General features: G+C 42.1%; 1 protein-coding gene across 3 annotated transcripts; it reads right to left on the bottom strand.

Moving 5' to 3' along the window:
• Positions 1-15,559: 15,559 nt before the first annotated feature.
• On the bottom strand, positions 15,560-108,861 carry FBXO38 (F-box protein 38). Of its 3 annotated transcripts, XM_075856617.1 has the most exons (23): positions 108,773-108,861; positions 103,461-103,616; positions 101,853-101,986; positions 99,748-99,768; positions 99,205-99,368; positions 98,767-98,932; positions 98,524-98,661; positions 97,037-97,174; positions 92,533-92,626; positions 82,923-83,053; positions 80,064-80,234; positions 78,973-79,115; positions 49,148-49,391; positions 48,698-48,814; positions 47,417-47,599; positions 46,079-46,732; positions 45,841-45,938; positions 43,078-43,180; positions 41,701-41,867; positions 38,135-38,280; positions 31,599-31,702; positions 17,463-17,576; positions 15,560-16,814 (listed from the first exon to the last, which is right to left on the bottom strand). In XM_075856617.1, the coding sequence occupies exons 2-23, from the start codon at positions 103,586-103,588 to the stop codon at positions 16,636-16,638; spliced, it is 3,537 nt and encodes a 1,178-aa protein (XP_075712732.1). In that variant the 5' UTR covers positions 103,589-103,616; positions 108,773-108,861; the 3' UTR covers positions 15,560-16,635. The 3 variants fall into 3 exon arrangements, with proteins under 3 accessions (XP_075712732.1, XP_075712734.1, XP_075712735.1); XM_075856619.1 differs by lacking the exon at positions 99,748-99,768; XM_075856620.1 differs by lacking the exon at positions 48,698-48,814.
• Positions 108,862-144,179: the final 35,318 nt, after the last annotated feature.

The raw sequence follows: 144,179 nt of genomic DNA on the forward strand, positions 1-144,179 counted from the left end.
TATAAAATTACAAGCCCATAGCTAGCAAAAGATAAAAAAAAAAAAAAAATTGGGCTTAAATGCCACCCAAAGAACCGACGAACATAAAGATGATGGCAAATCACAACACAATTTAATTTTTTTTTTAAAATATATTTAATAAAGAGAGAGAAAAAGGTGTGGACAGTTAGGAGGCGTGACAGTCTTTTTCCTCACCATCCCTGTAAATTACCCATCTACTAAATGTTAAAGGAGGCTTTTGACTATTTGTATTATCTCCCTTTACTCCATTCCTAGTTCGTTACCCGTTTCCTATATAGTCCGCTTACTTTGTATTGTTCACAATGTGCACACACTCCAGTCCTTCACACACTACAGGAGTAACATACAACACTTGCAGATGCTTAAATATATAAAAATACTTTACTCATAACATAGACGTGACAAAGCAATATACACTACATCAAGATACAATACATTACATAGACAACAACCACACACAGCTGCCTCCTTTTCCTACCTTCCCTGGGCACTTTGCACATGTGACTAGTAATGTATATATAACATAAATCCAGGTCCCAACCTTATACGGACTCTTTGTACTGCAACTGTAACCAAAGCCACATACAGTGCTTGACCATGTACATATAGAGACTAATGCATAAACAGCATAATATATATATATATATATATATATATATATATATATATATATATACACACACACATACATACATACACACACACACACACACACACACACACACACACACACACACACACACAATCTATAATCCACATAAGATTCCTAGAATATCTCTATGTACACAAAGTCTGCTGTAATGTTGTTATACTTCTATACACACACAGAAAGCACACATATGATATAACTTAGCTTGCTCCTGATGTTAAGTGCTGATCGTCCAGGGCTGGCAGGAAAAGATAGAGAATCCCAGAACTTCTCATGGCCTATATGTTCCTATTCCGGAGTTGAATCCACCCATTCCATTGACTCCACCTTAAGACCACCCATATACCTTCCAATGTGCATCTGTACAGTATAGGTAAATATAATCTCAGCATGCTCAGCTGTCTCTACATCCAGTTTACAATGGCTCCTTCCTGTACTGTGGTCCACTGTAATGCTAATAAGGCAATAGATAAGAATTTATGACCAAATGACTTCTGAGCATACTGCCACATCAATGGGTGAACACCACTGAATAATATCAGTATATACTATATCTATTTACCAGGTATATTTGATGTGGTTATAAGACAGTGTCTGGGTGGGAACAATATTCTCCTGTAACACTAAATATCAAATCATCTCAATATATATCCCATAAATAGAGTAATATTTTTAAGCCACTGGGACCATCTGGCCAGCACATTCTCTTGAGCAGTATTACCTTCAATAGCAAGTCCATATTCATATTTAAAATCTGCATTGGCCTAAGCTTTGTCGGCTGAGCGCTTATACCGCTTTATTTCATCGATGGTGGATGTCTCTGCACCCAGACCCTCACCCTTCAAAACTTCTCATATGTTTCTATGAAAGTTTTGTGAAAGTAACATTACTCTTTAAATGGATGACCTAATAGCCTATGGGTGACGGATGCATTAAACAAATGAAAATAGGCTAATTGTATCCGTTTAGCACAGAGTTTCCCAACCTTTTCAGGCTCGAGTCACCCCTGGGAAATAATAAAATTCCTCAGGGCACCCCTACCAAAAATTGTTTACAAAAAGAAAAATAACAGCTAAAAACAAGAACTACACTCTTAGGGCATATTTTCACACAGCATTTTTGTAAGGCCCCAAAATTCCTGATTTTGAATAGACAGCGTTGTTTGCCTTTTTTTTGCCCACATTTTTTTCAAGCAGTTGAAGCCAATATAAAAACTGCAAGCAAAAAAGCACTCTGAGGCTGGGCTCACACGACCACATTAACGTCCGTAATGGACGGACGTATTTTGTCCGGAAGTCCCAGACAGAACTCCGGGCACCTAGCATCGTAGTTATGTACGATGCTAGGAGTCCCTGCCTCTCCGTGGAACTACTGTCCCGTACTGAAAACATGATTACAGTACGGGACAGTTGTCCTGCAGAGAGGCAGGGACTCCTAGCATCGTACATAACTATGATGCTAGGAGCCCGGCTCCCTGCACTGAGTTCGGTCCGGGACTTCCGGCCGAAATACGTCCGTCCATTACGGACGTTAATGTGGTCGTGTGAACCCAGCCCAAACCAGCGCTGCAGGTTTTTCCTGCCCCCTATTAATTTCAATGGGAGGTCAGAGGTGGAAACCACTTGAAGACCATCAGCCCCCCCACTCATAGTAAAATGACCATCAGTCCCCACTCAAAAAATGAGCATCAGCCACCACCCCCCGTAAAGTGACCATCACAGACATGAATGGCAGAATGAATACTTACACTGCCCAGGATCGCAGCGTTAATGGTTCCTCTCATGGTTAATGGCGCTCAGAGTGAATGGCTCTCTCCTCGTTAGGCTCTTCTGGCGGGAAGAGGTGGGCGGTACTTGTAGCAGACGTGCGTGCGTCACGTCTGCTACAAGCATAAGCATTTTGTTTTTTATGGTGGTGGATGAGCGGAGTGTCGTGGCACCCCTGGACGGGAACCACTGGTTTAGTGGATACACTATGAAAAGGGTCATGAGAGTTCAGGACGTATCTGTTAAACTGATACCATTATAGATTATGGGTGCCACTGTTACAGCCTATGTTAAACGTATACGTCAGGAGCTTTTCCCGGTGTATACCTTAAACATAGTGTGAAAACGTAATGTGAACAGCCCCTAACACATCGCAAGTGTCATACTGAGGGAACGTCTTCTCAGGATCTCACTCCCATCTGCACATAATCAAATTTATAGTGATTAGTAAATTAGTGACAGTTCACCCTTCTTACTATTTCCCTTCGAAAAATAGAGGTAATTCTGACATTCACTCACAACCCAATTTTAGGCTATGATTTATTTTTACATACAGTGGATATAAAAATTCTACACACCCATGTTAAAATGCCAGGTTTTCGTCATGTAAAAAAATCAGTACAAGACAAATCATTTCACCTTTAACTCGTTAGTGACCGCCCATAGATGCTTTTACGGCGGCCACAAACGGGCTTTATTCTGATGCAATTGCCTTTTTACAGCGCTGCATCGGAATAAACAATAACCGCCGAGAGCAGTTAAATCTCCCTGCTCTCAGCTACCAAAGGGCTGGGAGCAGACCTGCTCGAACGGGCGAGATCGAAATAAGTATCGATCTCGCCATTTAACCCCTCAGATGCGGTGTTTAACAGCTAGCGCCACATCCGAGTGGTTTTGGTGGGAAAGGGCTCCATCTCTCACCCCACTATAAGATCGCAGGGTGCCGGGGGCCTAATAAAGGCCCCCAGGTCTGCCTCCAGTTAATGCCTGCTAGGCCATGCCAGAGGCAGAGGCACGGACAGGCAGTAATACACTGCAATACAGAAGAATTGCAGAGTATTATAAAAACGATCTGGTGATCGCACAGTAAAGTCCCCTAGTGGGACTAATAAAAAAGTTCAAAAAAAGTTTAATAAAGTTAATGATAAATAAATAAAAATTCAAAGTGAAAAAAAAAAATGAAAAACCCACTTTTTCCCCTTACAAAATGCTTTATTATTAAAAAGACAAAAATAAAATAAAAAAAGTTACACATTTGGTATCGCCATGTTCGTAACGACCCCAACTATAAAGCTATCAAATTTAACACGCTCAGCGAATGCCTGTTTTGGCCTACAGGACGAAGACGATTTTTCAAATCTGACGTGTCACTTTATGTGGTAATAATATGGGAATGCTTTTACCTATCCAAGTGATTCTTGTGACATATTGTACTTTATGTTAGTGAAAAAATGTGGTCGATAAATTCAATATTTATTTGTAAAAAAACACCAAGATTTGGAGAAAACGTGCAAAAATTTGCATTTTTCTAAATTTAAATGTATCTGCTTTTAAAACAGATAGTAATACCACACAAAATAGTTACTAGTTTACATTTGAAATATGTCTACTTGCATCTTTTTTGAACATTCTTTTATTTTTCTAGGACGTTACAAAACGTAGAACTTTAGCAGCGATTTCTCATATTCTTAAGAAAATTTCAAAAGGCTATTTTTACAAGGACCAGTTCAGTTCTGAAGTGGCTTTGAGGGCCTTACATATTAGAAAGTCCCCATAAATTACCCCATTTTGAAAACTGCACCCCTCAAAGTATTCAAAACAGCATTCAGAAAGTGTTTTAACCCTTTAGGCGTTTCACAGGAATTAAAGGCTTTTCAAATATAGAGAGACAGAAACAATTAATTTTGGAAAGAAAGGGTTCTTACGGTGTAATAGTAGTAAAACATAAGAAAACTATATAAACATGGTATCGTTGCAATCGTAACAACCCACTGAATAAAGTTAGTTTTATACCACACGGTAAATGGCGTAAATTTAGGACGCAAAAATGTGTGGCGAAATTGCTGTTTTTTCTCTACTCACCCAAAAAAAAATTAATAAAAGTTAAATCAATAAATTATATGTACCCCAAAATGGTGCTAATAAAATATACAACTTGTCCCGCAAAAAATAAGACCTTATACAGCTATGTCAACGCAAAAATAAAAAAGTTATAGCTCTTTGAACGAGACGATGGAAAAACAAAAATTAGCCTGGTCATTAAGGCCTAAAGTAGCCTGGTCAAATGAAACCGGTTCGGGGGGGGGGGGGGGTGGGGGGGGGGCCCGTTCGAAAGGTAGTCCCAGTAGTGGGACCCACATCTATCAGATATTTATGGCATATCCTGTGGAATATTCATTACATTTTATGGGCAGCACAGTTGCTCAGTGGTTAGCATTGTTGCCTTGCAGCGCTGGCGTACTGGAGTCGACTACGATCACGGAAAATTCTTGTAATGTGATCTCAGCATTTCATATTTTTGGTGGTCACGGTCTAAATGAGAAAGACAAATAAAGTCCAGAAAGTTATCTATATCTGCTATTTGGACATTACATTTAGATCATTATTAACTTATAAAGCGTACTGTAATAATCTGAGAAAGTCTGTAATATTATGAGAATACAACAATTTGCCCTCGCGGTTCATTCTTTGACCTTGATTCTGTATTTATGCTGCTTTAATCTATTGCTTAATATTTGACTTGCTCTGTCCCATGTATGGTAGAATTTATTCTACAGTATATTTGTGTGTTTTGTCTGCATATTTGTCAAGCTAAAAAGTGCAAATCTGTGACATTATTTGGGCGTTTAAGGTTTCTAAGGGAAGATGTTAATTCTCTTATTTTTTTGGGTCACACAGTTCTCTTCCATATTGCAAACCGTAGCCCCTTCCTTATGAGACATCTTCATCGTCATTGATCTTAAACTATTCCGTCGTACCTCTGCGCAGTCTTCCCTGATACTTCTCATTTTAAGAAAATCTGATATCTCGTTTACCATCGCCTTTCTCGCAGACAAGAAACAGAAATATTCAGCCATACCTGATCGGACTGAGATCTAGAATGTTTTTTTCAGTGACCCAGGGGGAATGGAAAAATTTCCAGACAGTCATCCCGCTATAAGCAGAACAGGCCAGAGGCTAAAGTGAGACATTTTAACAACAGCAATTTTAACAGCTGCAATACCAGACACAGTCTATAAGGTGACTTCATTAGACTTCACATGGAGGCCGATGGGGTGAGAGGGCCCACCCCATATTTGTTTTTTACAATGTAAAAAATGACAAAACCGCCAGAACTGCTGTTTTTTAGACAACTTGCCTCCTCAAAAATTCATACAGTATGTATCACAGCAAAAACTAGTTTTCCCCACAAAAAATAAGCCATCAAAAACCTCCTTTGACATAAAAATAAGTTACAGGTCTCCTAATATGGCGACCTAAAACATTTTTTAACTAATTGCTTTATTTAATAAAAGTACTAACAACATAAAAAAAAAAATATAGATTTAGTATCGCTATAATCGTATTCACCCAAAGAATAGTCAACATGTCATTTTTACAGTGCAGTGAACGCCCTAAAATATAAAAAAAAACAACGGAGCAATTGTTATTTTTTTTCCATTCCACAAAAGTTTTTTTTTTTAAAAAGTCTCATAATACATTATACGGTACATTAAAAGGTGCAATTTTAAAAAATACAACAAAACAACCCCTTATATGGCAATGTCTATGGAAATATAATAAAGTTATGGCTCTTGAAAGGTGGGGAGGGTAAAAAAGAAATTAAAAAAAACTTAATGTGGCTGCGGCTCCAAAGGGTTAAAAACTTTACCAAGGATAGGATAAGCACTCAAGTCCCTCTGTACATTGTTTCTCTTGGGTTGTTCCAGATCAATTTTGCAAATTCAAGCTCATTCTCCTCATTACTATTGCTTTTTTAAACTCTTTCGGTCCCAGCAGTGTATAATAGAAGTCCTGCCTGGATTTGTCCTATTTACAGAACAGCTCATCATTATATGCTCGGTGGCCCTGTTTCCTGTAAAAGTTAAAGGGCTTGTCTGACAAAAAGAAAAACTATTATTTTGCTTTTGTAGAATAAAGAAACTTTCTAATATCCCATTTTTTTTCCAAAGCCGCACGGATTGCAAGTTTTTAGTCTTCGTCGCGTGGACCCGGAAGTTCGGAGGGGCTCTTCTTGTGGTGACAACACATGTTCCTGGGAAGGAGCTTCTCTCTTTGTTGATGAGGTCGATTAAGGGGCTGATTATTTGAGCCAGGCAGCCAGTCCCTAAATCCTCGTCATTGACAAACAGAGGGGTGGGGAGAGCTCCTTCCCCAGGAGAATGTGTCGACGTGTCACAACAAGAAAGGCAGCTCCGAACTACCAGGTCCACGTGACGGGGACTGAAAATCCGTGCAGGTTTAAAAAAAAGAAAAAAGAGCATATTAGAAAGTTTCTTTATTTCACAAAAGCAAAAGTAATAAAAAGTTTTTCTTTTCTTCAGACAACCTCAGGAGTTGGCTCTATCAATCACTACTTCGAGCGGTGCACTTTGGGCGATTATGAGAAGCTGGTAAGGCAGGGCTCGGTGGATGGTCTATTGAGCATTAACAGTAAATATGTATGGGGAAACTCGTAGAGCACTTTGTGAAGAACAGGAAACATTTACCACAACAAAAAATGGTGATACATTTAAAGCATAATATTAGGGTATATTCACACTCAGCAGATTTGTTGCACAAATTTCTGCTACGGTTTGATACAACCGAATGGGATTTACAGAAATCCATGCACATGCTGCAGAAGCAACCATATTCAGATGTATGGAATGGATTTTCATTTGCATACATTTCTGCGACAATCCTGCCTTGTGCAAACATACCCATAGATGTTATTGCCACCTAACAGATACACGAAAACTTTTTACTTTCACAAATTTTTCTTTAAGGCTTTACAGAATTCACAAGGGAACACCCAGAATCGACCATTTTCACTCATCCACAGGATCGGCTGTCTCCAACAGTCCCATAGACATTGAAGGAGTGGTGGGCACATGCTCGACTGTCGCTCCATTTAAGCTCCACCTGACTGTGTGTGGGGGAGGGGGTGCAGTGAGGAGGATCTGGGGGTACAGGACCCCTATTCTCACCATCGATGGGACTCCCGGTGATCAGACAATCATCTATCCTGTGGATAGGTGATAATTGTCGATTCTGGAACAACCCTTTTAACTCTTTTGCTGCTGGTGGTCATTGACAAATTTTATGTTCTTTTCCTCTAACCTGTAAATCACTTTTAAAGGCTATGTAAACCCTTGAAAGGCAACATTTTTATTTTATTTTTAAAAGGTGTAGAAGTGTGTTTTGTGTAACATTGCAAATACTTTTTATTATAAATTATATTATGTATGCTCTATACAGAGCAGCTGTATCTAGCGCTATTCCTTCGGACCTGGCGGGTTCAGTATCGGCGGGTCCCGCGGGTCTCTGACACAAAGGATCCACCTGTAATTGATCACATCTAAGTTATAAACTTATGTGATCGATAGCAGCTCAATCTTGACCCACTGACACTGAACCAGTCAGTCCCACGAACCTGACGGATACAGGATTCAGCGTTAGATACAACTGCTCTGTATACAGGATACAAAGCAGCTGTATCTCAAAAAGTAAATATATTGAATAAAAAGTATTTACAATGTTACACAAAAATACTGATCCACATTTTTATTAAACAAAAATTTGCCTTTCCAAGGTTTGCATAGCGTTTAATATGAATTTTAGCCTCTGTTTTACCAAATTGTCCATCTACTGGCATCTGCTAGCTTTTTAGGGCTTTATGGATATCTCCTGGCACACAAGTTAAACGTACACCCCAAAACATAGTGTGAATAGAGCCTAACCAGGCACATACGTCACCTCTACAGGAAATAAACAGTGATAAGGTCACTACTGCTTCCTGCGGTTATAAAGGATATCCAGATGCCCAACAGACAGACCTCCCTTTACTCACTCATGTCCAACACTGTGGTTCTGCATCCTGCCATAGATTATTGCTGGAGGAAAATATCACATCTTCTGTTACTGGAAAGCACTTGTGTCAGGAAAGTAAATAAACAAAGATGCCTTAGCAAAACTACATGACCCTCGTAGCACATGGCTAACCACATCTAGCTGTATTAACACATTATTGTAAAGGAAATTCATTAACACTGCAGTGTCTGCTGGTACAGCGAATAATCTGTGAAAAAAGGTACCAAATAATTTCTCTGGTGACGAATTCAATGTAACAGTATAATTTCACTAGATTTACCTCCAAACAAGGCTGCCTAAGATATTGAATTAAACCAAACGCTAGAACATTCAATCAAATCTTATGCTGTTCCAGAAAACTTGGCCGCACATCTGCGTCGTTCGTGTTGAAAGAACGCATCAATAGCAATTACCCAAATTATTTTACACTGAATTATAAAAGGTCATGACTTGATGCCAGGAAAATAGAAATTTGAACAAAGCAAATAGACAGCTGGACTACAGCTCCATCTAGTGTTCAGATGGTTTCATGCAATAGTTATGGTATATTTCTTGTTGCAATCAGTGGGAGGGTTGCATAATATATATAATACATATTTACTTTAATCATGAATTGAAGTAAGCAATAATCTGATGACTAATCACTAGATCAGAAAAAGTTTTTAAAATATTCCCTTAATGGCCAGTTTATTCTGATCCCCTATATAATTTATTGGCCACCTTTTGCCCATTTCCATATGTTGTAATTGTATGGCATTGTCTGACATGTGATGCACTGTTGAACATCTGTTTGCATATAAGGCTGGGTTAGACCTAAACTTTTTTTTTTGTAGTGTGCGATTTACCCGCTGTCCATAGGAATGTATCTCACTACAAAAGGAAGAAAAAATAAATAAATAAATCGCTGTGATAAAAATCGCTGTCCATAGGAATACATGGAGTAGCTTGAAAATCTCTTCAAAATCGCTACTGACAAGCGATTTTCAAGCTACTCAATGCATTCCTATGGACAGCGATTTATCACAGCAATATCTTGTAGTGAGATAAATAGCTCTAGTCTAACGCATTCTTATGGACATCGATTAAAGCGTACCTCCACTTTCAGTGAAAAATGATTGTAGTACAGTAGTGTGCACTATAATAGTTTTTCTAAATCACTTGTATTACTGATTTAGCTTCTAGCAGCATCACGGACCATGTAAAATCCGTGCTGCCGGCTGCTCATAACTCTCCAGTGGGAGACCGAGCGTCCTGCTAGTCTCCATGGCTCCTGTATGAAGAGCGGCTGTTATCGCTATAGGATTTTTTTAGTGCTGGCGACCATTCTGCATACAGGAGTCATGGTGACGAGCAGGATGCTCTGTCTTCCACTGAAGAGTTAAGAGCAGCCGGCAGCACGGACTTTACACAGTCCGTGATGCTGCTAGAAGCCAAATCAAAACGATCATAGTGCAAACTCCTGTACAATAACAGTTTTTCACTGAAGGCGGCGGTACTCTTCAAATCACCTACTACAAAAAAAGTATATGCCTAACCCCAGCCAAAAAGTCTAGCAACACTGCTTTCAATAACCGTTTACCAGCACATGCCTTTAGTTCCGTCCCTTATTCATGGGCCTCCCTGAAAACGTAACTGCTGCTGTTCTGGAGCAATTCACAAATGCAGTCATTTTGTTTCTGCTCGTACCAGAGCTTCACCTACAATCATCCCACGTTAAAAGTTTGTGACATCATGTTGTGCAGCCATTATGTATTGGCCGTTATGTATTTCTCAATGCTTTCATGTTCTCCTCCTTAAAACTCCCAGCGATCTGATGTTAGTAATATCTAATAACAAAACTGGACTCGAATAGTATGTCCACTACCCGCTGAGCATCATTCTGTAGGATTCGGTTTTGTTTTCAGGATTCCAAAAAGTTTGCAGTTTTTTAGTAAATGTCCTAGACACGCAGATGTGAGAAGTTTTTGTTCATTTGAAAATCACGCAGCTCCAGTTGTAGATTCCCCAATTTTCTGCCGGTGATAATAAAGTAATGATGGCACCGTGTAGTGTTTAGATTTGGTGTAATGGCAGAAGACTCAATCAGATTCTGTTCCTGACAACAAGCAACTCAATGGCCCACACACGTAAAAGGGCAGGGACTCAACATGAGCAATGTCCACTGTCCAAATTAGTGGTGGTGCCAAGAAAAGAGTATGACAGTTGGCGAAAACTAGGCCTTCTGGCGCCCCTCAACTTTTTTGGTGGTGTTTTTGGTGCATTTTTTGGGGGGGGGGGGGGCCGCTAGAATTCTGTAGTTCGTGTTTAGCTGAAAGTCTATAGTGAAATACTTAACGCATAGTGATTTTTTTTTATTTTTCCTTTTTCTGGGCGAGTGGAGTTTTTTTCTAAACACAGCATGCTTTATGTAATGCATTTTCTGGCGTTTTTCACACAGGCTTCTCAATAATGAATAGAAAAAAAAATAAAAATGAAAAATGATGGAAATTAATGGCGTTTTTTACAAGGCAGAAAAAAGTGTACGTGAAGTTGGCCTTAGGGCTTATTCAGACGAACAGTGTAAACTCGGACGTGAAAAATTTCCGTTTTTCATGTCCGAGGAGCACCTGTGCAGGACCCATTTTCAAGGATCCCTCAGACTTGAGTCTATTGAGGGATCCATGAAAACAGACAAAAATAGGACATATCCTATTTTTTCACAGGCTCTTCACACGATCCGTTAAAACAACTGCAGTGTTAACAGCCCCATTGAAATACATGCACACATGAACAGCCGTCACACGGATATTTACGTTCGTCTGAATAAACCCTTACACTGCATTAAGTATAGCATACTAAAAAACGACAAGCACTGCCTGATGGAATCTAATTCAGGATGTTCTGGCAGAAGGGGGTTACATAACTGCTATCAGGCAAGTGGCAGATGTGTATATTTATAAGTAATTTTTTTTCCTTTTCAAGTTTATATGACAACAAATATAAAAAAACTGTCCTCTATTGGTATTACAGTACAGTATATTACATGCTCTGGAAACCATGTTAATTTTAACCTTCGTGTCTACTGCAAATCCAGTCAGACATAGTAATCATATGCTTTAAGTTTGCACACCCCCACCTTTCTTCCAAAATTACAAATTCTGATATTAAAAGTGAAATGGGCAAATTTTTATAATTAGCAAAATGGAACTACTAGAGGCATGTAACATACCGGGGCCATTAACTCTTTCACTCTGGTCTCAAATTTAAAAGATATAGGTGCTGCTTAACTGCTGTTTATGCAGCTTGGCTGCTTTTCACCTCCGCCCCATTGAGGGAGAGCTGTGGTCTATGACTACAGTTTATCTACAGTGCCTACAAGGAGTCTGTGGTAGTCTGAAATCCCCCTCCTGACTGATCATTGGCTCAGGCTGCTGCTCCGCCCCTTCCACTGCAGCTCTGCCTCTTCAGATTGGCTGCAGTGTTTTATCACAAGCCCAGCACAGGATCATCAGTGAATAAATATCTGGTTTCCAAAAGAGTAAGAACCGAATGATTCTAAAAGTGCAGATTATTAAATCAACAGTTAGAATAAAAACTAACTCCAGGTAATTGCCACACATAGTCAAGGCAATGAGCCCCAGTAAGGGGAGGTCTAGCGAGACGCGTTAAGTTTCCAAGATGCTCTGCACACTATAGGTCCTTATTTCCACAGGAAACAACAAAATGGCTGCATGTTACTGGACTGAAGAGAAACAGTAGAAGTCTCCAAAATGACACCCCCTTCTCTGACATCACCCCATGCTCTGCAGCTATTGGATGAAACTGCCCAGACCTCCTGCATGCACTCTACACAATACTGGTTAAACAGAGCTCTTTTGCTCCATTTCAAGTAATTCTCTCGCTCCAGATGCAGAAAGTAGTATCTAAAATGCAGCTCTCAGTAGAACTAGTACTATGTGTTAAGAGAAGGCAGGGGGTGGGTAGAGCAGGAAGTCTGTGGGGTGAACCTTCAGTCAATAGCTGCAGAGCTTGAAGTGATGTCAAGGGGGGGGGGGGGGGGGATTTTGGTAACCATTGTGTTATTTCCTGTGGTGTTAAAAGGGTTATCCCACAAAGAATACTCTGTCCATCTAAGTAGACACTGTCGTTTTGAACAAACTTTGCATAAATCAAAAATTCAAGCGAATATGAGAAACTTTGTAATATATCTTAGAGGAAATGCCTCTTTCTCCACTTAGGTTGTTCCCTCCCTACTAAACTATTCACTCACTCTGAATTTATTGCTAAACCCATCTTGAGAGACAAGACGGATTATCAGCTCACTGAGGAATCATGTTACATTCTGCCCATAAAAGTCTACGGATAGGGGAGAGGCAGGAGGAAGCAGAATGGGAGATAGGCATAGAGACACACTGGAACCGAAAAAAAGGTTCCAAAAAAACGTAAGTGTAAAAAAATTTACTTTCAAAATAATTAAAAAAAAAAAATAATATATATATAATGTAAAATGTAATTTATCCCGCACGGTGACTGCCATAAAAAAACTATACCAGAATCGCTGTTTTTTGCCATTTCAGCTCCCAAAAACTTGAATAAATAGGGATCAAAAAGTACTCAAAAATGGTACCAATAAACAAGCCCTCACACAGTATTCTTGATGAAAAAATAAAAAAGTTGTGACTCTTAGAATATGACACAAAAACAAAATAATCTTTTTAAAACCGTGACTTTATCTTGCAAACACCGTAAAATATAAAAAAAACTAGAGATATAGGGTATCTCCGTAATCGCATTGACCCGCAGGATAAATGAAATATGTCATTTATAGCGCACGGTGAACGCAGTAAAAAAAAAAAAAAGAATTAAAAAAAACCATAGAAGTTTTCACGGCCTAATTCCACTAAATTCAGCAAAAAACCTATGGGATCAAAATGCTCACTACACCCCTAGCTAAATTCTTTTTAGGGCTGTTGTTTCCCAAATGGGGTCACTTCCGGGGGGGATGTCCACTGATTTTGTCTCTCAGGGGCTTTGCAAATGCGACATGAGACCCGAAAACCAATCCAGCAAACTTGAGCTCCAAAAGCCAAATAGCGCTCCTTCCCTTCTGAGCCCTGCCGTGTGTCCAAACAGCCATTTATTACCACATGTGGGGTATTGCCGTAATGAGGAGAAATTGCCTTACAAATCTTGGTGGGCTTTTTCTTCTTTGTTCCTTGTAAATATTAGTAATTTCTACGTTTTATTAGAACAAATTTAGATTTTCATTTTTACGGACGAATTCCACTAAATTCAGCAAAATAAAATGCTCTATACCCCTTCATAAATTCCTTGAGGGGTGTAGTTTGCCAAATGGTGTCTTTTTGGGAGTGTTTCCACTATTTTGGCCCCACAAGACCTCTTGAAACCTGACATGGTGCCTAAAATATATTCTAATAAAAAGGAGGCCCCAAAATCCTCTAGGTGCTCCTTTGCTTCGGAGGCCGGTGCTTCAGTCCATTAGGACACTAGAGTCACATGTGGGATATTTCTAAAAACTGCAGAATCTGGGTAATAAATATTGAGTTGCGTTTCTCTGGTAAAACCTTTGGGTTACAGAAAAAAATTGATTAAAATGGATTTTCTGACAAAAAAAAAAAAGAAATTTGTACATTTCTACTTTGCTTGAATTCCTGTGAAACACCTCAAGGGTTAAGAAACTTTCTAAATGCTGTTTTGAAAACTTTGTGGGGTGCAGTTTTTAATATTGGGTGACTTATAGGGGTTTATAATATATAAGGCCCTCAAAGCCACTTCAGAACTGAACTGCTACCTATAAAAATAGGTTTTGGAAATTTTCTTGCTGCTAAAGTTCTAAGCCTTGTAACGTCCTAGAGTTGTTCCCCCACCGATCTAATCTTAACCCCTTAATGACCAGCCTATTTTGGACCTTAATGACCAAGCTATTTTTTAAGTTTTTCAGTCGTCGCATTCAAAGAGCTATAACCTTTTTATTTTTGCGTCGACATAACTGTATAAGGTCGTTTTTTGCGGGACAAGTTGTATTTTTTAATAGCACCATTTTTAGGTACAAATTATTTATTGATTAACTTTTATTATTTTTTTTTTGTGGGGGAATAGATAAAAAATTTTACGGCGTTCACCGTGCGGGTTAAATAATGTAATAGATTTATAGTCGGGGTCGTTACGGACGCGGCGATACCAAATATGTGTAACTTTTTAACTTTATTTTGTTTTTTTAATAGTAAAGCATTTTGTAAGGGGAAAAGCTGGGTTTTTCATTTTTTTTCACATTTTTTTTAAAATTAACTTTATTAAACTTTTTTTTCACTTTTTTACTAGTCCCATTAGGGGACTTTAATACGCGATTCTGCGATCGCTATTATAATACACTGCAATACTTTTGTATTGCAGTGTATTACTGCCTGTCCGTTTAACACGGACAGGCATCTGCTAGGTCATGCCTGCGGCATGATCTAGCAGGCATTCACTCCAGGCAAACCTGGGGGCCTTTATTAGACCCCCGGCTGCCATTAGAGACACAGACACTCGGCGATCGTATCGCCGGGTGTCGGTGGGAGAGAGAGGGAGCTCCCTCCCTCTCTCCAAAACCACTCAGATGCGGTGCACGCTATTGAGCACCACATCTGAGGGGTTAAACGTGTGAGATCGATACTAATATCGATCTCACACGGCAGAGCAGGGACGCTTCCAGCCCTCAGCTGCCTCTAGCAGCTGAGAGCAGGGAGATTTGACAGCTCCCTGCTCGGTTTACTTATTCCGATGCCGCAACGTAAAAAGTCTATGGCATCGGAATAAAGCCCGTTAGTGACCGACGTAGAAACACGATGGGCCGGTCACTAACGGGTTAATGGACTTTCCTAAGAATAGGCCATCTATTTTAAAATCCTGGATAACCCCTTTAACAGCGCAGTTATGTTACGTGATCCTAGCAGCTTCATTTTACGAATTCTCAAAAATTGCCTGGAGCTTCACTTTAACAACGCAGCTATCCAAGCAATCTACTACATTTTGTACCACAATTTGACATCAAGACACACAGTGACACGTCTGACAGTTCATTTACTTTTTACTTGACATTGTTTTACCATATCTGGAAGGGTGCAGAAGGTAGAGTCAAAAATCCAGACAAAGCATTTTTACACTTTTTACAATCTGCTCTGTGCAATTAGAAAAAAAAATTACAAAAAAATACAAAGTTTTACATTAATTAGAAGCTGCTCCTTTGAATCGTGTTTATTCTTCGAGAATATGATAGCTTCAACTCAGTGCAAGGAATCGTAATGATTTAGAATCATAAAAACAAAAGAAAAGGACTTTGCTTTGCAATGAACAAATAACCCTTCGCAGCCCACAGAATTGTCAGTGCTGCATACCTGTCTTGTAAGGGTAACATACTGAACTGTCGAATCCTTCTTTGTCAAGATCACAGCAAGAGACTGTGAAATAATAATAATTTGCTTATATCTTTTTTTCAGACTGGACAATACCTTAAGGCCTTTGCATCATTCACCACATCCTCTATGGGGTCTCCCATTAAGCTAGGCCACCACCACCGACACGCTTGTACAAAGCTGTTCGGGTTGTGAAATATAGCAGTGTATCGCTGCCTAAAGACGCTTATCCATCTCCTGGGAATATCTCATATTCTAACGAGTACTAACCAGTTTTACTAAAAAGCTCAGCTGTTTTAGTCCAGAGTTGAGGGCTACCACCATCATACAATATAATTTCAATTCATTGAATTGTGAATATGAAGTAGCCAGATGGTTAATGGACCTATGACTCTGAATGTATGATCTTGATGAATACTGTTTTTGATCATCTTCGAGAGGACTACACCACAGTCCTATGCAAAACAGCACTATCTATGTATCCAAGCTCACAGGAAGACTTGATGCCGATGCAAAAAGTGTGTTGAGCTGTCCCAGTGTACCATTTTCTTTGCTGGACTTCAGAGAAATGACTGCCCCACTGTTACCTACAGTATAAGAGTAGCTTGCTGCAAAAGGATCCAATTGGGAGAGTTGATCATTACCATTAGAACAACCTTTTACCTGCCACATCTCCAGCCTATGCAGCTAGAGAAAGTAAAACTGATGTGATGATGGCGGCAATCAGTTCCGTCTAAATATAGGCATCTTCCACAGGCTCTCCATTAACATCACAGTAATGGATAAATATGGCAACGACTCGCTGGAAAACCCCCTTTTTCATCTGCCGTAGCTCTGAAATCTCCTCACCAATTGTTTCCATACAAATATCCGCAGAAAGCTGTCCTTTCCTCCTTGGTGCATATATTGTAGCTGGTAATAAAAAGAAACAAAATTAAATAACCAAAATGTGCAAAGTCAAGGCCTCATGTTAAGGAATGGATCAGAGTACTGTTCACATACAACGCTTCTGAAAGGACACACAACGTACCATTCCCAATGAGTCTAACTACTTGGAGAATTTTACTTGTTAAAAGGTATGTGCACTTTTGAACACAAATTTTACACTTTACATAAAGAATTACATTTAAAAAGTTGAGTAACTTTTGCATTACTAATGTTATATTTATCTTGATCCAGAGTTACAGCCTGTGTTATATTCACAATTCTTCTGGCTGTCATTGGAAACCGTTGTCAAGCACATCCCTAGCAACTTAGCGGAATTAAACATTTTTCAAGCTGTGCTGTACCTGGTAGAAAGGCTGCACTTTCTAGAATACAAAACATCAGAACAATCTTTGTATAGACATTGAGCCAGCAGGGAATGCTTAGAGTTTTGAACTCTCAAGTCTATAGAATTGTGATCCAGCCCTGGATTATAATACAGGCTGTAATTTGGTATCCTTACAAGATAGATACTGAATTGTATTTACAAAGTTACTCTTTTTTTTTTTTTATGTAGAATAATTTCATATGTAAACTGTAGGATGTTCAAAAGTGGCCATTTTTTATTCAACTTACTTTTTTCATCATCCTCAAAGTCATATCTTGCATAGCCGTTTGGTTCAGCAGTTCTCAGTGAGCGTAACCAAGGAAAGTCTGTGATCATTGAGTATGGGGCACTATCCACAACACCTGGAAAACCATTGATAGAATTAGTTAAGATCAACAATTCGTATGCCATATACAGGGACTAAAAAAAAAACCAAGCACATATTAAGCAAAACTGCGATATAAAATAAACTGTTGAAGACTAGGAAGAATTTTTACTAATGCATGGATTTGTCTCTTAATTTTACTACAATTCTGTGATTCTCAAAATGTTGCACGTGGCATTTACAACAACTTGCTAGACATATTAGACACATTTCTCTTCCTTTCCCCACCTCATGGTTGACATATATATGCACCAAATTTTTTTGTTTAAAATAAAAAAACGATGGACAGGCCTGGCTAGCGGCTGATGAAAGAGGACACATAGGTGCTGAGCTCCAGACCTGCACTATAACACCATCCTAATCAAGCTTCATCAAGAACCATAGATGGGGAAAAAAGACCACACGCAGGACCAGGGATTGCTCCTCTACCCATACTGCAGTTTTTAGCCTCTTCACACTCGACCCGTACGTTTACCAGCTGCTGGAGGTGCATGCCGTACCGTACGGACGCCAAATGCGGCTCCAGCATTAGGATGACAGGGTGACTCCCCCCCCCCCCACTGCAATCACACAGGAACCAGACGGTGCCACCCCCCCCCCCCATTTAATAGGACAGATCCAATTAACGTAGGTTCCAGCAAGTGGCAAGACGTCCCTGATGAAGCCCTAGGGGCTACCCCCTCTATCACAATTTGCTAGACTCTTGGGCCCTATCTTCAGAATCTGGTTTGAGGGATCAGATTCTGCTACCGATGCATGTCAGAGTTTTGGCGCGATGATATGCCTGCAGCTCTGAAATATCTGCATTTAGACAAGATCTACAACATCCTGTGTGAATACTATGAGGAGGACCACAACAATAGTAGAAGTTATGTATCCGCCTCTGGACCACCATTGCTACACAGTCAACAACCCTTCGTGATATGCAACTGCACAATGCAGATCTAAACAATAGGTATGCAGAAACGAAAAAAGGGTGAATGGTCTCCAAAAGGCCATGAGGGAGGAAAACCTACATGTCACCCTAGAAGCCATCTTCAACACCATAATTGTAGCTCCAGCCACGCATAAAATCAAGCTTGGCATAGACCTAAATACCTTCGGCACTACTGCACAACCAAGAGACTATTTGTTGTGTCCATAATTTTCTCATCACAAGAGTTAGAGAATGACAAAAGCACGAAATTTAAGAAATTTTGAATTTGACAGTGCCCATATGCAGCTGCACCCTGACATTTCTTGGGTCACTCTACAGAAACTGAAGCATCTCCACCCTCCCTTTGACATCCTCTGGGTACATCGCATCGACTCTGGCTAGGGTATTCGTTTCGCCCTGATAGTCCCTAGAGATAGAAAATCAGTAAAATGTAATTCCTACCATCACATCCCTTATTTCTGAGACTTTTGGGATTCCTGCACTGAAGCTACAGGGCTGGGAGGTGGGCTCCGCTCTGCACCTTCCCCCAATGGTCTGGCGCCAGTCTGTTGCACAAGACGACGTTCCACCTCTCGAGATCCTCAATGGCCCATTTACCATCATCATTGGCAGGCCCCACCTGAGAAACCCTTTGGGCACTATTTGAACCTTCCATTTTAGCCTCCTACAATTGAACTTCGTCCCGTCACTGTAGCTACTTCTTTTAAGGCATAACATTTTATTTCCTTACTAAAATATGGTGCAGACTGACAATCATCGCTCCTAGTTAACTCTACACGTTTTCTCTTTTTGATGATCTGATTTTATCCCCTTTTAGTATTGGGATTCCTTTCACAGTTCTTTCATCTTAAGATTTGCACTAGACCAACCTCCATTTGGTTTGTTAGGCCCCAAGTCTAGTTCCATTCCAGGTTGCCTTGACCTGGGAATAACCATGCATAGAATTTCTGTTTTTTGTAGTTCTTGTTGTGCTTTGTTTGTCTATCAATGTTGTTTCTGTGTTTGTCCTTTCCCTTTTGTTTATCCCTCCACCTTCGGTTTTCCTCAAAAAATTAGGTGGAAATATTCTGATTTGGATTGTCGGCAGCCTGGCGGATAAAACAGCTACACATCCCTGACCCAGGAGATGTGCGACATGGCCTCCCCTTCCACATTAAGTTCAGCCGACTTTGACATCTTGGTCCACTTTTTACTCGTTAAAGGCGTTAATAGAATTCCTATAGTACTTTCCAGTCAGTGCAATAAATATTGCACGGTACCGTTCGAGATAATGACAAAAAAGAAAAAATTTATTTTCTGGACAAAACCAGCACACGCTGGGTATAAAAAATAATAAGAAGTTTTAAGAAATTTAGGTATAAATATATAATATATACGTAAGAGCATAATTTCCCTAATTAGAAAGGCGTCCCTAGGCCCTGTCCCATCTGGTCAGGTGGCGCTAGTCGCCATATCCTGGCGAAGAATAAAAGAGGTGGTGGCTAAAATTATGAAAACCACTCACTGTGCTTTACTTTTTCCGTAACTACCATAGAAGTAAACGGGAGTTATCCTGTGTATATGTCATAAATGTCTAAGATGGGAATACCCCATTAATGTAACACCTTTAAATGCTAAAGGCGATGTAAACCTTTGAAAGGCAAACATTGTGTTTTTTAAATAAAATGGTGTATCGGTGAATTTGATGTAACTTTGTAAATATTTTTTTTTTTTACATATAGCTGTTCTGTATTCGCTGTATACAGAGCAGCTGTGTCATTCGATATTCACTGAACCAGTCAATCCCGCAGACTTGACGGGTTCAGTGTTATGAACTTAATTGTGATAGTTTACATGTGGATCCTGATTGTCAGAGACACACAGAATCTGCCGACACTGAACCCATAAGGTCCGCAGGACTGACTAATTCAGTGAATAGCAAACGATATAGCTGCTCTGTATAGAGAATACAGAGCACTTGTATCTAAAAAAGTAAAACTAATTTCTAATAGTATTTACAAAGTTACACAAAACACACTGACAGGGGTGTAGATCAAGGCTCATGGGCCCAGGTGCAAACATTCAGCTTGTGCCCCCGTACCTCTCCCCAACACCACCAGATCTGCGAACGCCCATGCCGAGCCGCCTTGCCCGATAGACCCCATGAATGCCTACACAGCATAATGCTCCCCATAGCTGCCCCAACACAGTATAATGCCCCCATAGCTGCCCCAACACAGTATAATGCCCCCCATAGCTGCCCTCTACACAGCATAATGCCCCCCATAGCTGCCCCCTACACAGCATAATGCCCCCCATAGCTGCCCCCTACACAGCATAATGCCCCCCATAGCTGCCCCCACAGTATAATGCCCCCATAGCTCCCCCCTACACAGCATAATGCCCTCATAGCGGCACCTTACACAGCATAATGCCCCCTACAAAATATAATGCCCCCCCATAGCCCACAGTATAATGCCCTCCATAGCTGCCCCCAAAATATAATGCCCCTCACACTATAATGACCTCCATAGCTGCCACATACAGTAGAATGCCCCCATAGCTGTCCCCTACACAGCATAATGCCCCCTGCACAGTATAAAGCCCCCGATAGATGCCCCCACAGTATAATGCCCCCCATACACTATAATGACACCTATAGCTGTCCCATACAGTATAATGCCCCCATAGCTGTCCCATACAGTATTATGCCCCCATAACTGTCCCATACAGTATAACACCCCCATACATTATAATGCCCCCCTCAGCTGTCCCATGCAGTATAATGCCCCCCATAGCTGTCCCACACAGTATAACGCCCTCCATAGCTACCACATACAGTATAATGCCCACATAGCTGCCTTACAGTATAATGCACCCATACAGTATAATGCCCCCCCATAGCTGTCCCATACAGTATAATGCCCCCCATACACTATAATGCCCCCACACTATGACACCCATAGCTGTCCCATACAGTATAATGCCCCCATAACTGTCCCATACTGTATTATGCCCCCATAACTGTCCCATACAGTATTACGCCCCCTCAGCTGTCCCATGCAGTATAATGCCCTCCATAGCTACCACATACAGCAGGGGTCTCAAACTTGGCTGGATAAATGGGCCGCACATAGAAATTTTTTTTAATTTGACGAGCCGCATTGATTTCAAATTTGATACAATACAAAGTTATTGTTAATTACTATAATAATACTACATTACTATGACACAACTACATTACTATAACATTAAGACAACAAAATTGAGGAGAATAGACGATATATCAGCATTGTGAGAAACTAGACATGGACCGCACATCCTACATGTATTATTTACATGTAGATACCCCACACACAGACCCACGTCTAGATAGTGCCACACCCCCTATAAGCTCCATTGGGGCTCCCTCTAGGGGTGGAATCCCCAGTCAGAGTGTTGCTATCACTCTGGCCGGGGATTCCTCTGCTGGAGGAGCCCCTGAAGTCACTGTCCATATATGGACCATGATATCAGGGGATCCTCCTGGACTGTATTCCCTGGCCAGAGCGCTCTGGCCAGGAATTCCTCTGCTGGAGGAGCCCTTGATATCACTGTCCGTATATGTACAGTGACGCCAGGGGAATCCTCCTGGACCGCATTCCCCGGCCAGAGATTTGCCGACGCTCTGGCCCAGGGATTCCTCTGCTGGTGGAGCCCCTTTAGTCACTGGCCATATATGAGGAAACTCCAGCCTGAGCGTTGGCGATGTTCTGGCTCGGGATTCCACTCCTAGAGGGAGCCCCAATGGAGCCAACTACAGTGAGGGGGGGGGGGGGTGAGGGGCGCTATCTACAGGGGGCTGTTTGGCCATTACTCACCTACCACCAACGATCCAGCAGTGCGGGAAAGGGAGTGCGTTCCTTCATGACGTCATGAAGGAAAGGCGACACTCTCCTCCTTCGGCCTGCTCTCTCCTCTCCCGATGGAGCTCTGGTGCCCCGCGGGCCGCAGATGATGGACACATGGGCCGCGTGTTTGAGACCCCTGATATAGATTATGGGTGTGATCCTGAATGAGACCATTAAGGGGGGAACAAAATTGCCACTCCTGCCTCCTTTCCTTAACCCTTCAGGACCCAGCCATTTTTGGGATTTTCATTTTTTTCCTCCCCATCTTCCAAAAGCCATAACTTTTATGTATCCGTCAATATAGCCATATGAGGGCTTGTCTTTTTCAGAACAAGTTGTCATTTTTACCGGTACCATTTGTTGTACCATATAATGTATTGGGAAACTGGCTAAAAATTATTTGTCTGGTGGAATAGGAAAAAAACTGATTCCTCAATCTTTTGAGGGGTTTTGTTTTTATGGCTTTCACCATACGGTAAAAATGGCATGTTAACTTATTCTACCAGTCATTACGATTATCTCGATGCCAAATATATATGGGTTTTTTTGTTTTGTTTTTTTTTTTAAAGTTTTACTACTTTTATATTTTTTGGGCTACATTTAATCTTTTGTGAGATATGAAGTGATCAAGAAACAGCGATTCTGGTGTTTTATATTTTTACCGCATTCACCGTGCGCTTTAAAGAATGCTATAATGTAATAGTTTGGACTTTTACGGATACAGCGATACTAATTTTGTCGTTTTCCCATTTTTCCTCTGAAGTATTGTAAGAAATAAAAAATAAGTGTTTTTTTTTTAGGACTTTTGAAATTTTGTTTTTATTTTTTTACACATTTCATTAGTCCCCATAGGGGACTTGAACCAGCGATCGTTAGATTGCTGGTACAATACACTGCAATACTAATGTAATGTATTGATGTATATAGTCATTTTTACAGACACCTGTTAAGCCGTGCCAGAGAAATGGCTTATAAGGTGATTAAGAAAGGCAACCCTGGGGGCCTTTTATTAGGCCCCTGGGCTGGCATAACAACCATTGGTGCCCCACGCCCCCGATCGCTTTGCTGGGGGGATGATGAGCTGTCAGAGGGGGCGCCCCCTCTTTGTAACGTCTTAGCTGCTGCGATCGCAGCATCTAAGTGGTTAAACAGCCAGGAACAGCGCGATCGCTGTTCCGGGTGCCATCTGTAAAACACAGCTGACACCCGCTGCATACAGAGCAGGCTAAGCGGGTGAGGCCGCTCGGAATGTTACCTCCTCCACCACAACGCAATGGCGTGGGAAGAGGTTAGGGTTACCTTTTTGTGTTTGCCTTCAAGGGCCTCAATACCATGTACACCTTTTGAAAGGCAAAAAAACTTTTTAAATGAAAAGGTGTATCTGTGTGCAGTTGCGTAGCTATAGGGTGCGCAAAGGTCGAAATTGTGACCAAGGTCCTAAGCCCCCGTTGCCACACACAGCTTACCGCGCTGATCCTGCTTCCAACTGTACTTGCGTCCTCAGGACGCAGATACAGTTCAGTTCAATGCTGAAGCCTTGCTCCAGCATTCACTGTGCCGAGAGCAGCTCGGCGCAGGCAGGTGCCATGTAGTGACGTCATCGCTCCTGTCTGCGCCGAGTCACTCACAGCACAGTGCAGAAGAGAAGGATCTCCTCCACACTTTGTGGGAGCGGGTATAGGTAAGTAATTGTTATTTTTCTATTAGGTACGTATGGGGCATTATACTGGGTATGGGAGGGGGGCTCATATGGTAGCTGCTAAGGGAGCATTATACTGTATGGGGGGGCATTATACTGTATGGGACAGCTATGGGGGGCATTATACTGTATAGGACAGCTATGGGGGGGCATTATACTGTATGGGACGGCTATGGGCGGGCATTTCTACTGTATGGGACAGTTATGGGGGGGCATTATACTGTATGGGACAGTTATGGGGGGGCATTATACTGTATGGGACAGCTATGGGGGGGCATTATACTGTATGGGACAGCTATGGGGGCATTATACTGTATGGGACAGCTATGGGGGGCATTATACTGTATGGGACAGCTATGGGGGGGCATTATACTGTATATGACAGCTATGGGGGGGCATTATACTGTAAGGCCGCTATGGGGGGCATTATAGTGTGTGGGGGCATTATACTGTATGGGGGCATTATACTGTATGGGACAGCTATGGGGGCATTATACTGTACGGGACAGCTATGGGGGCATTATACTGTACGGGACAGCTATGGGGCATACTGTATGGGACAGCTATGGGGCATACTGTATGGGACAGCTATGGGGGGCATTATACTGTATGGGGAATTATACTATAAGACAGCTATGGCGGGCATTATAGTGTGTGGGGGGGCATTATACTGTATGTGACAGCTTTGGGGGCATTATACTTTATGGGTCAGCTATGGGGGGCATTATACTATAAGGCAGGTGTGGGGGGCATTGTAGTGTGTGGGGGCATCATACTGTATGTGGTAGCTATGGAGGGCATTATACTGTATGGGACAGCTGAGTGGGGCATTATACTGTATGGGGGGTGTTATACTGTATCGGACAGTTATGGGGGCATAATACTCTATGGGACAGCTATGGGGGCATTATACTGTATGTGGCAGCTATGGAGGTCATTATAGTGTATGGGGGCATTATATTGTGGGGGCAGCTATGGAGGGAATTATACTGTGGGGCAGCCATCGGGGAATTTATACTGTGCAGGGGGCAGCTATCGGGGCATTATGCTTTGTAGGGGCAGCTATGGGGGCATTAGACTGTGTGGGGGCAGCTATGGGGGCATTAGACTGTGTGGGGGCAGCTATGGGGGCATTAGACTGTGTGGGGGCAGCTATGGGGGGCATTATACTGTGTGGGCAGCTATGGGGGGCATTATACTGTGTGGGCAGCTATGGGGGGCATTATACTGTATGGGGCAGCTATGGGGGGCATTATACTGTATGGGACAGCTATGGGGGGCATTATACTGTATGGGACAGCTATGGTGGCATTATACTGTATGGGACAGCTATGGGGGGCATTATACTGTATGGGACAGCTATGGGGGGGCATTATACTGTATGGGACAGCTATGGGGGGCATTATACTGTATGGGACAGCTATGGGAGGCATTATACTGTAAGGCAGCTATGTGGGCATTATAGTGTGTGGGGCATTATACTGTATGTCAGGGGTCCCAAGCACGCGGCCCGCGGGCCGCATGCGGCCTCTGGGGCTGTCATCTGCGGCCCGCGGAACACAGAGCCGCTAGTATCGGCTCTGCTCCGAGACACTGGAATTCCCGGACATCGCTGTCAACATATGAACAGCGATGTCTGGGGCTTCCCCAGAGCCGGAGTCCCGAGCAGAGCGCTGGTGTCGGCTCTGCTCCGGGACTCTGTGGAATTCCCTGACATCGCTGTCCACATATGAACAGCGATGTCTGGGGCTTCCCCAGAGCCGGAGTCCCGGGCAGAGCGCTAGTACAGGCTCTGCTCCGGGACTCTGTCCATATATGGGCAGCGATGTCAGGGAATTCCACAGTGTGTCAGGGTCTTGCCCAGAGCGGAGCAGAGCGCTGGTGTCGGCTCTGCTCCTGGACTCTGTGGAATTCCCTGACATCGCTGCCCATACATGGACAGTGTGTCAGGGTCTTCCCCAGAGCGGAGTCCCGGGCAGAGCGCTATTATCGGCTCTGCTCCGGGACTCTGGGGAAGCCTCTGACATCGCTGTTCATACATCGACAATGATGTCAGAGGCTTCCCCAGAGCAGGAGTCCCAGTGATGACAGGAGCACAGCTGGAGTCCCAGGAAGAGCCTACTAGCGCTCTGCCTGGGACTCCAGCTCTGGGCAAGCCCCTGACATCACTGGGGCAGCCTCTACAGAGGGCACTGGGGCAGCCTCTACAGAGGGCACTGGGGCAGCCTCTACAGAGGGCACTGGGGCAGCCTCTACAGAGGGCACTGGGGCAGCCTCTACAGAGGGCACTGGGGCGTTATCTACAAGTGGGTGTGTGACAGTATCTGAAGAGGACACTAGCATTATCTAGGGGTGTGTGGCCTCATCTACAGAGGGCACTGTGGCCTCATCTACAGAGGGCACTGTGGCCTCATCTACAGAGGGCACTGGGGCCTCATCTACAGAGGGCACTGGGGCCTCATCTACAGAGGGCACTGGGGCCTCATCTACAGAGGGCACTGGGGCCTCATCTACAGAGGGCACTGGGGCCTCATCTACAGAGGGCACTGCGGCCTCATCTACAGAGGGCACTGCGGCCTCATCCACAGAGGGCACTGCGGCCTCATCCACAGAGGGCACTGCGGCCTCATCCACAGAGGGCACTGCGGCCTCATCCACAGAGGGCACTGCGGCCTCATCCACAGAGGGCACTGCGGCCTCATCCACAGAGGGCACTGCGGCCTCATCCACAGAGGGCACTGCGGCCGCATCCACAGAGGGCACTGCGGCCGCATCCACAGAGGGCACTGCGGCCGCATCCACAGAGGGCACTGCGGCCGCATCCACAGAGGGCACTGCGGCCGCATCCACAGAGGGCACTGCGGCCGCATCCACAGAGGGCACTGCGGCCGCATCCACAGAGGGCACTGCGGCCGCATCCACAGAGGGCACTGCGGCCGCATCCACAGAGGGCACTGCGGCCGCATCCACAGAGGGCACTGCGGCCGCATCCACAGAGGGCACTGCGGCCGCATCCACAGAGGGCACTGCGGCCGCATCCACAGAGGGCACTGCGGCCGCATCCACAGAGGGCACTGCGGCCGCATCCACAGAGGGCACTGCGGCCGCATCCACAGAGGGCACTGCGGCCGCATCCACAGAGGGCACTGCGGCCGCATCCACAGAGGGCACTGCGGCCGCATCCACAGAGGGCACTGCGGCCGCATCCACAGAGGGCACTGCGGCCGCATCCACAGAGGGCACTGCGGCCGCATCCACAGAGGGCACTGCGGCCGCATCCACAGAGGGCACTGCGGCCGCATCCACAGAGGGCACTGCGGCCGCATCCACAGAGGGCACTGCGGCCGCATCCACAGAGGGCACTGCGGCCGCATCCACAGAGGGCACTGCGGCCGCATCCACAGAGGGCACTGCGGCCGCATCCACAGAGGGCACTGCGGCCGCATCCACAGAGGGCACTGCGGCAGCATCCACAGAGGGCACTGCGGCAGCATCCACAGAGGGCACTGCGGCAGCATCCACAGAGGGCACTGCGGCAGCATCCACAGAGGGCACTGCGGCAGCATCCACAGAGGGCACTGCGGCAGCATCCACAGAGGGCACTGCGGCAGCATCCACAGAGGGCACTGCGGCAGCATCCACAGAGGGCACTGCGGCAGCATCCACAGAGGGCACTGCGGCAGCATCCACAGAGGGCACTGCGGCAGCATCCACAGAGGGCACTGCGGCAGCATCCACAGAGGGCACTGCGGCAGCATCCACAGAGGGCACTGCGGCAGCATCCACAGAGGGCACTGCGGCAGCATCCACAGAGGGCACTGCGGCAGCATCCACAGAGGGCACTGCGGCAGCATCCACAGAGGGCACTGCGGCAGCATCCACAGAGGGCACTGCGGCCGCATCCACAGAGCACTATCTAAAAAGGGGCTGCCCAATCCTGACATGTGTGCTAACTGAGCCGCCGGACTTCATTTAGCGACACTTAAACTGGAAAGCTGGATTGTTGAAATAAGCACGTGGAGAAATATCTCAAATTTTAAACCTAGCGCTATTATAGTAATGTAGTATTATTATTCTAGTAATATAGTGTTATAGTAGTTGAAATAACTAATTGATTAACAATAATTTTGTATTGTATCAAATTTGAAAGTAATGCGGCCCGCCAACTTCCCATTTTTTCTATATGCGGCCCACTTACCCGGCCGAGTTTGAGACCCCTGTGCTAGGTCATGCCTCCGGCATGATCTAGCAGGCATTCGCTACAGGCAGACCTGGGGGCCTTTATTAGGCCCCCGGCTGCCATCGCAGACACTGACACCCGGCGATAAGATCGCCATGTGTCTGTGGGATGAGAGGGAGCTCCCTCCCTCTCTCCAAAACCACTCAGATGCTGTGCACGCTATTGTGCACCGCATCTGAGGGGTTAAACGGGTGTGATCGATACTAATATCGATCTCACACGGTAGAGCAGGGACGCCCCCAGCCCTCAGCTGCCTCTGAGATTTGACAGCTCCCTGCTCTGTTTACTTTATCCTGATGCAGTGCCGTAAAAAGGCATATGCATCAGAATAAAGCCCGTTAGTGGCCGCCGTTAAAAGGCGTATTGGCGGTCACTAACGGGTTAATATCCTCAATAGCACACGACAAGGTTGCCCATAGTTCCCTCTGCTATTTGTTCTTTGTATTGAACTCCTAGCTGCCAGGATCCAACAACATCCAGATATAATGGGAGCGAGGGTACGAGATCGGGAATTTAAGACTTCCCTTTATACCGATGATATCCTCTCCTCACATTAACCAGCCTACACATTACCCTTACAAATCTGCATGCCATTCTTCAGGAATATGGTCAGCTTTCAGGATATAAAATAAACACATGCAAAGCCATTCTCCCTCAACATTCCTATTTCTCTCCTGCAATTACTTAAAACAAAACTACTGATTTCAATGGAAAGACTAATCCATCAAATACTTGGGAGTTATTATTATATCATACTCCACTGAGTACACTAATGCCCCCCCCCCCCCCTCTATTCCACGAGCTACTAGATAAACAGAAATCCCAATAACAATTTAGTTCTCTAGCCATATTTTCTATGTAAAAGTTACTCTCTGGTAAAACTCATTACTTTGAAACCCTTCCAGTAGCCATCCCTCTACAAAACCACTGGGTTGTGCACCTGAGACGCATCGCATCATGGTCCTCCCATATGACTTTTAAGAAGAGGACAGAAACTGAAAAAAAACAGCTGCCATCTATTCACCCCGACTCACTTGTATGGAGTAACGCCCCCTTTCCTCTATCATGATCCTTACTGTGTCGCGTGAAATTTACTAGAGATCTCTGGATATACTGTAGAAATAGTTTCCCCTTAGCTTTGGAACACTTTCCCCATGACCTCCATACCGTATAACCCCTCAATACCAGCATACACCTTGCATGACAAGGCAGCGGCCAACAGATGATATCTTCCACTTATCAGACATAGTACTCACACTCTCATAGTACCACCACTCTGAAATCACACTCTATCCCATCTAAAGCATCCATCCATACTCCCTGATACAGAGTTTTTTCACTACCTACATGTCTGCCACTTCATGGTACACAACTTTGACTACACCAAGGTATCGCTAGCCTCTGATTTTAATAAGATTTTCCTTAAGAGGACTTTAATTAAAGGTCTGGTCTTGGACATTTATTCAATCCTGAGTACACCAAATGGTAATCTCCTCATCCACACAAATATATGGCGGGTTGGGAAGACCTCTTTAGAAGGACCATTTGACCCGACCTCTGGAGGATTATTTGGATGGTGGATGATATGTATGTTACCTAAATAAACTCAATACAAAATATTGATGTTCTGGTACTAAACTCCAGCCCTCCATCGAATACATAGATTGGTCCCATTCACCTGCTTGGAGGTGTCTAGCCCAGGAAACCACTCTGTTTTTTATTATTTGAGAATGCACCTAGATAAGACCCTTCTGGAGGAAAGAAGAAATGTAACATCTAGGATTCTAAGATATGATATCCCCTTAGATATCCTATTTACGTTTATTTTAATGCTCCTCTAAGAGAAATTGGGACACAATCCACAAGGCTGTACCACCTCATCCTTACTGCAACTAAGACACCGATAGACCTTCCTCTAAAAAGGAATTATGAACTAGTATTCGTGAAATTCGCACCCTTGAACACCTGACAGCATCCATAAATAACATGCTGGTAAGGTTTGATTCCTATTGGATGAAGCCAATCCCCTAGAAAGCTTTTGCCTGCATGCTAGGGATTATTTTAACACTATATATGTATGGTTCAAGATAATTTCCTTGAACGTCTTTCCTCATAGTTATATAAGGCAAAATTTGTGTACTGTACACTGGCATTCAGGGGCAAAACCAGGAAAGACTGAGCCCCATATCAAACTTTTGACTGCCCCCCCTCCCCTAGGTGCCACACACAGCCCCCCTTGTAGATAGTGCCTTCTGCAGATAGTGCCATACAGCACTATCCCCTGTAGACAATGCAACACCTCACTTGTAGATCGCGCCATACAGCCCCCACCTCCCGTAGATAGCGCCATACAGGCCCCACCTCCCGTAGATAGCGCCATATAGCAACCCCCTCTTATGTACATAGCACCATATAGCGACCCTCAAACAAATAAAACAAAAAAAGTCATACTCACATACTTCCCGCGACTAACAGAGCGAATCAACGCTGACGTCATCACACTGTCCCTGCCCGATAGGCTGCAGCCCAACGTGGCCTGTAGCCTAGTAAATGGCAGAGTAGGGAGCTACCTCCCTGCTCTTCTATAGTGTTCAATAGTATCTGCAACCAAAAGACGCAGATATTATTGAATGTGGTGTCGCCACTGCAGGCATAACTATCTTCTTCACGATTTTGCTTAGACGCTTGTATTACAAGAAAATGTTTTTTTGTTTTTTTTTCAAAAGCATGCACAATGGAATGACTACTATTCAGATCTTTCTAGTCAAACATGGACTTTGAAAACTTGCCTGGCTGTAAGTTTTCTTTTTATTGTTTGTTACTACAAAATCAGTTTTCAATAAAAACACAGTGAAAGAAAAAAAAAAATGTTTTGAAATAATTGGCGTACATTAATACACTTGGGGCATTTTATAACTCCTGTAGCAGTCACTGTAGGGGAAACTTATGGCTGGCGCGGCTTCCACTGTCGATAACACGCCGGCTTCTTTTTTTCTTTTAAAAGATCTTCATCTACCTTGTTAAAACAAGGATATATATATATATATATATATATATATATATATATGTAATTTTTATTATTTTTTAACCCACATTTTTTTACCCCATTGGGTCCAAATTTAACCAATAAACTATTATTTAGCAATTGCAGAATTATCCTATTAAATAGGCCGACAGAGCACAGTTCAGCTATTAGTTGGTTTCAATGAGTAACATTTTTTTCCTCCAAAAATTTGAGAGATGTTTTTAATTACCTTCCAGGGTGTAAATGTCTCGACCCCAGGGATATTTTGTATATTTTTTTACATCATCTTCTGTGCGAGTGGCCTCGGGAAAGAATTCGTATTTAATGAGCTCTCTGAAGAGAAAAATAAAATAAAAATAAAAGAGATTATAAGTCCAGGACGTATTAGCTGAATCAAATATAAAGCTTTACAGCTTATTAGTTTCAAGGTTAAAAAAAAAATAAAAAAATAAAAAAAATTATAATTCTAACTCTATATAAAACATACATGCAAAAGCTTTTAAGTTAGATATCCATATAATACACAACAGTTGAGTATGCCCAGATTCAAAATACTGTCCAACATGAGGGCTTCAGCCCACTTTTGCACCAGACTGCTGTTAGGTGGATGTGATGGTGTTGATGACTATCTCCCATTTCATTGTTGTACACACTGTAAAAATCTACTTATCGTTGAATCCATTGGGGGACACAGCACCCTGGGTATATGCTCCTGCCACTAGGAGGAGACACTAGGTAGGAAAGAGTCTTGGCTTCGTTCAAGAAGGCCATGCCGTTTCCACAGACACCGGCTAACACAAAAGCAGTAGGAAGAAAAGAAGGCAAACTTGTCCACGGGAACGGGGGAAAACCAAACAGAAATAAAGGTCCCGGGCATAGAATAAAAAAATAAATAAAAGATAAGAGGGTGGGATCTGTCCCCCTCAATGAATTCAAAGACAAAATAGATTTTACAGGAAGTGCAAAAATCTTGCTTTCTCGTTAATCATTGGGAGGGGGGGGGGGACAGCCCCATTTTCCCTCCTAAATCAGTCCCAGAGGGTAGGAGAAAAACTAAATAAATGTACAGCTATGTGACCCGCTTAACACACAGCTGCCTGCAACAATCCGACCCAGATGGGCATCAGAATAGGCCAAAGAACTAATTTGGTAAAACTTGCTCAATATGGAAGGTAGAGACTACCTTTGGTAGAAAAGACGGAAGAGGTTGGAACACCACTTTATCCCTATGGATGGCCACAAAAGGTGACTTGCAGGATAAGTCAATTAGGTTCCGAAATCCGCCTGACGGTGGCAATAGCCACCAGAAAAAGCTACCTTCCAGGACTGTGATTGCCCTAGCATCCTGTTTTCTAGCCACGTAGATTGGAACCTTGTGGTTGAGACGGGACGCAAAATAAATCTACATCTTGGTTGCCCCACCTCTGGCACAGTTGATTAGATAGACTTGGGTGAAGTGACCACTCTCCTGGATCTAGTCTGTCGGCTGAGAAAATCTGCGGTCCAATTGTCCACTCCTGGTATGTGGATCGCTTAAAAGCGCTTGAATAGGTTGCTCCGCCCACAGTAGGATCCTACAGACTCGCCCCACTACTGATGCTGCCGTGGTGGTTCAGATAAGCCGTGGAGTTGTCAATCTGGATCCTGAACGTCCGACCCTGAATAAAAAGAGTCCGGTGGGAGGGGGCTAGGAAGATTGCACTCAGTTACAGAAGGTTTATCTGCAAGTATATTTCTTAAACCGACCAAGTTCCCTGAACTGTGTGAGGACCAAAAACTGCACCCCACCAGGACAAATTGGCATCCATTGAGATGACCAGCCACTCGAGTGGAGGAAAAGAATGACCCTTCAAAATGGTCGGTGAGGTCTCCCACCATCGCAACTCCTGACGGACCCAAGGGCAGGAGAATCAACCGGTCCAGAAAATCCTGATACTTGTCCCAACGTAAAGAGATTGCCATCTGGAGGGACCTGGAAAATAATTGTGCAAATGGAACCCCCTTAAAAGGTGGACACCATTCTGCCCAGCACTCGCATGCAGAAAAAGGATAAATAAAGGAGTGTCCTGGCAAAAAAACACCTCAGTTCGAATAGAGGCTACCTTGTCAACCAGAAGAAAGACCCTTGCTGTTCTGGTGTATGAAGTATCATTCCTAAAAACTCCATACTCTGAGTTTGGACCAATGAGGATTTTAGATAGCTGACGAGTCATTCCACAATCTCTCGAAGTGTCCATAAAGATTTGGAGACTGAGAAGATTGTGAAGGCTCCCTCCAGAGAGGACAAAAGAGAAGAGGTCACCCATGTAATGGATAACAGACACTCCGCTGGCGAGGAGAAGTGCCATGAAAGTTTCCAGGACCTTAAAGTGTAGCTAAATGTTTGACAAACTTCTGACATGTCATAGTGACATGTCAGAAGTTTGGATTGGTGGGGGTTCAAGCACTGAAACCCCCACCAATCGCTAGAATGAAGCAGCTGAAGTGCTTGTGTGAGCGCTCAGCCGCTTCGTGTCTGTTCGGCTTTTTCCGGAAAACCGATGTATCGGAGTACGGACTCATAGCCTTTCTATTGAGTCCGTACACTATACATTTATTTCCGGAAAAAGCCGAACAGACACGAAGCGACTTAGCGCTCACAAAAGCGCTTCAGCTGTTTCGTTCTAGCGATTGGTGGGGGTCTCAGTGCTCGTACCCCCACCAATCCAAACTTCTGACATGTCACTATGACATGGCTGAAGTTTGTCAAACGTTTAGCTACACTTTTATGATAACATGAGGAAACGTGGCGAGCCCAAAAAGGAGAGCAACAAACTGGAAATATAGAGAACCCATTGCGAATCGAAGGAAATAGTGGGTCCTTGCAATGGGTATATGAAGGTATGCGTCGCAAATATTGATAGGCGGGAGGAATTCTCCCTGTTTCAGTGATGCAATGCCATTTGAAAATGCCGAACCTGAACAAAGCAGTTCAAAATCCTCAATGCCAGGAATAGACGAAGAGATCCGTCCTACTTGGGAATTGTAAAAAGATTTGAGTAGAACTCTTCAAATTGCTCCAGTTAAGGAACTGGGACAATAACTTCCCACAGGAGAAGGAAACATGCAGCCTTGAAAAAAGCAAAAGCTCGATCCGGAGCACAAGGCAGAGTAGAGAGAAAGAAAGGAAAGTAGTCCCCGTCCCCCCCCACTCGGACCTCCATCTGGAGTCGTTAGTCCGGTCCGTCCTCCTGCCTGGTTTGAAAGAAAATTATCTCCGTGAAGAGAGGTTAGGAAAGGACCGAAAGCGGTGAGGCGGCCACGTATGGTGAGGGACGCTCTGAGGTAAAAAGAGAGCTCTTACTGCCCGTATGTAATGCCAGAAATAATCTCATCCGGTTGTTTAACAAAAAGTCTGCTACCTACGAAGGGAAGACCAATCAGGGCCTTTCTGGACAATCTGCTGCCCAAGATCTCAGCCAAACCAAGCGCTGAATGGTAAAATAATTAACAGAAGCATGGGCATTGAAACAGGCTGGCTCAAAAATATATTTTAAAGCATCGATAACCTGAGAAACGAGTACAGGTAACTCCTGCTGCAGTGCTGCCAAAAGGATGACGCCTTTTTACCCACATTGAGCAGGCCTTGCTCGCCCAAGCAGATGTAAAAGATGAATGCAGAAAGGAACCTGCAGTCTCAAAAACAGATATAGATTGAAAATCCAGGGGGTCACAGAGAATCCGCCTCAGCTAGAAGAATAGCAGTGGTCCTGGATAGCCTAGCAAAAGGCAGATCCACAACGAGACCAAATCATACTGAAGAGGAAACAAAGTATCTGCATGTTTAGAAACAACAAGACATCTGTCTGGATTGTTCTACACCTTGGTTAATAACTTTTCAAATTCGCTATGGTTTGGAAGCATAGCTTGTTGCACCGCTGGAGCTGTGAGGTGCTTCCTCCTAAGAAGGGGAGATGGGGTGATCATTTACATAAAAAGTGTCTCTCATAGCACAAAACGCCTGCATAGCAGTTTTGCACTGTGATTCCTGTATTGACAAATCGGAGTCAGTAGACATATGGGACGAAGGAGACTGGTCCACAATGGAGGCAACATCATTATTGAAGACTGCAACAGGGTCCCCCTGGAAAGAGATTGCGAAGGAATAAGACCTGTCAAAGGCACCCCTGCGCCTCTTATGGGGTCTACTACGAGTATTATCCGAAAGGAAGGAGGGCCACTGAACTCAACTGCTATCTGGGAAGGTAAATGCTCCGAATACGGAACCATTAAATTGGAATGGTCTGTAAATGTCCACTAGGGCCTGAGCAAAAGACTTTGCCTAGTCAAGGCGAGACAAATCCGCTAGGAGGTAGGACCATCTGGGGGGGGGGGGGGCGCTGGATAGCGAAAACTGTGGGCATACTAGGGTAGGCTGGCCACGACTGAAACAGACATAAAAAGTAGCCTTGTCTATCTGCATAGTCTGCTTGGTAACATCCTCCCATGGAGAAGACATGACAGAAAGGTGAACAGAAAATAGAAAAACACTAATACCTGAAGAACAAAATTAACCCCTGGGGAAGTACAACAAGCAAACAATACAGCCAAAAGGCTAACCGACCAGGCCTTTGGAACTGTGTACCCGTGTGGATGAAGACAGGAGAAGGTCAATCCCAGAAAATGAATTGCAGCAGAGCTGAAGTCCTCAAGTCCGTTTTGAAAATGACGGGAGAGGATCCCGGCGTTCTAGACCTAAATCCAGCCCCCAAACCCCAACTCTCGAGAAGGTCTTCCTCCAATCAAGAACAGACAAGGAGGGAGGCCATAGGCTGAAATGGGACACCTGACAGGACAGAATAAAAACATTGGAAACAACTGCAGCCTATGCTAGACACAAGTCGGGGGCTAGATTAGAAAAATCAAGCCACAAAGGGGCAGAAACAAAGCTCCAGAAGTGAGAAAGTAGGGAATAAGTCCCCTAGAAAAAAAAAGCACTTCACAATAAACATAGCCCCTAGAGAAAGGAACTCAGCACTTCCCAGAGAGCAATTAATAAGGGGGGTGGGGTGGGAACACACCCTTAGACTTTTGGTCTGAGGTTTCTCGACACCTGCATTGGGTTGACATAGGCTGTGTATTAGGCTGAAAACCCGACTGCAGCTAAGGAAAGAAAATAAATAAAACTTGAAAAAAAAAAACAACAAAAACAATAGCAGCAAACCTGAGTATCAGGTCATATCTGTCTTCTACGATACGATGCTAAAAATAGAATTCTGAAAAGCCTGGGTATCATATCCATTCTAAACCAGTCGTAAATGAGCAGAAATTTTAGCTGCTAAATTATTGTTTGATTTTTAAACATTCTGTGCCGATTAATTTTATAATACTACTTCGGGGTTGAAACTCCATTTTTCTTTTTACAAAGGTCCAAATCCCCTGCTTCCTTTCACACCGCCATGTGCCATCTTTCAGTAGAGGCATAGGCTGTAGAAATGTTCACATTTATCAGTTCAGACTTTTCAGAGAACAAAAGGGTGTTGGTAAATTCTATTGTACCCTGTAATCACCATTTCAGACTTAGGAGAGGCAGTCTGAAGTGTTCTTTAACTGGCTCCCGCCCGCTGGCTGTGTATTTATGGCCAGCGGTCAGGGTCCTTAAAGCCCGCGCCATAGACTATTTACGGCGGGGGTTTTAACTTGCTGCCCGAGCGATCGGGCAGCTGAATGTCGGGTCTCCGGCAGCTTTCGCTGCTTCTGTCTTCTCCCATCTCAATGAGCGCTGTGTATAGGAATAGACTCAGCGTCCGCGCCGCTGTCTCTTTTGGTTCAGGTGCTCATGTGACTGGTCACATGATCGCCGGGATGCAGTTAGTGGCAGAATGCTGCTGGGTTTTAGTAGACCCAGCACAGCCCTATTAGACAATAGTCACTATGAGAGGGCTGATTTCCCCTGTGCAGCCCCAGTTACAGTGAAAAAAGATGGTGTAAAAGAAAGAAAAAATATATATAAAGTCCCCCAAAGGTCTTTTCTGACCTTTGAGGGACAGACCATAGTAATAAAAAAATAAAAGTAAAGTGCAAAAAAAATTAATAGTAAATACACATAAAATACCCACACCAAAAAAAGTTCCTCCCGCCAATCATTGTCGTAACGCTATTCCTGACCCAGTTACCCTAAAATAGACATGTAACATATTAAAATTTCCGGTAGACAATGACGATCACAAATAAAAGGTCTATTTTCGGGTGAAACTATGTTATTACCAAAAAAAATAGCTAAAAAGTAAAAAAGCATATTTTTTTACTATTATTTTCAAACTTTAAGCCTAAAAATTCTAAAATAGCAAAAAGGATGTGTATAAAAATTATAAAAAAAGAAACCTGCATTGTCTACGGAAAAAACATCGCAAAAATCACGTTGCTAGCCCAACAAATAAAAAAGTTATAGCCATTTAACGAACGCGTGCTAAAAATGGTTAAATGGTGTCTGGTCCTGAAGGCTCAAAATAGCCCGGTCCTGAACCGGTTAATAGGATTACTAACTCTGGTTGAACTTGGACACTTGTTCCAACCGTACTAACATTGCAACAAGAACTCCGGAAACAGTCGGCCCCCATGCTCACCACATTAGCTTGTATATCTATAGTTCTGAGAATCTTCAGAACATTTACATACATGTATGACTAATATAGCAGCTCTTTACGTAGATACTGTTTAGTTTTAGTGCTTCTTTATGTTTTATATCCCATAAGAGTAAGAGAAAGAAACACAATGCATACTCACTGATTGACGTTTGCAATAGTGTCCATCCAGCTTCGGACACGCACTTTATTTCTAACATTAGGAGGATTGCTAAATTCATGTATGATACAGATGTGATAAGGGTATGGCCCACTGAATATCTTTCTTTCTAATGTCAATGTGTCTACCTAGAGAGTAAAGAAAATGAAAATAAAAAAATACATTCTTTTCAAATGTATTCATTCAGACAAACATTTGAGCAGTGTCGTGTTTGACCAATTGTAATAATTTGGAACGAAGGTAAAATAAAACGAAAACCAGCCTATGCTATAGAATATAGGTCTCCAAGCTGGAGCGAGACTACAAGGTTGTCAGAGCATGCGGAGATCTGTAGTTTCAGCTGAAGACAACTGCCAAACAACAAGAACGGGTGTATGATTTGGAAATAAATTATAACCTTATTAACAGCACCGCACTTTAATTATAGCTGTAAAAAGTATTTGCACAAAAAACATTTTTGTAATTGGATTTCATTTTTTTTAACCATTTAGAATCAGAAGCTTGCATGTATTATAATACTGTGCAAGCTGCATGACGCCATTTAGTGTCTATTCCTACAGCCAGGCTTACTGTCGGCTCAGTCTGCGGTGCTTCCGGTCTTCTCCTGAACGCGAATCTAAGCACAATTCTGAGCATAGAGGATTTGATCAAATATAATCAGAATTGGGCTTAGATGAGCGTTCAGAAGACAGGAGAGGCAGGAGAGTAAGCAATCCATCTGAAAAAGGTCACAGTGCTATATAAACACATATGTTGATCTCAATATGTGAGCCAAAGAATCTTGTTTTGTTCTGAAACATTAAAAATTGTGGTGTTGCTTGTAAAAATATATAAAATACTGTTAGCTGCACTTTAGAGCGGACAGTGTTATACTGTGCTTGTACATTTGTGTGTAAAACCATGTATGATCGTAAAACAATTATAGTAATGTACCTAGGACAACTGGCTTACCTAAAATAATCAATTGATCAAACAATATTTAGTTTACTTTAACCCCTTAACTATCACTATAACCTGGCGACGTTGCTGCAAGGCCATCCCAGTAAGTTCCCAACATTCTCTTGTGTTTGTAATGTAAATTTCCATTGTGCCATGGCAGCATCTCCAAAGTTTCAAGGGTTTGCCTGATCTTACATGATCGGGTCATGCAATCTCATCTCTGGCTCATATAAAATGCCCAGGCCTCTGATCAGTCCCCTAAGGAATATTCTAAAAGGAATCATTATTGATTAGATCCCGGGCTGTCCATATGAAACAATCAGTTCCTTCAACTGCAATGCCAGGGTTCTCAGACAAGCCTCCTCCCTTTGACAGAACTGCAGAGATTAAAATGGTCGACATTGTCATTTTTTCGCTAATCTTGGTCGTAAGTGCGGTCTTCCTTTCTACTGCAGGAAGGGATTAAATGGGTGTTAATATTTTGTTTTCCGTATTAATTTTATCTGATAGATAATAAAGTGAAGTTAACCACTATCCGCACCACGACATACTATTTTTATTTATTTCTGTTACTTACATAGCACCAACATATTCCGCAGCGCTGTACAGAGGTCCTCTTTCTTACTGTCCCCATTGGGGCTCACAATCTAAATTCCTCATCTGTATATTTTTGGGGTGTGGGAGAAAACCGGAGTAGCCGGAGGAAACCCACGCAATCACGGGGAGAACATACAAACTCCATGCAGATGTTGTCTTTGGGTGGATTTCAACCCAGGACCCCAGCGCTGCAAGGCAATAGTGCTAACCACTGAGCCACAGTACTATTAGGGCTCATGCACACGACCGTAGCCGTGTGCACGGCTGTGATTTTCGGGTCGGCCGGCTGCGGACAGTCAGCTGCGGGCCGCCCGCAAATCGTGGGACATGCACATGGCCGCCGTCATTGTTTACAATGAGCCCGGACCGCAGAAGATGTCCGTAATAGGACATGCCCGTTCTTTCTGAGGTGCGGGTTCCCGGGCCATGCACGGACCGTAAAAACTACGGTCGTGTGCATGGCCCCATAGAAAAGAATGGGGCCGCAATTCTCCCGTGGATTTTCGGGCGAATTGCGGCCGCTAAAACACGTTCGTGTGCATGGGGCCTTAAAGTTGGAGCGGGCTTACCCACTGAGCTTCGTACGAAGCGGGTGTCAGCTGTGTATTACAGCGGGCACCTGGGACGAACAGCCAGGAACAACGATCGTGCTGTTCCTCACAATTTAACCCCTTAGATGCTGCAATCAAACACAATTGCAGCATCTAAGACATTAAAAAGTGTGCGCCCCCCCTCAGCCCCCCTGCAACGCAATCGGGGGGTGCCGATGGTTGTCATGGCTTTCTTTCTTCATTTCCTGTTAATTAAAATATACTGCAATACACTAGTATTGCAGTGTATTGTACCAGCGATCTAACGATAGCTGAAATGTGTAAAAAGGTTTAAAAAAGATTTTAGTAGTGTAAATTTTTTTTTACTATATATATTAAAAGTTAAAAAAACTTAAGGCGTTATTAATGATCACATGATATATGCCCCATACATTGTGTACGGATACCATAATGTCCGGAGAGGTTTCTGCCATGTTCATTTCTTTATTTGTTAGCAAGTTAAAAAAAAAACCTTTTCCCATTTTTCCTCTAAAGTATTGTAAAAAAATAAACAAAATTGGTATTGTCGCGTCCGTAAAAGTCCAAACTATTACAATATACCATTATTTAACCTGCACGGTGCATGACGTAGAAAATCAAACCGCCAGAAATGCTGTTTTTTGGTCACTTCACCTCTCACAAAAAAATTAAATGAAAAGTGATCAAAAAGTCTCATGTAGCCCGAAATGGTCCCAATATAAACTACAGCTCGCCCCGCAAAAAATAAGCCCTCATACTGCTCAATCCCCGGAAAAACAAGAAAGTTATGGCTCTCAGAACGTGGTGACAAAGCGCAAATTATATTTTTGACAATTCATTTTTTCCTTGTAAAAGTAGTAACACACAAAAAAAAAAATATATAAATTTGGTATCGCCGTAATAGTATTGACAGGTAGAATAAAGTTAATAAGCCATTTTTACCGTACGGTGAAAGCCGTAAAAATGAAACCCCTCAAAAGATCGAGGAATCTGTTTTTCTCCTATTCCACCCCACAAAGAATTTCTTTCCAGGTTCCCAATACATTATATGGTACAATAAATGGTGCCGTGAAAAACTAAAACTCGCCCCGGAAAAACAAACCCTCATATGGCTTTATCGACGGAAAAATAAAAAAAAAAGTTATGGCTTTTGGAAGATGGGGAGAAAAAAACGATGATGGGAAGGGGTTAAAGTAAGAAAGGAATATTTTTTTATATGTAAGACATTATAATAACGCATGACAAACACCTACTTATGAGATTAAGAAAACATTCCAGGAATAGAAGCGAAAATTTGACTTTTTCAAATACTTCTGGCATCAAAAAAGATAAACACCTCAATTTTCATACATCAATCCTTCAATAAGAAATATTATAAGAGAAATATATTTTTTTAAAAAGGCATTAACTTTCCCTTCCCCATTCTTTGGAGGAAAGACTTACTTGCTGCATTGGACGCAGGTAGATAATGCGATTTCTTTCAGGGGGCATCCTAAGGATCTGGTCTAGTACTTGCTCCATGTTAAGCTTTTTACATTGAGCATAATCAAAGCGATTAACAATTGGAGCATTTTCCACCCTTAAGTGCTTTAGTACACGGCATCTTGTTGCTGGAAAAAGAAAAAATTCAATTTTTTTGAAACTCTAGATTACACACATACTAGAAGCCATAAACTTATTCAGTGATGAGCATACACCTTAATAAAAAAATGTGTTACTAAGCACCTGCTTTGTCGGAAACAGATGTCTATGCTCATTACATCTGCACATATTACTTTCAAGGGATGACTAAAATTAATAGCTACAGGCTTCCATATAAAAAGAGGATCTGTCACTGGGTCATATAAGTTAAACTGATCTGAATAGCGCTGTCTCCCCGATTTCAGCGCGGTTTGTTTTTGTCCTAGACCCCTCCATTCCAGATATGGCCTACTTTTGACTTCCTATATGCTAATTCGCTGTAGTTAGCCAACAGGGCGTGTACTACCCTCAAGCTGCCTCACGCTGATTGGTCAGAATCAGAGGCAGGGAAGCTAGCTCCACCCCGTTGGAGCAAACTGGCATATAGGGAGCCAACACAACAGTAGGCCATATCTCTGCAACGGGGGTCTAGGAAAAAGAGGAAAATAGCATTGGAATCTCTTTAAAAAGGGCTTGTCTTAAAGACAATGGTAGCATATAGCTAGAATATGCCACTAGTGTCGGCAGGGGCAACTTGAGCTGGATGCCTACGAATTCAATAGCTAGAATGTAGTGACAGCAGTACTAAGCACTGAGCCACTTCACCTGCTGTTGGCTTCGATCTGTTTTTTCCTGGAGGCTACATGGATGGTTATTATAGTGAATGGTTGGCAGAGAAGAATAAGTTGTGGAGAGCGGACAGCAAACAAAGCTGCACCACACTTTCCCAGCACCACTGCCACTTTAGTATCAATTGGCAGGTGTCACCGCTGTCTGACTCCTGTAAATTGGACATTGGTGGCATATCCTAGAGACATCCCCTCTAATTCATATAGTCTATGAAATATAAACAGGGAATTCTCAAGCAGAAATACCCATGGAAATGAAACACCACAGACAAAATTATAATATGGCAAAAAGTGACTAGACAACCACAACAAACATTTGCACACATAAATATACAGTATAACAAGAATAGTAAATCAGATCTGTTCAGACCCACGAATCATGCATGTTTTAAATGAAGGTATATATGAATAGTATATTTTTTTTTATTCCGTTCTTTGTCACATAAAGCATTTGCAAAGCAAGTTTATATTTATGCAAAAAGGACCTAACAGGAATGTGGAATAGACTCACCATGGATGAACATCATTTTGGGGCAATCCTTAAGAACCAAATCGGTGATGCCACAATTAGTTAAGGTGATACCAACAAGGTTTTTAGATTTAAGATTTAGTACCTAGAAAAGAAAAACACACAAAAGTTCAAGTTTTACACGCTTTTCGACCTACAGTATTTCCAATAATGTGTAAATATAAAAATGCAGTTGTGAGTGAACAGATTCACCAGTATGTACTCTTTGAACACAATAAAAAAAACTAAAGTAACCACATATATGCTAGTCATTCTACACAGCAAATATTCCTGTTATCCCTATAGTTAATTTATATTAAAGATTGAAGAATTAATTTATATATTAAAAAAATAGACCCGTAAAAAGTCTATGAGGCAGATTTACTACTGTGTCTGCATCTCATTTTAGACTAATTTAAAGCACAAATGACCGTCTCACTAGACAGTAAAACAAAAACTGTCTTGGAAAGGGGAAGTGGCTAAGTGGGGAAGGCGTGGCTTAAAATGTGCCAAAGAATGCCATACAAAAGCTAAGCCAACCGAGAGGTGATATCAGGAAGAGAAAAGTGTCTAGCATGTCTAGTAAGATCCGTCAGAATTTGTTAAAAATTCTATTTGATTCCCTGCTAATGAGTTGTTGGGAAAGCTCCCACATGGTTTACTGCTGCACGACTATAATGGTCCCAACCTACATAAAGGCTCACACTCACAAATTACATATTTAGAATCACATACTTTATTAATAAAATACATATTCAAACACTAGAAGGATGTTGCACACACTAAATACGCCAGCAAGGATATGCAGGGTAAGTATACTACAGTGCCAAAGTGCAAATCGCATTTGACTTACTATGCCAAAGATCTAAATGTAACATGCCAACATAGTAATCACATATAGAGTACCTTTCGTGTATTTCTCTTTTTGCTCCGCATCAAAAATAAGTACTAATTATTGGGTATTAAAACAAACTTTTCTTGATATACCTTGTCCCTATACTGCTCCTTTTGGAGGGCAGCCAAGATTTTTAGGTAAGGCTTCATGCACACGACCGTGCCCGTAATTACGACCCGTAATTACGTGCACTGCCGGCCGCAGACAACCGGACGTTTTTACGAACCGTTCTCCCATTATAAAGTATAGGTTTACATGTCCTATTTTTTTGGGCAGGTTTCTACGGCACGGACACCCTCCCGTAGACATATGGGAAGGTGTCTGTCGGCCATAGAAATGAATGGGCCCGTAATTAGGGGTGATTTTACAGCCGTGTGCATGGGGCCTAATTCTGTGCAGGGGTAGAAAAATCAGCGCTGCACACGAAAAAGACAGCAGGGGACCAAAAAGAGAATTATAGTTTTAGGTTTCATTCACACGATCGTGTCAGATTTGCGTGCACAAAAAGCAGACTGTATTTCATGTCCATGTGCCATCAGTGTGCTTTGCATGTTGCATCCGTTTCTCAAGTCCGTGATTCTCCTCTGCAAGCACTTATTTTTATTTTTTTTAATTCCTTTGCATTTTTTTTAGCAACTGATGTATGAAACACAGACAGGACATGGATGTCATCCGTGTGCTGTCCTTGGTTTTTTTTTACGCTCCCACAGACTTCAATGGGAGACCACGTCTGCAAAAACAGACCAAAATAGGACATGTAGTGAGTATCACGCAACAGACACCCGCTGCATGAAAAATCACGCATGTCTGAATAGCCCTATTGTCTTGAATGGGTCCGTGTGCTGTCAGTTATTTCAACGGACAGAACACGGACGCAGAACATGCTCGTCTGAATGAGCCCTAAAAGTAAACTACTAATAAATAAACAGGTTAAAAATGGACAAAATATCAAAAATTTATTATTTGAGGTACTGGTTTGGTGCATCTCACAAAGGTTTCAATATGTCTGGGCATGATGGCTGCTTTTTACATATATACCTGGCGAGTATTAATTGTGAATAGCCTATATTTACATACATTTTTGTTATCAAGCTGTATGGTTAGACACGTTTTTGTATTGTGCAACCTCAGAGTCAGTACATATGTAAGGTTGACACTGACACTATATTTTATGGGAGAGTCTTTTTTTTGTTATTTTATCTACGTCTTGGGGAAAATGTGCTTCTTTATTAATAAAGGTTGTATGTCGTGTATGAAACATAATATTGCTTCATTTGTATAGGTGTAGCAATATTTTTGCATGGTGAGCTATGCTACATATAGCATGCAATGTTTTATAAAATACACGTGTATTTATAAATCTCAAACATATGTTTCACAATACAAATAGAACGTTGGCTAGATGATCCCACAAACGGTACCACACCTGCAAAAACGTTCAGTAACAAATAGAATCATTTGTATACAAAAAAGGGCAAGGAGTCATGCGCTAATTTGATATAAATGTGAAAAAAAAAAAAAATCAAACATTTTATTAGTTGACAAAACATCGGGAATAAAAATACATAGATGATCCCACCAAGTTAAACCGTATATGGGCTACACAAGAGCAAACGTGACAGGGTCACAATGGTACATACAACGCACAAAATTATGTGGTCACCGCTGAAATTTGTAGCAGTCTGAGACATAAATATTGATTGTATAGGAAAATAAAACAAACATGCATTAATATATATATACAACCAAATGGTTACTCGGAGAAAGTTTTGTGAGGCAAATATATATGTGTCCGCATAGAGGAAGGGCAGAAGTAGACTCCAAAGGTGCAATGCAGTCACAGTGCATATGTATACATATTGTAAACCTACCTGGACATGGTCATCTTCAATAACAGGGTCACTGGTGCTTGTAGATTTATCTGCCGTGCGTTTCCTCTTTACAGCTTTCCTGCTTTTTGGGGTTGATTCTTAAAACAAAAATTGCATTAAAAACCAATAAATTGACTACGGCTTTATGGGTTGTGACAAGACAAAACCTGTAATAGAAACCTTCTAGCAAAAATAAATTTAAAAAAATCTAATTTAAAACAATTGATATGGAACTCACCCCCATCAGAAATCAGAGACACCTGAGACAGCCTTGTTCTTGCTCTTGTGAGAGGCCGGTGTTGAATATGGCCCCCTTGCTGTATCCTGTGGCTTGCAGGAGATGCATTTGGATCCACCCCTATACCTGAATTAGTCCTGTCTGTTCCATTGTGTGCAGTCCTGAGTGTGTATTCAGAGCCATCTCCTGGAGAGGAGTGACTAGTTGAAGCCTGCGGTCTGTCACAGCTGTTTCTTCGTTGTAATTTTTGATCCTGGTTCACAATTTTGGAGCAACGAGGACAAAACGTGCCCATCTCTTGTCCCTGAGCAGCACTGAGCTCAAAATCCTCTGATCTAGCGCACGCACATGAATCCACTTCCTTAGCAGAATCAGGACTCTCATTCAAGGACTGATCTGCATCCATATTCTGGGAATCGGGGTCACTTGCATTTATAACGCCACTTGCTGCATTCACTTCATTGGAGCAATCTTTTCCTTTGGTCCTGTCAGAGGGGTCACTGGCTGCCTTCATATCAGCTTTTATCTGCTCACTGGTCACTTGGCATCCTTTTTCACAGCTACTTTCTTCACTAGGTGCAGTTTGCTGCGCTGGACTCTTAAACGCAACACTACACCTTTTCCGCAAAGGTGTTTTACCTTTCCCACTTACAACTGGAAAGAATATGAAATAAATATTGTAAAAATGCATAGATACTGTTAATAGGAGAACTCTGGCTGTTAATGTTATTTTGCAGGCACCTCTTCTATGGAGTTTAAAAAAAGAGTATCCGGCACACCAATTTTGAAACAAAATTATTTTGTTTTTGTTTTTAATGCCAGGGGCAGAGTGCGACGTTTCGGTCTAAGCGACCTTCATCAGGCACTGAGCCGTGCTCGAAAACTACATAGAGGAGCGCTAGTGCTGCCGATAGCAGCTGGCCGCTGTGTCATGGCGCTCTTCTATGGACTTCTCAGACTGGCTGCTTTAGCTGCTCTGGTGCTCTGCAGGAAAACAACTGGATTGGATTTCCTCACTAACAAATTGTCTCGTTAAAATTTTGGACAGTCAAGGGACAAAATTCACTGGTGACCACCTTGTTCCCTCAACGTCCAGTTCTGCAGACACAAGGACAAATAAAGCAGCTTTCCTATCCTACGAGTACACAAATTCTCAGCATATAGGGCCGCAGTGAGTATGGAGTTATTAATAAAACATTGGTATTAATAATCATGAACTGTGCGTTGTGTAGCAGCTGCCGGCTGAAAACTACTGGCAGGACAGTGGCCAGTGAAGTAACAGTTAAACTGCATTTAAATAAATCATGTGATAGTTTGTATCCATACTAAAATACTTACCACAATCACTTGTGCTGTCCTGAGGTTCTGACAAATCGAAACTTTTATCTTCCTCGTTAGAGTAGTTGTTAACAGGTGTGTCACCAACATTAGAGCCACTGCCAATATCATCGTCATCCTCACTGTCAGAATCGTGAACGGTGATTGGTGCAGCTTTTACAGCAGGCTGCAAACCACTTGGCCCTGCAGGACATGTACAGAGGAGTTAGGGCCGTCATGCATTTAGTCCACCTATATTTTATTAAAGTGAATCTCTACCTCTGGAGAATATATGTAGGAATTGCTATTTAAGCAATTACCTTATAAAGTGTGACAATGTTAGGCTAACGGAAACACTCCAGTAATAAACATGCAGGGCAGTAGGGAATTTCAAATTCCCTACGATTCTTTGCCATTTAAGGGGTGGTCTGTTTTCGACAAACCCTTTTCATAAGCCCTAGGAGGGTAATGGGAACATTCTTGTTTAGATCCGGAGGCAGGAAACCTATACCTACCCAGTCCTGCTCTCCCTACAATTGTATCCTGACTCGGCAATGCTCTGGGAGATAAATACATCCGTATGTGCACAAATCTGATAACTCGCTACAATGTAGCAGTCAGGAGTCCAGGCCGTTAAGCTCACAGAGCATTGCCTACACTAGACACAATTGAATCAACTCTGTGGAGAGCAGGACTAGGTAGGTATAGGTTTGCAGCCTGTGAATATAAACAAGAATGTTCTCATTCACTCAGAGTGACAAAATATCTTGAAAATGGTGAGGAATTAAAGTATATTAGAATGTTTTACTTCTTATTTATATTGTGATCAAGTATTATTTACATAGAATAAACCCCTTTAATTTCAGAGAACAGGTCCTATATTTACAGTACATAATTATTACGTAAAAGAAAAGGTTATTTTTGCTGAGATTTGCTACATACCAGCTAAAATTTTGCCATATGCTCCTCAGCTACAGAATGCGATTTTAAGTACATGCTTGCAAAGTGGCAGCCATTTTCAAGTAGCATCTGATGGTATTTGAAATAACATAACAGCAAATTTTTTACTTTAAATAAAGCTCAAAGTGACTAAATGGGGAATTTTAATCACACAATTATCCCTATTAAATATAAATTACAACCCTATTATATGACACATACGTTGGACTTTGTACACTCACTACTCACATGCAAACTCCTGCCTGAAATATATTTAGATTTGTTTAAAAACCATTACATGTTTTACAAAAATGCAACATAAAATGCATATGAAAAATAATCAGAACACTTTATAAGCACAACCTGCTCGTTCCTCATCCATATCCATTGGTATAACGGCCAAATTTGGGCCTGCAGCTTCATTCTCTTGCTCAGCTGGTCTAACTTCATCTTGTGGAACATCTTCCATGTCATTTAGAGCTGCACATTTAAAGTAAGCACAAGGTGAATGGATGTGAACAATCACTGCTACATACAAATGAAAGGTATTCGATATATTTTTGGATTAAACATGTGTGGTGCTAAAATCTCCACATATTGTATCTAACCCCAAGGCTGGAGTCTCAGGGCCTAATGGGAAAGAGGCAAACTGCCCATGCCATCTTTCCCACGTTATGAGTAGGAAAGTTGACATCTGCATGTTAAGTGTGGAGTTCCAATGTTAATGCAAAATTATTTTGCAGAAATCTAATTCTTTTGTGTAATAGATCAAACATTGATGAAATGTCTTATTAGCACAAAGGTATGTTGCACCTTCAGCAGCTATATGCGGTTCCTCTACATGGTTTTCTGCTCGGACCTCCGGTTCCTCATTTCCCTCCTCCTGTTGAGGTGGTGGAATGTTTGGAGGCTGTGGATTATTGTTGTTGTGCTGCAGGTTGTTGTTGTTGTTCTGGTGATTGTTGTTTTCATTTTCATTGTTGGAGTTCTGATTGCTCACAAGGGCTGAGGACACTCCAATACCTGTTCCCGCACTAAGGCCCACACGAGCACAACCCTGGAAATAGGCCGAAAAATACATTAGTACAAGTATTCTTTAATTGCAGCACAAAAGATCTAAATAATTATTTTCAATATTTTTTTACTTTAACCCCTTCCTGCACCTCGACGCAACTGCACGTCAAGGTGAGCAGTAACTTCGCACACCTTGACGTGCAGTTACGTCTGTACTTTGACAGCGGCAGCTACACCGCAGCGGCAGTTAACTGTGCAGGGTGTTTGCCCTGCATTCCCTGTTGCCGATTAGCGGCCCATCGCAGCTGATTTCGGCAGTTAACCCCTTAGATGCGGCGGTCGATTGTGACGGCCACATTTAAGAAGTTTAGAGCAGATCGGAAGCCCCCACATGAAATCACGGGGCTGGCGATGGTTGCCATGGCAACCGGAAGCCAGACAATGGCCTACAGGCTGCCATGTACAGAAGCCTATGAGGAACAGCTGGAGGCTAGTCCTATTAGGCTTCCTGTCAGAGTGACTGTCACGCCACAATAACAGTTAGAATACATTACACTATGCAGGTAGTGTAATGTATGCAAGAAGCGATCAGAGCTGTAAGTATCATAGTCCCCTAGTGGGACAAGAAAAAAATAAATAAAAAGGTTTTAAAAAAAGTGTAAAAATAAAAGTTAGAAGTTACATTAAAAAAAATGCTTTTTTTCTTAGTATAAAATCTTTTATTATAGGAAAAAAATTAACACGTTAAAAAAAGTACACATATTTGGTATCACCGCGTTCGTAATCTATAAAACTGTAATGTTATTTTTCCTGCACAGTGAACCCCGCAAAAAAAAAAAAAAAAACGTGAAAAAACAATGCCAGAATCACAAATTTTGGTCACCACCCCTCCCAAAATATAGAATAAAAAGTGATCAAAAAGTTGCATGAACCCCTAAAAAAGTACCAATAAAAACTACAACCCGTCCTGCAAAAAACAGGTCCTTACACAGCTTTTTTGACTGAAAATATAAAAAAAGTTATGGCTCTCAGAATATGGTGACAACATTTTTTTTTATTATAAAAGTTATTTTATTGTGCAAACGCTGCAAAACACACAAAAAAAAAACACTATATACATATGGTATCGCCGTAATCGTATCGACCCGCAGATTAGAGTAAAACTGTGATTAATAGCCCGGAGTGAATGCCGTAAAAAATAAAAATAAAAAGAATAAAAAAAATTGTCAGAATTGTTTTTTTTTTGTCACCTTTATTGCCAAAAAATGGAATAAAAAATGAGAAAAAAAAAAACCACATGTACCCCAAAATGGTACCAATGAAAACTACAGAATGTCCCGCAACAAATAAGCCCTCACACAGCTCCATTAGAGAAAAAATAAATAAGTTCTGGCTCACAGAATATGGTGAAGCAAAATGTGCAGGGTGTTCCAAAAGCGGCTAAGAATGGACACCATTTATCAGTGCGACACTGGCCACATATCTGCGGATTATTTTTTATTTACCCCATTATTATACCCTCTTATCATGCCCACTGTTTTGGTCCCTCAGGGGCTTTGCAAATGCAACATGATACCCGAAAACCATTTCAGCTAAATTTGAGCTCCAAAAGGCAAATAGCAGTGTCCAAAAAGCAGTTTATTACCACAATCAGGAGAAATTGCTTTACAAATGCTGGGGTGTTTTTTCTCCTTTATTCCTTGTGAAAATTAAAAATGTCTATGTTTTTTCAGAAAAAAAGTCGATTTTCATCTTTACAGACTAATTCAAATAGATTTAGCAAAAAAACTGAGGTCAAAATGCTAATTATACCCCTAGATAAATTCAGTAAGGGGTGAGGTTTCCAAAATGGGGTGACTTGTTTTTTTTTACTGTTTTGGCACAAGACCTCTTCAAACCTGACATGGTGCCTAAAATATATTTAAAAAAAAATAAATTAACAGAGGCCCTAAAATCCTCTTTGCTTCTGAGGCCGGTGCTTCAGTCCATTAGCGCACCAGAGCCACATGTGGGATATTTCTAAAAACTGCACAATCTGTGCAATATATATTGAGTTGCATTTCTCGTGTAAAATCTTCCACGTTACAGAAAAAAAAAACTATTACAAATTAATTTTGGCAAAAAAAAAAAAAAGGAAATTTGTCAATTTCACCTCTACATTCCTTTAATTCCTGTGACACGCCTATGGGGTTAAAACACTTTCTGAATACTGTTTTGGATACTTTGAGGGGTGCAGTTTTCAAAATGGGGTGATTTATGGGGACTTATTAATGTATAAGACCCCCAAAGCCACTTTAGAACTGAACTGGTGCCTGAAAAAATGGCCTTTGGAAACTTTCTGGAAAATATGAGAAATTGCTGCTAAAGTTCTAAGCCTTGTAAAGTCCTGGAAAAATAAAAGAATGTTCAAAAAATGATGCAAACAAAGTAGACATATGGAATACATGAAATAGTAATACCACACAAAATAGTTACTGTTTTACAAGCAGATACATTAAAATTTAGAAAAATGCTAATTTTTGAAAATTTTATCTAAATTTTGGTGTTTTTCACACAAATATTGAATTTATCAACCAAATTGTTTTACTAACATAAAGTACAATATGTCACGAGAAAACAAACTCAGAATCACTTTGATAGGTAAAAGCATTCCCAAGTTATTACTACATAAGGTAACATCAGATTTGAGCAAAATCGGCTTCGTCCTCAAGGCCAAAACATTGATTTTCACGCGCCTCACACGGACCTATATTAGTCTATGGGGCCGTGCAGACATGTGCGTGATTTTTACTCAGCGTGGGTCCGCTGACATGTCCGTTCTTTGGGCGTTTTTCGCGCATCACGCACCCATTGAAGTCAATGAGTGCGTGAAAACCACGCATGTCACACGGAAGCACTTCTGTGCGAACAGCGTGATTTGTGCAACAGCTGTCAAAAGGATGAATGAAAACAGAAAAGCACCACGTGCTTTTCTGTTTACAAACATCCAAACGCGCATCATATGCTGAGGCCACACGGAGCTGTTAAGTGCCTTTTGCGCAGGCAAAATGCCACTTTTTTGCGTGCGCAAAAACGCCATGCTCGTTTGAATCCAGCCTAATAGTGCGGTTTTTAATGCATTTTAAGGTCCAGTTTTTATATTTTAATGCGGATATAGTTGAATGTTTATGCTGCAGTTTTTGGTGCGTTTTTTCTAAAACTAGTCACATACAATTAGCAAGCAGAAACGCAAGATAAAGGACATGCTGCGGATTTTAAAACAAGCACCGCAGGTCAATTTCCGTGCAGAGAAAAATTGGAAACTTGTACATGAGATTTCTTGAAATCTCATTTACTTTGCTTGTACTGTATTACGCAGCGGATTTTCCGCGCAAAAATACGTGCGGAAAATCCGCACGTAATATGCATCTTGTGCGCTTGGCCTAAAAGCTTTACAAGTAAAATAAGTTAGACGGCAATATAGCACATTAACAAAGAGAATACATTTCCAAATTAATTATTTCTATTTGAGACTACCAGGGTAGCTTGGAAGAAAACTCACAAATATCACATGAAAGAAGCATTAACCCAAGCTCAATATGAATGTTTGTTCATTAGAGAGGTGTATCGAAAGAATAGGGAAGAACGAGAGGGAGGTTAAAAAGATGGCAAAAAAGAAAAAAGACAAAAAGGGAAGAAAATGGTGAGGAATAATCTAAGTGATCTTAAAGATGACCTATCACTTCCTGAGAAACATCACGAGGTAATGAAAGAGAAAATCCTCTATATAGTTTAATGATAAAAGCGCTATCACTATGTTTTACTCTACCAAACTTCTGACACAGCTAGGTAGCTATTGGGTAATGGATTGGAGACATAGGGATCTGTTGATCTGACTGCTGGTTGGTTTTCTCACACACCGTGGACATGTTGCTTGTTTTTTTTTTGTCTTCTCCTACTAGCCAATGTCTGTGGGAAGAGTATGACTTGCTTGAGCCGAAACTTTACCTACCTAGTGTAAGAGGCCTATACCAATGGTGTCCCCCAATGAAAACCAGAAAAAGATTTTACGGTGAGCACAAAAAATCTTATGTTACGTTTGCTTTGCAAAAGGATAAAATTCGCTGAAAAAAAAATAAAATAATTAATTCTCTAGAATTGAAAAGCCTAAAATCCCATTGCCTGCATTTTACTGCACTCTGTAGCGGATAATAAGCAACAGATACACAGTGAAAAACGGTCGTGTGATAGCCGTTCTTTTAACAGCCTTCACATGGCCGTTTTCAGAACAATGATATTCTATGGGTGTATTCACACGGCCGTTTTTTAACGGCCCGTGAATAATGGCCGTCAAAAAATAGGACATGTCCTATTTTTGGCCGTTTTAGCGGCCTGACGGCCCCCATAGAAGTCAATGGATCAGTTTTTAACGGCTGTCAATACATGTAACAACCGTTAAAAACTGAGCTATTACATGGGGATTGGCAAGGGAACTACTAGTTCCCTTGCTGGCTATCGTTGGCATACTCACTGTTGCAGCGCTGTCCTCTTCAGGTGTGGTCACTCGTTTTCACGGGTTTGAAGGCACCCCGACGACGTCATCGCCCCGTCGCGCTGCCTTGCCAGATCCCGTGCAGACGAGTGACCACACCTGAAGAAGACGAGACACGGCGTTGCATCCGTGAGTATTTATGGCATTGTTGTATTGAGTATGTAGGCAATCATATACAGGGAGGTGTGTGGCATCAACTACAGGCGGTCTGTGTCGCATATACAGGGGGTCAGTGTAGCATGATCTACATGGAGGCTGTGTGGCATTATATACAGGGAGGTGTGTGGAAGCAATTGCAGGGGGGTCTGTGTCGCTTATACAGGGGGTCTGTGTGGTATGATCTACAGGGAGGCTGTGTGGCATCATATATAGAGGGTCTGTGTCACATATACAGGGGGTCAGTGTGGCATGGTCGACAGGGCGGCTGTGTGGCATGGTCGACAGGGCGGCTGTGTGGCATGGTCGACAGGGCGGCTGTGTGGCATGGTCGACAGGGCGGCTGTGTGGCATGATCGACAGGGCGGCTGTGTGGCATGATCGACAGGGCGGCTGTGTGGCATGATCGACAGGGCGGCTGTGTGGCATGATCGACAGGGCGGCTGTGTGGCATGATCGACAGGGCGGCTGTGTGGCATGATCGACAGGGCGGCTGTGTGGCATGATCGACAGGGCGGCTGTGTGGCATGATCGACAGGGCGGCTGTGTGGCATGATCGACAGGGCGGCTGTGTGGCATGATCGACAGGGCGGCTGTGTGGCATGATCGACAGGGCGGCTGTGTGGCATGATCGACAGGGCGGCTGTGTGGCATGATCGACAGGGCGGCTGTGTGGCATGATCGACAGGGCGGCTGTGTGGCATGATCGACAGGGCGGCTGTGTGGCATGATCGACAGGGCGGCTGTGTGGCATGATCGACAGGGCGGCTGTGTGGCATGATCGACAGGGCGGCTGTGTGGCATGATCGACAGGGAGGCTGTGTGGCATGATCGACAGGGAGGCTGTGTGGCATGATCGACAGGGAGGCTGTGTGGCATGATCGACAGGGAGGCTGTGTGGCATGATCGACAGGGAGGCTGTGTGGCATGATCTACAGGGAGGCTGTGTGGCATGATCTACAGGGAGGCTGTGTGGCATGATCTACAGGGAGGCTGTGTGGCATGATCTAAGGGAGGCTGTGTGGCATGATCTACAGGGAGGCTGTGTGGCATGATCTACAGGGAGGCTGTGTGGCATGATCTACAGGGAGGCTGTGTGGCATGATCTACAGGGAGGCTGTGTGGCATGATCTAAGGGAGGCTGTGTGGCATGATCTAAGGGAGGCTGTGTGGCATGATCTAAGGGAGGCTGTGTGGCATGATCTAAGGGAGGCTGTGTGGCATGATCTAAGGGAGGCTGTGTGGCATGATCTAAGGGAGGCTGTGTGGCATGATCTAAGGGAGGCTGTGTGGCATGATCTAAGGGAGGCTGTGTGTGGCATGATCTAAGGGAGGCTGTGTGTGGCATGATCTAAGGGAGGCTGTGTGGCATGATCTAAGGGAGGCTGTGTGGCATGATATAAGGGAGGCTGTGTGGCATGATATAAGGGAGGCTGTGTGGCATGATCTAAGGGAGGCTGTGTGGCATGATCTAAGGGAGGCTGTGTGGCATGATCTAAGGGAGGCTGTGTGGCATGATCTAAGGGAGGCTGTGTGGCATGATCTAAGGGAGGCTGTGTGGCATGATCTAAGGGAGGCTGTGTGGCATGATCTAAGGGAGGCTGTGTGGCATGATCTAAGGGAGGCTGTGTGGCATGATCTAAGGGAGGCTGTGTGGCATGATCTAAGGGAGGCTGTGTGGCATGATCTAAGGGAGGCTGTGTGGCATGATCTAAGGGAGGCTGTGTGGCATGATCTAAGGGAGGCTGTGTGGCATGATCTAAGGGAGGCTGTGTGGCATGATCTAAGGGACGCTGTGTGGCATGATCTAAGGGACGCTGTGTGGCATGATCTAAGGGAGGCTGTGTGGAATCATATACAGGGAGGCTGTGTGGCATCATATACAGGGAGGCTGTGTGGCATCATACAGGGAGGCTGTGTGGCATCATATACAGGGAGGCTGTGTGGCATCATATACAGGGAGGCTGTGTGGCATCATATACAGGGAGGCTGTGTGGCATCATATACAGGGAGGCTGTGTGGCATCATATACAGGGAGGCTGTGTGGCATCATATACAGGGAGGCTGTGTGGCATCATATACAGGGAGGCTGTGTGGCATCATATACAGGGAGGCTGTGTGGCATCATATACAGGGAGGCTGTGTGGCATCATATACAGGGAGGCTGTGTGGCATCATATACAGGGAGGCTGTGTGGCATCATATACAGGGAGGCTGTGTGGCATCATATACAGGGAGGCTGTGTGGCATCATATACAGGGAGGCTGTGTGGCATCATATACAGGGAGGCTGTGTGGCATCATATACAGGGAGGCTGTGTGGCATCATATACAGGGAGGCTGTGTGGCATCATATACAGGGAGGCTGTGTGGCATCATATACAGGGAGGCTGTGTGGCATCATATACAGGGAGGCTGTGTGGCATCATATACAGGGAGGCTGTGTGGCATCATATACAGGGAGGCTGTGTGGCATCATATACAGGGAGGCTGTGTGGCATCATATACAGGGAGGCTGTGTGGCATCATATACAGGGAGGCTGTGTGGCATCATATACAGGGAGGCTGTGTGGCATCATATACAGGGAGGCATGTGACATCATATACAGGGAGGTATGTGACATCATATACAGGAGGTCAGGAGGTCTGTGGCGTTATCTACAGGGAGCAGTGCATGGCAATATCTACATGTGGACAGTGTGGCACTTTGTACGTAGTTACCGTGTGGCACTATCTACGTGGGCACTGTATGGCATAATCTTCAGGGACACGGAGTGCGAGCATCAGCACATATCCATTAGCCTTGCCCTTTAAATTATACATTGTAATCTAAAAAGCTACACAGTTTGATACGTTCAGATCAATACTGATAGCGGGTCCATGGTGAAAATAAATGTATAACGAAATTTTCTTTTTCAACACCTGACATAACAGCATACATATCACAGAATGCCAAGAAACATGGACATAGAGCGCCTACTTTTGCTTGTCCAGGAGCGGCCAGCTGTCTGGGATACGGCAAGCGAAGAATACCATGACCACCACCGAAAGGATGCCGTCTGGGAAGAAATTGGGCAGGAGATGTTCCCTATCGAGTGGGCAAAAGGAGGCAAGATGCGCGATCTGGTTGGTAAGTAACGCTGTCCCTTCGTTGACTGTACTATTGATTCTATCACAACGTTGACAAACCACAACCTTTAGCAACATTTACGACACCATTGAGAACAACGGTGAAGCAAAGGGAAGCTAAGGTTTGTGTTTGCCTTTCCGTTGAGTGGTTCCCCCCACTAAAAGCTCCAACAGAACCCCCCAACGGAAGGGCAACGCTGATGTGAACAGGGCCTTACCTTTGCCCTTTTCATACAATTCTCATACTATAATTGCCATAACTTTAATCCTGATTTCGTCATATGTTGCTAGAACTGGCTGCCATTACCGTACTTGAAAGTGACTTCGTTAGGTCACAGGTAGCACTTTTGAGAATTTCCTCTTGTTACAGGGCCCTTTATGTTTAAACTTTTATAATCATTTATGCTTAATCATTAATCATGCTTAATCATTTATATATATTTTTTTTACAGTTAAAGATGTGAAGTCACGATGGGCATGTTGACGTGACCAATATAAGAAATATCTCAGGGAGCACGCCAGGAGTGGGGATGCTCCTTTGAAGAAAAGGCCCTACTCCTATCACAAGCAATTACAGTTTCTTAACAGAGTTATGGACACGCGGCCGTAAGTAATTTATTTTGAACGTTTGTTTTTTTATTTTTAGTTTATACCATATTAAAAATAAATCAAATAAAATTAAAAAAAATCTACTTTGGTCGCTAACATCATGCAACGGGCAGTTAATTGTTTGTGAGAGGTAAATTGCATGATAGTGGGACCAAAGACCCCTTTGGTCCATACTATAGTGCCGCAAAAGGGCAATATGGCATGTACTTTCACACTGATTAATCATACATTTTCCATGTCTTTCACAACGTAGATCAACTGATAATTTGTTGGCCCATCCACCACAGCAGCAAGAGGATGTGGAAGAGGTCGACCTGGATGCCACCCAGATCGACCTTCCTGATGCCCAGCAGCTTACCACAATCAAAACCGAGGAGCTAGGGACTCCCTCAATTACAACCTCTGCCATCCGTCCAGTGCAAAGACGGAAACGTTCAACAGCTTCTGCCCCTGAGGAGAACGTAACTAGGGCCAGGATAAACCAGAGGGTACTGTAGTACCTTGAAAGATCCTCGCAAGAGGGTGTTGAAGAGTCATTCCTACGATCTTTGGGACCCCTCTTGCGCTGGATCCCAGAAGCAAAAAGGTACCGTGCTCACATGGCAATATCTGTTTTGGAGGCTTTTGTCCCTCAAAATAATCCATCCCACATAGTGAGGTGCCTCAATGCATATCAACAGCTGGATGAGGCACGATTTCCACCTGCAACAACTGGGACACGCAACCATTATTGTGGAATGGAATCGACCCCACTCCTTTTTAGTCAGGACCGCACCCATCGTAGCGATTATGGGGCTCATGGGAAATTTCCAGTACAGATTCCGTCTGCACAATCAGCCGTACCATACAGCTGACCTGCTCCTTCTACAGGATAGTATGGACCGAGCCAACCTGGACCGTAGTCCTACTCGTCAACTCTACCACCTGTACTATCAGGCACACCACCGGTCCCAGGCTACTCGGGGCACTACCCTATCCAGGGTAACCACGACGTTTTAGAGGGGAGTTTTGTTAGAACTACCCCTGACACCACTATCCAGCAGTTATTAGACAATTAAATTGTTTTATTTCTTTAAGTATTTCTTTTAATGGTACTTTTGCATCATGTTGGTGCTTTTGTTGTCGTTTTTGAATTGTTAACTTTATTTTATTAAAAGGTTTTTTTTTTCACTTTTACAACGGTGTCGTGTGTCTTCTTCCAGCAATGTCCACTGTATAGCAGTGGCGCCAGGGTACTGAAGCTGTGGTCCTAGAACAGCAGAGCTGCATCTGGCACCTGTCCCTGCTTACAGCTTCAGGGGCACAGAGGCAGCTGATGTGTGTGGGTGTCGATTGTTGCACCCCCACAGATCATATACTGATAACCTATCTTGTGGATAGGTCAGCAGTATGAAAACCCATGGGGACACAAAACCAGTTGAAAGGGTGGAATTATTTAAAAAAAAGTGATCTCATAGTGAGATGTCAGAGGTTTTTTATCATTGGGGATCCGAGTACTTCGACCCCCACGGATTGCTAAAAAGAAGCGGCATAAACACTTGAGAGCGCTGTGACACTTTATTTATGATTGGCTATCCTCAGAGTGGTGTATGGGCTCAATAGAAAATGTATCAGTCCGTACACCGCTCCTGGGAAAGCCAATCATAAACTAATCGGCCCAGTGATCACCTAAGTGCTTCTGCCACTTAGTTTTAGCGATAGGTGGGGGTCTCGGTGCTCGTGCCCCCAACAATCAAAACTTCTTACAAGTCACTATAACATGTTAAAAGTTTAGCAACAGTTTAGATAAAGGGGTTGTCCGTGCATGGATAGATTTTTCATACTGATAGGTCATCAGTATATGATCGATGGGGGTACGACAGCCGGACCTCGCACCGATCAGCTGTTCGGGCTCCCTCCGAGCACCGGATGTTATGCAGTGACAGATTTTGGAAGCAAATGGCTATGCATGAATGGTGATGTGCATGACTAGTGGATGTGCTGCAGTACTGCAACTCAACTCCTATTCACATGAATAGGAGCAGAGCAGCAGTACTGCACAATGACTGCCTCTGGCACGGGCCCTCCCAGAGATCAGCCAATTCCGAAGTACACTGTCTACAGGTACTGAGGACATATTGCAAGCCACAAATCGCTATAAATACTCCAGAAAACAAATGCAGAAAAACTAGGGAATCAACAAAGGTCTTTATGCAGTAGAAGCCAGAGAAAATAGTGTCTAGGTGAACATGTGACCTTCCTTTGGGTGTTTTCAGGGGGCTGGGACAAAAAAAACCTGACCAATGAAATTCATCAGTATTTTTAACGGCCATGAAAAACGGATGTAAAATGGATGTCAAACGGCCATTAAAAAGAGACAGACAGACTGGAAATGGATGAAAATTTGGAGACAAACTGATGCAAAACGGCCATGCAAAACGGACAGTTGATCAGTTTTTAATGGACATTTTTTTTCACTGTCGTGTGAATAAGGCCTAAGTCTACTAATGTAGGAACAAAGACATATGACTAGCTGCCCTTAGCTCCCCCGAAATGGTGCCATAACACTTTGAAAAGATATTCAATTTCCGCTACTGAAGGCATTGTATGAATAAGTTGACCAACAATAAAATGAAAAATGCAAAAATACAATAAGACAAAATGCAAGTTCTCTTTAACACCTTAATGACACAGCCATTTTTTTTTTCAAATCGGACATGTGTCACTTTATTTGGTAATAACTCTGGAATGCTTTTATGTATCCAAGCGATTCTGAGACTGTTTTCTCGTGACAATGTATTTTATGTTAGTGGTAAAATTTGGTCAATATATTCAGTGTTTATTTGTGAAAAACCCCAAAATTCTGAGAAAACTTGCAAAAAATAGCATTTTTCAAAATTTAAATGTATTTGCTTGTAAGACAGATACTAATACCACACAAAATAGTTACTAATTAACATTTCCCATATGTCTACTTTATGTTTGCATCGTTTTTTAAAAATCCTTTTATTTTTCTAGGACGTTACAAGGCTTAGAACTTTAGCAGCAATTTCTCACATTTTCAAGAAAGTTTTAAAAGGCTATTTTTTCAGAGACCTGTTCAGGTCTGAAGTGGCTATGAGGGTCTTATATATTAGAAATTCCCAATAAATTACCCCATTTTAAAAACTAGACCCCTCAAAGTATTCAAATCAGCATTCCGAAAGTTTCTTAACCCTTTAGGCGTTTCACAGGAATTAAAGCGATGTAGAGGGGAAATTTACAATTTTTATTTTTTTTGCCAAGTACAGTAAAAAATAGTGTAGTACCGTGTTAGTCAGAAACAATACGCAATGTTAAATACTTTTGTGTGCAAGACCTGTACCAACATCTTGTCATCAAACACCATCTACATACCAAACACGCAGCAAGACTATAAAATCACTGGCACTTTCTCCTGTACATCCTCTAATGTAGTGTACATGATACTGTGTACAAGGTGCATCAATAAAGGAATCTACATTGGGGAAACCATGCAAAAACTACAAACCAGGATGAATCTTCACAGACATACAATAAAACAGGAGCTGGATACACCCGTGGGAAAACACTTCTCTGGACCTGATCACAGTTTGGCAGATTAAGGCTATGTTCACACGGAGTATTTTGGGGGAGGAATATCTGCCTCAAAATTCCGTTTGGAACTTTGAGGCAGATATTCCTCTCCCTGCACGCCGATTTTCGCGGCAATTATCGCGCCGTTTTTCGCCCGCGGCCATTGAGCGCCGCGGGCATAAAACAGCGAGATATACGCTTTCTCCTGCCTCCCATTGAAGTCAATGGGAGGTCGGAGGCGGAAGCGCCCGAAGATAGGGCATGTCGCTTCTTTTTCCCGCGAGGCAGTTTTACTGCTCGCGGGAAAAAGACGCCGACGCCTCCCATTGAAATCAATGGGAGGCGTTCTCGGGCCGTTTCTGCCGAGTTTTGCGACGCGGTTTCCGCGTCAAAAAACTCGGCAAAATACCCCGTGTGAACATAGCCTTAAAGGTCCTAATTCTTAAGGGTAATTTTAAAAACAATAGAGAAAGAAAAATTTGGGAATTCAAGCTGATGATAAAATTCCAGTCATTGATACAAGGCCTCAATCTAACACCTGGATTTATGAGCCACTACATGGACACACATCACATTCCCCATCAGAATGACTCCAAATGCCTTAACCCCTTAAGGACACAGCCTGTTTTGGCCTTAAGGACACAGCCTATTTTTTCAAATCTGACATGTGTCACTTTATGTTGTAATAACTCCGGAATGCTTTCACCTAGCCAAGCGATTCCGAGACTGTTTTCTCGTGACATATTGTACTTGATGTTAGTGAAAAAATTTGGTCGATAAATTCAGTATTTATTTGTGAAAATTAGCATTTTTCTAAATTTAAATGTATCTGCTTGTAAGACAGATAGTAATACCACACAAAATAGTCACTAGTTAACATTTCCCATAGGTCTACTTTATGTTTGCATCGTTTTTTGAACGTCCTTTTATTTTTCTAGGACGTTACAAGGCTTAGAACTTTAGCAGCAATTTCTCATATTTTCAAGAACATTTCAAAAGGGTATTTTGACAGGGACCAGTTCAGAAGTGGCTTTGAGGGCCTTATATATTAAAGTCCCCATAAATAACGCCATTTTAAAAAATGCACCCCTCAAAGTATTTAAAACAGCATTCAAAAAGTTTCTTAACCCTTTAGGCGTTTCACAGGAATTAAAGCAAAATAGATGTGAAATGTACTAATTTCGTTGTTTTTTTTGCCAAAATTCAATTGTAATAAAAAAAAAATTGGACCACAGAAGGCTTTAGCCAATAATTGCAACTCAATATTTATTACCCTGATTCTACAGTTTTTAGAAATATCCCACATGTGGCCCTAGTGTCCTCTTGGACTGAAACACAGACCTCAGAAGCAAAGGAGCACCTAGAGGATTTTGGGGCCTCCATTTTTTTGAATATATTTTAGGCACCATGTCAGGTTTGAAGAGGTCTTGTGGTGCCAAAACAGTGAGGAGCCACCAAAAGTGACCCCATTTTGGAAACTACACCCCTCAGGGAATTTATCGAGGGGTGTGGGTAGCATTTTAACCCCACAGGTTTTTTGCTAAATTTATTGGAAAAAGTCTGTAAAATTGAAAATCCACCTTTTTTCTGAAAAAACATAGAATTTTTTAATTTTTCCAAGTTATAAAGGAGAAAAAGAACCCCAGCGTTTATAAAGCACTTTCTCCCGATTACGGGAATACCTCATATGTGGTAATAAACTGCTGTTTTTACCCACGGCAGGGCTCAGAAGAGAAACAGCGCAATTTGGATTTTGGAGTCCAGATTTTGCTGGATTGGTTTTCGGTGACATGTCGTGTTTGCAACGTCCTGGAGGGACCAAAACAGTGGAAACACCCCAAAAGTGACCCCATTTTTGAAACTACACCCCTCAACGAATTTTCCTAGTGGTATAGTTAGCATTTTGACTGCACAGGTTTTTTGGCAGAATTTAGTGGAATTCGGCCGTAAATATGAAAACCGACTTTTTTTCTGAGAAAACGTAGAAATGTTTACTTTTTACTAGGAATAAAGGAGAAAAAGAACCCCAAAATTTGTAAAGCAACTTCTCCTGATTACGGGAATACCCCATGAGTGGCATTAAATTGCTGTTTGGACCCACGACAGGGTTCAGAAGAGAAGTAGAACTATTTGATGCTCAGATTTGTCTGGAATGGTTTTCGGGTGCCATGTCGTGTTTGCAGAGCTACTGAGGTACAAGTACAGTGGAAACCCCCAGGAAGTAACCCCATTTTGTAAACTACACTCCTTGAGGAATTTATTTAGGGGTGTAGTGAGCATTTTGACTCGAAAGGTGCTTCTTAGAAGTTGTAAACACTGGGCCGTGAAAATGCAGAATTTAATTTTCTCCAATAAATCTTATCCTGCTCTATCCTCAAATTTTTCTTTTATACAATGGTAATAAAAAAAAAGCACCCCAAAATTTGTCGTGCAATTTCTCCGGATAAGGCCAATACCCCATATGTGACCATTAACTGCTGCCTGTGCACACTGTAGAGCTCAGAAGGGAAGGCCTACCTTATGTTTGCAGAGGCTGCAGAACATAAAGTAAGTTCAAGAAATGCCTCATTTAATAAAATTGCACCCTTCAAAGCACAGTATTCATCTAGGGGTATAATAGGAATTTGTATTTTTTTTGGAGGGGGGGGGGGGGGGATCCCAGGAAAGTCTCCGTATTGTCTGCTGTTCTGTAGAGAACAAAGGCGTTATAGAGTGCCACTTGGGTGAGGTATACCGCAAATTTTTTATACCACACCTTAGATTTTCTTAGGGCACAGTAGGGCTGCAGTACCTGGTCCGAAAGATCCACCCCTCCCATGAATTGGTTATAGTCCTGGATGCACACAGGCTTGATGGTCTGCTCTGTGGCTCCTCTGACTGGAACTGGGGTGGATCAATCAGCATGCAGTGTGGTCAAAATAAAGACATCACGCTTGTCTTTATATTTGACAAGCATCAAATTTTCGGAGCAAACAGCCCTGCTTTCCCCACGGCGCAGTGTCTGCTCTATAAAGGACTTGGGGAGACCCTTTTGATTTCGCCGAATTGTGCCACATGCTAGTGTGCCCCTGGCAGAAAGGCACTTCACGAGGGGGACGCTATTGTAAAAATTGTCCACATACAAGTGGTATCCTTGGTCTAGTATGGGGTGGAGCAAATCCCATACTATCCTCCCACTTATTCCCAGGACATGGGGACAGTTTGGTGGATCGATCTTTGAATCCTTCCCTTCATATACACAAAAGCGCAGTGTATACCCAGATACACTTTCACAGGGCTTATACAGCTTCACGCCATACCTATCCTCCCACTTATTCCCAGGACAGGGGGACAGTTTGGTGGCTCGATCTTTGAATCCTTCCCTTCATATACACGAAAGCGCAGTGTATACCCAGACACACTTTCACGCCATACCTAGCCCTTTTATTGGGCAGGTACTGGCGGAAGTGTAATCTGCCTTTAAAGTGGACTAGGGATTCGTCCACTGCAAGGCATTTTTGGGGCGTATAGACCTGACTGAATTTTAAGTTGTAGTGGTCAACTATTGGCCTAACTTTATACAGTCTATCATAATTGGGGTCGTTTGGGGGTGGGCACTCATCGTTATTGCTGTAGTGAATGAATTTTAATAAAATTTCAAAACGGGCCCTGGGCATGGCAAGAAAATAAAGAGGGGAATGCTAAAGGATGTCTTTGTTCCAATAGGAACATATCGTGGGTTTTTTGGTAATGCCCATACTCAATAGAAGTCCCCAGAACTTGCGGATTTCAGTGGGGTTTGTGGGGGTCCATTTTTGGGGCCTGGCATAAAAACTATTTGGATTGCGGGAAATAAATTGCTGGGCATATATGTTCGTTTGTGCCACAATCAAATTTACAAGTTCATCAGTGAAGAACAGTTGGAAATAGTTCATTTCACTGAAGCCTGCGGTATCTACATTGATGCCTGGAGTCGCGGTGAATTCAGGCACCTGGGGCACAAAATTATCTGCGGGCATCCATGTGGAGTCAGCTGTACTGGGCTGCGATTGTGCACTACTGACGCCTACCCTTGGACGCCTACGTGGCGGTTCATCAGTAGATGAGTCACTAGATGAAGAGGACACTAAAAATGTCACCTCTTCCCCACTACCAGAATCAGAGTCCTCAAAGAGCATGGCACATGCCTCTTTGGCAGTATACAGACCCTTAGTCACTTTTTTTTCTTCTGTAAACTTGGTAACAAAGTGTCACTGGCGTTGAAAGTAACGTAAAACGTTTTTAGTTAGGTTTTTTTTTTCGTGTTTTTTTATCTTTTATTTGATAGAATAACTAATTCCCTAAAACAAAGATATTATTTTTAATATATCTACAAAAACTCCTGGGTAACAGGTGTCAAATGCAGGTGGATGGAGTTTGGTATGTCCCAATTAGGCGCAGAATACAGGACGGTAGCGATGAGACAATGTATAGGTCACAGGACACCTGTATAGGGCACAGGACACCTGTATAGGGCACAGGACACCTGTAAAGGGCACAGGACACCTGTAAAGGGCACAGGACACCTGTAAAGGGCACAGGACACCTGTAAAGGGCACAGGACAGCTGTAAAGGGCACAGGACAGCTGTAAAGGGCACAGGACAGCTGTATAGGGCACAGGACAGCTGTATAGGGCACAGGACAGCTGTATAGGGCACAGGGCAGCTGTATAGGGCACAGGACAGCTGTATAGGGCACAGGACAGCTGTATAGGGCACAGGACAGCTGTATAGGGCACAGGACAGCTGTATAGGGCACAGGACAGCTGTATAGGGCACAGGACAGCTGTATAGGGCACAGTAGATTGGCTGCTGGGTGATCCAGGGGTTAATTTATATAGTTCATTATTAATTTACTCTCTAACTAGCAATAGCTCCTTCTCTGATCGCTTCCCTGACAGAAGTGAAGCGGTCAGAGACGGAGACTACACTAAACTCTCCAACTGTCATAATAGACTGTGATTGGTCCATCAGCACTGATGGACCAGTCACAGCGATCGCCGGCCGAGGACAGCTGTGGTGTGTCCTCGGCCGGCATCCCCTGTTGCTAGGCTGTCTTGGACAGCCGTATTTCGTAAAATGGAATGTTCTACCTGTCAAAGTAAATTATACTAAGCTGTGATAGGTCCATCAGTGCAATGAACCAATCACAGCGATCGCCGGCCGAGGAAAGCTGTGATTGGTCCTCGCCCGGCATCCAGAGTTGCTAGGCTGTCTCTGACAGCCGTCTTTTTTAAACTTCCGCCGCACCAGGATGTGCGGCGGAAGTTTAAATTGTTCGAAACGTCACACTAAGCTGTGATTGGTCCATCTGAACTGATGGACCAATCAGAGCCATCGCCGGCCGAGGACAGCTGTGATTGGTCCTCGGCCGGCATCCTCAACTGCTAGGCTGTCTCGGACAGCCGTCTGTTTTAAACTGCCGCCGCACATCCCGGTGCGGCGACAGTTTGAAGCGTTCACGTAACTGTACGTGGAGATGCGGGAACAGACCACATCCCATCACGTACAGTTACGTGAAATGGCGGTAAGGGGTTAAAGAGGCTCTGTCACCACATTATAAGTGCCCTATCCCTTACATAATGAGATCGGCGCTATAATGTAGATTACAGCAGTGTATTTTATTTACGATCTATTTTCACCAAGTTATGAGCGATTTTAGATTTATGCTAATGACTTTCTTAATGCCCAACTGTGTGTGTTTTTACTTTAGACCAAGTGGGCGTTGTGGAGAGAAGTGTGTGACGCTGACCAATCAGTGACCAATCAGCGTCATACACTTCTCTCCATTCATTTACTCTGCACATAGTAATCCTGCGTTGTTCACTATGTGCAGACACATACTCACACATTAACGTTACTAAAGTGTCTTGACAGTGAATAGCATAATGCTAAAATCGCTCAAAACTTGGTAAAAATAGATCGTTTTTCTAAATAAAAGACACTGCTGTTACCTACATTATAGCGCCGATCTCATTATGTGAGAGATAGGGCACTTATAAATGTGGTGACAGAGCCTCTTTAACTCCTAAGTCATCACCCCTATAACCTCAATTTTATTGCCCCGGCTTATCTCAATGATGTATCACCTCATGTACTCATTGTATTTCTAATAATTCACTGTATTTAAACGATATATATTGTGCTCCCACAAATATGAAAAATTGTAAATTCACTGAAGTGATAAATGAGTAAAATGTATAACTTTTATTTCATAGCTATCTAAAAACAGGGGTACAATCACCGCTGTGTAAAGCCCAACCGTGTATTTTAAAAACGTATTAAACAAATACTCCAAGTCCTAATTCGTTTGCGAACCCTCTATGACTGGGTATATAAACAGAGATATCAAATATGGAATCAGCGTTTAAACGTGTAACAGTGGTTTAGACCCGAAAACACACCGGAGCCTGCAGTAAACCGCACCTGATGTTAAGGATACACAACAATGCCACTGCCCCCTACGCAAAATTCCCTCACTGACATCTATGCGTGCATGCTTCCGTGTTGTGCAGTAGAATATCTGCTGCTGAAGAAATATCGCTGGCATCCTGGCCAGACTGACCAAGCTACAGACCCCTGATGATAAGTATAGAAACGCGTAGGGTCGGGTTAAGTGAGGGAATTTTGCGTAGGGGGCAGTGGCATTGTTGTGTATCCTTAACATCAGGTGCGGTTTACTGCAGGCTCCGGTGTGTTTTAGGGTCTAAACCACTGCTACACCAATGTTTAAACGCTGATTCCATATTTGATATCTCTGTTTATATACCCAGTCATAGAGGGTTCGCAAACGAATTAGGACTTGGAGTATTTGTTTAATACGTTTTTAAAATACATGGTTGGGCTTTTCACGGTGGTGATTGTACCCCTGTTTTTAGATAGCTATGAAATAAAAGTTATACATTTTACTCATTTATCACTTCAGTGAATTTACTCATTGTATTTCTGTAACATTTTAAATGTTGTGCTTTTTTCTAAGTCATTCATTTGTTAACTGGTTCCCGACAACTGGCTGTGTTTTTACGGCCAGTGGTCAGGGTCCTTTAAACCCGCGCCATAGACTTTTTTACGGCTCTGGTTTTAACTTGCTGCCGAAGCGATCGGGCAGCTGAATGTCGGGTCTCCGGCTGTCAGTGACTTCCAGGGACCCTGAGGAGAAGATATCTTCTCTGATCTCTTCTACACAGCGCTCAATCAGCGCTGTGTATAGGAATAGAGGCAGCGGCCACGCCACTGTTACTATTGCCCCCAGTGTTCATGTGACTGGTCACATGATCGCCGGGTGCCATTAGTGACAGACTGCTGCTGAATCTTACTAGACCCAGCACAGCCCTATTAGTGACAATCGTCACTATGAGAGGGCTGATTTCCCCTGTAACTGGGGCTGCTGTGCAGCTCCAGTTACAGTGGAAAAGCATGGTGTAAAAGAAAGAAAAAAAATATATAAAGTTCCCCAAAGGTGGCTTTTTTGACCTTTGAGGGACAGACATAGTAATAAAAAAATTAAAAGTAAAGTGTAAAAAATTTTAATAAATACACACACAAGACCCACCCCAAAAAAATACGTCCACCCCCCCCCCGCCAATCATTGTTGTAACGCTAGCGCTGACCCAATTACCCTAATATAGACATGTAATATATTACAATTTACGGTAGCCAATGACGATCACAAATAAAAGGTCTGTTTTAGGGTAAAACTATGTTATTACCCAAAAAAATAGCTGAAAAGTAAAAAAGCTTATTTTATTACTATAAACTTTAAGAATAAAAATTCTAAAATAGCAAAAAGGATGTGTATAAAAACGATAAAAAAAAAAAAAAAGAAACCTGCATTGTCTACAGAAAAAACATCGCAAAAATCACGTTGTTAGCCCAACAAATAAAAAGTTACAGCCATTTAACGAACACGTGCTAAAAAGGGCTAAACTGTGTCTGGCCCTGAAAACCCAAAATAGCGCGGTCCTGAACTGGTTAAACTTGCCTGAAGAAGGGGCCTTTGTGCTCTGAAAGCTTGCACATACATAGAACTTATATGGTTAGCCAATAAAGGTATCATACCTACTATACTTTTGTCTTTTTTGACACAAAAGTATTTATCATTGCATTTTGTTTGCTTCAATTCATTGGTAATACATTTTTTTCGTTAACACAGAAAGTTTTACCAGAGAAATGCAACTCAATATTTATTGCCCAGATTCTGCATTTTTTTTTTTTAGAAATATCCCACATGTGGCCCTAGTGTGCTTATGGACTGAAGCACCGGCCTCAGAAGCAAAGGTGCACCTAATTGATTTTGGGGCTGCCTTTTTTTAGATTATATTTTAGGCACCATGTCAGGTTTGAAGAGGTCTTGTGGTGCCAAAACAGTGGAAACCACCCAAAAGTGAACCCATTTTGGAAACTAGGGGTACAGTTAGCATTTTGACCCCACAGTTTCTTTACTAAACTTATGGCAGTGAAAATTAAAATCTAAATTCTTTCCACTAAAATGTTGAATTGAAAAGCACCCCAACAACTGTAAAGCAATTTCTCTCGAGTACGGAAATATCCCATAAGTGGTCATAAACTGCTGTTTGGATACACGGCAGGGCTCGGAATGGCAGGAGTACTACTTGGCATGTATATTTTGGTTGATTGTTTTTTCTAATTTGCAGAGCCCCTGAGGTACCAGTACAGTAGAAACCCCTGAGAAGTGACTCCATTTTGGAAACTATACCCCTCAGGATAATCATCTAGGGGTGTAGTGAGCATTTTGATCCCACAGGTGTTTCATAGATTGTATTAGAATGAAGCAGTGAAAATGAAAAGTAGATTTGCGCCCAATTTTTTTTTATAAGGGGTAATAGGAGAAAACACACCGCACAATTCATTACCCAATTTCTCCCACGTACAGCAATACCCCATGTGTGGCCCTAAACTGCTGTTTCGGCACATGGCAGAGCTCAAAATGGAAGGAGCGCCATTTGGCTTTTAGAGTGCAGATTTTGCTGGACTGGTGTACAGGCGCCATGTCGTATTTGCAGAGCTCCCTTAGGTAAACTACACCCCTCAAGGCATTTATTATTTGCCTGGACATATGTCGCGGCTTAGGAGTGAAAGAGCAAATGCACATGTGAGGTCTATTTTGGCGATTTTCGCAGCATTATCCCACAATGGCAGGGCTCTGGGGTCAAATAGTAAAACAAACACCCAAGTAGTGACCCCCATTTTGGAAACTGCACCCTTAAGGCATTTTTTAAGGGGTGTAGTAGGCATCTTGATCACACAGGTTTTTTTTATTAGAAATTAATGCTCAGTGGATGATGCAAAGTGAAAATTGCAATTTTCCACTGATATGCCATTTTAGTGTACAATATGTTGCGCCCAGTTCGTGCCACTGAAGACAAATACCTCAAACTGTTAAGCGGGTTTTCCCGGGTATGGCGATGCCATATATGTGGACGTAAACTGCCGTTTGGGCACACTGCAGGGCTCAGAAGAGAGTGAGCGCCATTTGGCTTTTGGAGCGCAGATTTTGCTTGGTCGTTTTGTTTGGGGTTTTGCTGGTATTTCAATTTACGATGTAGGGGCATGTTAGCTGTGCAGGGTGCATCAGGGTATAATAAGAGGTTATAATAATGGGGTAAATAAATAATAATTTGCAGATATGTGGCCGGAACTATTTTATTTTTTCTCCCGTGGAATGTCTATTCACTGTCTAAACACTTCAGTATTGTTAATGTGTTAGTATAAGACAGCACATAAGGATCTAACAGGATCCCTATGCGCTGTGTAAATGAATGGAGAGGAGTGCATGATGCTGATTGGTCAGCGTCATAAACTCCCCTGTACAACGCCCACTTGGTCTAAAGTAAAAATACGCCCAGTTGGGCATTAAGCACCTCATTAGCATAAATCTAAAAATGCTGATAAAGTGGTAAAAATAGATTGTTTATTTAAATAAAAAGCACTCCTGTCACCTACATTATAGCGCCCATCTCCTTATGTAGGAGATAGGGCACTTATAATGTGGTGACAGAGCCACTTTAATCTGTTTTTTCGTCTTTATAGGGCAGCTTTGCCTCTATTTGTTGTGTAACTGAGGTGTTAACCCCTTCCCGCCGCAGCCATTTTTGGACCAAATGAAAGAGCCTCATTCTTTAAATCTGACATGTGTTACTATATGTGGTAATAACTTTGGAATGCTTTTACCTATCCAAGCGATTCTGAGATTGTTTTCTCGTGACATATTGTACTTTATGTTAGTGAAAAACTTTGGTCGATATATTCAATATTTTTTGGTGAAAAACACCAAAATCTAGAGAAGATTTGCAAAAAATTTGCATTTTCTAAATTCAAATGTATCTGCTTGTAAGACAGACAGTTATACCAAACAAAATAGTTGCTAGTTAACATCCCCCACATGTCTACACTAGATTGACAGTTTTTTTTAACATGCTTTTATTCTTCTAGGACGTTACAAGGCTTATAATTTAGCAGCAATTTCTTACATTTTCAAGAAAATTTCAAAAGCCCATTTTTTTAGGGAACAGTTCAGTTGTGAAGAGGCTTTAAGGGCCTTATATATTAGGAACCCCCACAAATCACCCCATTTTAAAATCTGCACCCCCTCAAAGTATTCAAAACAGCATTCAGAAAGTTTCTCAACCCTTTAGGTGTTTCACAGGAATTAAAGCAAAGTGGAAAGAAAGTTTGCAAAATTCATTTGTTTTTTGCAGAAACTCAATTTTAATAAATTTTTCCTGTAATACTAAATGCTTTACCAGAGAAACACAAATGAATATTTATTGCCCTGATTCTGAGGTTTTTAGAAATATCCCACATGTGGCCCTAGTGGGCTAATGGACTGAAACAAAGGCCCCAGAATCAAAGAAGCACCTAGTGGATTTTAGGGCCTTCCTTTTCTTTAGATTATATTTCAGGCACGATGTCCGGTTAAAAGAGGTCATGTGGTGCCCAAACAATTTGCCCATTTTGGAAACTACACCCGTTGAGGTATTCATTGAGGGGTGTAGTGAGCGTTTTGACCCCACAGATGTTTCATAGATTATTAGAATTGGGCAGTGAAAATGAAAAATTACATCATTTTCCAATAAGATGTAGCTTTACCTCAAAATGTTTAACTTTTTCAACAAATAAATGAGGAAAAGCACCCCAACATTAGTAAAGCAACTTCTCCAGAGTACGGAAATACCAAACATGTGGTCATAAACTGGTGTTTGGGTAAGCAGCAGGACTCGGATGTAAAGGCAAGCTATTTAGCTTTTGGAGCGCAGATTTTACTGGATTGATTTCTCTGCACCATGTCGCATTTGTAAAGCTCCTAAGGAACCAGTGCAGTGGAAACCCCCCCAAAAGTGACTACATTTGGGAAACTACACCCCTCAAGGAATTTTTCAAGTGGTACAGTGAGCATTTTGACCCCACAAGTGTTTCATACACTGGGTAATAAAAAAAGAAAATTTTAATTTTTTCAAAGACAATGTTGATTTAGCCCCAAATTCATCATTTTCACAAGGGGTTAAAGGAGAAAAAGCACCAACAGTTTGTTACGCAATTTATCCAGAATACGGCAATACCCCATTTGTGGAGATAAACTGCTGTTTGAGCACATGGCAGGGCTCAGAAGGTAAAGAGCACCCTGCAACATCTGAGGCCTACTACGATGGCATTTACTGCCCTGTGTCATGAAAACAGAGGCTCTGGGGTGTCAAAACATTAGAAACGCAGAAAAGTGACCCCATTTAGGAAACTAAACTCCTCAAAGAACTCATCTAGGGGTATAGTGAGAAGATTTAGATTGTAATGTAACACCTTTCAAAGTATTCATCTAGGGGTATAGTGAGAATTTTTAATTTGTGAAGTGACAACCCTCTAAGTATTCATCTAGGGGTATAATAAGAAATACATTAATTTTAGTAACTAAGGAGGACAACCAGGAAATCCCGCAATGGAGGGAGAGGAAATGGCAGGTCCCACTACCAACCTACCCACTATTCCATAAAATCCAGCCCAAAAAATAAATCAAAGACCTCAGAAAAAAAAGATTTGCTGAGACAACCAATTTCATCTGGTTCTATTCCTCTCACCCAGATTTGCAACCTAGGTGAGAAAGACACTCACTCGGGTATAGTGAGAATTTTTAGTTTTGTTTTAGGTGGGTTTTTTTTACAATTTTTAAATGAGCAACTTTTAAATGGGGCTGGTCAGTAAAAAAAAAATTGTCATGGCCAATATGGGAGACAGAAAAGGTGAATCAAGAATAAATAAAAAAATCCAAGGAGGTATGATAAATTTTGAAACATTGTTTCATGCACAGGCCGGGATTTGTGGGACACGTCTCACATTGGTATGTGGTGTCCTAATGAATGCCTCGCTTGGCGCACACACGGCATTTTTTTGGGGGCTTCTGTTTTTTTTCAACGGGGGGGGGGGGGATTTCTGTGGAGAAATGCTGGCCGGCAATTATCCTGCTGACGGAAGAACCAGATTAACTGCCCTGTTGACGTTTTCCTGAAATTGCAGGAACGTATCCCTACTGCCAGCATATCTGCAGAGGACAAAGGAATTGTATAAACCAATCTGTGTAAGATGCACAGCTTTTAATACCATACCTTGGTCTTGTGCATGGCGCTGTACAAGGCTGCCTCTGCTGTCGTGAATACTGGTCAGTATAAGGACGTCCCTTTTATCCTTATATTTCAGGAGCAGCAGATCGTCGCTGCAGACAGCTCTGCTCTCTCCTAAGTTTAGTATCTGACCCAGCAAAGTTTTAGGGAGGCCCTTCTGATTTTTGCGGATTTTTCCACACGCCAAGGTGGATCTGGACGAGAGAACATTTAGCAATGGGACACTATTGTAAAAGTTGTCCAGATATAAATGATATCCTTTGCCGAGCAAAGGATAAACAAGATCCCATTAGATCTTTCCACTAATTCCTGGGGGATCTATATGGGAGTCTTTCTGCTCATAAACCCTAAAAGAGTAGGTGTAACCGGTGGCACTTTCACATAATTTGCACAGTTTTATGCCGTACCGGGCTCTTTTATTGGGTAGATACTGCCTGAAGTGCAGTCTACCCTTGAAGCTTACCAATAACTCACCCACCGAAATATTTTGTTGGAGGGTATAAACTTGGGAAAAACCTTGGGAATAGTGGGCAATTAATGGTCTTATTTAACTTTAGGATGGCTTCGAATCGCATCCTTGTCATTACTGGGTAGTAAAGGGGGGGTGTTTTATTAAATATCAGGGGATCAATAGTCTCTAATACTGGGCTTTTTTTTACGAGACAAAAGCTTAAAAATAAGCCCGAAAACTTCAGCAATTCCACTGCGTTTGTGGGGGGGTCCAATTTTGGCCTCCCCCATAAAAAGAGTCGGGGTTCTGGGAGATAAAGGCTATGTTCACACGGGGTATTTTGCAGGAGGAATATCTGCCTCAAAATTCCGTTTGGAAGTTTGAGGCAGATATTCCTCTCCCTGCACGCCGATTTTCGCGGAGTTTTTCGCACCGTTTTTCACCCGCGGCCATTGAGCGCCGCGGGCATAAAACAGCGCGAAATACGCTTTCTCTGCCTCCCATTGAAGTCAATGGGAGGTCAGAGGCGGAAGCGCCCGAAGATAGGGCATGTCGCTTCTTTTTCCCGCGAGGCAGTTTTACTGCTCGCGGGAAAAAAGCCGACGCCTCCCATTGAAATCAATGGGAGGGATTATCGGGCCGTTTTTGCGACGCGGTTTCCGCGTCAAAAAACTCGGCAAAATACCCCGTGTGAACATAGCCAAACTGTTCCGCATAGATGTTGGTCTGCTGGACCATTAAATCTAAAAGGGCGTCCGAAAAAAAAACTAACTTTAAAATAATCAATGGGGATGAAACCCGTAGTGTCAATTTGAATGCCTGAGGGGGCTGTAAATTCGGGCACCTGGGGGGTATAATTGTCCGCAGCTTCCCATGTCAGCTCAGGCAGAGCAGGACCTACGTGGTGTCCTGTGGTGCCTAAACAGTCGAAACCCCCCAAAAGTGTCCCCGTTTTGGAAACTACACCCCCTCAACGTGTTTTCCTAGGAGTATAGTTAGCATTTTGACCCCACAGCTTTTTGCAGAATTAGTCTGAAGATGAAAATCTACTTTTTTTTCTGTTAAAATGTAGAATTTTTTTATTTTTACAAGGAATAAAAAGGAGAAAAAGCACCCTAACATTTGTAAAGCAATTTATCCCGATTACGGCAATACCCCACATGTGGTCATAAACTGATGTTTGGACCCACAGCAGAAGGCGAGTGCCTTTTGGATTTTGGAGCGTAGATCTAGCTGGAATGGTTTTCGGTGCCATGTCACGTTTGCAACGCCCTGGAGGAACCAAAACAGGGGAAACTCCCCAAAAGTGACCCCAAAAGTGACTACAACCCTCAAGGAATTTATCTAGGGGTATAGTTAGCATTTTGACCCCACAGGTTTTTTGTAGAATTTAGTGGAATTAGGCCGTGCAAATTAATATCAACATTTTTGTCTACTAAAATGTTTAATTTTCACAAAGGATAAAAGAGAAAAAGCTGGTCAACATTTGTAAAGCAATTTCTCCCGAGTACGGCAATACCCCATATTCAGTCATAAATGTTTATTTTTATTAGAAATTAATTCACCCTTTCAAGACTTATTTTTTGTTTTTTCATTTTCTTTTTTTACTCTCCGCTTTCCAAGAGCCATAACTTTTATATTTGTTCGTCAATAGAGTGGTGTGAGGGCTTATTTTTTGCGGGAGGAGTTGTAGTTTTATTGACACCATTTGAAATACCATATAACGTACTAGGAAACTGGAAGAAAAAAAATTTGCAGGCTGAAAATGAAAAAAACTGATTCCTCCATTGTTTTTGGGGGTTTTTACGTTTTAAACCGTGAGGTAAAAATGACAACTTAATTTTATTCTGCGTCTCAATACGATTACGGTGATGCCAAACTTATATAGTTTTTTTTTTTATATATATATATATATATATTTTACTACATTTACAAAGAAAAGACTATTCGTTAAAAAAAATAAAAAAATTGTTATGTATCATCACGTTCTGAGGCATAACTTTTTTGTTTTTTGGTGTTGAGCGGGCTTATTTTTGGCAGAACGAGCTGTAGCTTTACTTGGTACCATTTTATGGTACATACAACTTCCTGATCACATTTTATTGCAATTTTTTTTTTAGCTCAGGTGACCAAAAAACTGCGATTTTGGCGTTTTAAATTCTTTATTTCTTACGGCTTCACCGTGCTCAACAAATTGCTTTCTACTTTATTCTGCAAGTTGGTATGATTACGGCAATACCATATGTATATAGTTTTTTTCATGCTTTGCAGCATTTGCACAATAAAATCAAATTGTTTATAAAATTATTTTCTGTCTCACCATATTCTGAGAGCCATAACTTTTTTATTTTTCATTCAAAAAACCTGTGTAAGGGCTTTTTTTTTTGCGGGACGGGAGTTAGTTTTTATTGGTACTATTTTGGGGTACATGCAACTTTTTATTCTATATTTTGGGAGTAGTGGGGACCCAAAAATAGCGATGCTGGCATGGTTTTTCTTTCTTTTTTTTTTTTGCGGCCGACCGTGGGGGAAAAACAGTTTTATAGTTTGGGTCTTGTTACGAACGCGGTGATACCAAATATGTGTACTATTTTTTTTATTTTTTTTAACGGTTTCATTTTTTTCCCTGAAATAAAAGAATTATAGGAAAAAAAAATACTTTTATTTGTACACTTCTCTAAAGCATTTTAATTAACTTTTTTTAAAAACTTTTTACACTCTTTTTTTACCTGCAGCATTGATCGCTGCTAGAATACATTACACTACCTAGTAGTGTAATGTATTCCAACTATCAGCGTGACATCACAGTCACTGACAGCAAGCCTATGAGGCTGGTTCTCATAGGCTTCCATACAACCAGTCCGTTGTCTGGTCTCCGGTTGCCATGGCAGCCCCCACGATTGCATAGGGCTACCAATGTGCTACAAACCCCCTAAATGCGGTTGCCGCATTTGAGGCGTTAATTAGGGGACAGCTGACTTGCAGGTTCCCGATGCACACTATCGCCAAAAGTGTGCATCGGGAACGACAGAGTGACTTCCTGTCACTCTGACAGGAAGCCTATCAGGTCGTGATAGGCCTCCGTCCACAGCAGACACGGTGGCCATTGTTTGGCCTCCGGTTGCCATGCTAACCATCGGCAAACCCCGCGATTTTAGAGCAGGTTCTGCCGATGCGCTAGAAACCCCTAAAATGCGGCGATCGCATCTAATCGCCACATTTAAAGAGGCTCGTCACCAGATTATCAAATCCCTATCTCCTATTGAATGTGATCGGCGCTGCAATGTAGATAACACTAAAGTTTTTTTTTTTTTTTTTAAAACGATCATTTTTGGCCAAGTTATGAGCAATTTTATATTTATGCAAATTAGCTTTGAAATGGACAACTGGGCGTGTTTTTTTTCGTATTTCCAACTGGGCGTGTATTGTGTTTTTAACAACTGGGTGTTTTTACTTGTTTTACTAACTGGGCGTTGTTAATAGAAGTGTATGATGCTGACAAATCAGCATCATACACGTCTCATCGTTCCCACCCAGCTTCTTTCACTAAAGACACACAGCATGACGTCACCCACAGGTCCTTCAACATTGTCGTCGGACAAAGATGATACACCGGCTGACAGGCGTCCAAAAGGTTAATATGCTCGTCTCTAGGGAGTTTGCGGTGTCTGCAGTGAAAGAAGCTGGCTGGGAGGGATGACGTCACCCACAGGTCCTTCAACCTTGGCGTCGGAAGAGAGAAGACACCACAGCTCCAGGCGTACAGTTGAATTTGCAGCAGCATCACCATGTGCAGGTAAGCAGTTGGAAATACGAAAAAAAACACGCCCAGTTGTCCATTTCAAAGATCATTTGCATAAATATAAAATTGCTCATAACTTGGCCAAAAATGATCGTTTAAAAAAAAACCAAAAAAAAAAAAACGTTACTGTTATCTACATTGCAGCGCCGATCACATGCAATAGGATATTGGGATTTGATAATCTGGTGACAGAGCCTCTTTTAGGTGTTAATTGCCTAAATCAGCAGCAAAGGACCGTGGCCGATAACAGTAGAGTGTCAGCTGTCAGAGACAGCTGACTGCCCGGTTCCCACTGTCACCGACACTGTGCACCAGGAACGACTCAGTAATTATACGTCCTCGTGCAGGAAGTAACCTCCCACGACAACGTATAGTTACTGAGTCGTGCGGGTAGGGGTTAATAGTACTTTCTTGAAAAATCAATTAAGTTATTACATTTCCTAAAACAATTTACAGCAGATGTAATTTTTCTTCCCACCAGCCTAATGTACCGACTAAGATATATTTACTAGTTTCATAGCAGGATTACATATAATACATTTTTGTTTATAATGATTACACCCGTAAAAGTAAGTTCTTTCACCTGAACAGAAACCATGAAAGTAAAAGAAAATTATATGCCGATGATTATATCTTAAATGACTGGCTACAGTCTTTAGTTGGCTTGTAACATCAAAGACATGCAGCGCTTGGAAAAATTTACATTGCATTTCTCCCAAGAACCAACCTTAGGGGGTTCCCGAAACATCTGGTCCAGAGAGATAAATTCTAAACTCGGGAGCAGCTCAACAAACTGACTGAAGGATTCCAGCTTAATAGCATGGCAGCGCACTAAGCTGAGATCAACCAATCGATTCCACCGGGAGTGATCTGTAAGAAGAAAGTATTGTGAATGAACAACAGACATTTTCGTGATAATTGCAGAAGAACTATAATAAAGATCTTAACTGTAACTTAGAAATAAACATTTATGTTATGGTGTTTTACAGGATTACATGCTAAGGTAGCTACTACAAGCTATTGCAACTTGGTCTGTAATTATGTGAACGCACAGTGCTCCTCATACGCTCAATGACATTTGAAACAAGCACCAACGAGACAAATAAAACACAACATTTTTATAGAACTTTAGAATTACACATATTTAAAAGGGTTTGCCCATATTCTGAATTTATCATCTATTTACAGGACCCCCACTGATCCAGAGAACGGGCTTATCTGGCTGTCGCTGTATGCCCCATATGGATTGAACGGTGCTGCTCATGCTCGGCCACCACTCCATTCACTTTCTATGCGGCTGCCAAAGATAGTCTCTGGTAGCCCCATAGAAAATGAAACAAGCAGTGGCCGAGTATGCGCAGTACCGCTGCACTCCGGGACGGCCAGATAAGCCGTTCTCAGGATCGGCGACGTTCCCAGCAGTCGGATCCTCACTGATGAGATATTCGGTGGATAGGTGATAAATATCAATTATGGGGAAAACCATTTAAGGCATTTTTAATAAGGGTTTCTCAAGATTTTTAACGGATTTAACAGATTTTCCAATGGGATAGCCCATTAATATATGCCCCCAGGCCTCCCACCAACCGGTAGAATAAAGCTCCTCCATTATTTATCCAGGGCAGCAAACTGTGGCTGTACCTGGTACTGCAGCTTAGCCTACTCCCTTGAAGGTGTTAAACTGCAGTACTAGATACAGCCACACTTGTATATACTTCACTGTGCCTGGATAAACAATGAAGGGGCATCACCGTGACATATAACCAGTAACACAGTATCTGCAAGGTAACAACTTTTTATACAAATTAAAACAGTTACCTGTAATCCAATTTTTTGGATTATGAAGGTGGGGACAGTTGTATATTACTAAGTATTTGATGCAGGAGAAGACTTCATTTACAGCTTTCATCCCAATATCAGTGATAATGCCAGGATTCTCTGCCACATCAGCCAATCCATACTTCATTAAATCTGCATTGGTCATCTTACCTGCACAAACAAAATATCTAGATGACAGCACACAGCAACAAATGAAAACAAGATTTTCGTACTCACTGTAAAATCTATCTCACTGAATACATTGGGGAACATAACACCATGGATATATGCTCCTGCCACTAGGAGGCAACACTAGGTAGGAAACCATCTTGGCTCCTCCCAGGCAGGCCATATCCTTCCCAGATACAGGATAATTTAATTTGCACAAAAGCAGTAGGAATAAAGAACACAAACATGTCCACAGTCCCAGAACTGCAGATCCCAGGCCTAAAATAAATCACATAAAATAATAGGACGGGATCTGTACATTTTACGGCGAGTACAAAAATCTTGATTTCGCATTAATCATTGGGGACACAGCACTATGGGACGTCCTAAAAAAGTCCCAGAGGGTGGGAAAAAAATGAAAGTACAGAAATGAGACCCGCTTAACAGGATTTAGTTCAGACGGGGCGTTTATTTTTTTACACCGCTGTTTTTAAAGATGGCACGTAAAAAGGTGGAGCATGTCACTCCTTGAGCAGTTTTTGGAGCATTTTTTCATTGTGTTAATGGAAAAACAGCTCCAAAAATGGCTAAAAAAAAGCCTCAAAGAACGTATTTGGCTACAAAAACAAATGAAAATCAGAGGATATTTTTCCTTGAAAACAGCGCCGTCATTTCCAGCCATTTTTTATTTTGCGTGTGAACATACCCTAAGGGAGTCTTCACCAAAAGGTCATCCAGATAAGGAATGACCGACTCCCCTGGCATGGAGAGAGCCATGAAAGTTGCTAGGACCTTAATGAAGAACCGCGGAGACGTGGACAGCTCAAAAGAGATGAAAAAACTGGAAATGTAAAGAACCCACCACGAAACAAAGGATCATTTGCGATGGGGGATATGAAAGTACGCATTGCGAATGTCAATAGAATTCTCCCTGTTCCAACAATGTTATAACCAACCTTAAGATTTCCATTCTAAACCGCCAAACGAATCGGTTCAAAATCCTCAAGTCCAGGAATGGACAAAGAGCTCAATTCGTCTTAGGTACTGTAAAAACTTTTGACTAGAACCCTTGAAATCCAGCTGAGGAACCGGGACAATAAACTTTCTGCAGGAGAATGGAACGAACAGCCAGGGGAAAAGGAAATGTTTGATCCAGAACGTGAGGCTGAGAAGAGACAAAAAAATCTTCCAGGCAAAAGCATTAAAAACTATTTTGTATCCCACAGACACAATGATTTTTGAACCCAGGAGTCGTCCCACATGAGCGAGCACAGACACCCCCATTTTTTAACCCAGGAGTCGTCCACATGAGCGAGCCATGTCTCCGGAAAGGAAAGAAGTCGTCCCTTCCACTTAGACATCCATGGGGTCATCTGGGGCCTGGGCTGCGGCTGCCAAGGCTGTCTAGGCTTGAAAGATGGCCGTCTGCAGTAGTTACACAACCTAAACAAGCCCCTCTAAACAAAACATGAAAGGGCCCTTCATCTACATATATGAAAACCTACAATAGTATCCCAAAACCAGAAGGATAGCACACCTGAGTAATAGCACAAATATAACTTCAATAGAAAAATTATCAAAATATATAAAATCACCAGTACAGTAAAAAAGGAGAGAGCAAGATATAAGACACAGAAAATAGGTGCCTATACAATATCCAGTACAGAGTAAATATGTGCCTGAACCATGATATACACGGGCAATGGATAATACCAGTTATAACATAGCCATGTCCAAGTATTAGGCATAGATCAACAGATGGAACATAGCACTATTGCATACCAACAGATGAAAGACAACATATAACTAGGTGTAGCAGATGAAAAAACCCTACTATATATAAGATGGAGATATCCTGAACAAGAAATAACTAATCAGCCAGAGTGGCGGATCGGTGGGGGGTCCAGGGGCCGGACACGCAACGATCATATACTGATGACCTATCCAGTGGATATGTCATCAGTTGTCAGAAAGTGGAAAACCGCTTTAACACCTGCATAGCAGCTGACAACTACGATTCCTGTTCTGATTCTTAATCAGAAGACACATGTGAAGAAAGAGTCTGATCCACATTGGAGACAACATGATCATTGTAGACTGCAATGGTTTCCCCCTGGAAAGAGCTCGACGAGGAACGAGAACTGTCCAAGGTACCCCTACGCCTCTTACAGGATCTACTGCAATAAGTAGGTATTACCCAAATAAAAGGAAAGAAGGCAGGGTCGCCCTCCTGAGTAACCTTGCACATATAGTGGGGTACTGGCACTATGTCTGCGGAAGCATAAAATATAAATTGGGTGACTGGTGCAGAGGGAGAAGCAGAGGACTGCCTGGTTTCCCAGCTACCACAGAGGGTTGACCTAGACTGAACAGGAAAGAAAAAAAATAAAATAAATAAAAATAAATAAATTTAAAAAAAAAGCAACAGACCTAAGTATTAGGTTGTGTGTGCCTCCTGCGACACTAGACAGTGTCCTTGTGTTGCCTCCTAGTGGCAGGAGCATATATCCATGGTGCCATGTCCCCCAATGATTAACGAGAAAAAAACAACTTACACAGCCTGTAGCTAAATAAAGGCTTGGAATCGCTGCAGTGGGACTCCATTGGGAAAAGTAAGGCTATACTGAAGACACTATGGACACTTACAATTATCCTAACATGCAAACCAGATATTTTCAAGTTTTCACTTACATTGTAACAAAAATTCATCCACATATCCTAAATGCAAAGTTTCAAACTGTGGAAACTCAAGCTCAGCCATCTTCAATGCTGAAAAAACGCCATCTTTGGTCAATGAAGGTTGGATGCGTACTTCATGTAACCTTGATATAGAAAACAGATAAGATGAAAACATCCTTATTTGTCATAAGAGAAAAGCTAAACTCAGCTCACAGCTCTTTGCCTCCCAAAGAAGTTTTGTTTGTCATCGTGCACAGAAACAAAGCAGAGTAGGTCATCAGGAAAAGTCAATAAACAAACATTTACCTATTTATTTTATCCATATATAATTTGTATTTCTTCATATCTAAAAAGCAAAGCTTACATGTTTCGAGCCTGCATGAGGCTTTATGGTCGCTTTTAGACTAGCATTTTGTTACATCAAACGTCACTGCAACATGTAGTGGAGGGCAACGTGTCTCACTTCCTAGCGTCATAGAGAAGGTGCACATAATTACAAAGGGCTTAAAGGGGACCTTAGGCCCCATGCACACGACCTTAAAAAGATCTCCGTAATTGCGGACCGCAATAAGATGCGCAATTACAGACCCATTCAGTTCTATTGGCCGCGGACACCTATCTGTATCGCTACGGATATGTGTCCGTGCCGTAGAACTGTGCCCCTTGTAGGTAGTGCCACACAGATGCCCCTTGTAGGTAGTGCCACACAGATGCCCCTTGTAGGTAGTGCCACACAGTCCCCTTGTAGGTAGTGCCACACAGTCCCCTTGTAGGTAGCGCCCCACCACCATTCCTGTAGATAGCGCCACTGTAGCTCCCTGTAGGAGCGGAATCCCCCTGTGGCCGGGGATTTCGCTCTTGGACGGAGCGCTTGATGTCGCTGTCCAAATATGGACAGTGACATCAGGAGCAACTCCTGAAGTGGAATCCCCGTCCACAGCATTGCCGACGCTGTGACCAGAGATTCCACTCCAGGAGAAGCCCCTGACGTCTCTGTCCATTTATAGACAGTGATGTCAGGTGTTTCTCCTGGGGTGGAGAACATCAAACAGATACCTCAAGCGCTCCGTCCAAGAGCGGAATCCCCGGCCACAGAGATTCCGCTCCTTCCGGAAGCTGCAGTGGCGCTAGTAGATAGCAGAGCAGTGAGATACCTCCCTGCTCTGCTATAGTGTTCAATAGTATTTGCGTCCTAAGGACGCAGATATTATTGAAAGTGGCATCGCTACCACTGTAGCAGCAAGAGTGGTGCCGCTGGCCATGGGGGAGCCTATCCCAACGTGCACCCTCATGCCCGGGGTCGCTGCTAGCAGCCGCTATGGAGACGCCACTGAGTAGCGCCCGGGCGGAAAAGCAGCTGCTGAGTCGTCGGCCCCGGGCGCTTATGAAACACAAGCAGGGGGAAGTGAGCCAGTGCAGCGTCCCCTTCCACCTGCTGGAGTGATGTGACCTGTGCAATGGTCATATCACCCCTAAGGCCAGTCCTGCCTATGGCACACGGAACATGTTTTCCTGGCACCCCACAAATGCTCTCCAGCCTAAACCTAGCCCAATGCCGACACCTAGGCTTGGTTGACAGCTTTAGCTTGCTCCGAAATCTCTGGTTTCTTTAGGGCCAGGGAACGAACGGATCTTGCGTGCGATTTCACTAAAGAAACCAGTGACGTTGGCACAAGGAAAGGGGTTGGTGTTTGCTCGAGATTTAGATGACAGTCTCATGTAAGCAGTGCAATTCTAGTGTGCTGATGGGTTGACATGGCTGCCGAAAACAATGACATTCAGGTCTGCTATGTAACAAAATCCTATTTAAGCTAATAATCTGCCTGTCAAGCATGTTGACAGGCATGATACATTGCAATACAGAGATATTTGAAAGTATTATAGAAGTGATCAGGGTATTACATGTTCAAGTCCCATGGGGGGACTAAAAGGAAAAAAATAAATAGTCAAATAATGTTTACAGTGATAAAAAAAAAACAACACACTTTTATTTCCCTTACAAAATGCTAAAAATGTAAAAAAAACACTACATAATTAACTGCCACACCCGTAACAACCCGCACTATGAAATGTAAAAGTTATTCATCCCGCAAGGTGAGGGGCATAAAAAGAAAATCAACCTATAAGACAATACCAGAACGGTTGTGTTTTGGTCATCTCGCCTCCCAAAAAAGCATTTAAAAGTAATCAAAAAAGTAGTGTGCACCGTAAAATGGTTCCAATGAAAACTAAACATCATCCCGCAAAAAATAGCTACGTCGACTGCAATAGAAGAAAAAAAATAAAAGTTTTCCATTACACCCCACCCCCCCAAAAAAAAGTGTATGAAAGTTGTTTAATACTTTATACGTACCCGAAAATGCTGCCAATAAAAAAAAAAACAAAAAAAAAACAAAAAACTTATCCCGCAACTACCGTGTTTCCCCGATAGTAAGACACCCCCGATTGTAAGACGTATCGGGGGTTTCAGGGGGGTCGGCTAATATAAGCCGTACCCCGAAAGTAAGACATATGTCTTACTTTCGGGGAAACACGGGGGTATTGCCGCCTCCTGCCCACTTCCACTCCCACTTAACGCCGAAGGACGGATATATCCGTCCTCAGCAGCTGCTAGTTCGCGCCGGAGGACGGATATATCCGTCCTGTGATAGCGCGGGTACTGAGACTGTACCCACGCGATCAGCGGCAGGAGCACGGCTGTTATACACAGCCTGGCTCCTGCTGCAACTGCCGGAATCGAAGCGCGCGCCGATTCCGGCAGTTTAACCCATTAAATGCCGCTGTCAATAGTGACAGCGGCATTTAATGTGTTTGACAGAGGGGGGAGCTCCCTCTGTCACCCGATCGGCGCCCCCGCAAACAAATCGCGGGTCGCCGTCGGGTTTCCATGACAGCCGGGGGTCTAACAAAGACCCCCAGGTCTGCCTTCAGCATCTGCCTGTTAGGCGATGCCGGAGGCATGACCTAATAGGTTGCCTGTCAGTTTTACACTGACAGGCAATAATGCTTCGGTATACTAAGTATACCAAAGCATTATATATGCGATCGGCACATCGCATAGTGAAGTCCCCTGGTGGGACTAAAAAAAAAAAATGTAAAACAGTTAAATAAAGTTTGTGAAAAAAAAAATAAAAAAAAAAAAAATATTTTTTTGCCAATGTAAGACATACCCCGAAAGTAAGACATAGTGGGGCTTTTGGGGATAAAAAGAAAGTAAGACACTGTCTTACTTTCGGGGAAACACGGTAACAAGCCCTCATACATCTACATCAAAGGTTAAGGGTTTCGGAATGCGTAAATATAACAAAAATGCTGAGAACTTAAAGGGGTTGTGCCACAAAACACATGTATCCCCTTATCCACCGGATACATGTACACGTGTGATTGCTGGGGGTCCGACAACTGGTACCCCCAGCGATAAGGATAACGGGGGGACCGAAAGTCACACGAAGTGCTATGAGAAGCATGGGACTTCCGTGGCCTTTGCCCGTCAGCACCATAGAAATGAATGGAGCGCGCGTCACGCATGCGCACAAGCACAACTGGCGCTCCATCAATTTCTATGGAGCTACCGGACACACAAGCCGGACACAGACCCTGAAGTCCCATGCTTCTCATGGAGCACTTCGGGGGGGGACGACTACTCCTTATCGCTGGGGATCCCAGGTGTTGGACCCCCAGCGTTCACATATGTAGGCCGTTATCCTGTGGATAGCGGATAAATGTGTTTAGTTGGACAACCCCTTTAAGGCCTAAACTAGGCCGTGTTCTTAAAAATGCATTTTCATTATGACATACTGTAGGCTGGTATAGCTGCTACATAGAGGATGTTATCATTTAGGGGGTATCAATAGCGGCAATACCAGACTATTTAGTATTTGAATTATAATCAATGTAATTTAAAATTTACATACAGTAATTGTCCAAACCGTTAGCAAAATAACTACTACTACATATAGGAAACCTACATCTGGCAACACCATATTATATGACAAACTGTCACCCAAAACACACTATTATTGGGATAACGGCAATGGGGGTCCAATGCTAGGACCCCCACGATCATGAGAACGGGGATCCGAACCCCAAGATTCTTCATGGGTCCTTGATATTCATGAGTTGCAGCTAGTTCCGCCCACCCATCGCTGATTGGCAGCTTTCTCCCTTTGCACGGTATGGGAAGAAAGCTGTGAATCAGCTGCCGGTGGGCGGGGCTAACCACAGCTCATGAATACAAGCTGCTTAAAGGGCTTATGTGGGAACCGAAAAGTATTAGCAGTGTACATACTGCAGAATGTGAGTACACTCACTAATATACATTCTGGTCCCCCCGTCGTGCTGATTATGAGATTTTAATAGATTTTTTACATCTCTGCAGGGGACCGGAAGTCTACTGGCACTGACTCGTCGTCATGTGACCACCTCGCTGTACTCTATGTAACCGATGTACTACGGCTACAAAATGATTAAATACAGAATTAGAATTGGTGTCTATGGCACTACTTTATGCTGCCCTCAGATAGGGCAGCATAAACCTGGTGACAGATTTCCTTTAAAGTGTCCCTCCAGTTATACTCTTCCGTTAAAGTAACATTGGGCATGGAGAGATACTCCTGCATGCTGGGCAGAACTGTTGCCATGGCCACTGTACGACACCCGGAGAGTATAATGCACGACTCGTCTGATTGGACACCAATTCTAATTAATTGGCCCGGTGGCCAATACTCTACAGGTGTTGTACGGTACCGCCTAGCGCGCAGGAGCGTGTCTCCACGCCCGATATTATTTTGGGCGGGAGTGTGTAACTGGAGAGACACTTTAAGCTTGTCCTTATTAAGCTTTATTTGGCTCGGTATATGTGCGACAATAACTTCATTTCTCACTTGCTATTAGTGGCCTGTACTTCATCATTCTATCCTCGCGGTAATAGAAATCAGATCTTGATGCACAGACTTCCTGGTGAGTTTGTGATGGACTTGTTTATACACATTTCATTTAATCCCTTCCCGCGTTCCTGCTTGTTTAACCCCTGAAATGCTACAGTCAATAGCGACCTCAACATCTAAGATATTAGAAACATAGGGGCAGCCCCCTCTGACTTTACCATCCCCAGTGTGTGGCAGCCTGGGGGGGGGGGGGGGCTAATGAAGACCCCTCAGGTCTACCATCTTGTACTCCTAAAAATCCCTCCTGGAGGGCCTGACAATCACAATACACTGCAAAACATTAGTATTGCACTATATCGTACAAGCGATTTAACGATTGCTGGTTCACTAAAAAAAAAAGTCAAACAGTTTAATAACGTTTTGTTAGCCCCTTCTCGACACTTGACGTATCCATACGCTAAAGTCGGGTAGGGGGGGGGTATGGAACGGGCTCACTGGTAAAAAGGAGTAAAATAAAGTTGTTTTTTTATGTAAAAAATAAAATTAAACTTAAAAAAGTTTAAAAAAAAAACCCGTTTCCCATTTTCCCCCTAGAGCATAGTAAAAAAAAAAATAAAAATTTGTATTGATGCGTTCGTAAAAGTCTGAACTATTACAATATATCATTATTTAACCTGCACGGTGAACGCTGTAAAAAAAAATTAAATAAAATAAATTTTAAAAAATATAAACGCCAGAATCTCTAATTTTGGGTCACCTCATGTCACACAAAAAAATGAAATAAAAAGTGATCAAAACGTCGCATGTACCCCAAAATGGTATCATTAAAAACTACAGCTTCTCCCGCAAAAAATAAGCCCACATACCATTTAATTGACGGAAAAATAAAAAAAGTGATGGTTCTCGGAATTTGGCTACACTAAATAAATTTTATTTTTTACACTTACAAAAATCTATATATATTTGGTATCGCCGTAATCGTATTGACCCACAGAATAAAGTTAATTGCACAGTGAATTCCGTAAAAACGATGCGCAAAAAACAATGGAGGAATAGTTTTTTTTTTTCATTTTCTACCCCACAATTAATTTTTTTTCCCGTTTCCGAGTACATTATATGGCACAATAAACGGTGCTACGAAAAACTACAACTCGTCCCGCAAAAATCAAGCCCTCATCTATATCGATGGAAAAATAAAAAAAGTTATGGCTTTTGGAATGTGGGGAGGATTAAACGAAAACCTGAAAAAGGGCTGCAGCAGGAACGGGCTAATATATAAAAAAATTTTTTTTAAAAACCCCCGTTTAACCATTCCCCCCCAAAACTTTTCTTAAACTGGTATTGCCACATCCATAAAAGTCAGAACTTTTACAATATAAACTAACATTATTTAACCCGCACCGTGAATGCCGTAAAAAAAGCAGAAAGAGATTCTGGGGTTTTTCAGTCTCCTTATCTCTCACAAAGAAATGAAACGTGATCAAAACGTCTGATCTACCCCAAAATGGTACCAATAAAAACTACAGGTCGTCCGACAAAAAATAAACTTTCATTCCACCCCACAAATTTTTCCCAGTACAATATAAAAGGCACAATAAATGGAGCCGTGAAAAACTACAACTCGTCCTTTATAAAACAAGGTGTTCTAACTACAAATGGTTATTACCCTCCACTACGAGAAGCAATAATGTTTGAGAGAACTAAATTCTTTTAATACCAGCCACACACAGGCTTGAAACGCATAAATTATGTTTTGTTTTTTGGATGTGCACATGGTGCTTTTAGAATTAAGAAATACATTTTGGATGCTTTTAATCTAGAGAAGATTATGGAAACCAATTTTCTCTGTATCTAACATTTTTGATAGCTCTGACAAACAAAGAACTGGTAAAAAGGACTCATTATTCAAAGTAGGGATACTGTTCATCCCCAAATGGTTCGATACCGTTATTTCATGTGTTTCGATAATTAGCAGCGCCTCCGCACAGCTTAGCATTGCAACACATGAATATATATATATATATATATATATATATATATATATATATATATATATATATGAGCGCGGGGCTGTGGCTGTGTGATACAGTCAATGCCCCGCTCCTGAGTCCTGACAAGTGCGCGCTGTCAGGATGATGTGATGCGGCCGGCGCTGCACTGATGAGCGGCAGCACTGAAGACAGAACATGGCGGGCGCACTGCAAAACACCCCCATCTCCTGTCTTCAGTGCCGCCGCTCATTAGTGCAGCGCTGGCCGCATCACCTCATGTCAATTGATGGACCCCAGTGCTGTCTGACCATATTTCCTGTTGTTAGGGCATACTTAGGTATGTCCTAACAACTGCCTGTGTACTATCCGTACACAGGCTAATGTACTGGCATATAGAAATACGCCAGTATATTAAAGTTTAAAAATAAAGTAAAAACAAAAGTAATGTTAAATAAAATAAAAATACACATACACTTTTATTACAATAAATATTAAAAGAAGTCTCAATACATAAAATATTCACATATTGGGTATTGGCGCGGCCGTAATAACCTGCACAACAATTTTTTGGCGTCATTTATGATGTGTACGCTGTAAAAAATAAAATAAAAACTGCTTTCTTTCACTTATTAATGTGAGGCACGAGGTGTGATGAATTTAACCTCCATGTAACTCACATTAATAGTAATTAACCCCATCAAGTACCTTACACATTAACCCATTATGACTGAGCAACGTGATGGGATTACTATTAATGTGAGGCACATTCAAAATTCATCACACCTCGCTCCTCACGTCAGAAAATGGAAGAACTTTTTTTTTTTTTTTATTACTGTCGGCAAAGTATTGTTTTGGTATCGAAATCGCAATACTAAACGAAGTATCGGTATTGAAGTCCAAATTCTGGTATCGTGACATCTCTAATTCAAAGTGGGTTCTATAATTCCTGTCGATCAGCTGTTATTGACAGGGGAAGCCCAACCAATGTCTACCAGTCACAAAACATGAAAATAGAACATCACATGCAACCAAGGTAACGATTCAGCTGCCCATTTCATTGCTCCACTGCTCCAAAAAACAGTTGACTTGATGTAGGAATACTTGACTACACGAAGACAGCATTCTCTATTTTTTTACACAGATTTTATCAAAAACTATTTAAGTTACGGAAACTTAGAAGCAAACTAGGCCAGATCTAACAAGCTTTCATATTTGCGGCCATCATGTATTGCAAACCAGGGGTCACATGACCCATGTTCTCCTAATAGATTATGGCCGCAGAGGTGGGAACCCCATTTATCAGACAATTATGGCATGTCTTATCTATGTGCCATAATTGTCTGATCAGGATACCCCTTTAAGTTAGGCAACTGCAAACAGCCATTCTAGGGGTGAAAAGCTGCTAACCCACAATCTAAACATTGTAGGCACTTAAGGGTGACCAAACCCTTTATCAACGATTTTTTTTTTATTGCTTCAATTCATCTAAAATAAAAGATTAAAAGGCGTATTCCGGTGTCAGCAAATACATGTTATTTTTTTGTATAATGAATAACATTTCCCAATATAATATTTAAGGTTACGTTTTCAAGATCTCTGCTTGCTGTTATTAAATACTTTTAGGAGTCAAAACCGTTCCCGGTCATGAAGATGCACGATCTGATAACTGTACTCTAACTTATCAGCCCTGTACCTGTGTGTCTATCACATGACCAGGACAGATTTTTATACAGTGAAAGTAAACGACAATGGTTCCTACTAAATGACAGCAAGCAAAGGTCTTGAAAACCATGAGGAATTCATAAACAGTATAAGGGTATGTTCACACGCAAACGAAAAATACGTCTGAAAATCAGGAGCGGTTTTCCCCAATGGAGTCAACGAAAAACGCCTCCAAAAACGTCCCAAGAAGTGTCCTGCACTTCTTTTGATGAGCCGTCATTTTACGCGCCGTATTTTGACAGCGAAGCGTAATATAAAGGCTCGTGGGAACAGAACACCGTAAAACTCATTGAAAGCAATGGGCAGATGTTTGGAGGCGTAATGGTGCCGCTTCTCAAGGTGTAATTCGAGGCGTAAAACGCCAGAATTACGTCTGAAAACACTGCGTGTGAACATACCCTGACTCTGTATTAAACAAAGAATAACACTTATTTTAGGACACTGGAATACTCCTTTAAGAAACGTAGTCTCGATAACAAATATCTACAGTGTACACTATATAATAGTGTCTACAGCTACTATGCAGCCCTTGGGAGTCTTCATGGCTACAACCAACTGCTGTGTAGTCGGATCCTGCAGTCATACTCTTCCCTAGTTATTGCTAACATACAATTGGAAGGTCAGAAAGAAGTAGAAGATAAATGGAATAAAGAATGACTGCAGGATCGAACTTCCAAGGGCTTGTTTGTAGTCTAACTATGAAGACACAAGTCCGTATAGAGAAAACAGTAGATTAATTCCAGTTACTTTATTTCTTATTTGAGATACTTTAGACCAATCAAAATATGCACAAACCCTTGAGCTAAAAAAATAAACTTTGCAACATATTTACCTTACCAATTCCACTCCAGTTCCCCATCACTAGTCATGCACCCCTCACCACTCCTGTTGTCCCTCCATGGACACTGATGTGATGTACATATTAAGGACACATCAGGTGACTGCGGTGGTTAATCACTGGCCAGATGGCCTATGGTTCTTATTTTTAAAATCTAGAAAGCCCCTTTAACTCCTGTAACTTACCTTCTAGCAGCTGTGATTATGAGGTAGCCAAGATCAACTTCCAAAGCGTTCTTACATGCTCCTAAAACGATTGTGTGCAAATTCCGGAAGCCACCTGTAAATTAAATACCAACTTGTAAAAAAAAGTTAAAATGTAAAAAAAAAAATAAAAAAAACAATTATATATATATATATATATGTTTTTTAACTCACAAATGCTAAGGGGAAAAATGGCAAAAAAAGGAGCTGGCCTACATGAGACTCATGTATCATAACCTAGCACATGAAGCGGAGCAATAGGCCTAGAAAGAATGGTCGCAAAGCTTATAATAAAGTGCAGCACCCATCTCTTTAGGATCTCCTTACATATTAGACTAACATCATTCAGCCATAACATTAAAACCAGGAAAAGTGAAGAACATTAATTATCTGGTTACGATGGCATATGTCAAAGGGTGGAATATATTATGTCCCCTACACACAGGACAAAAAAGCTGCAGAATTGCCGCCGAAACTTCCGTGCGGAAATTCTGCAGCATTTATGCAAGATAAGTGGACACTGTAGATCTAGAATCCGCACCGCAATTCAATTGTTTTGAGGTTTTTTTCTTTCCGTAGAGCGTGGACGAGATTTTGCAAATCTCATCCACTTTAAAACGTTGCGGAATTGCCGCACGGAAATTCTGCAGCATTTCCGTCCCGTGTGCAGGAGGCCTTAGGGAGCAAGTGAACAGTTAGTCCCTGGAGCGGATGTGACGGAAGCAGAAAAAATAGGCAAGCGTTAGGGTGTATTCAGATGTTGCAGTGCAGTTAGAACCGGATCGAAAAAAACGTATTCGAAAACCGCATGAACTCCACAAGAGTTCTAAAAAAAAAAAAAGTGTCCTGTAGTTTCTGGCTTCAAGACGTTAGCAACAGATCCCTTAAATTCTATAAGTTGTGAGATGAGGCCTCCATGGATCAGACCTACTTTTTCAGCTCAAAAAGGATCTGCTCGATTGGATCAATAACTGGAGAATTTGGAGACTTGTGAAAGTCGCTCAGATCCTTAGGGTGTATTCAGACTGTGAGATCCAGTTAAAACCGCATTGAAAAAACAAACAAAACCGCATGCATTTTTACCGCGATTTGGGGTGTTTTTAGATGCGGTTGCAGTAAAAACCGCAAACGCATCAGATTGCGGTTAAAACAAATGCAGTTTAGGATGCATTTATTTTATGCGGCTCTAACCGATCTAAGGATCTGAGCAACTTTCACAAGTTTCTTCAAATTCCCCAGATATCAATCATCTGAGGGACATGCTGAAAAAGCATTTCTGATCCACGGACGCCATATGCCAACAGGTCAGAGCTGTTTTGGCAGCACGAGGGGGACCTACACAATATTAGGCAGGTGGTTATATTGGTATGGCTGAGCAGTGCATATACAGTCAATCTGGGGAGTTAAATGTTGCCTTCAACACTTTAATGATCTGCAGTAGCAATGTTTAAAAGTGCAGCTAAAAGTTTGACAAACTTCTGACATGTCATAGTGACTTGACTCGCTTTCATGTGAGCGATCAGCTGCTTCGTGTCTGTTCAGCTATTTCCGGAAATAAATGTATCGGTGTACGGACTCAATAGAAAATCTAACTCACACGAGTGCTTCAGCTGCTTCATTCTAGCGATTGGTGGGGGTCTCCGTGCTCGGACACCCACCAAAAACTTCTGACATGTCACTAACATGCCAGAAGTTTGTCGAACATTTAGTTACACTTTAATTATGAGACATGGTTCCCCACATATGAGAGAATGTCACGGAGGCGATGCTACTTGTATGCCGTTTGCAGGATTGATGCGAGTTAAACCAGGTCGTAACAGACGTGAGAAATTGTTGAGTTTAGAAACGATATACATTACACGGTTTGATGCATTGGGCCCAATGGGGTTAAAAGATCGTAACAATTGGAATACTAGGCTAACATGAGTTATTTGCATTATGAATACTATTAACTATCTTGTTTCAACGTAAAGGTTTCTGCTTTTTGGAACCATATTGCTACGTCTGTGTTTATGTTGTGTGTTATGCTTTAACCCGTTAGTGACCGCCAATACGCCTTTTAACGGCGGCCACTAACGGGCTTTACGGCACTGCATCAGGATAAAGTAAACAGAGCAGGGAGCGTCAAATCTCCCTGCTCTCGGCTGCCAGAGGCAGCTGAGGGCTGGGGGCGTCCCTGCTCTGCCGTGTGAGATCGATATTAGTATCGATCTCACCCGTTTAACCCGTTTCTGAGTGGTTTTGGAGAGAGGGAGGGAGATCCCTCTCACTCCCACCGACACCCGGCGATACGATCGCCGAGTGTCTGTGTCTCTAATGGCAGCCGGCGGCCTAATAAAGGCCCCCAGGTCTGCCTGGAGCGAATGCCTGCTAGATCATGCCGGAGGCATGACCTAGCAGATGCCTGTCCATTTTAAACGGACAGGCAGTAATACACTGCAATACAAAAGTATTGCAGTGTATTATAATAGCGATCGGAGAATCGCATATTAACGTCCCCTAGTGGGACTAGTAAAAAAGTTAAAAAAAAGTTTCATAAAAAGTGAATTAAAAAAAAAAGTGAAAAAAAATGAAAAACCCAGCTTTTCCCCTTACAAAATGCTTTACTATTAAAAAAACAAAATAAAGTAAAAAAGTTACACATATTTGGTATCGCCGCGTCCGTAACGACCCTGACTATAAATCTATTACATTATTTAACCCGCACGGTGAACGCCGTAAAAAATGTAATAAAAAACTATGGAAAAATTGCTGTTTTCTGTGAATCCTGACGTAAAAAAAATTTTATAAAAAGTGATCAAAAAGTCGCATCTACTCCAAAATAGTAACAATAAAAACTACAAGTCTTCCCGATTTTTTTCTATTCCCCCCCCAAAAAAAGTTAATCAATAAATAATATGTACCTCAAAATGGTGCTATTAAAAAATACAACTTGTCCCGCAAAAAACAAGACCTTATACAGCGATGTCGACGCAAAAATAAAAAAGTTATAGCTCTTGGAATGCGACGATGGAAAAACTTAAAAAATGGCTTGGTCATTAAGGTTTAAAATAGGCTGGTCATTAAGGGGTTAATTATCACATGTGAAACTCTGGTGCGGTCATGCGATTGCTATAAAAACACATGTGATACACATTATGGGAGGCACCAAGATGAAGTGTCATGTTACGTGAAACGGATGTCGTGCCGGTCTTTTGGGAGCGCTGTGTTTGTGTCCTTGTAGCCCATGTGGTTTTATCATATAGGATAGCGAAAATAAAGTGAAGAAAATCTGAATTTGGTGAGTGTCGTGTCTTCCCTTTTTTTCTTCTTGGTTATGAAGATTGCATTGCTTTATGTGTTCACCTGACACTGAGCACCACCATTTGAGATCTTCCAAAGAAGGTTTTTGTTGCTCCAGTGTGGAGAACGCTAGTTTTTGCTGCACCTGTGCGCAGGGGCCGATGAATTCCTTAATTTCACTATGCAAGTTAGCCCCTTACCTGAACAGCCAGTTTTAGTTTTTTTGTTTTCAGATTTTCATCAGCACCATCCAAGATCTACAACGTTTTGATTGTTCTGCCAACCTAGCCGTATGAGGGCTTAGTTTTTTGTTTTTTTATTGCGTGACAAGATTTTAATTGCACTAGCTGCTACACCATAAAATGAACTGAAAAACGTTAAACCTTTTTATGGAATATAGTTTATGTTTTACTACTTTAAAAAAATATATATATAGATTTTTTAAATAATTTTTAATAAAAATTTGCACAAAACACAGACATGATTTAAAAAAACAAAACAAAAAAAAGGATTTCAAATGTGTACATAGCCTTTAATATGTGTACTAACATGGCAGACCTGGGGACTTCATTAGGTACTCGTCTGCCATGACCACCCATCGCCAGAACGCAATCACGTCACAGGGTGGCCGATTAGTTAACAGAGGGGATCCTCCAATGTCTAACTGCTTAGATACCGCGGTTGCTACTGACTGCAAGTAGTAAATGGGCGGGATCGCCATTATCTACGACCTGGCGGTTAGAGCAGGGTGTCATATATATATATATATATATATATATATATATATATATATATAGTACAGCTGACACCAGCTGCGTATGGAGCGGGCTCAGCTCCTTAGCATACCCCGCTGACATCCGCCATACATATACGGCGATTGTCGGGAAGGGGTTGATGAATTTGCATGCTACCTCCCAGTAAGTTCTAATGCTTGGCCCAAGAATATGTAAAGAATATCCGTGGAAAACATACCTAACAAGCTACAGACGTGTCTAGCTATTTTATAAATAAAACAATCCTTGATTTTTTATTTTATAACTACATATTTCAGATTTCAAGAAAATTACATAATATTAATGCTGGTTACAGTTAGCTGAAATTATACATAAACCGTATTTCTGAAACACAATCCCTGATGAAAAGTATTTCCCATAATCCAAATGTTATTCAAATGTATCCATGCTGTTTACCCGTTATCACTTACCAGACCTCCAGCTGTCCTCCACCACATGTTGTATAAGGCCTCCTAGAAAAGGAACTCGAACCAGCTCTAAATGTTCCAAGTTGCGGGCAGATGCCAAACCAGTGACCAATGGCACATACTTTAATGAGTTTGTGGGCCCTTCGAGAAAGTGAAATGAAAAGATGCAATTTAAAGATAGTTCAAAAGGTTTATAAATAGAAAAAAAAAATTAAAGGAATTGAAATCATATGATATAAAAGGGCATTGTGTATCAAAACACTCTCACGAACAGAAACCCTTTTCACATTGAAGCTGGCTCAGGGATCAAATGATCACCTTGTGTCCGGCTTCAGAAAACCCTGGCGATCACTGGGAGAAGCCTCAACAAGAACATGAATGAGCCCTTCTTCAGCCTACGAGGAGAGCTGATCACAGTCAAAGACGAGCTGCGCAGCCTGTATAAACAATAAAAGGGACCCGATGCTCACAGCAATGCCATGGCTCCTTCATGGTGCTGATGTTCAGGGGTCCCAAAGTTCAAACTCCTACTGATCAAACATTGATCACCTATCCAAAGAGCCCTTTTACACAAGCCAATTATTGGGCAAACGAGCGTTCACAGAACGCTCACTCATCGTAAACAGGGCAACGACCAGCCAATGAACAAGCAAACGCTGACTGTATCATTTATGCAGGCGAAAATATTATCGTTGCTGGCAACACACCTCTCTGTGTAAACTTCTTTCGACATGATAGAAATATATGGGGATGAGCGATAGTAGTAATAAGTGATCGGAGCAAACGAGTGCCGATCAACTAGCTTTCTCCTTGATCGGTGCTCGTTTACATGGCTCAGGTCGGGCCGTGTAAGAGGGCCTCAAGGCTAGGCCATAAATGTTTACGTCCCAGAGAGCTCCTAAAAGTCTGGCTTTAATAGTTAATTAGACTTTTATACATTCGACTTTCAAGTCTTCGCGATGTGGATAGTATGGCACATGGCCCCATTCGCTACTTATCCCACCATTAGTACAATAGTGTATTGTTTATTACTGCATTAATAAAAAAAGACCTGAATATGACCATAAGGTAATGCTATTACATGATTTTAAAAGATGTGTGTGATTCAAGATTAATATAAACGGTTACAACATAAAAAAAAAAAGGAAAGTGAAGCAGCATTCAAAGTGAGGGGGGGTTTATTCACCAGACATCTAGTACAACGTTTCACCTTCTCAATGTAGGCATTTTCAAGCCCCCATTGAGAAGGTGAAACGTTGTACTAGATGTCTGGTGAATAAACCCCCTTCACTTTGAATGCAGCTTCGCCTTCCTTTTTTTGATGCCTTATTGTACAAAGAGAGGTCACTCCTTTTTCTAAAGCTTAGCACCGTCCTTGTTTGGCGAATACAAGCCACAGTGCTGCTCCGACCCTCTGTTTTTACTACTATAAACGGTTACAATACGTCATACGTACGTAGTATAATGGGAAACTCAACCCTTGTTCTTACCAGCACAATTTCGCATTACAAAGGTTCGTAGGCTAATGCACAAAAAGTCTTTAAAAGGCTGAGGTTTGGTTAGTCGCACCCACTTTAAATACAGATGACGCAGCATAGGAATGCAGGGGATTTCAGGAACATTCACTCCTGTATATGGATAAAAAGGAGACACCTGCTTAACAACTCAAAATGGAAAAGAATCTAAAAACGCAAATCACTGGATAAGCATTTTTGTAAACATCAGATACATACCCACTAAATGTAAGGTCTGGATTTTTGCAGCAATAGGTATTTTAAGCTTATTCTCTGGCGGTATTGGAAAAGCTCCATTGCGATTCCGAAATTTTCCTAAAATATGAACTTGTGGCATATACGTCCATATAGCTTCCACGAGTTCAAGATGTGATGTTTCTACACCCTAATGATGGTACAGCAATAAAAAGAAATTGATGTCTTTAACACTAATAATAGTGATCAACACGCACAAAAATGGACATGATTCAGGTATAATAGGTCAATGACAGGCTACATAAGGGGACTATTTTATACACGGAACATGTTAAACTTTCTGCATATCCATTTGAATATTAATACATATCTAAGCAGGAATGACAGATGACATCCCAGCAGGAGCAGAATGTGACACAAGGTCTGTTACGGTGTTTTTGGATATGCTTAAGAGGCACTCACCAGGAGGTTTGGGCACGATTGCAAAGCTTCTAGCACACCGGGGATGCTGAAGGCCTCATGGCCTCGAACTCTGCGCCTCTCCAAATACCTTGGGTGAAGGCCATAAAGCTGTTCAATATCTGGCATTTTCTTAAGTAGCTTCAGAAAACTGGAATCTGTAAAACCTACAGAAATGGAGAGCAACATTAAACAGTAACACCATCTGTATAAAAACGCAAGAGAGTTCTGCCTTTAAATGAAATCATTTACAATATTTGAAAAGATCAATCGTCCTGCAGAATGTCCGAGTATGGACTGAGTGCATTTGACATGTATCAGTCATCTTGAAGCAAATAATAGGTTGTACTGGGTAGAATTTTTTTTTTTTTTTTTTAATCTATACTATGTTACTATGTTGTTAGGTGGTCAGCAGTAGAGGGGCAGTAAGTTAGGGTTCTGTTGTAGACCCTTCCCTTCACCCACTCCTTGCATCAGGTCATACAATTACAGTATTGAGAAGGTGGAGACAAAAAACACAAAAGAAAGCACCACCCAAAATATAACCTGCAATCTGTGGTCCATCCTCTGAGGCATAATGGAAGTAAAAAAAAAAAAAAATGTTGATATCTACTTTTGTCAATTGTATATTAACATTTTTATACGTTTTTTCCCCCCAACATGAACACAAAAGGTGAGCAAACTGCACAAACAGAACTAAAACATACCCAAGGTAACAATCACCCTGGACCAGAGTACGTAAGAATAGAATATCAGGGTGTAGCAGGGGTAGGTTCCCTTTGCAGCAAATACATTTCCTTGCGTAATAATTCACCCACCTTGGTGTTTTTCCTGTTTCTGTTGCATTACAACCTTGAATTAAAATTGATCTTTGGAGGGTTTACTTCACATTAGATGGGTTGTGTTGGTGTACAGAAGTTTAAGTTATGCCGCAGGTTCTCAATTGGATTGAGGTCTAGGCTTTGACTAGGCCATTCCAAGACATTTAAATCATTCCCCTAAACCACTCCAATGTAGCTTTAATGGTATGTTTAGGGTGATTGTCCTGCTGGAAGGTAAACCTTTGTCCCAGTCTCAAATCTCTGGCAGACTGAAACAGGTTTTCCTCAGGAATTGCCCAGTATTTACTGCCATCCATCTCTCCTTAAATCCTGACCAGTTTTTCAGTCCCTGCCGATGTAAAGCCTCCACCATGCTTCACTGTGAGAATTGGTGTTCTTGGGGTGATGGGAAGTGTTGGGTTGCACCACACGTAGAGTTTCCCATGATGGCCAAAAAATAAAATTGTACTCTTATGACCAGAGAACCGTCTTCCATGGCTTTTTTCTGATCATTTTCCATAAATCCACAATCTGGAGCGTGCGGCTCATAGTGCTCCTAGGGACAGATACTTCCATCTCCGCTGAGGATCTCTGGAGATCCTTGAGTGTTATTGTTAGTGTCTTGTGGAATCTCCGATTAGTGCCCTCTTTGCCCCGTCTGAGTTATGGTTGGCGGTCTTCTCTTGTCAGGTTTACAGTTGTGCCATATTCTTTTTATTTTATTATAATGGAGTTAATAATGGTCCGTGGGATGTTTAAAGTTTGGGATATTTTATTATAACCCAACCCTGATCTAAACCTTTCTAGAGCTTTGTCTTTGACCTGTTTGGGGATCTCCTTAGTCTTCATGTTTCTTGCTTAGTGGTGTTATAGACTCACAGGCCTTTCAGAACAGGTGTATTTATACTGACATCATGTGATAGATCATGTGACACTTTGATTACACACAGGGGGAGCTTATTGAACTAATTATGTGACTTCTGACATTAATCGGTTTGACCAGATCTTATCAGGGGATTCATATGCACTCACAACTTTCAGTTTTTAGGGGGTTTTTGTGTTTGCTTTTTTAACAAGGTATTTTTTTATTCCACTAAGAATTTGGACCATTTTGTTAGGTCCATTAGATAGTCAAATTTAAAATCCATTTCCAGGAATTACACCAAGGTGGTAAATCCTTTTACAAGGCACTGTATGCATGTTTACCGGTCACCTCAATGTAGCAAGTGTTAAGTATGCAATAGATTTTAGAAATCAGACACCCACAAGAGGATACCAAAGCACATGCCACTTTGAGGTATCTATTATTTCTCAATATATAAATAAAGTTGCTAGAACAGGGGTGCATTTTGATCTGCATTGATGACGGCCTAATCATTGAAGTCAACCAACACTGGCTTTCACCGAGCAACTACAACACTTCTGGTTGTCTGAATTGCAGCCTAACACTACACGTGCAGGAGCGATCTATTTAAAGCCAAAAACAGGATGGGATTCAGTCAGAAAAAAAAAATAAAATCAGGAAAACCTTTCCCAAACTAAACCTTTGTACTTTAATTTCCTTTGAAACTAACCCTTGTAAGTGAAATCGGATAATTCAATTGTAAAACTCAATTCGGACAGGGACCAAAGTTGATATTAAAAAGTATTTGTCCACTTGTGGACACACACACACACACACACACACACACACACACACACGAGTATACAATCGTAGTTGAGAGTCAATGAAACAGTCTACCACCCAAAGACTTCTGAACTTATTATACTCCTTTCGGTAGAACATTGTTTGCCCAAAAGAACTGAAACATGTAAATAACGGTTGCTCACCTGTTGGCATATACTCCCACCAGCGTCCGGCACAAAGGTCCACCATTTTGACAACACGTAGGTACAGAGTCACTGCTTCCTTCAGCTTCCGTGACAGGCATTCCATGCACATAATGTCTTGTAGTGGCAGGTATCTACCCAGAAAACCCAGAAATTGTGTCACTGAACGTTTCAGTAAATAAAGGCGTAGTGTAACATTTTTAATACCGCTGCCATATTGTAGCTTATCTTCTGCCATCAATTACAATGCTGGGCAAAAATTAAACTGAATATGTAATTCCTATGCAAAATGTTATGAGCATTAAATGGGAGCACTACAATCCTAGCCTGTGTAGAAGACATTTACAAGCTAGGAGAAGTTTGTGGTGTCTTCCTCAAAGTATTAGAGCAAGGCCCCACAGAGCGCAATGTGTCTAACAGCCGCGCCAGCACCCTATTCGGCGTGGCTGTCAAGTTGCTAGTTAATGGCTGCGGATTGTTGCAGGTAAACCGGCTGTTTTCCTGCAAAATCATGCAGCCATAAAGGGTGTATTCATTAACGGGCCCACGATTTTGCAGGTAAACAGACATTTTATCCACATCATTAACTTACAACTTGACCGCCTCGACTAACAGGGTGCCGATGCTGCTGTCGTACGCTTTGTTGACGCGTCAATGCCGCTCCATTGGGCCTTACCCAAAGGCCCTATTCACAGTTTTTTTTATGCCGATTTTGACACGGAAACCACATTGGTATCAGTGGCAAAAAAACGTCCGAAACCGACTCCCATTGAAAACAAAAGGCGTTTAAAAATAAAGCGCCATTCTCTTTAGGCCGCAGTTCCGCCTCTGACCTCCCATTGAAATGGGGGTCAGACAGAGTTTTTCACCTAGTTTTTTCCCCGCAGCGCTCAATGGCCGCGGCCGAAAACCGCTGCAAGATAGTGCAGGCAGGTTAAAATCTACCTCAAAATTCCTGAAGGAATTTTGAGGCAGAATTTTTTGCCTGCAAAGAAAAACTCAGTGTGAACAGGGCTAAGGCTGGGTTCACACAACCTATTTTCAGACGTAAACGAGGCGTATTATGCCTCGTTTTACGTCTGAAAATACGGCTCCAATAAATCGGCAAACATCTGCCCATTCATTTGAATGGGTTTGCCGACGTACTGTGCAGACGACCTGTCATTTACGCGTCGTCGTTTGACAGCTGTCAAACGACGACGTGTAAAAATACAGCCTCGGCAAAAGAAGTGCAGGACACTTCTTGGGACGTTTTTGGAGCTGTTTTCTCATAGACTATTGAAAACAGCTCCAAAAACGTCTGAAAAAACGGCGCGGAAACGCCGCAAAAACGGCGCAAAAAACGTGAGTTGCTCAAAAAAACGTCTGAAAATCAGGTGCTGTTTTCCCTTGAAAACAGCTCCGTATTTTCAGACGTTTTTGGCTCAGCGTGTGAACATACCCTCAGGGTGTATCTCCAAATAGCACAAAACAGCTTACAAGTCTGAGTAAGGATGGCTATAGACAAACACAGCACATCCATACAAACTTGTTCCCCAAGAATGCATAAAAATGACAACGTTTCAGCACAATTTCAATTTTGGAAAAGGACCTTTAAAATGCACTCACTTAAATATATGACAAAGCACTTCATGGGACAGCTGATTCATGTAATCCTTAGGATCACTGGATTTGCCATTCTCTACACATTCTAAATCTGTTCTGCATGGTTTAACAGATTTCCGTCGGGGCCCCATCTTCAAACACAAACTCTAAACAACTTTCCTAGAAAAGAAAGAAAAAAAAAAAAAAACAACAGAATATCAAAACTATAAAAAAAATAATCTATATTATGGGTATAACAGTTACATCATGTAAAAAGTACGAGAATTACCAGAAACCCACACTATTGTGTTTTTAAAGGCTATGTACACTTATTTGTTTTTTTTATTAAATTAATGTATTTTGTGTTTTTAAACAACTTTAAGGGACTTTTATCAAAAAAGTTTTACTTTTTAAGATACAACTTCTATGTATTCTGTACATATAGAAGTTTTATCGTACTAACTCAGTGATGAACGGAGATGTGATCTACTGTATAATAGGTGGATCCTGTGGGTCAGAGACTCGTAGGATCCGCTCCCAGCTGAGCCTTTTAGTTTAGTTAAACTGATGGAAACGGCTGAATTAGCACGATACAGCTTCAGGATACATAGATGCTATATCGTAAAAAGTAAAAACTACATTTTTAATTAAAGTGAATTGGAAAGTTTCATAAAAACACAAAATACTTTCATTTAATAAAAGATTTAAAAAAATGCTTACAAAGATGTACATAGCTGTTAAAGAAATAACTGCAGGAAACAAAAACACAAATCCCTCCATTGGGGTATGTTCGCACTTAGCGTATGCACTGTAGATGTTCCATCCGTATTTACAGGCGGAAAATCCGCAGCGTATTACAGTAGCAGCAAAAAGGATGAGATTTTAACACGTCTCATTCATAAACTGCGGAAAAATTACGTACAGAAAATTTATTATAAATTATAAGATTGTAAATCTGCAGAATTTCAATTTATGCTGCAAATGCGCTGCGCATTTATTGCAAAATGTTCCCATTTATTGGGCAAGTCAAATGCCATGCCATTGTGTGTGGAATTTTCCATGATTACACATATTTGCAGCAAATGCCACAGGTTAAGAAAATAAAATATATACCTACGTCTCTGGGCGCTGCCATTGCAACACGTCCCTGCTTTTCCGGCTGCTCTGTGTCCAGACAGTCTCCTGTGATGGCGTTTCATCACATGACCCTTGCAGCTACTCACAAGCTCCAGCAGTGACAATATGAAACGTCATCACAGGAGACCAGCTGGACACCGATCAGCCGGAAAAGCAGTTACGTGTTGCAATGGCAACGGCCAGAGTGGTAGGTACAGGCCTTTTATTTTCCGGCGGCCATTTTTCACAGTTGAAAATCTGGACAATTATACACACCAAACTAAAGTACCATTTGGAGCGAATATTTGGTTGGATTTCCCTACGTGTTCTAGGTCGTTTACAGACTTTTCTGCAACGTACAAGCCCTGTGAGAATATGCCTTTAGGCTCTGTGTTTGAGCTGTAAATTAAGAGCCAAGAGAACTAAAAATAGGGCTTATGAACAGAAGCATAGTACAGCTACGCGCACGAGCCCTTAAAGTGATACTCTGGGCAAAAGCGGAAAATACAGCTATTGCCTGGAGCGGAGATGCCCTAGTCAGCCTCAAAGATTTACTTACATGCTCCCCACCGATTGGATGAAACATCAGTATTTTCTGCCAGGCCAGTCCTTCAGCCTGCCTGCACACCCAGGGTGCAGGCAGCGGTTATCATGACCCATCTGGAACCTGAATAGGAGGTGAATCACTGCAGACGGAGATTTTACAGTGATTTACTACCTGTACAGGTTCCCTGGTATATCACGACAACTGCTGCCTCGGACCTGAACGTACAGGTAGGTTAAATCAGCAGTTACATAAGACTTTGGGGCTTGGTTGGGTATCTCCACTTTATGTAAAAGCTGTGTTTCCAGCTTTTGCCAGGAATACTGTACCACTTTTAAGGTTTTCTCCAGGCCAATCACTGGCCACATCGGTCACGTGAATACATACTAACATGACCATTGCGGTCAGTGATTCACCGGTATGGCATGTCATTGCCTTTGTAGAGTAAACAAACTGGCGAAATAGCCACTGAAACAGTGGGGCATTTAGATGGTAAATGTGTGTTTTTTACTTTTGATATCACAGCTAGCACAGTTTTTCTAAAACAGCCCCCAAACCCCGTTAATCTCCTTCTCCGCTTTGATCATATTGCAATCCAATTTGTGAGAAATATACCAAGAATTCCCATATATTTGTCCCAGGAGATCAGCCTTTTTCCTCTTGCTTCTCACTAAGCTCAGAAAACGCCTATGTCTGGATATAAGGGTATATTCAGATGGTGCGGTTGCAACTGTGTGGCAAGAAACGCATGCAGTTTTACTGTGGTTTTAATGAATTTCAAGTGTGCTTTCAGTGGAACCACACAATCGGAATATATTCTAAGGCCTAATTCACACGGCCGTAAGGGTATGTGCACACGTGAACTGTCTTTTACGTCTGAAAAGACAGACTGTTTTCAGGAGAAAACAGCTGCGTCGTTTCAGACGTAAAAGCTCCTCCTCGCATTATGCGAGGCGTCTGTGACGCTCGTAAATCTTGAGCTGCTCTTCATTGACGTCAATAAAGAACGGCTCAAATTACGTTGCAAAGAAGTGTCCTGCACTTCTTTGCCGAGGCAGTCAATTTACGCGTCGTCGTTTGACAGCTGTCAAACGACGACGCGTAAATTACAGGTCGTCGGAACAGTACGTCGGCAAACCCATTCAAATGAATGGGCAGATGTTTGCCGACGTATTGTAGCCCTATTTTCAGGCGTAAATCGAGGCATAATACGCCTCGTTTACGCCTGAATATAGGTAGTGTGAACCCAGCCTAAGGGTTTTTACTGTCCGCAAATACAGATCTGATGGCTAAGGATACACATCTGCGGAAGCGCCCATAGACTTCTATGGACAAGTCCGTGCCGTAATTGTGGACAAGAATAGGACATGTTCTATACTCTGCAGATCTTTTCTACAGCCCGAACACAAATCTGTACATATACGGAGAAGTGTCCATCGCCAGTAGAAATGAAAGGGTCTGCAATTTCATCTGTAATTACGGATTCCTTAATTACGGATGAAATCTACGATCGTGTGCATGGATCCGAAGGCCGTAATCACTCAAACATATTTCTCGTCAGTATTGCTGTCCCGTTTTAACAATGAACAGCACACTGATCCAAATAAGTCGATGTGGCTATTAATACAACAGTTTTTTTTCACGGAGTGTGTGACTTTTGGGAGAAACTCTCAGCATGCCCTATTCTGGTCTGTTTTTGGGGACCAAACTTACCCATTGAACTTTATTGGTGTGTGAAAAGAAATGGACAGTTGAATCAGGTGATAAGAAATTAAGAAAAAAGTAAAACCAGAAAGTGCATGCAGAGGAGAAAAATGATTTGCAGACACGCTTGCATGAATAAGGCCTAAGGCAACTGTCTGCAGCAAAAGTCCCCCCACTGCTCTCCTACTACAAAAGATTAGACAAGCAAAACCCAACCAAACATGGAAGCAACACTTTCTCTGTAATGTTTCTGCAAGACTGTTCCAGACGCATGCAGAAAACCCAGCAGACTGACATTGAAGTTTTTCTATACTTTTCATTACTACGTTTTGTGTTCTTTTAGTACGTAGAACAAGCGTTAAAGGATTTTTCCCAACTTAGACATTTATGGAATATCCACAGGATGTGCCATAAATGTCTGATAGATGCAGGTCCCAAATCTGGGACCCGCACCTATATTGAGAACCTGGGTGATTAGACTCCCATTTCCCCTAGTGAAGCGGCTGCTGGCCTCAAATTTCAGTAAGGGATAGCTCTCTTCCCTCATTCTATGGGAGCTACGGAAACCGCCGAGCAAGCGCGGCTCAGCTGTTTCCATAGAAGAGAATGAATAAGAGCCACGCGCCCGCTCTCCACTAGTCCCCATTTTGATTCTGCGGCTGCTTGACCAGGCGACACGGGGCTTGAATGAACCACGTTCTCAATATAGGTGCAGGTCCCACAGCTGTAGATATGACAAATATCTAAGTTGGGAATATTCCTTTAAGATAACTGCTACGTGAGGTATAGGCATGACTGGGTTAGCAGAGTGTGGCAGTTGATTTTTCACACTATTTGTCTAGAGAACCACTTTAAGGACTGATGCACACGGCAACGATGTATGATATACAGTATCATATTCCATAACAGGAGCAATACTACAGCATGCATCAATTTTCTCAGAAATTCATACAGAATCCGTGAGAAAAAAAAACCTCTATGTGCCACCGTTCTATGGATCCCGTAAAGAACCTGTTACTATCACCGTCCTCTTCAAGATAAACCATGTAGTCATAAATAATATCACGTGATCCTTCTCCGCCATTAAACAGCACGGACGGAGATCATATATGTTATTCGACTCCACAGACACAGAAAGCAGTCGTTTTCAGCTTTCCCCGTTTAGCATCGATCGGTGGGTACAACTGCGCCCATTAGTTTAACCCTACGCTGATATCTTTATTTCAAGAGATGTAACAGTGACAGATTCTCTTTAAAGGGAACCCCTCCTAAATACAACCCGTCTATATGCTCTATGAATGCTTTAGAGGGCTGTTCCCTGCTAAGAGCGGCGCACGTTTTAGACAGAATCAAACCGTCCATGTATTAAGTAGACACACGTTTATCTGAATGGCCACCAGGTCGTATTAGATTTGTTCCAGGCTTCCCCTTATAAAAATCAGCAGTTTGCAGGGGATAGGGCGCTGGATCCATGGTGTCAGCGATCTGCTGCTACCATTTTCTAAACATTTAATAATACTTATGGGGTGCCCACTATAACAAGGTATGGCATACTGCAAGGATACGGCGTAACATCGTGGGCATCCAACATCGCTCAGTAGAATGCAGAACAATTTCTCGGCACAGTGCATTAAGAGCACTGCAGGGCATGCTGGGACTTGTAGTGACAAAACCAGCTAAAGATGTATGAGCACCCTAGGTGGCACATGAAGCCACCCATGTGATGTCACCCATTTCATGCGATGTTAGCCTGGCATACAACGTCCATCTCTATTCTGTGCACACACTTAGGAGGACAAGTCATTTGTCTGCCGTGAAAACTTTTAGCTGTAAACAAGAATGAGTTACAGGGGAAACATGACGTAAAGCTGCATGACAAGAGTACTGGAGCAGGGTCAGGATATAACACGGAGCTTCATTAAAAGTGTGTTGTCCTGATGGAAATGGCCGCTATCAGCTCCCCTGACTTTACCTCCCTGCCAGGTAAACGGTACGAGCCGGCCCCGGGCCGTCCAGCTGCTGAGCTTCTCTGGGTACCGGAAACAGAGAACAGACAGCCCAGGCAAACACTTCCTGACTAAGCCACGCCTCTCGTTTCACGTCAACCAGTCAGCACCAGCTATCTGCATAGCCAATAGCAGATAAGCTGTTAATGTACACAGGTAAAACTCACAGACCGATGAGAGGTTTGATTGGTAGATTATAAGCATGTGACTCCAAAGCGTGTTACGTCACCATTTTTCTCAGTGGAGAAGCTGCCGCTGTATCTGTCAGTGAGAGCTGGGAGTGTGCTGCCATGTTTGGTACTGGCTGTTGATCTCAATTTTGCAGCCTTTGTTTTGCTCTATAAACCAATAGGAATCAATCTTCGTTTAGAACTACATCTTGAAATTCCTGTCTTGTGATGAGGTGTTACACTCCGGCCACCGTACTAGTGATGTTCTGTAGAACTGCTGTACGGGAAACGTGCGACACCTGGTGGAGGTGTAACTATTGCATGCCCATATTATACCCACAACTCATTCACAAGGTAGCATTTTGCTTCAGGAAGCGAAATCAGGGACTGGAAACTAGACCAAACTCTAATGCAAATATTTGTAATTCTTGGTTGTGGCTTCCAGTGCTGAAGCAAAGTACTGCAGTCTGAATAAGACCTTAGGGTATGGACACTGCGGGTTTTTTTGCACGCTGATTTTGATTATTTTTCAGAGTCGGAATCACCCAATAAGCCTCTATTTTACCTCCCATTGTATTCCATGGGAATTAGCTTCAGGATATTCCGCACGTTGAAAATAAATCAGCAGCGCTGAAAAAAACAAACGTCTAGGTGCAGAATCCGCATTGAGACTTCCCAATGAAATCAACGGGGAAAAAAAAAGACATTTCCCAGGAATAAATTAATCACTCACTAAGGGTAGAAGAACATGAAATCTAAGTTTCATTATTAACCACTAAACTCCATAAATATCCTCTCAAAATTGCCTATATTCATACCCTAGCCATGCAGTCGCCTTTACAAACATTTGTGAAAGAATGGGTCGTTCCAAAGAGTCCACTGAATTCCAGCGTGGTACTTTTAAGAAGATGCTACTGTTGTAACAAGTCAGTTCGTGAAATTTCTTTCCTCTAGATATTCCATGACCAATTGTGAGTGGTATTATTGCAAAATGGAAGTGTTTAGGAACCACAGTGACGAAGTTGCAGACCATGTAAAGTTACAGAGCGGAGCTTCCAAGTGTTGTGGCGCATAGTGCATAAAAGTCACCAACGCTCTGCTGACTCAAAAACTGATGTGCCAAATCTCATCTCCTGTATTCACGAAATAACCCCACTGAAGTCTATCAAGCATCACGAGGTCTTGAATATGGCTTCTAAGGTCTTTGTCCGCACGTTTATACATTTTTAATCAGAGAGACCTTTTATGTAATTGCCATTTAGGCAGTTGCTTCCAATGAAAGTGTGTACCATGGCAGGGTAAAAAAGCAAAATGAATAGATTTTTAAAAGAGGGCATCAATTTGTCCACAGAGCCGTGTAGCCACGCTAATTTTTTTTCCTTTTTATCCAAGGAGTAATCAATAATTGCTCCAGTGTATTGAAAATGCAAGACCAGAGGATAGACAAAACATAGATCAGTTCCATAGAAGGCAACACTTGATGGTCCACAAGAAGCAAATGGCAAAAAATAGGACAAAACAACTCATTAAAGAGACTCTGTCACCACATTATAAGTGCCCTATCTCCTACATAATCTGATTGGCGCTGTAATGTAGGTGACAGTAATGCTTTTAATTTAAAAAAAAAAAAAGATCTATTTTTACCACTTTATTAGCGATTTTAGATTTATGCTAATGAGTTGCTTAATGCCCAAGTGGGCGTGTTTTACTTTAGACCATGTGGGCATTGTACAGGGGAGTGTATGACGCTGACCAATCAGCATCATGCACTTCTCTCCATTCATTTACTCAGCGCATAGGGATCCTTTTAGATCCTTATGTGCTGTCTTATACTAACACATTAACAATACTGAAGTGTTTAGACAGTGAATAGACATTCCACGGGATGTCTATTCACAATCCCTGCACTTCGTTACTCTGTCTGTGGTAGTTACAGCAGAGGAAGCGTGATCTCGCGAGATCTCGCTGTAGATGACAGGTTACAACGAGATCACGCTTCCTCTGCTGTAACTACCATAGAAACAATTTATTTCTAAATTCCAAAATTTAGAGAAAAATTTTAAAAATTATATTTTTTCTAAATTTAAATGTATCTGCTTGTAAGACAGGCTGTTATACCACACAAAATTGTTGCTAATTAACATCCCCCATGTCTACTTTAGATTGGCATTGTTTTTTGAACATCCTTTTATTTTTCAAGGACGTTACAAGGCTTAGGACTTTAGCAGCAATTTCTCACATTTTCAAAAAATGTCAAAAGGAAATTTTTACAGGGGCCAGTTCAGTGGTGAAGTGGCTTTGAGGGCCTTCAATATTAGAAACCCCCAATAAGTTACACTATTTTAAAAACTTCACCCCTCAAAGTATTCAAAACAGCATTTAGAAAAATTTCTTAAACCTTTAGACGTTTCACAGGAATTAAAGTAGAGGTGAAATATACAAATGTAATTTTATTTTTTTGCAGAAATTCATTTTTTAATAAATTTTTTGGTAAGACAGAAGGTTTTACCAAAGAAACACAACTCAATATCTATTGCCCAGATTCTGAAGTTTTTAAAAATATTCCACATGTGGTCCTAGTGCGCTTATTTACTGAAACATAGGCCTCAGAAGCAAAGGAGCACCTAGTGGATTTTGGTGCCACCTTTTTATTAGGCCGGATTCACACGAGCGTGTGCGTTTTACGCACGCAAAAACGTGGTGTTTTGTGTGCGCAAAAGGCACTTAACAGCTCTGTGTGTCAGAACCGTATGAAGCGCGGCTGCGTGATTTTTCGCACAGCCGCCATCATTATGACACTCCGTTTGGATGTTTGTAAACAGAAAAGCACGTGGTGCTTTTCTGTTTCTATTCATAGTTTGACAGCTGTTGCACGAATCACGTGCTTCCGTGTGGTGCGCGTGACTTCAATGGGTGCGTGATGCGCGAAATACGCACAAAGAACAGACATGCCGTGACTTTTTCGCAGTGGACTCACACTGCGTAAAAATCACGCAACAGTCTGCACGGCCCCATAGACTAATATAGGTCCGTGCGACGCGCGTGAAAATCACGCGCGTTGCACGGACGTATATCCCGTTCATCTGAATAAGCCCTAAGGATATATTTTAGGCAGCATGTCAGGTTCTGCGGTGCCAAAACAGTGGAAATCCCCCAAAAGTGACCCCATTTGGGAAACTGCACCCTCAAGGAAATAATCTTGGGGTATAGTGAGGATTTAGAGCCAATAGGTATTTTTCAGAAATTATTGGAAGAAGGCCGTTAAAATGAAAATCTAAATTTTTTCAAAGAAAATGTAGGTTTAGCCCTTTTTTTATCACTTCCACAAGGACTAAAGGAGAAAAGCACCTCAACATTTGTAAAGCAATTTCTCCCAAGTAAGACAATACCCCATATGTGGTAATAAACTGCTGTTTCGACCCACCGCAGGGCTTAGTAGTGAAAGAGGGCCATTTGGCTTTTGGAGCTCAAATTTAGCAGGAATGGTTTGGGGAGGCCATGTCACATTTGCAAAGCCCTTGAGGGGACAAAACAGTGGAAACCCCCCCCACAAATGAACCCATTTTGGAAACTACACTCCTTCAGGAAATTATCCTGGGGTATAGTGAGCATTTTGACCCCAGAGTTTCAAAAAAAAAAATTCAGAAAATGTAGGTTTAGCTAATTTTTTCTCATTTCCACAAGGACTAAAGGAGAAAATGCACCACAAAATTTGTAAAGGAATCTCTCTCGAGTAAAAAATACCCCATATGTGGTAATAAACGGCTGTTTGGACACACAGCCGGGCTTAGAATGGAAGGAGCGCCATTTGGAGCTCAAATTTAGCAGGAATGGTTTGCAGAGGCCATGTCACATTTGCAAAGCCCCTGAGGGACCAAAACAGTGAAAATGCCCAAAAAGTGACTCCATTGAAGAAACGCACCCCTTGAGGAATTCATCTAGGGGTGTAGTGAGCATTTTGACCCCATAGATGTTTCATAGATTCTCTTAGAGTTGGGAAGTAAAAATAAAAAAAATCCTTTTTCTTCAGTAAGACATAGCCCAACATTGTAAAGCAACTTCTCTACAGTACGGCAATACCCCATTTGTGGTCATAAACTGCTATTTGGACACACGGCAGGGCTCAGAAGGGAAGGACCTCCATTTGGCTTTTGGATTGCAGATTTTGCTGGATTGGTTTCTGGGCGCTATGTCGCATTTGCAAAGCCCCTGTGGGACCAAAACAGTAGAAACACCCCCGAAGTGACCCCATTTTGGAAACTACACCCCTCAAGGTATTCACCTAGGGGTGTAGTGAGCATGTTAATCCCGCAGGTGTTTTGCAGAAATTAGTGTGCACTAGATGTTGCAGAGTGAAAATTGCATTTTTTGCATAGATATGCCATTATGTGGTGCCCAGCTTGTGCCACCATAACAAGACAGGTCTCTAATTATTATTCTGTGTTTCCTGGTTTTAGAAACACCCTACATGTGTCTCTAATCTTATGCCTGGACATTCGAAAAGGCTCAGGATTGAAAGGGTACCATGCGAAGTTGAGGCCTAATTTGGCGACCTACAAAGTATTGTTTCACAATTGCAGGGCTCTGATGTGAAATAATAAAAGAAACCCCTGAGAAGTGACCCCATTTTGGAAACCACACCCTTCTAGGCAGTTATTAAGGGGTGTAGTGAGCACTTTCACCCCACAGGTCTTTTCCATAATTGAATGCGCTGCAGATTGTGCAAAGTAAAAATTTTAATTTTTCCCCAGATATGCCAATTCAGTGGCAAATATGTTATGCCCAGCTTATGCCACTGGAGACACACACCCCAAAAATTGTTAAAAGGGTTCTCCCAGGTATGGCGATGCACTATATTTGGAAGTAAACGGCTGTTTGGGCACACTGTAGGGTTCAGAATGGAGGGATCGCCTTTTGGAACGTGGATTTTGCTTGGTAGTAGTTTTGTTTGGAGTTTTACTGGTATTTTAGTTTATAATGTGGGGGTACATGTAAGCTGGGCAGAGTACATCAGGGGCATAGTCAGGTGGCATAATAATGGGGTAAAAAATAAATAAAAAAATGATCCATAGATGTGTGTTACGCTGTGACACAATCCTTTCAGCACAGGCCGATGTCGCACTGATAAATGGTGTCCTTTCTTATCCTCTTTTGGTCCACATTCCGTACCTTTGCAGTTTGGGGAATTTTGCTGGGAAAGTGTTGTCCTGGTATAATACGGGCACCCTCATTTCCAGCAGATATGTTTGGGCCCCACCCTTCCTGGTTCCCTAATATTAGGGTCTTGATAATTCACTTCTTGAAACAGAAGAAATGTTCTCCTCGAGTCGGCACATTTTTCTTTCCTGACATATTGAGCCTTAACTAATTTATTTTTTCATAGTCGTAGTGGTATGAGGACTGTTTTTTTGGGGGATGAGCCGTAATTATTGGTACCATTTTGGGGTACATGCGACTTTTTGATCACTTTTTATCCTATTTTTTGGGAGGCAAGATGACAAGAACAGCAATTCTGGGATAGTATTTTAGTTTTTTTATACAGCGTTCACCATGCATCATAAATTACATGTTAACTTTATTCTGCGGGTAATTACGATTCTGTGATACCTAATTTATAGCACTTTTTTATGTTTTACAGCTTTTTGCACAATAAAATTGCTTTTGTAAAAAGAATGTCTTTTTTTCTGTCGCTATGTTCTGAGAACCATAACTTTTACCTTTTTTCGTCGACAGAGCTGTATGAGGGCTTGTTTTTTTGCGGGACAAGCTGTAGTTAGTATTGGATATAAAATATAACTTTTACGGTGCTTTCATTTTTAAAAAATTTTGAAAAATACTCACATACACATATAGTGACTTCATATGCCATGTATTCATACATCATAGATTATTGCATTTGTTGTAGCATGTATTCATAAAATTTTAGATTAAATGGTCATGTTAGACAGCAAAATATTAACCCAGTAAAGGGTTATTAACTGCTTGAGGACCAAGCTCAGACCCATTTTTTCAAATCTGACATGTGTCACTTTTTGTGGTAATAACTTGGGAATGCCTTTAACCTATCCAAGCGATTTGGAGATTTTCTTCTTTTTTTTTTTACATATTGTACTATACGTTAGTGGAAAAATATGGTCGAAAAATTCATTACTTATTTGTGAAAAACACCAAAATTTGGAGAAAATTTGCAAAAATTATGATTTTTCTAAATGTAAATATATCTGCTTGTAAAACATAGTTATACCACACAAAATAGTTACTAGTTAACATTTTTCATATGTCTACTTTGTTTGCAGAATTTTTTGAACGTCTTTTTATTTTTCTAGGACGTTACAAAGCTTAGAACTTTAGCAGCAATTTCTCACTTTTTCAAGAAAATTTCAAAAGGCTATATTTTCAGGGACCAGTTCAGTTCTGAAGTGGCTTTCAGGGGCCCATATATTTGAAAGCCCCATAAAACAACCCATTTTAAAAACGGAACCCCTCAAAGTATTCAAAACAGCATTCAGAAAGTGTTTTAACCCTTTAGGCGTTTTCGCAGGAATTAAAGCCAAATATAGGTGAAATTGACCAATTTCATTTTTTTTGCCAAAATTCATTTGTGATACATTCTTTTCTGTACCACAGAACGTTTTACCCAAGAAATGCAACTCAATATTTATTGTCCAGATTCTGCAGTTTTTAGAAATAGCCCTCATGTGGCCCTAGTGTGCTTATGGACTGAAACACCGGCCTCCGAAGCAAAGAAGCACCTAGTGGATTTTGGGGCCTCCGTTTTTTTTAGAATATATTTTAGACACCATGTCAGGTTTGAAGAGGTCTTGTGGTGCCAATACAGTGGAAAGCACCTAAAAGTGACCCCATTTGGGAAACTACACCCCTCAAGGAATGTTTCTAGGGGTGTAGTTAGCATATTGACCCCACATTTTCTTTTGCTAAATGTATTTGAATTAGTCTGTAAAAATGAAATGAAAACAAACAGAAAAAACATAGAATTCTGAACGCACTGGAGGGACCAAAACAGTGGAAACCCCCCAAAAGTGACCCCATTTTGGAAACTACACCCCTTAAAGATTTTTTTAGGGGTATATTTAGCATTTTGACCCCACAGGTTTTTTGCTGAATTTATTGGAATTAGTCTGTGAAGATGAAAATCTACCTTTTTTCTGAAAAAACATTTAGGGTTTTCAAGTTTTACAAGGAATAAAAGGAGAAAAAGCACCCCAACAATTGTAAAGCATTTTCTCCTGATTCTAGAAATACCCCATATGTGGTAATAAACTGCAGTTTGAGCACATGGCAGGGCTCAGAGCGGAAGGAGCGTCATTTGGCTTTTGGAGCACTGATTTTGCTGGAATTGTTTTGAGGCGCCATGTTGGATTTGAAGAGCCCCTGAGGTATTAGTGCAGTGGAAACCCCCAGGAAGTGACCCCATTTTGGAAACTACACCCCTTGAGGATTTTTTTTTTCGGGGTGTAGTGAGCATTTAGACCCCACAAGTGTTTCATAGAAGTCAAACATTGGGCCGTGAAAATGAAAAATTGCATTTTTTCCAATACAATGTCGATAAAGCCCAAAACTTTTCATTTATACAAGGGGTAATAGGAGAAAGAGCACTGCTGAATTTTTTACCCATTTTCTCTTGATTACAGCAATACCCCATATGTGGTTGTAAACAGCTATATGGGCACACGGCAAGGGTCAGAAAGGAAGGATCACCATTTGGTTTTTGATCACAGATTCTGCTGGAATATTTTTCAGGCGCCATATTGTGTTTTCAGAGCCCATGAGGTACCAATATAGTGGAAACTCCCAAGACATGACCCAATTAAGAAAACTACACCGCTCATTGTATTCATCTAGGGGTATAGTGAGAAATTTGACTTTTCAGATTAGGAATTAAAACAAAGTTCGTAGAATTTTATTTATTTTACAGACTTGTGAGTTTGATTAAACATTTTGGGGATGTATCCAGCACCAATGGGGAAAAAAAGGAAACTCACAATTCAGTTTTTTTCCTGTGTTCATTGATACCCTATATGTGACCTTTTTTTATTGTATAGGCACACGGCAGGGTTCAGAAGTGAAGGTGTACCATGAGGCTCTTCAAGGCCTAGTTTTTGCTTGGGTGATTTTGGGCCACCATGGTGGTATTCATCTAGGGGTATAATGATTTTTTGTTTCGTTTTATATATCCAATTGGTGCACAGGTGGTCAATTTTTAAATGAAGGTGACATAAAATTTAAGATGAAGTTTATATGGACATCCTGAAAATGGCAAAAGGCATGAAAAAAAATTTGTAATCCATTGAAGAATGGTAAATTCTGAAGCATTCTTTCATGCAAAGCCCTGGTTTGGATGGGCAAGTACTGCATTGATATATTGTATCCTTTCGGATACCCCTCTTCGAGCACACGCGACAGTTTTTGTGGATGGCTCTTTTATTTCCATTGGGGTACTTCACTTGGGAAGTGCTGGCCAAGGACAATTCTACTTGCCGCACTTCCTGAAGCCCTGCTACTCACTCCTTCCTCCTGGTCTTTAAAAATTAATTTTTTAATAACTTTTTCAAGGTACTCGAGGTACCTAGAAAGATTGCCAGCACTTCGGTACTAAATAAAAGAACTGAGGAGGGCCATTTCAATTAAATATGCTGACAATTTTTTGTACCATACTTTTGTCTTTCGCATGGCAGGCACAGTATGGCATCATTAATTGATCTCCCAAATCCACCCCTCCCATATGTTTGTTGTAGGCCTGTATACATAAAGGCTTTGAAATAGTGGTGCTTGTTCCACGCACTGAAACTGGGTTTGTGGTGTTGTCATGGATTGTGGCGAGCATGAGGACATATTTTTTGTCCCTGAATTTTACCAGGAGCACATTTTCATCGTATCATGCCCTGGTTTCGTCAACTGCCAGTTTTTCAGCAGGAAAAGGCTTTGAAAGGTTTTTTTAGATTCCTGCGAGCTGTGCCACAGGCCAGTATTTTCGTTACAACAAGGCACTTAAAAAGCGGAACGCTAGTGTAGAAATTGTCGAGGTATAGGTGGTACCCCTTATCCATCAGAGGATGCAGCAGGTCCCACACTATTTTACCGCTTGTGCCAAGAACTGGGGGGCACTCTGGGGGACTAATCTGTGTGTCTTTCCCCTCGTACACACGAAAGGAGTGTGTGTATCAAGACTGGCTCTCGGCCAGTTTATATATTTTTATGCTATATCTGGCTCTCTTGTTTGGCAAATATTGATGGAAATGAAGCCTTCACTTGAAATGGACTAATGACTCGTCAATAGCAGTTTTTTCCAGGAACATAAACTTCTGCAAAAACCAAATTAAAATATGTGATGATGGGCCTAATTTTGAACAGCCTATCAAAATTTGGATGACCTGGGGGTGGGCACTGCTCATTGTCAGCAAAATGTAAAAACTTTAAAAGGGCCTCAAAATGTTTTCGAGGCATCACAGCAATATAGGTGTATCATTCAACATATCTGTGGACCAATACGATTTTATTGTGTTTTTTTTTTTTTTATAAGGCCCATTTTGAGCAAAAGCCCCCAGAAGGTTGCAATTTCATTTGGATTGGTTGAATGCCAAGCTTGGGTTCTGGGATAATGAGATGTCTGATTTTTTGCTAAGAATTTTTGTGCATATAAATTTGTTTGCACAACCATGAGGTTAACTAAAGTATCCGAAAAAAAAAACATTTAAAAAAATCTATTTCTTGAAAGTCAGTTGGATTTATTTTTATGCCAGGGGCAGAGGTAAACTCAGGAATATCAGGTGTGTAAGAGGTAGGCGGTAGCCATATGGGGTCACTGGTGCTGTGGTCACTTGTGCTGGGCTCATTCGGATCACTAGCCCTGCTTCGTTTCTGAGGGGGTTCCTCTTCATCAGAGGAGGAGAACAAAAACTCAGATTCATCCTCACTGGCACTTTCCGTATCTGAACATAAAATGGCATATGCTTCCTCCACGCTAGACGAGACATTATGGGTGTGTAATAACACTGCACTAACCCTGACGTGCAAAACTAAATTCCTGAATTAGTATTGGCAAGGAAACTGACGTGCAAAATTAGCACACAAAATTACTACTAAATTATTAAGCTAACCTAAATTACTAAAACTTTTTTTTGTATTTTTTTTTTAATGAAGATAAAACGAAAGAAAAAAAAGAAAGAACCCCACAAAACTACTACTCAAGTATATGGTAGTAGTGGGCGCGGTTGAACTAGTGCTGTTGGGCACTAAAGGGTGCTGGCAGACACTATAGCGCCACTAAAGGGTGGGCAGTAGTGGGTGCTGGTGGTCTATAGCAGTAATAAAGAGTGGGCAGTAAAGGGTGCTGGTGGACGCTAATGGGTGCTGGCAGATACTATAGCGTCACTAAAGGGTGGACAATAAAAGGTGCTGGTAGGCTCTATAGTAGCACTAAAGGATGGGAAGTAAAGAGGGCTGATTGGCCCTAAAGGCGGCTTATATACTGATGGGCACTAAAGAAAATTATTATATAGATTTGATTGTTACTACTGAGGGCTGATGGGCACTCTAATGGGCTGATCGTGAGCACTAAAGGGGGCTGGTGGGCGCTAAAGAGGGCTGGTGGGCACTAATGATTATTATATATATTCCATTGTTAGTACTGAGGGCTGATGGGCACTATGAAGGGCTGATTGCCATTATAAAGGGCTGATGGGCACTAAATATTGCTAGGAACGCTCTCTCTTTCTCTCTCTCTCTAATCTCCTCAAGGTTCTCACAGAAATTAGGAGATCAGAGACGGTGACAAGAGCTTTCTCCTGTTTCCTAGGTCATAGACGGCTGTGATTGGTCAGTCTCTAAGGACTGACCAATAACAGCAATCGCCGGCATGGGGGCATGCCGATTGGTCCCCAGCCCGGCATCAGAGGCGGTCAGCTATCAATGACAGCTACCGTCTCTTCGTTATCACTATGTGATTTCACATAGTGACAGTTTATTCCTGCTCCGCAATAGTATGGCGCAGGTCCGCTTCAATAAGCGGCTTGTCCATACTATTGCGGCGCAGGTACACAACAGGTTAATATATATTGTTGTTCCAGCGTAGTTTACGATCACCTTTTATAGTATCGCCTCCACCCACCACAACAAGCATGCAATGGAGTCCCCTCTCTCAAAAGATAGAGAGATACAGGGAAAGTGAGTCCACATTAAGCAGCACTCCTATCGGCGCCCACTGTGTGGAGACGCGTTCCCTAGGAAACGGGACGCATTTGCGGCTCCACCCCTAAAAGATGACGTGGCAGTTCGGGATTACCTGCAATGTACATCATACCTCGTTCGATTGCCTAAACTGACAGCGCTTATGACAAGAGCTACAGTGTTAGCCAAAACGGGTTTTAACTTGAGGTAGCAAAAAAGGTCCTGTCTCATAGATTTAAGAGTAGATTGCCTGAGTGAGCAGTGAGTGATGGGGAACACACGAGCGGGGAAAACAGATGCAAATATAGCAAATTCAGAATAACTCGTCCCTCATATGCCAATATAGTTTGATCTGAGAGCACTGATTTAGGAGTTTATTTAATAAAAGGGAATATATATTGATCATGTGATCTTCATATTAGGGATATTTAGTGGCACAAAGACATAGTATATGAATATATCTACATATGACAAGTCTCAGTTATATTATGCAAGGATAAATATATATTTCTCAGAGATTTTGTAGTCATTTGATCGTCATTATTTACTATTTCAAACAAAGCATGTGTAGTCGAGTTGTTCATTTAGCCCGTTTGGCGCAACTGATCCTAATTTAAAGATCCATCTGGATTCTTTCTGTAGTAGTATTCTATCAATATCACCTCCTCCTATTGACAGTTGTAATAATTCACGGGTTTGTCTCTTTTATTTACAATGTCGCCCAGATGTTCAAGAATTCTCTTCCTCCACTCCCTTGAGGTTTTACCCACATAGTCTAAAGGGCAAGGACAGGTAATTTTGTATATTACATTTTTTGAACTACAGTTGGCAAAATCTCTTATGGGGTAGCTAATCCCTGTATGGGCACTTTCAAAACCCTTTACATTTCCCACATTTGAAACACCCGTTAACCCCTTCCTGCTCCTGGACGTACTATTAGGTCAGGGAGCGTGAACGATACAGTTACCGTCCTGCATTAATCACAGCGGCGCTCGGGCCCTGCACGTTGATGAGCTGTGATAGCCTGCTGTCCGAAACAGCTGCTATCACAGCTCAATGTGCCGGGACTAGTCGCGATGGTCCCGCCTCTGCGATAGCCGCTATTGGCTAAGCAGTAACTGACCAATAGCAGTGTTCCATCTCTTCACTTCCTCTCCCTGACATCACATTCTGCTGTAACTGCCTTGAACGTCTCTGTTGGAGTTAGCGAGGCGTTCAGAGCGTTTGTGAGCAAAGAGAGAGAGAAGAGAAAAGAAGTGAAAAAGGTTACAAAAAGCACTTTATTTTGCTTCCCACATCCACTACCCTCTCCTGTTCCCTTCCTACTTGTGTTCGCCCCACGTTTTTGGACAGTGATCTATCACTGACCACTTCTCAGTCTTCAGGACCACATTTATTTGTCTAGGAGGATTATTTTTTTCCTTTCTTTTCTATATAAAACAAAAAAAAATTTAAAAAAAATAAAAAAACAAATAAAAAAAAAATTGTTCGTTTAGCCAATTTTGAAAATGTAACTGGTTAGTTTAGTATTAGGGTTAGTGTCAGGGAACCATCAAAAAGCGTAGTTAGGTATAGCATAAGGGACCTTAGCGTTGTCAGGAATCCGTCACCATAGTTAGGTTTAACATTAGGGATCCATCACCGTAGTTAGGTTTAGCGTCAGGGAAGTTCGGAATATTCTAGTTAGATTTAGTGTCAGGGAAGCTCGGAATAATCTAGATAGGTTTAGTGTCAGGAATCTGTCGCCGTAGTTAGGATTAGCGTTAGGGAAGTTCACATAAAATCTAGTTAGGTTTAGTGTTAGGAACCCTTGCCCTAGTTCGTTTTAGTGTGAGTGAAGTCCAAAAAAAACACACTTTTGTGCTAGTTTAGGTAGCAGCCTATTGTTTTTTTTGTTGTATATACAGTTTGTACGTGTCTAAGCACAACAAACATGTCCCAATGGACATTTACTGCCGAGGAGGCGTATTAATTTCTTGCATCCGACACAGACTCGTCGGATGGGGAGTCTCTGTTTTACTTGTCGACCTCCTCATCCAGTGATGAAGAGGAGGCACCCCCTAAGAGACGCCCCAGGACCACCACCACAGTTGAAACCTCTGAGAGAAGTGACCCCGCAACAATTGATACCCCGCGAGCAAAGTGACCCCATTTGAACGCCCACAGCAGACAATCATAAACCCCAAATCCCTGAGTACACTGGCAGCCCAGAGAACAAATTTAACACGGCAGGGCTCCGTGAGATGGACTTTTTGAAGTTCTTTAAACTGAAGAGTTTTTAGAGCTTATGGTGTCCCAGACAAATTTATATGCCCAACAGTATATAACCAAGAACCCCACATAATTTTATGCCCAATACCACACGTGCACTCCTGTAGACGCAGCATAGTTGGGCAAGTTCTAGGGACTGCTCTTGAACATGGGGCTTCTGAAAAAGCCATCCATTAGGACCTACTAGACAAAGGAAATTCCTCAGGCATCTGTTTATATCGCATATGAGTTTCTTCCACCATGAACTACACATATATCATGTCCATTCCATATTTATTAGGCACAGTAAAACGGTTAGGCATCTACTTATGTGGAATGTGTTCATTCCACCCTAAACTGCACATATGTCCTGTTCCTTCCACATCTAAGGTCTAGTTCACACAAAGTATTTTGGCGCGGTTTCTAACGCACAAACCGAGTTGCAAACAGCGCCAAAAAATGCCGGAAATCGCCCCCCCCCCCATTGATTTCAATGGGAGGCGGCGGCGTTGTTTTGCTCGCGAGCGGTAAAAACAGTGGGAAAAAGCAGCATGCCCTTTCATTGGGCGTTTCCCCCTCATGTACCTCACACACATTAACCCAATGTTGCCCATTAGGACTGAGGGACTTGATAGGATTACTTACTATAATGATTTTTCTAAATTTAAATGTATCTGCTTGTAGGACAGATAGTAATACCACACAAAATAGTTACTAGTTAGCATTTCCCATATGTCTATTTTATGTTGGCATCGTTTTTGGAACATCCTTTTATTTTCTAATTTTCTAGGACATTAGAAGAAGTACAACTTTTTCAAATTTTCAAGAACATTTCCAAAACCAATTTTTGAAGGTCCAATTCAGTCCCGAAGTGGCTTTGAAGGGTCTATATGTTAGAACCAACTGCACCCCTCAAAGTATTCAAAACAGCATTTAGAAAGTTTCTTAACCCTTCAGGCATTTCACAGGAATGAAAGCAAAGCGGGGGTAAAATTTGAAAATGTAATTGATTTTTTTGCAGTTTTTCAAATTTGAATCCTTTTTTTTCTGTAACACAGCGGAGAAACGCAACTCAATATTTATTACCCTGATTGCCCAGTTTAGAAAATATCTTATATGTGGCCCTAGTGTGCTACTTGACAAACATGGGTCTCAGAAATGAAAGAGCACCTAGTGGATATTGGTGCCTCCTACTTATTAGGATATTTTCTAGGCACAACTATAGGTTTGCAAATGCCTTGAGGTGCCAAAACATAAGAAACACCCAACTACACCACCAAACGATTTAATTGAAGGGTGTAGTGAGTAGTTTGAGCCCACCGGCGTTTCATAGATTTTATTAGAATTGGGCCATGATATTTATTTCTTTTTTTTACAATAAGATGTTAACTCAAAAGGTTTCATTTTTACAAGGAATAAATGAGAAAAAGCCCCCCACAATTCGTAAAGGCATTTCTCCTGATTACGGCAATACCCCATATGTGGCTTTAAGCTACCGTTTGGACACATGCCAGAGCTCAGAAGGGAAGGAAAACAATTTTGGTTTTCGAGTGCAGATTTTGCTGGAATGATTTTGTGGATGCCATGTCGTATTTGCAAAGCCACTGAGGCACCGAAACGGTGAAAACCACTAGATGTGACCCCATTTTGGAAACTAGGGGTGTAGTGAGCATGTGGACCCAACTGTTGTGAATTAGTGCGAAGTGGATTTTCCAGGATGAAAATGGCAATTTTTCCATAGCTTTGCCACTTCAGTGCCCAAGATGTTGTGCTCTCTAATGATTATGCTGTGTTTCCCGGTTTTAGAAACACCCCACATGTGGCCCTTATATGTTGCCTGGACATACAACAGGGCTCAGGAATCAGAGACCTAATTCGGCAATTTACACAGGATTGGTTCACAATTGCAGAGGTTTTGATATGAAATAATAAAATAAACCCCCGAGAAGTGACCCCTTTTTGGAAAAGACACCCCTAAATGCATTTAGCAAGGGGTATATTCAGCCTTCAGACCCCACAAGTGTTTTCCAGAAATTAATGCACAGCAGATGATGCAAAGTGAAAATTGAAACCTCATACCTCCCTTACTACCATTCTTAATAGGTATGGGCGGCTTTCAGGTTATAAAACTAATACCTCTAAGACAGAAGCGCTCCCTCTTAATGTCCCACACCAAGAACTATTGCTCCTCAAACACAACTACACCTACAACTGGAAGGAGGCCTCCCTGACTTACTTGGGAGTCCAGCTCACTCCCTCTTATAGATCAGTTTACAGGGCTAATTTCCCTCCCCTTTTTGTAAAACTGCGTAGACTTATGGCCAGGTGGGGTTCTCTCCCCATGTCCTTTTTTGGACGCATTGCAGCTGTCAAAATGACCCTGCTCCATAAATTATTGTACTTCTTTGAGACCCTACCAGTGGAAGTACCTATGAGGGAACTGAGGGCAATCTTCAGGTTCATATGGCACTCCGGCAGACATAGAATCCCGAAATCTGTTTTATTGTCTGGTCGATCTGGAGGGGGGTTGTCTGTTCCTGACGTGAAGTACTACTGGGCGTCCCATCTTTGCCGCATTCCAGGTTGGGTGTCCCTTCGTGCATACAACAAGTGGACTGAAATAGAGAAATTGTGGATGGCTCCTGTTCATCCTAACTCTTTGTTATGGGGTGACCCGCTGGCTTTGCCTTCTTCGTCTCTGTTGGGTCCCATGCGCTTTCAACGGGAGGTATTGGAAGCTTTTAAAAAACGCTTTCGTTTGGCATCGGGTTGCCTTTGACCTCGGTACTATATACTCCCACTATTCCAGGGGGTACTACCTCCCGAATGGTCCGATTGTGGACGGGGCAGAGGTGTTCCACCTGGCCGATATGGTTGATCCTCATACGCTAGAGCTTCACCTGTTTTAATATTTCCAACGGCATCATAACATCCCCTCTTCTACATTTTTCCACTATCTCCAAATTAAACATTACATGCAGCAAACTTTCCGATCCACTCGGGTCACTACAACTACAAGCTTTGAAAAACGGTGTCGCCATACTACCACTACTAAAAGGGCTCATATCCGCTATTTACACAATACTACTATCCCCGGATGACTCCCCTCCACCTGGGCATAGATATATGTTAAAGTGGGAGACCCTGTTGAATAAATCCATCCCTTCCTCGTTGTGGCAGATCATCTGGTCACAAGCAGCTAAAACTTCTCGTTGTACTACATATAAAGAAAATCAATATAAAATTCTTATGTTTTGGTATACTACCCCTGCCCTCTTGCATAGCTTCAATCCGGGTATACCATCGGATTGTTGGCATTGTAGAGACCAGAGGGGAGACCTGTTCTATATCTTTTGGAGCTGCTCCCTGGTGCAAGAGTTTTGGATGGAGGTTAGGAATTTGGCGGTGGCGGTGTAGAAGCAGGATATTCCTCTAGACCCTCTTCTTTATCTCCTGAATGTCCCTCCTAGGTCCTTGGAGAAACCCCTAGCTCGACTTTTTCGTCACTTTCTCACTGCTGCTAAAACCCTGATTGCTTGGAAGTGGAGACAGACTGCCCTCCTTCTCACATCGACTTACTGACTAGAATTAGGGAAATTCGCACTATGGAACATAGGACGGCCTCACTTGACAATACGCTGGACAGATTTAAAGTGGTGTGACATCCGTGGGATTAGTATTGGCTACCGAGTTAGAACTTTGATTGGTCTTTGATTGACCTTTTTTGTTTTCTTCCCCCCTCCCTTTTGTCTTTCTCCCGGTGTTTTGTTTTGTCTGATTGGATTTTCTAATATGTCAAATGGATTGTGGGGCCTGCCCATACGTCCTTATGTCCTGTGTGTATTTTGAAACTTTTCAATAAAAATACACTTGAAACCAAAGTGAAAATTGCAATTTTTTCCACCGATATGCTGTTTCAGTATATATTGTGCAATATATTGTAACCAACTTGTGCCACTGGAAAAACACACCCCATAAATTGCCAAACGAGTTCTCCCCGGTATGGCAATACCATAGATGTAGAAGTAAAATGCAGTTTGAGCACCCTGTAGAGCGGAAGTGGATTTTGCTTGGTAGTTTTGTTTGGGGTTTTATTGGTATTTCAGTTTATTATGTGGGGGCATAGGTAAGCTGTGCTGAGCAATCCTTTATTCACAGGCCAGTGTCGCACTCATAGATGGTGTTCATTCTTATTCCCCTTTTGGTTCAAACACACTCTGCAGCTTTTTTTGGACTTTTCCTCCTTTGTAGTTTAGAAAACTTTTCTGGGTAAAGTGTTGCTCTGGTATTGCACGGCACCCTCACTTTCAGCAGATGTGCTTTGGCCATCCTCTTTGGGGGTCCAATATTAGCGCCATGTTAACCACTTTTTGAAGCCGAAGAAAAGTTCGGCTCTGGCCTGCACATCAGGACATTTTTCATCCCCGCCTTACTAGAGCCATAGATTTTTTTTTTTTTCGGCACTGAAGATGTTTTTATTGGTACCATTTTGGGACACATGCATCTTTTTGATCGCTTTTAATACCAATTTTGGGAGCGGAGGTGACCAAAAAAAAGCACCGACTTAACTGTACTGTGGTTTGCGGGAACCCCTTACTAACAGCACCCTATATATAGTTAAATATGAGAATATCTACATACACAGCATTTTGGTTTATGGCCTTTTTGCGGACAGTGGCGTTTTTTAGCAAAGCATGCTCTATATATGGCATTTTTTTGGCCTTTTCACCTTAAAGGGAATGTGTCGCAAATTAAAACTTTTTTTTTTTAAGTGTCGTTACTTATTTCTATTATATTTTTTACGTTTTTTGCTGTATTTTTTATTTTTTTTCCGTATGTTGGAAAGTATTAACCCCTTAAGGACGCAGCCTAGTTTTGGCCTTAAGGCTCAGAGCCCATTTTTCAAATCTGACATATTTCACTTTATGTGGTAATAACGTCGGAAAGCTTAAACCTATCCAAGCGATTCTGAGATTGTTTTCTCGTGACACATTGGGCTTCATGTTCGTGGTAAAATTTGGTCGATATATTCAGTGTTTATTGGTGAAAAATTGCAAAATTTAGAGAAAATTTTGAAAAAATTGCATTTTTCAGAATTTAAATGCATCTGCTTGTAAAACAGACGGTTATACCACCCAAAATAGTTACTAGTTCACATTTCCCATATGTCTACTTTAGATTGGCATCATTTTTTGAACATTCTTTTATTTTTCTTGGGCGTTACAAGGCTTAGAACATAAACAGCAATTTCTCATATTTTTAAGAAAATGTCAAAAGCCTTTTTTTTAAGGTACCTCTTGAGTTCTGAAGTGGCTTTGTGGGGCCTATGTATTAGAAACCCAGATAAAACACCCCATTTTAAAAACTAGTCCCCTCAAAGTATTCAAAACAGCAGTTAGAAAGTTTTTTAACCCTTCAGGCATTTCACAGGAATTAAAGCAAAGTGGAGGTGAAATTTGCAAATTTCATTTTTCTTGCTGAATTTCAATTTTATTCATTTTTTTTTCTGTAACACAGAAGGTTTTACCAGAAAAACACTACTAAATATGTATTGTCCAGATTCTGCAGTTTTTAGAAATGTCCCACATGTGGCCCTACTGCGCTCGTGGACTAAAACACAAGCCCTAAAAGCAAAGAAGCACCTAGTGCATTTTGAGTCCTCTTTTTTATTAGAATATATTTTAGGCAGCATGCCAGGTTTGAAGAGGTGTTGAGGTGCCAAAACAGTAGGAATCCCCCAATAGTGACCCCATTTTGGAAACTACACCCCTCAAGGAATTCATTTAGAGTTGTTGTTACCATTTTGACCGCACAGTTTTTTTCACAGCACGTATTTGAATTGGGCTCTGAAATGAAAAAAATGTCATTTTTTCCAATAAAATGTCATTTGTGATCAAAATTTCTTAGTTTCACAGGAAACAAAATACCCCATTTTGTTGCCCAATTTGTCCTTAGTGTGGCAATATCCCATTTGTGGTGATAAACTGCCGTTTGGGCCCATGGGAGGGCTCAGAAGGAAAGGAGCGCTATATGTTTGTTGGAGTCCAGATTTTGTTGGATTGGTTTTCGGGTGCCATGTCGCATTTGCAGAGCCTCAGAGGTATCAAAGCAATGGAAACCCACCAAAAGTGACCCCATTTTGGAAACTACACCCCTCAAGGAATTCATTTATGGTTGTTGTTAGCATTTTGACCACACAGTTTTTTCACAGCACCTATTTCAATTGGGCTGTGACATTAAAAAAATGACATTTTTTCCAATAAGATGTAATTTTTTACCAAAATTTCTTATTTTCACAGGGAACAAAATACTCAATTTTGTTGCCCAATTTCTCCTGAGTGCATCAATACCCCATTTGTGGCAATAAACTGCCGTTTGGGCCCATGGGAGGCCTCCGAAGGGAAGGAGCGCTGTGTGTTCTTTGGAGTACAGATTTTGCTGGTTTGGTTTTCGGGTGCCATGTCGCATTTGCAGAGCCCCAGAGGTATCAAAGCAATGGAAACCCACCAGAAGTGACCCCATTTTGGAAACTACACCCCTCAAGGAATTCATTTATGGGTAATTTGACCATTTAGACTCCATAGTTTCTTCACAGAACTTATTTGAATTGGGCTGGGAATTAAAAAAAAATATATTTTTTCCAATAATATGTCATTTTAGCTCAAAAATTCTTATTTTCACAAGAAATAAAATACTCAATTTTGTTGCCCAATTTGTCCTGAGTGAGGCAATACCCCATTTGTGGTGATAAACTGCCGTTTGGGCCCATGGGAGGGCTCAGAAGGAAAGGAGCGCTGTGTGTTCTTTGGAGTACAGATTTTGCTGGATTGGTTTTCGGGTGCCATGTCACATTTGCAGAGCCCCAGAGGTATCAAAGCAATAGAAACCCACCACAAATGACCCCATTTTGGAAACTACACCCCTCAAGGAATTCATTTATGGGTGTTGTGACCATTTTGACACCATAGTTTTTTCAACAGAACTTATTTGAATTGGGCTGGGAATGAAAACAAAATTATTTTTTTCAAATAATATGTAGTTTTGGCTGAAAATTTCTTATTTTCACAAGAAACAAAATACCCCATTCTGTTGCGCAATTTGTTCTGAGTGCCGCAATACCCAATTTGTTGTGATAAACTGCCGTTTGGGCCCATGGGAGGGCTCAGAAGGAAAGGACCACCATTTGGCCTACTGGGGATTTTCTAGTGCGAAGTCATGTATGCAGAAGCCCCTGAGGTACCAGTACAGTTGAAACCCGCAAGAAGTGACCCCGTTTTAAAAACTACACCCTTAAGGCATTCATCTAGAGGTGTAGTGAGCATTTTGACCGGAGACCTACACCCCATAAACTGTAATGTGGGTTCTCCCGGGTATGGCAATACCCTACATGTGGCTGTTATCAGCTGCCTGGACACACAGCAGGGCCCAGAGGGGAAAGACGAGGGGGGATAAGCTGTGTGGAGTGCATCAGGGTAAGTAAAATTGGGGTAAATTATAAACCAAGGGATGTATGATAAATTTTAAAACACTTTCATACAGAGCTCTGGTTTTTCGGGACACGTGTCACATTGATATATTGTGTCATCCCTTATCGCCCTCTTATAGTAGACTTTGCACCTCTTTTGACTTTTTCCCTTCTTGCCAGTTTGGGGAACTTCTCCTGGAAAGTGTTGCCCTGGTACGATGCGTGTGGCCTCGCTTCCAGAAGTACTGGGTGCCCCCCCTTCTTGGTCCCTAAAGATTAGGTTCTTGATAATCACCTCTTGAAATTCCAGGAAAGTTCCCGTCTGCCCTGTACATCGATGTAGCACGTACGCATTGTACAATGCCATCTGTATGATGTGCCCGGCCAGCTTCTTATACCACACCGCATGGCGCTGTAGGGCTTCAGGGCTTGATCTTACAAGTCCACCCCTCCCATGTACCTATTGTAGTCCAGGATGCAGTCTGGTTTGGGGGTGGCCTTTCCTTCATATATCCTAAACCTGTAGGTATACCCTGATGCACTCTCACAGCTTATACATCTTCACGCCATACCTTGCCCTCTTACCCGGCAGGTATTCGCAGAAATGAACCCTCCCTTTAAAATGTACCAGGGACTCATCAATAGAAATACACTTCTCGGGGGTGTATGCTTGGGAAAACCGGGCACTGGAACGGTCTAATAGGGGTCTCCGTTTATACAAACGGTCAAAACTGGGGTCATCTCGGGGTGGGCACGGCTCATTATCAGTATAATGTAAGAAGCCAAGTATTGCCTCATTTATTTATTTTTTTAGGTTCCAGTTCAGTTCTGAAGTTGCTTTGAGGGGCCCATATATTAGAAACCCCTATCAAATACCCCATTTTAGAAACTAGACCCCTCAAAGTATTCACAACAGCATTTAGAAAGTTTATGAACCCTTTCGGTGTTTCACAGAAATTTAGAGCAAAGTAGAGGTGAAATTTACATTTTTTATTGGTCAGAAAATCCTCTTTATACCATTTTTTTTATAACACAAAAGGATTTACCAGAGAAACGCAACTTAATACGTATTGCCCAGATTCTGCAGTGTAGAGAAATATCCCACATGTGGCCCTCGGGCGGTAATGGACTGAAGCACCGGCCTCCGAAGCAAAGGAGCACCTAGTGGATTTTGAAGCCTCTTTTTTATTAGGCACCATGTCCGGTTTGAAGAGGTCTTGTGGTGCCAAAACATTGGGAACCCCCCAAAAGTGATCCCATTTTGGAAACTAGACCCCTTGAGGAATCCATTGTAGTTTTCTTGGGGTGCATGCAGCTTTTTGATCAGTTTTTATTCTATTTTTAGGTGGCGTGGTGACTAATAAACAGCAATTCTACTATTGTTTTTTTATTCTTTTTTTTTTACTGCGTGCACCGTGCGCTATAAATGACATATTCACTTTATTCTGCGGGGCGATACGATTACGGCGATACCCTATGTTTATAGTTTTTTTTTATGTCTTATGGCGTTTGCACAATAAAATAAGTTTTGTAAACAATCATTCACTTTTTGTGTTGCCTTATTCTAAGAGCCATAACGTTTTTATTTTTCAATCAATAAAGCCGTGCGAGGACTTATTTTTTGCGTAACGAACTGTAGTTTCGATCAGTACCATTTTTCGGTACATGCGACTTTTTGATCTCTTTTTATTCCATTTTTTGGGAGGTGAAGTGACCAAAGAATTGTGATTGTGGTACGGTTTATTATTATTTTATTTTACGGCGTTCACCGTGCGGGATAAATAACGAAATACTTTTGTAGTTCAGGCCGTTACGGACGCGGCGATACCAATTATGTATAGTTTATTTGTTTGTTTATATATTTTTATTAATAATAAAGGACTGATAAGGGAAAAAGGGGGATTTTTACTTTTATTACTTTTAAATCTTTTATTTTCTTATTTTTACACATCTTTTTAACTTTTTTTTTACTGCATTACTTTGTCCCACTAGGGGACATGAGGGCAGGAGGCCCTGATCGCTATTCTAATACACTGCACTACATGCGTAGTGCAGTGTATTAGAACTGTCAGCTACTCACTGACAGCAAGCATAGTGGGTCCTGACGTTGTCTGGACCCACTAGGCTTCCGTCTATGGCATAGCCGGACGCCATTGTTTGGTGTCCGGTTGCCATAGTCACCATCGCCGGCCGCTATCGCGTAGCAGGCCGGCGATGGCAGCTTAACCCCTAAAAAGCCGCGATCTCTATAGAACGCGGCTTTTAAGGGGTTAATCAGCGGGGACACAGCGATCGGTCCCCGCTGTAGGAGCTGCGGCAGCTGCTGTACGAGACAGCAGCTGTCACAGCTCCTGTATGTGTCGGGAGGACGGCCGAAACGGCCGTTACTCCCGTGACGTACTATTACGTCATGGAGCGCGAACGATACAGCTGCCATGACGTAATAGTACGTCAAGGAGCGGGAAGGGGTTAAAAATGAAATAATAATTTGACATGTTTTCCAATGTTGGCCACCAGGGAGAGCACTTCCCAGAATTACAGCAAGGTGAATAAGGCAAAGCAACCTGACTCACAGCTGCTGTAAATGTGGGAGGGAACCTCACCCCCCCCTCTCACAAGCCAGGTAAAGGTGTCTTCAAATTGCTAAGCAGTGTCCGGCAGCCATTTTGGGTGTGTTATAGGACACACCAAAAGGCTAAGGGTATGTTCACACGCTTACTAAACATAGGGAAAACAGCTCCTGATTTTCAGTCATTTTTTAATCAAACTTGCGTTTTTTAACGGCCGTTTTTGGAGCTGTTTTTCTATAAAGTCAATGAAAAACGGCTCCAAAAACGTCCCAAGAAGTGATGTGCACTTAATTGTGGTCGGGCGTCTTTTTACGTGCCGTATTTGGAAAACGACCACGTAAAAAACGCCCTGTCGGAACAGAACGCCGTATTTCCCATTGAAACCAATGGGCAGATGCTTGTAGGCGTTTTGCTTCCGATTTTTCAGCTGAAAACATTGTGTGTGAACATACCCTTAGGGTATGTGCACATGCTAACTGCATTTACGTCTGAAATGACGGAGCTGTTTTCAGGAGAAAACAGCTCCGTCATTTCAGACGTAATTGCTCGTACTCGCGTTTTGCGAGGCGTCAATTACGGCCGTAATTTGGAGCTAAATATAAAGGAGTATCCGGCACACCAATATAGAAAAAAAGGTATTTTTTATTTTGTTTCTAATGCCAGTGGCAGAGTGCGACGTTTCGGTCTAGGTGACCTTCATCAGGCACTGAGCCGTGCTGGGCAACTGAATTGACGAGCGCTAGTGGTGCTGATAGCGGCCAGCCGCTATCAGCACCACTAGCGCTCGTCAATTCAGTTGCCCAGCACGGCTCAGTGCCTGATGAAGGTCACCTAGACCGAAACGTCGCACTCTGCCACTGGCATTAGAAACAAAATAAAAAATACCTTTTTTTCTATATTGGTGTGCCGGATACTCCTTTATATTTATGTTTGGGTTGGGCCCCTATCCGTGCAAAACCTCACCCTTCCACGTATCTGGTGCTATCTGAACCTTTACACGTAATTTGGAGCTGTTCTTCATTGAATTCAATGAAAAACGGCTCAAATTACGTCCCAGGAAGTTTCCTGCACTTCTTTGCCGAGGCTGTTATTTTACGCGCCGTCTTTTGACAGCGACGCGTAAAATTACAGGTCGTCGGTACAGTACGTCGGCAAACCCATTAAAATGAATGGGCAGATGTTTGCCGACGTATTGGAGCCGTCTTTTCAGGCGTAAATCGAGGAGTAAAACGCCTAGTTTACGCCTGAAAATAGGTCGTGTGAACCCAGCCTTAGAATGATGAAAGTGAAGTGAATGACTTTTCAGTTGACCGGTTCACACACCGTGTATTTGACATGTTTTTTTTGTGCACATTTTACGTGCAAAAAAACACATAAAAAACGCTTGATTACACTTCATTTTGTGTGTGTGTGTGTGTGTGTGTGGGGGGGGGGGGTGCTCGCCGCTGATTCTTCAAAACAGCTGATAAGCGGCTATGAAGTATCAGCGGCGCCTGTTAACACTGCACTGCCACACACACACGGGAAAAGTCTTAAAGGGGGGTCGTCCAGGAAAACATGGCGCCGCACCTGTCCTCAAGTCGTGTGTGGTATTACAGCTCTATCCTATTCACTTCAGTGGAGGTGAACTGCAATACCAGACACAACCTGAGGACAGGTGCGGCGCTGTGTCTCCAATCCGGACACCCATTCTGTCCTGAGATACCCGACGGGGGAGGCGGGTGTCAGAGCCACCCACCGCCATCACTGCAGACAGAGCCACACAACTACGGCATGAGGGCAGGGCTTGTCCTGAGTGCACTGTCTCTTGTTATGGACAGATTTATAGTCACATGAACCCCGTCTGATGAACCGGTAACCTAGGTCCGATCACATGACAGAGGGGGATCACCAAAAACCCTGTGCACCCTCAGCCCGTCCATCCAGCCCTTTCCTGATTATATCTGCATCTGGGAAAGCTGGGTGACCACCATTACCCCTCATACTGGAGTGTTTAGGGATGTGACTAATGAACCTCTCACACTCTAGTGGGAGGGCTAATGGTGGTCACCCAGCTTTAACAGACCCCTGAAGGTAAATCTCTCTAGTTGTGCTGAGACTGTTTGGGGATGTGACTAATGAACCTCTCAGTCTCAGCACAACTAGAGAGATTTATCATTCAGGGGTCTGGGAAAGCTGGGTGACCATCATTACTCCTACTGGAGTGTGTTTGGGGATGTGACTAATGAATCTCACACTCCAGTAGGAGGAGTAATGGTGGTCACCCAACTTTCCCAGACACCTGAACGATAAATCTCTCTAGTTATGCTGAGACTGTTTGTGAATGTGACTAATGAACCTCTCAGTCTCAGCACAACTAGAGAGATTTATCGTTCAGGGGTCTGGGAAAGCTGGGTGACCACCATTACTCCTACTGGAGTGTGTTTGGGGATGTGACTAATGAACCTTTCATACTCCAGTAGGAGGGGTAATGGTGGTCACCCAGCTTTCCCAGAGCCCTGAACGGTAAATCTCTCTAGTTGTGCTGAGACTGTTTGGGAATGTGACTAATGAACCTTTCAGTCTCAGAACAACTAGAGAGATTTATCGTTCAGGGGTCTGGGAAAGCTAGGTGATCACCATTACTCCTACTGGAGTGTGTTTGGGATGTGACTAATGAACCTTTCATACTCCAGTAGGAGTGGTAATGGTGGTCACCCAGCTTTCCCAGACCCCTGAACGGTAAATCTCTCTAGTTGTGCTGAGACTGTTTGGGGATGTGACTAATGAACCCCTCAGTCTCAGCACAACTAGAGAGATTTATCGTTCAGGGGTCTGGGAAAGCTGGGTGACCACCATTACCCCTCCTACTGGAGTGTGTTTGGGGATGTGACTAATGAACCTCTCACACTCCAGTAGGAGGGGTAATGGTGGTCACCCAGCTTTCCCAGACCCCTGAATGATAAATCTCTCTAGTTGTGCTGAGACTGTTTGGGGATGTGACTAATGAACCTCTCAGTCTCAGCACAACTAGAGAGATTTATCATTCAGGGGTCTGGGAAAGCTAGGTGACCACCATTACCCCTCCTAGTGGAGTGTGTTTGGGGATTTGGCTAATGAACCTCTCACACTCCAGTAGGAGGGGTAATGGTGGTCACCCAGCTTTCCCAGACCCCTGAATGATAAATCTCTCTAGTTGTGCTGAGACTGAGAGGTTCATTAGTCACATCCCCAAACAGTCTCAGCACAACTAGAGATTTATCGTTCAGGGCTTTCCCAGTATAGTTTCATCATGTGTCGGGGGGGGGCGTTAAGGGGGGCCGTTGGGGGGGGCATCGGGGGGGTGGCCCGTCGGGGGTCACGAGAGCCGGGGTCTGTGAGGTAGAGAGTGGGACATGCAGAGATCTGCAGTGCAGCGGGTCTTCAAGATGGCGCCTGCTCTCTCCCTGCAAACAGCTGCTCTGCTCTGTGTGACTCTGACCTGCGTCTGCGCAGTACAGAGCCATACAGCAAAGTCAATGGAACGGCTCCCGTTCATTGACTCCTATGCACTGTAGCTGCCATATTCCATGTATGTATGTGTCGTTAATCGACACATACAGAGATGAAAAACAAAATGGCAGCCCCCATAGTGAAGTAAAAGTCAGAAAAAAGAAAAAAGTAAAACACAAACACACACATAAATAAAAGATTTTATAATAAAACACTAAATGCAAATTGATCAAAAAAAATTTTTTCGTGACACTCGTCCTTTAAGCTTCTATACAGAACTTCAAAAAACACCAGGAAAAAAAAGGTGTAAAAAAAAAAACGACAAATAATGTGTGTGTTTCCTAAGGCCTCAAAGCATATTAAAGGGGTTGTCCAGTCGTGGACAACACCTTTAACAGCTTGTGTTTAGTAGGAAAATTCAGTCAATAGGGCTTTGCACATGTTCTTATGTTTAAACGTTAGTATTCCTGCACGGATTCCGAATAATTACAAACTCAGAATGTTCCATCAGATGCTAGAAATTCAGTGCTTCTGGGGGAAACCTTGATACATGACAGAAAAACCTCACTCAGAACTAACCGCCTAGAATACAGTTCTATTTTGCACAACACATTACAAGCCAAGATGCTCAAGCTTGTGTGCATGAGGCCTAAGCATTACATTTTAAAAATGCTTAATTAAAATTAAAAAAAGTTGATGTACTTGACATTTACTAATGACAAATGTTAATTTAAAAATCCCTCCGACTTGCAGAAATACTAGAATGTAACATGTACAAGCCCCCCTTATCTAAAATTATACTGACCGTTTCTAGAATGTATCCAAGTAACAATACACTAAAACAGAAAGGCCAACACAGAGCAAGACCTATAAACACTAAACTGCTTGGGAACCAGCCCTACAAATACATACAGTAGGACACTGATAATTGGATACTAGAAAAAGCATTAAAGGCTATGTACACCTTTGAAATCGTTTAGTTATTTTTATAAAAAATGTGTATCAGTGTGTTTTATGCAACTGTCTAAATACTTTTGTTAACTATTATTTTTACTATTTCATATGCAGCTGCTTTGTATTTAATTGATCAAATCTAAGCTATGAACTTAGATGTGATGGGTAACAGCTCGATCCTGCGCGTCAGACACGCAGGACCCGATTTCACTGAGCCCGTCAGTGCCGCTGACCTGATGGATTTCAGCGCTAGATACAGCTGCTCTGTATACAGGATACAAAGCAGCTGTATCTCAAAAAGTAATAATAATTTTTTATAAAAAAAGTATTTAGAAAGTTGCACAAAACACACCGATAGACATTTTTATAAAAAAAAATAAGAAGAATTTCAAAAGTTGTACATAGCCTTTAACCCCCTTCCCCCTGCTTGCATTCTGGGCCCTAATGACCAAGCAATTTTTATAGTTTTTCCATCATCACATTCGAATTGCTATAACTTTTTTATTTTTGCGTCGACATAGCTGCATAAGGTCTTGTTTTTGAGGGGCAAGTTGTATTTTTTTTTAATAGCACCATTTTGGAGTAGATGCGACTTTTTGATCACTTTTTATCACATTTTTTTTAAAGTTAGGATTCACAGAAAACAGCATTTTTTTCATTGTTTTTTATTTTATTATTTACGGCGTTCACCGTGCGGGTTAAATAATGTAATAGCTTTATAGTCAGGGTCATTACGGACGCGGCTATATCAAACATGTGTAACTTTTTTGCTTTCTTTTGTAATAGTAAAGCATCTTGTAAGGGGAAAAAGTGGGTTTTTCATTATTTTTTCACCTTTTTTTTTTCATTAACTTTATTAAACTTTTTTTTACTAGTCCCACTAGGGGACTTTAATATGCGATCCTCCGATCGCTTTTATAATACACTGCAATACATTTGTATTGCAGTGTATTACTGCCTGTCCGTGTAAAACGGACAGGCATCTGCTAGGACATGCCTCTGGCATGACCTAGCAGGCATTCACTACAGGCAGACCTGGGGGCCTTTATTAGGCCCCCGGCTGCCATCGGAGATGCAGACACTTGGCGATCTTATTGCCGGTTGTCAGTGGGATGAGAGGAGCTCTCTCCCTCTCACCAAAACCACTCTGATGCGGTGCTCGCTATTGAGTGCCGCTTCTGAGGGGTTAAATGGGTGAGATCAATACGAATATCGATCTCACCTGTTTGAGCAGGGAAGTCCCCAGCCCTCAGCTACCGCTGGCAGCTGAGAGCAGGGAGATTTAACGGCTCCCTGCTCTGTGTATTTATTCTGATGCATCGCCGTGAAAAGGCTATTGCATCAGAATGAAGCCCACTAATGACCGCCGTGAAAAGGCTTATCGGCGGTCATTAAGGGGATAAGGATAAAATCACTGTGCAATTCATAATGTACTACTAAAATCTTGTCATTGGCCTAGCACACATAAGATAAGGACGTGCCAATAAATTTTGTCCACGTTACAGAACTGCTGGAGAAAACTTCTTCAGCATTTCCGCTGAAACTAGTAGACAATCCATTGCAGAAAAACCGCACCATTTCTTGCTTTTTTCACTGCAGAAAATGGTGCGGAATTTGCTGCGTTTTTCTCAATTTTGGGAGATGGTGACATCTCCTCTGAAAAACGCAGTAATTCAGTACACTTTCTGCAGCAGGAATTGACACGCTGCAGTACAAAAAATACGCACTACAGGTGAATTTCTGGACGGAAATTTTTCGCAGCATCTGGATAAGGTTAGTTTTATCTCACCCACTTTGCTGCTACGGTATTCTGCTACGTATTTTCCATCCGCAATTCCGGACCGCAAATACGCAGCAATTCCATTACATGTAGACAACCCCTAATATGCATAATGAACGTCTGCAAAGCAAAATAAACACATCTTTAAAGAGGTGTTCTCACTAATAAAAGTTGTATTGCTAGGAAACAGAAACGTCTCCAGAACAAAGTGGCCACAGTGCTAGTAAAGAGCAGCATCCAAATCAGATTTTTTTCTTTACACTGCACCACTTTAGATCCGATAAGGAGTATGTACTAAGTTGTAGGGCTTTGTATGAATAGCGAAGTGACGAGCAAGTCCTGTTAGGCTACATTCAGACGAGCGTGTGCGATTTGCGTGCGTAAAAAAACACAGCCTTTTTCCTACATTTCATGTCCGTGCGGCATCAGTGTGCTTTGATGTGGTATGCACTTTTCACGTCTTTGCAAGCACTTTTTTTCTCTGCATTTCTTTGCAACTGATGAGTAAAACACAGACAGTACACGGATGTTGTCCGTGTGCTGTTCGTATTTTTCACACACCCAGACTTCAATGGGCGACTAGGTGTGCAAAAACGCACCAATATAGGACATGCAGTGAGTTTCACGAAACGGACACTCGCTGTGTGAAAACTCACGCATGTTTGAAGAGCCCCATTGAAATGAATAGGTCCATGTGCTGTGTGTTTCTTTAACAGACAGCACGCGGACGAGGAACACGATCGTCTGAATGTCGTCGCTTTTGGCCATGTCATCTAAGGGGTTAAATTTGCAGGGTCCCGCTAAACTCTCGGCTGTTTTGTATAGCCGACACATGCATGCATTGTATGGAGCGGGCTCAGCCTGTGAGCCTGCGCCATACTTTTCTACCCAGCTATGACGTCATTTGTCGGGAAGGGGGTTGAAAGGAATTACCTGCTAATGCCCTTGTAGCTACAGACCGGAGATGGCGGAATGAGTCATGCGGCATGGTTAGTTGTCGGCATAGTTGACATATAAAAGTGGAAAAATGTTTTTTGGCATAGGTTTCTCTGGGATAAGTCAGGATCCTGCAACCCCAACTGTATTGAAAGGCGTAGCAGGCTGCAAAAGTAAAACAAAACCATATAAAGCACATATATGCTAAAAGATTATTATTTTTTAAACTTTTTATAAAACCATTTTAAACAGTAATGACAAATGTAAACCCCGACTTGTCTAGTCTGCCGCTGCAGTTCTGTGTTTCGCTCAATATTTGTAGCATAACCTACTGCTAACTAATCAATATTTTCATCATACACATTTATGACGGATTGACAGGATGCGCCATAAATGCGTGATGGATGAGGACCCCAGAAATGGAGAAGGGGGATCCCATGCCCCCTGATTTACAGGGGTCGTTTTCCCCAGTAACTTCAAAGGAGAAGTGACTGTGTTTGTGTGCAACCCTCTGCATTGAAGTCTATAGGGGATACAAAAAGAGCCATGCAGAAATCGCACAGTAACTCTTCCCCTAAATTCAAAAGGTAAAGCGGCTGCTGCAAATCGCCAAATGAGGTGATGTGCCCCCTGTTTGCCTGATAATTGAGGCTCCCAGAGGTGAGACTCGCACTTATAAGAATATTCTGTAAATTTGTAACATGTGCAACATAGCATTACATAGAAACCCATGGAGTCAGTACATCGTTGCACCTAGTCCTTCAGAGCGAGAGAACTCTTTGCAGCGAGGGTCCCAAGACAGGGTCTCTATGATATCATAGGGCTTTAACTAGTCTATTGATGGCCAGTATGTGGATGACATGGCTGGGACCGCAGCAATTCCACCCAGTGTGCAATGGGCCTTACAATTAGTTCACACAGGGCGGATACGCTGTCTAAAGGTACAGAGAGTCTCCGCACTGGCAACCGCAGAGAATTTCGGACGAAAAAATGCCCCAAATCGAGGTGCATTTTTTCAACCACAACGTCCGTTGCGGAAAACAGAAGGGGAAAGAAAACAAAAAAAAAACATGAATACTTATGTCCTCCCAGGAGGTCGGCCTGGATGAAGAAGCACAGAATTCTTGGTAAGTATATGATATTTTTTCCCCAGAGTTGAGATTTTTCTGTAGAATCGCAGATTTTCCTCTGCAAAAACCACAACATCTGCTATTTGTTGCAGGTTTTACCTCCGCATTAATTTCAAATCAGAAGAACATGCAACAAAAAAGCAGCGTTTACACAAATACAACTGATATGCTGCGGATTAAAAAAAAAAAAAACGCACCACAGGTCAATTTCTGAGTGTTTTTTACATTTATTTACATAGTATGTGGATGAGATTTGTTCAACTCTTATCCACACTGCTGCTACTGTATTACGCTGCATATTTTCCGCAACTAAATACGTTGCGCAAAATCCGCAGTATTTATGCTGCGTGTGAACTTACCTTTAAAATGTTTCCTTCAACAATATTGTGCAGCACTTCCCGATGAATATACTTGTGTATTATACTCTAGTAGTTTGATTTTTCCCGTTCACCAGATGCAAGTACGGTCTGCTCAGTGTCTATGCTGCATCTGCACTCTGTCTCCTTCACTTCTTTATGTGAGCGGTGTGCTGGTAAAGGGGGGAAAACAGACAAACAAGGTATATTCCACAAATACATTAAAAAGAGTTGTCCGGTGAAAAAAAATTCAAAAGTCTGATCGTGAGGGTCTGACTCTCGTCACTCCCGCCGTATAGCTGTTTGAAGGGGCTGCGACACTCAGGTGAGCGCTGCTTCCTTTTAATTTCTTACCCAGCTCCGTACTGTACAACCCTGTCACATGCACTGTGGTGGCGCACAGTATTACAGCTTTCTCCCATTGACTTGGGCCCTAGATCTTGCACATGTAGCAGATTTGTTGCAGATTCTCAATCGTGATTTGTGGGCGTAAAAACCAGTGGAAGATTGTAGCAGACAAATGGATAAGATTTAAAAAATATCTCATTCACATGCTGCTGAACATTTTCTGCATGTAAATCAAAGCTTGCTGAAAATTTTCAAATCTCCAGAACACTTATTCTGTTCTGGATGTTACTGCAGATTTTACCAATATTAATCTAGAAGGGGGGAAATGCACAGCACATTATGCAACAAGGTCGAGCATCCAAAGCCTGCAGACGTCAAATGTGGCTTGCGACCTGCAGTGACCACAACACAACAGTCGCAAGAAATCTAAAGCCGCTGAATTTTTTGCGAGTGTCGTATCGTACTCACGGAAACCGGGAGGTCGCAACGAGGCAACATTAACTTTCATCACCTGCAATGCAAGCAGGGCGAAACTTAAATCTTTAGCTGTGTGACCTCAGCCCTGGGTGAAAAACGCATAAAGAGATGCACGTCTCGTAATAAATTTGTTGCATATTGGGCTGTTCGTGTGCCGCTATGAGCTGGCGTAGACTTTTGCTATAATTGACGGAAATTTCTGGTATAAATTGTAGAAAATTTGCTGTTGGCAGGTGGCCCCGCTCTCTTTCCACAAAACCCCACCTGTTAAAGAAAACCGGTTAAAGCAGTGTAAAAGGGTAAAAAGTTGATTAACATAATGAGCACCAACATTTTTGCCTTTTTATCGCCATTAAAGTGATAAATTCCTCCCAATGTATATTACATGTTAGTACTTCGCACTCGACGGGGTGACATTTAGGCTATGTTCACAGATTCATTCAGAGCCTTTGTTGTAGCTTTTTCAATAATTCTCTGTCAAAATATCAGACACCAAGACAGAACACAACGGACCACATTATTAGGTCACGTTCACACAGCGCGGATATGCTGGCTAAAAGTATACAGCGTATCCGCCTTGGAACCCGCAAGGAATTCCAACCGAAGAACAGCATCAAATTGTGGTGCAGTTTTTCAGGCGGAATGCCCGCTGAAGAAAACAGTAGTTGGAAAAAAAAAGCTTATACTTACCCCAGTCATGGCGACGCGTCCCTCTGTTGTCCTTGCAGTCCAGCCCCCTGGGAGGACATTTCATTCCATGTGGCTGCAGCAGTCACATGGGTAAAACGTCATCCCAGGAGGCCTGCTTTGACGGAGAAGTATAGAGATCTGGATAAGTATAAGCTATTTTTGCGGCGGAATCGCAGCTTTTCACCGCAAAAATCCCAACATCTGCTATTTGTTGCGGGTTTTACCTCCCCATTGAATTTCTGTTGTGTGTTTTTCCAATTGAAAGCAGCGATTCCAAAGCATAAATTTGCATGCTGCGGATTAAAACAAAAAAAAAAAAAACACACCGAGGTCAATTTATGAACGTTTTTTCGGTTCATTTTTGATGCGTGTGGATGAGGTTTGTTCACAATTAAGGGTGTGTTCACATCAGCGTTAGGGTTCCGATAGACATTTCCATCAGAGGAACCGATCAACGTAAAGGAAAATGGAAACAATAGCTTCCGTTTGCATTACCGTTGATTTCAATGGCAATGCTTTTGTTGCAAATTGTTTCCATTCCATAAAGGTTTCAGTTTTTTAACGTAAACAACAGCGCAGTCGATTACGCTATTGTTTCCACATAAAAAAACAGAAACCTTACAGAACAGAAACGAAAACCAGCGTTAGGGTTCCGATAGACATTTCCGTCAGAGGAACCTATCAACGTAAAGGAAAATGGAAACAATAGCTTCCGTTTGCATTACCGTTGATTTCAATGGTAATACTTTTGTTGCAAATTGTTTCCATTCCATAAAGGTTTCAGTTTTTTAACGTAAACAGCGCAGTCGATTACGCTATTGTTTCCATATAAAAAAACAGAAACCTTACAGAACAGAAACGAAAACCATTTGCAACGGGAGCATTACCAAAACCAATGGTAATGCAAACGAAACCTATGGTTTCCGTTTGCCTTTCCGTTGATGGGCTCCCTTAACGGAAAGGTCTAGCAGAACCTAACACTGATGTGAAAAGGCCCTTAAGGCTCAGAGCCCATTTTTCAAATCTGACACGTGTTACTTTATGTGGCAGTAACTCTGGAATGCTTAGACCTAGCCAAGCGATTCTGAGATTGTTTTCTCATGACACATTGGACATTATGTTAGTGGTAAAATTTGGTCGATCTATTTAGCATTTTATTGTGAAAAACACCAAAATGTAGAGAAAATTTGGAAAATTAGCATTTTAATGTATCTGCTTGTATGACAGATATTAATACCACAAAAAATAGTTACTAATTAACATTTCCCATATGTCTACTTTGTTTGCATAGTTTTTTTGAACATTCTTTTATTTTTCTAGGATGTTACAAGGCTTTGAACATAAGCAGCAATTTCTCATATTTTGAATAAAATTTCAAAAGCCTTTTTTTTTTTTAGGTACCAGTTCAGTTATGAAGTGGCTTTGAGCACCTTATATATTAGAAACCCCATAAAACACCCCATTCTAAAACTTAGACCAACTCAATTTATTCAAAACAGCATTTAGAAAGTTTCTTAACCCTTTGGCTGGGTTCACACGAGCATGTTACGTCCGTAATGGACGGAACATATTTCGGCCGCAAGTCCCGT

This window comes from Rhinoderma darwinii, chromosome 3 (assembly GCF_050947455.1).
Source record: "Rhinoderma darwinii isolate aRhiDar2 chromosome 3, aRhiDar2.hap1, whole genome shotgun sequence".
Taxonomy (NCBI): Eukaryota; Metazoa; Chordata; class Amphibia; order Anura; family Rhinodermatidae; genus Rhinoderma; species Rhinoderma darwinii.

What these genes read in the sequence shown, in the direction of transcription:
- FBXO38 (XM_075856617.1), bottom strand. Translation starts at nt 103,588, where the DNA reads ATGGGGCCCCGACGGAAATCTGTTAAACCATGCAGAACAGATTTAGAA. An exon ending in TGTAATGCGAAATTGTGCTG is followed by an intron (nt 97,175 to 98,523) that starts GTAAGAACAAGG and finishes ACTTTCTCGAAG; the next exon opens with GGCCCACAAACTCATTAAAG. An exon ending in GGATGAATTTTTGTTACAAT is followed by an intron (nt 80,235 to 82,922) that starts GTAAGTGAAAAC and finishes TTGTTTGTGCAG; the next exon opens with GTAAGATGACCAATGCAGAT.